The sequence below is a fragment of the Cannabis sativa genome, chromosome 3 (genome assembly GCF_029168945.1).
Source record: "Cannabis sativa cultivar Pink pepper isolate KNU-18-1 chromosome 3, ASM2916894v1, whole genome shotgun sequence".
NCBI lineage: Eukaryota > Viridiplantae > Streptophyta > Magnoliopsida > Rosales > Cannabaceae > Cannabis > Cannabis sativa.
The window spans coordinates 20,483,436-20,627,614 of NC_083603.1; the positions used below are offsets into that span (position 1 = coordinate 20,483,436).

At 34.8% G+C, this 144,179-nt stretch overlaps 10 protein-coding genes and 1 non-coding gene across 11 annotated transcripts; 5 read left to right on the forward strand and 6 right to left on the reverse strand.

The window, feature by feature from the left end:
* Positions 1–53,396: 53,396 nt before the first annotated feature.
* Positions 53,397–54,067, reverse strand: LOC133035669 (large ribosomal subunit protein eL19y-like). The gene has a single exon (XM_061111756.1). It carries the CDS (start codon positions 53,910–53,912, stop codon positions 53,523–53,525), a length of 390 nt encoding a protein of 129 aa, XP_060967739.1. The 5' UTR covers positions 53,913–54,067; the 3' UTR covers positions 53,397–53,522.
* Positions 53,997–56,461, forward strand: LOC115709058 (peroxisome biogenesis protein 12; the record flags this gene model as incomplete). The annotated part of the gene is made up of 6 exons (XM_061112423.1): positions 53,997–54,206; positions 54,397–54,646; positions 54,830–54,939; positions 55,229–55,322; positions 55,702–56,019; positions 56,183–56,461. Coding segments are annotated over 5 exons (684 nt in total), but the record flags the coding sequence as incomplete, so codon positions are not given.
* Positions 56,462–58,551: 2,090 nt separating this feature from the next.
* LOC115709000 (UDP-glycosyltransferase 86A1-like) lies at positions 58,552–60,640 on the reverse strand. The gene is made up of 2 exons (XM_030637021.2): positions 59,889–60,640; positions 58,552–59,779 (listed from the first exon to the last, which is right to left on the reverse strand). Exons 1-2 carry the CDS (start codon positions 60,451–60,453, stop codon positions 58,866–58,868), a joined length of 1,479 nt encoding a protein of 492 aa, XP_030492881.2. The 5' UTR covers positions 60,454–60,640; the 3' UTR covers positions 58,552–58,865.
* Positions 60,641–62,791: 2,151 nt separating this feature from the next.
* Positions 62,792–63,846, forward strand: LOC115710937 (uncharacterized). The gene is made up of 2 exons (XM_030639287.2): positions 62,792–63,239; positions 63,329–63,846. The coding sequence occupies exons 1-2, from the start codon at positions 62,792–62,794 to the stop codon at positions 63,844–63,846; spliced, it is 966 nt and encodes a 321-aa protein (XP_030495147.2).
* Positions 63,495–65,101, forward strand: LOC115709288 (uncharacterized). The gene is made up of 2 exons (XM_061111757.1): positions 63,495–64,119; positions 64,196–65,101. Exons 1-2 carry the CDS (start codon positions 63,913–63,915, stop codon positions 64,646–64,648), a joined length of 660 nt encoding a protein of 219 aa, XP_060967740.1. The 5' UTR covers positions 63,495–63,912; the 3' UTR covers positions 64,649–65,101.
* Positions 65,102–68,481: 3,380 nt separating this feature from the next.
* LOC133035968 (uncharacterized) lies at positions 68,482–69,399 on the forward strand. Its single transcript, XM_061112424.1, has one exon. The coding sequence runs from the start codon at positions 68,482–68,484 to the stop codon at positions 69,397–69,399; it is 918 nt and encodes a 305-aa protein (XP_060968407.1).
* Positions 69,400–77,715: 8,316 nt separating this feature from the next.
* Positions 77,716–79,034, reverse strand: LOC133035969 (uncharacterized). Its single transcript, XM_061112425.1, has 2 exons — positions 78,338–79,034; positions 77,716–78,230 (listed from the first exon to the last, which is right to left on the reverse strand). The coding sequence occupies exons 1-2, from the start codon at positions 79,032–79,034 to the stop codon at positions 77,716–77,718; spliced, it is 1,212 nt and encodes a 403-aa protein (XP_060968408.1).
* A 10,910-nt stretch (positions 79,035–89,944) lies between these two features.
* On the reverse strand, positions 89,945–93,293 carry LOC133035670 (uncharacterized). Its single transcript, XM_061111758.1, has 2 exons — positions 92,388–93,293; positions 89,945–92,298 (listed from the first exon to the last, which is right to left on the reverse strand). Exons 1-2 carry the CDS (start codon positions 93,291–93,293, stop codon positions 91,822–91,824), a joined length of 1,383 nt encoding a protein of 460 aa, XP_060967741.1. The 3' UTR covers positions 89,945–91,821.
* A 13,885-nt stretch (positions 93,294–107,178) lies between these two features.
* LOC115711578 (uncharacterized) lies at positions 107,179–107,670 on the reverse strand. Its single transcript, XM_061112426.1, has one exon. The coding sequence runs from the start codon at positions 107,668–107,670 to the stop codon at positions 107,179–107,181; it is 492 nt and encodes a 163-aa protein (XP_060968409.1).
* A 23,139-nt stretch (positions 107,671–130,809) lies between these two features.
* On the reverse strand, positions 130,810–130,916 carry LOC115718194 (small nucleolar RNA R71). Its single transcript, XR_004011779.1, has one exon. It is a non-coding gene; the product is annotated as a small nucleolar RNA R71 (small nucleolar RNA).
* A 292-nt stretch (positions 130,917–131,208) lies between these two features.
* LOC133035970 (uncharacterized) lies at positions 131,209–132,744 on the forward strand. Its single transcript, XM_061112427.1, has one exon. It carries the CDS (start codon positions 131,209–131,211, stop codon positions 132,742–132,744), a length of 1,536 nt encoding a protein of 511 aa, XP_060968410.1.
* The last annotated feature ends 11,435 nt before the right edge of the window (positions 132,745–144,179 follow it).

A 144,179-nucleotide genomic window follows, 5' to 3' on the forward strand; every position in this document is an offset into this window, starting at 1 on the left:
GATTTGTCAGTTCACTGGATTTAGACTGGCATGATAATTAGCGATAGGTATTCTTACACCTTGGATAAGTGTTGTGTCCTTTCCAAGGCATTGGCAAAGTTTACCAGTATCGGATGTATGGAGTATACATCAGAAGGGACCGATATTGAACTTTGATTAGATATGTTGAAATTTACCGTAATATCTATTCAATTCAATATCACCTAGTTGATCCTAGATCAAATGATCTTAATCCTGATATGATTAGGTTCGATCTCAAGAGTATTATACATGTTCTTTGATTTGTTAGTTAAGCCTACGTTTGGGTCAGGATGATACGCACATTTTGGGAACATGATAGAATAATTGAGTGGGAGCGCTAAACATAGATATGGAATCTATAACTTCTATGGGTATTTAGAAGTGAAACGATAATTTCCTTCGAGCTTGGCTAAACAGAGATAAATGGTTGAGTACTCATTTCACTTCGCTGAAATATCATTTATACGGAGCTAAGTGTTTTAAGGATCAAATATATTGAAGGGTGTAATGGTAATTTAGTCCCTATACAATGTAGATCAGCTATTAGAGGATCATTGATCAAATTAGGATTATAACAATGGATAATTAATAGCGTATCTATATCGTGGAATATATAGAGCGTTCTATATGACAGAGAGTGCAATTCTAAGTTCTATGTGTGGATTCAACAAGGAATTAATAAGTCAGTGGATTTACTTGGTAAATTTTTGATCTGCTTATTGGAAGCTCGGTTATATAGGCCCATGGTCCCCATGTTGGGTTTTATGCCCTAAATAAAACTCATTTCATATAATCAGATTTACTTATTAATAAAGATCAGAAATAACATTTTATGTTGCATGGTTCACATGATTTATTTCATGATTATATATATATAATGTATGAATTCTTTTTAAGTCCAGAACATATGATTTTGTTAAAGATTATAGTGTTGTCAGCACAGTGGAATATAATCTTTATTATATGTTCAAAAGTTTATTCCCTGATTTGTCAGAACACTGGATTTAGACTGACATGGTATAATCAGCGATAGGTATTCTTACACCTTGGAAAAGTGTTATGTCCTTTCCAGGACATTGGCAAAGTTTACCAGTATCGGATGTATGGAGTATACATCGGAAGGGACCGATATTGAATCTTTGATTAGATATATTAAAATTTACCGTAATATCTATTCAATTCAATATCACCTGTTGATCGTAGATCAAATGATCTTAATCCTGATATGGTTAGGTTCAATCTCAAGAGTGTTACTCGTGTTCTTTGATTTGTAAGCTAAACCTACTTTTGGGTCAGGGTGATACTTACATTTTGGGAACACGGTAGTGCAACTGAGTGGGAGCGCTAACATAAATATGGAATCTATAACTTCTATTTGGCAAATAGAAGTAAAGGATGATTTCCTTCGAGCTTAACCAAACGAAGATAAATGGTGGAGATCTCATTTCACTTAGCTGAAATATCATTGATACATGGTTAAGTGTTTTAAGGATAAAATACATTGAAGGTGTAGCGGTAATAGTAGTGCCTTTTCAATGTAGATCATTTATATAGAGGATCATTGATCACATTAGGGTTATAAAAATGGATAACTAATGACGTGTCTATATCGTGGAACATATAGAGCGTTTCTATATGACTGAGAGTGCAATTCCAAGTTCTAAGTGTGGATTCAATGAGGAATTAATAAGTTAGGGAATTTACTTGGTAAATTCGGTTCGACTTATTTGAAGCTCGGTTATATAGACCCATGGTCTCCATACTAGTTGAGACCAGACTGCTTGTAAGACTCAGTTAATTGATTTTAATTAATCAATTATAATTCTAAAAGTTAGACTATGTCTACTTTATGAATTCTCACAGTTTAAGGATGAAATCGTAAAGAAAAGGGTTTCTAGGTTTAATTATTAATTAAGAGACTTTGTATGTCTAATTAATAATTATTTTAAATGACAATATTATTTAATAATCTATTTTAGTTATTAAATAATTGGTTTTGGCATTTAAATGATTAGAATTGGAAAAATGGCATTTTTGGAGAAATTGAAATAAAATTGAGGAAACTGCAAAATCCAAGTGAGGCCCATATCACCCTATGGCCGGCACCTCTTTGTGTGTTTCCCAATTATTATTTTCAATTTTAATTGCCATGTAATTGCTAATCAAAGCCTAGCAAAAATAGGAAAGCGGTTGATCACACTAAATAAGGCAGTTAATTGATTACACAGTAATTAAGGAAACTGTTTTATTTGGAAAGTTGTGCTCTCCCTTCTCCCTATATAAAGCAACCTTTGTTCTCTTCTCTTGCATGCATGATAAGCCACGAAATTCAAGAGAGAAAAAGAGAGAAAAATTCGAAATCCTTGTGAGATGAGTAGTGCCCACACACATCAAGTGGTATCTCAATCATAGTATGGAAGACTATGGAATTTCTGCATTAAAGAAGGAGAAAAGAAGATCCAGGTTCAGATCTTGGTGATGCTCTGCTACAGAAAGAAATCAAGGGCTAGAGATCTGAACGGAAGGAGTCATAATATTCCGCTGCACCCACTGTAAGGTTTTCTAACTTTATATGTGTTTATTTTCATTGTTTTAGAATTCATATTAGTTTGTTAATCCAACATACTTGTTAGTAAATCTAGATCCTGGTAAAATAATTTCCAACAACTGGTATCAGAGCCATGGTAATAATTTACTTTCATGTAATATGAATTAAAACGATGATTGATATGTTCTGTGTTGATTTGGATGGCTTCATGTTGGTTTATGTGTTGTTGATGAATGTTGATGTTGTACAGTTTCGTTTTCCATGAAAAATATTTTCTCGATTTTTAAAAATATTTTATTTGGATTCCTTGTTAAAAATTGAGCAATTTTCGTTTTTACGGAACTCGATTCCGATAAAAATTGAGAAATATATGAATTTTGGAAAATCGGGATTTCGGGTATGCATGGTGCTCAATCACGCGCGCGTGACACGTCCGAGTGCACCCTGCATCCGCCCATGAGCCTCACCCATGTGCACCCTGCCAGCGCCCACGTTTGCCGCCCATGCACCCTGCTGGGTGCCCTTGTCCGCGCGCGTATGGGCTGCTAGCAGCCCTCCTGGGCTGCAGTTGCAGCCTACTAGGCAGCCCTTGTGGCAGTTTCCCAAAAAGTTGCGATTTTTGGGGTTTTTCCCCAAAAATCCAATTTTTTCATGGGATTCTTTCCCAAAATTTATGTTTCCAATTTTAAATATTTTCAATTTGGAATTATTCTAATTTTAAATATTTCTATTTTGGAATGTTTCCAATTTTAAATATTTCCTATTATGGTCAGATTTAAAAATTTGTTAACTTCTTTAATATTTATTTATTATTTAATTATAAGATTAGATATTTTGATATTTAAGATATTTTAAATTAAAAGATAACTTTGTCTTTTTATTTAAAATATTATATTAAAATTATCTTATATGACAAATTAAATAATTAATAAATTTGAAATTAACATAGATATTTTTATAGATATACTTACCATAATATTTTTCAAATTGAAAAATTTGTTATTTTGTTAAATATTTAATTATTTATAAATTATAAGTTTAAAAATGATATTTTTTCTATATATATATATATATCATTTTTTCCTTTTTAGAAATTTATAAATCATATTTTAAATATTTAAATAACATAGATATTTTTGTAGAGATTTTAATATTGCTTAATTTGAGATATTTTGACATATAATTATGGTAATTATTATTCATTTATTATTTTATTCCTAAAATAATAATTATCTAACCAGATCTATTTTAAAATTGGTTTATTTTATTAAATTATAAGATCTGAAAGTGATATTGAATATTCTTTCCTTTCAAATCATTGATCTTATTAGATATTTAATTTAATTTGATTCAAATAAACCTAGATATTTTAAAATTAGTTTCCTTTATTTGGTTAATTTAAGAATAATAATTTAATTATATTAATATCTTGATTCACATCTGTTACATGGACAATATTTGTTTATTTATATTGTTTATTCAAAACTTTTTAACAAACCTATTATTTATCTGATCTAAATTGTTATGATTAACTTGTTGACAGATCATGATCCAATGATCTGATTTTAATCATAGTCCAATTGACGATAGATCTTATAAATAATTTGTAACAGGTAAATTTTGTACTTCTTTCATCTGTGTAAACCTAGTAACATGATAGGGTCCATCCAAATCATTTGACCTGTGTGAGCCTATATGTTTGCTTTTGGGCTTAGATGCATATAGGAAGCCCATTTAAGTTTTTAGTAAGTAAATGGACTAGGTTGCTAAAATAAATTTTGACATAAGGAAATTTATTTAGGCCCAATTAGATTTGGGCTTATTCAATGAATAACAATTGTTTATTTTGAGGTTAAATTCCTCTCTTTTGGGCCTTGTGTGAGAGTTGGGGGCCATAGAAGTAGGTACGACATACTGAACCCAGCTCCCCCTCACATGAACTACCCCAATTGTGAAGGCCCATTTGCCTTATTTAAATAATTATATTAGGTTAATTATATTAGTCTAACCTAATTAAAATTGAATTAACAACATAATTAACTTTTAAAATATATGAAATTTATTTTTCATGTAATATTTTAAAGTTAATTTTAGAAAAACACTTAGTCAATGATATATTCTAGATAGTTATTTCTAGTACTAGTTATTATTTCTAATATTAAATAGGAAAATATCATAGATTGTGAAATTAATTATTTCCTAATTAATTTTGGTACAATCTAAGTTTAGAATATTTTCCTAGTATTAAACTAGAATTAATAATTAAGTTTTCTCTTTACTTAATTATTTATTTCTTGAATTTAATACATTTAATTAAATTGAAAATTTCAATATCTAAGTTGATTTTCATCATGATACTTTAATATTGTTATTTTCATGTTATTTAATTAAAGTTGAAAATTATTTTAAGTTTGGAATCTTATTTCAGAATAACTTAAGTTTGAATAATTTTCAAAATATATTTTATTTTCTTTTATTAATCATTTCCCAAAATTTCGAAATTGCATCACCTTGATGCAGAAATTTCGAATTTTATTTGAAAAATAGATTAAAGTTGAAAATTATTTATTTAATTTTGGACCAACTTAAATCAATGACTTTTTTCATTTGATGGTTAATTAAAATAAATGAACTAAAATATATAATAATTAGAAATTGAATTAATTAGTCTATGAAAAGTCTAGATAGTTATTATCTGTTTTGCTTGAAGTATTTTTCTAGTGTATTTAATTAAATAGAAAATTAATATTAAAGTTGATTTTTTAATCATGATACTTAAATATTTGAAATTTTTCTTAGATATTTAATTAAATAGGAAAATTATATTTTTTGTTGAAAATTAATTTTTATTAATTAATTTTGGGCCAACATAAAATTAGAGTAATTTTCCAGGATTTATTTTATTTTATTTTAAAGCATTTTCGAAAATGCAATATATATTTATAGAAAATTAAATTTGAGTTGTAAATTAATTCAAATTAATTTTGAAACAACTAAAATTGAATAATTTTCTAAATATTTATAGAAATTATTACTAAGATGGAAATAATTCACGTTATTTATCTATCTAAGTATAATTTATAAATATTAAATTAAAATTTATATTTGGAATTTTTCATTCTAAATTAGAAATTTTAATTAAATAAATATATATTTAAAATAAATAGATTAAAATAAATATTAGAAGAAAATACAACCCTTCATTAAATAATGAGCTTTATTATTAGGATATTCGATCTCCATTGTTGGTTTTACATAGCTATTGTTTTAGTGAGTAATCCTCCCTAATGGAGGAACGTTCATTAGCAAGTTAGCACCGTTTAATCTCGAAAGATAAGTAATCTTGTAAGTTTTTTTTATATAGTTTATGCTCACCCTAATGGTGGCGACTGTATAAGACTTGCAAGTATATGAAACAATGGTGGAAGCTCATAAGATAGAATAGCCTTGACTCTCGCCTAAACGGGACAACGCGGATTCACATCTTGATCGAATAAAAGGTTGCTAGAATGTTTGACATTTTAGATGAGCTGACAACTCTATTCAATGAATGATAGCTTTGACTCTCGCCTAAACGGGACACTGATATCAGTTTGTTGAAAACCTTGGAAATTATTTAGGATTGTATGTTTTAGTATTTTCACTTGTCATTCCTACTTGCTATGTGCTTCATAATTTCTGAATTGTGTATGAATTTGTATTGAACCATGTTATTTTCTGTTATTAAATTGTAGTTTAATTTCGAATCTTCATTGTTGGTCTAACTTGATTTGTTTTTCTAATGAGATAAATCCCTAATGGATTTTCACCATTAGACTAACATAATAGTGTTAGATCTCGAAAGATAAATATTGTACATGCAACATCTAGCTGTTCATCAATTGATGACACCTTAGACTAGTGTTTTACAATATGAAACAAGAAGATTGTATAAATAAGATTACTTTGACTCTCGCTAATCGGAGCATCGTTGGATTCTTATTTAAAACGAAATTATCCTAATTCCTCTTAGCTTATTCATTTCGAACTAGCTTAATGACATATCATTGGATGAATGGTTTATAAATCATATAAAGTCTTATTTTCTCTTAAGAAATTAGATGACGCATATGATTATATTCCCGGAATTCTATCCCAAAATGATATAAATCCTCAATCTTAGATATCTCCTACTTGTATAGGCAAATCATAGAGTTAGATTAGTAGTGGTGCTCCAAGAAAGAGTTACTAATTATACAGTTAGACTTTCACAAGTGTTTCATAACCATTTTCTTTCAATGGATTTAAACTGTATGAGTTTAGTATTCTATGACCAGAATCCACTTGCACTATTCTAAGAACTGTTTGATGTAACTAAAGTAAGTCATCAAAAGATACAACCGCATATTTTATAAATCTATGGCATTTGTATCTTGTTCATAGTGGTTTTGACAAGATCATTCTCTGCAAAGAGTTAATATGCCTATATCCACTGAAAGTAATTTCATCTCATTCACAGATGGATGTACATTCAGGGGTGGATATGATTTTTCGTTGTATTCTTAAAACAATCACTCTAGATTTTACCTTATGCAAAAGAAATTTGAAATGTTTGAAAAATTTCATGAATTTCTAGCAATGGTGAAGGTAAGTGGTTAAAGATCTTGCGAACTGATAGGGGTGGAGAAAAAGTTAGTAGATATGCACTTCAAAGATCATTATTTGATTTTTGAATTATATCCAAACTTACCTCCCCAGAAATTCGAGTTGCATATTGATGATTAGTTACTAGTAGTTGCCTAAATCCTTTTATGGAAATAAAATTTCAGAATGATGTAATAGTTGTATACTTAATGTAAATCATTACTAGATTCATGGATGACCTAATCGAAATCTTAAGAAAAGCTAGAATTGTTAACCTTGGTTTGCATGTTTGTTAGCTATTCTAAGTGATTAGGGGTGGAACATCCCATAGTCATTAGATAAGAAAGTGTTTGTTTAAACAAATACCACTTTTTCTAAGAAAATGACTAAGTCTGAAAATAAAGTAGCAAATAAAGGATATTTTTTCTTAATTCCAAAAGTGTTCTATCATCTTATTTTACAAGATGATCCTACTGCCTCTGTTGTCTTAACACAACTGAAGAGGTCTATACCATTTAGTTTTCTTTGACATAGTTCACGGTACCTTGTTGTAGTGGGAGAGTTCTAGGAACTCACCTTCTTATAACTTGGAAGATACTAGTGATTAAAATCTATTGTGAGTTTAAACAAGTAATGGATTGTCAAGATAAGAAACTAAGAAGAAAGCCAATAGAACTATGGTTTGATCCATTCACATGGAGTAACCTAAAGTTTTCTATTACAAGGACATGAAAGGAAATTTTCGTTCATAAGTCTATTCAATGGACTTAACAAAATTTCCTGTTCCTAGTATTATAGGTTTGAGTTTATCTAAACCTATGGCTTGTGGTATACCTGGTAATTACTTACTCTAATGCAAGCATGAGATGCTGAAGCATTTTCTTTCCAATGGCAATCTATAGGAGCTTCACAACTTCTTAGATATAGATTTTATTTATCTAAGGAAAAGTCTCAACTATTCCAGAGAAGATAAAGCCATGAAAGAATTTCTTGAATCAACAGTGAGAGGTCTCAGATATGCTTTAGTATGCCTTAGACCAGACACTTACTGTTGAGTGGGAGTAATGAGTAAGTATCAGATTAATCCAAGAGAAGAACATTGGAAGACAATCAAGTAAATTTTAAGATTAAGAAGAGGAACTATATGTTAGTCGATAAGGGTTGTTTTGAAACTCTTAGACTACACCACATCAGATTTCGAGACTTGCCTGTGTGCTAGAAAGTCTGCTGATGAGATGGTGATTACTTTGGGGGTGGAGTAGTGATTTTGGAGAAGTGTAAAAACCTATCTGAAATCTCTTGGTCTACCAGAGAGAGACTGAATGTTAAAAGTTGCAGGAAAGATACTTATTCAGTCTAAGGAAAGTTCTATACTTTTGTGGCACCGTTCCAACTTGCCTTAACTACTAGGGTTACTTCCTGAATAACCAAAGAGTAGTTGCCAAAAGTATAGAATCCAGTATCCCAAGAAAGTAGACATATAGAGAGGAATTTCACAATATCAAGGATTTTGTGATTAAGGGAAAGTAATAGTGGAGAAAAGGTTGTTGTTAATTCAACCTGTCAGATCCTATTACGAGGAGTTTACTACTATTACACTTGATTGGTATATCAAGGTGTTAATGATTATTTGAAATGCACTTTTTGTTTTATATTAGTGCAAGTGGGAGTTTGTTGGGTTTTATGCCCTAAATAAAACTCATTTCATATAATCAGATTTACTTATTAATAAAGATCAGAAATAACATTTTATGTTGCATGGTTCACATGATTTATTTCATGATTATATATATAATGTATGAATTCTTTTTAAGTCCAGAACATATGAGTTTGTTAAAGATTATAGTGTTGTCAGCACAGTGGAATATAATCTTTATTATATGTTCAAAAGTTTATTCCCTGATTTGTCAGAACACTGGATTTAGACTGACATGGTATAATCAGCGATAGGTATTCTTACACCTTGGAAAAGTGTTATGTCCTTTCCAGGACATTGGCAAAGTTTACCAGTATCGGATGTATGGAGTATACATCGAAAGGGACCGATATTGAATCTTTGATTAGATATATTAAAATTTACCATAATATCTATTCAATTCAATATCACCTGTTGATCGTAGATCAAATGATCTTAATCCTGATATGGTTAGGTTCAATCTCAAGAGTCTTACTCGTGTTCTTTGATTTGTAAGTTAAACCTACTTTTGGGTCAGGGTGATACGTACATTTTGGGAACACGGTAGTGCCATTGAGTGGGAGCGCTAACATAAATATGGAATCTATAGCTTCTATTTGGCAAATAGAAGTAAAGGATGATTTCCTTCGAGCTTAACCAAACAAAGATAAATGGTGGAGATCTCATTTCACTTAGCTGAAATATCATTTATACAGGGTTAAGTGTTTTAAGGATAAAATACATTGAAGGTGTAGCGGTAACAGTAGTGCCTTTTCAATGTAGATCATTTATATAGAGGATCATTGATCACATTAGGGTTATAACAATGGATAACTAATGACGTGTCTATATCGTGGAACATATAGAGCATTTCTATATGACTGAGAGTGCAATTCCAAGTTCTAAGTGTGGATTCAATCAGGAATTAATAAGTTAGGGAATTTACTTGGCAAATTCGGTTCGACTTATTGGAAGCTCGGTTATATAGACCCATGGTCCCCATACTAGTTGAGACCATACTGCTTGTAAGACTCAGTTAATTGATTTTAATTAATCAATTATAATTCTAAAAGTTAGACTATGTCTACTTTATGAATTCTCACAGTTTAAGGATGAAATCGTAAAGAAAAGGGTTTCTAGGTTTAATTATTAATTAAGAGACTTTGTATGTCTAATTAATAATTATTTTAAATGACAATATTATTTAATAATCTATTTTAGTTATTAAATAATTAGTTTTGGCATTTAAATGATTAGAATTGGAAAAATGGCATTTTTGGAGAAATTGAAATAAAATTGAGGAAACTGCAAAATCCAAGTGAGGCCCATATCACCCTATGGCCGGCACCTCTTTGTGTGTTTCCCAATAATTATTTTCAATTTTAATTGCCATGTAATGGCTAATCAAAGCCTAGCAAAAATAGGAAAGTGGTTGATCACACTAAATAAGGCAGTTAATTGATTACACAGTAATTAAGGAAACTGTTTTATTTGGAAAGTTGTGCTCTCCCTTCTCCCTATATAAAACAACCTTTGTTCTCTTCTCTCGCATGCATGATAAGCCACGAAATTCAAGAGAGAAAAAGAGAGAAAAATTCGAAATCCTTGTGAGATGAGTAGTGCCCACACACATCAAGTGGTATCTCAATCATAGTATGGAAGACTATGGAATTTCTGCATCAAAGAAGGAGAAAAGAAGATCCAGGTTCAGATCTTGGTGATGCTCTGCTACAGAAAGGAATCAAGGGCTAGAGATCTGAACGGAAGGAGTCATAATATTCCGCTGCACCCACTGTAAGGTTTTCTAACTTTATATGTGTTTATTTTCATTGTTTTAGAATTCATATTAGGTTGTTAATCCAACATACTTGTTAGTAAATCTAGATCCTGGTAAAATAATTTCCAACACCCCATACTATTTGAGACCATACTGCTTGTAAGACTCAGTTAATTGATTTTGATTAATCAATTATAATTCTAAAGTTAGACTATGTCTAGTTTATGAATTTTCACTAAGCAAGGGCAAAATTCTGAAGAAAAGAGATTCTAGGTTTATTTGTTAATTAAGAGACTTTATATGTCTAATTAATAAATATATTAAATGACAATATTATTTAATAATTAATTTTTAGTTATTAAATAATTGGAATTGGCATTTAAGTGGTTAAATTAAAAAATTGGCGTTTTTGAAAAAATGGGATGAAAAATGACAAAATGGCAAAATTGCAAGTGGGGCCCATTATCCTATACATGGCCGACCACTATGCATTTAATTTACCATTTATTTTTCATTATTTAAATGCCAAATAAATCTAACCTGAACCTAGATGGTTACCTATAAATAGATAGTGATGGCACACATTCACACTTAACTCTGTTAGATGAAAACTGAGTCTCTTTCTATTTACCCTAGCCGCCACTTCTTCTTCTCTTTTCTTCTTAAATTTTATTCAGCCTTGAGTGATAGAGTGAGTGCCACAGACATCAAGTGGTATCTCAATCATAGTGTGGAAGATTGTGAAGAATCCAACCAACAAGAAGGAGAATCAGCATCAAGGAAGGAGAGAAAGAGATCCAGGTTCAGATCTTGGTGATGCTATGCTACAGAAAGGAATCAAGGGCTAGAGATCTGAGCAGAAGGAGTCATTATATTCCGCTGCACCCAATGTAAAGTTTTCTTAAACTCTTATGTGTTTATTTCATTGTTTTAAAATTCATATTAGGATGTTAATGAAACATACTTGTTAATAAATCTAGATCCTGGTAAAATATTTCCAACAACTGGCCTCATAGCCATGGTAATGATTTACTTTCATGAAATATGAATTAAAACGATGATATGTGTGGATTTGGATGGTTTCATGTTGGTTTATGTGCTTATGTGATGAATGTATATGTTGTACGAAATTTTTCCACGAAAAATATTTTTTCTGTTTTTGAAAATATTTTATTTGTATTCCTTGTGAAAAATTAAGCAATTTTCTTTTTTACGGAACTCAATTCCAATAAAAATTGAAAAATATATGAATTTTGGAAGATTGGTTGTCATGGTTGTCGAGAGGGGTGCATCAATCCCACCCGGAACTCGGACAAGCCGAGGTGATGCGCGCGGATCCTGTCTGAAGACACGTGCGTTCAGACAGGCTGCACCCGCCCAGATGCTGCAATCCGCCCAGACGCAATGCTGCAGGCGCCGAGGTTTCTGGGCGTCCCCCTCCTCATCCGCGCGCGTCCAGCCTCATTTGCAGCCTTCGAAGGCTGCGTTTGCATCCTACTCGCAGCATTCACTCCCAAACCCGATTTTCTAGGGATTTTTTCCAATTTTCAAACACTAAATTTAAAATAAAATATTATTTTTTAAATATATTTGAACTTAAATATCATTTTTTAAATTAATAATATTTATTTTTCAATAGATTATGATTAATTTTGATATTTTGAGGTTTAAATTTTAAAATTTATTATTTTATTTTTTTAAATTATGGTCAGATTTAAAAATTTGTTAATTTCTTTAATATTTATATATTATTTAATTATAATATTAGATATTTTGATATTTAACATATTTTAAATTAAAAGATAACTTTATCTTTTTTATTTAAAATAATATATTAAAATTATTTTATATGACAAATTAAATAATTAATAAATTTGAAATTAACCTAGATATTTTTATAGATATTATAACCATAATATTTTCAAATTCAAAAGTTTGTTATTTTGTTAAATATTTAATTATTATAAATTATAAGTTTAAAATGGTATTTTACTAGATATTTATAAATTACATTTTAAATATTTAAATAACTTAGATATTTTTGTAGAAATTTGAATAATTGTTAATTTGAGATATTTTGACATATAATTAGGATAATTATTATTTATTTATTATTTTATTCTTAAAATAATAATTATCTAACCACATTTATTTTAAATTTGGTTTATTTTATTATTTTAATTTTATTAAATTATAAGATTTGAAAATGATATTGAAGATATTTTTTTTTTTCAAATCATTGATTTTATTAGATATTTAATTTGATAAAAATAATTCAAATAAACCTAGATATTTTAAATTAGTTTTCATTTTTTTTGAATTTTAAATTTTGAGATTTTTGAGGTTTGTTTTAACAACCCTAAATTTTCAAAATTTAGTTGGTTAGTTTAAAAATAATAATTTAATTATATTAATATCTTATTTCACAACTGTAACATGGACAATGTTTGTTTATTTATTATATTGTTTATTAAAAAAAAAATTTAACAAACCTATTATTTATTTGATCTAAATTGCTATGATTAACTTGTTGACAGATCCAATGATCTGATTTTAATCATAGTCCAATTGTCAATAGATCTTATAAATAATTTGTAACAGGTAAATTTTGTACTTCTTTTATCTGTGTAAACCTAGTAACATGATAGGGCCCATCCAAATCATTTGACCTGTGTGAGCCTATATGTTTGCTATTGGGCTTAGATGCATATAGGAAGCCCATTTAAGTTTTACTAAGTACATGGACTAGGTTGCTAAAATAAATTTTGACTTAAGTAAATATATTTAGGCCCAATTAGATTTGGGCTTATTCAATGAATAACAATTGTTTATTTAAAGGTTAAATTCCTCTCTTTTGGGCCTTGTGTGAGAGTTAGGGGGCCAATAGCAGTGGGTACGACAAACTGAACCCAGTTCTCCCTCACATGAATTACCCCAATTGTGAAGGCCCATTTGCCTTATTTAAATAATTGTATTAGGTTAATTATATTAGTCTAACCTAATTAAAATTGAATTAGCAACATAATTAACTTTAAATTATATGATGATTTTTTTCATTTAATATTTTAAAGTTAATTTTAGAAAAACACTTAGTTAATGATATACATTCTAGATAGTTATTTCTAGTACTAATTATATTTTCTAATATTTAGTTAGGAAAATATTTTAAGTTGTAAATTAATTATTTATTTTAATTAATTTTGGACCAACTTAATTATAGAATATTTTTCCTAGTATTAAATTAGAATTAATAATTAAGTTTCTTTTATACTTAATTATTTAATTCTTACATTTAATTAAATTGAAAATTAAATATCTAAGTTGATTTCATTCTTGATACTTAAATATTATTTTTTATGATATTTAATTAAATAGAAAATTATTTTAAGTTTGAAATCTTATTTCAGAATAACTTAAAATTTGAATAATTTTCAAAATATATTTTATTTTATTTTAGTAATCTTTTTTTTATATTTCGAAATTGCATTTCTTCAATGCAGAAAAATTTCGAATTTTATTTGAAAAATAGATTAAAGTTAAAAATTATTTATTTTAATTTTGGACCAACTTAAATCAATGATTTTTTCATTTAATGATTAATTAAAAATAAATAAATTAAAATATATTATTATTAGAAAATGAATTAATTAGTCAATGAAAGTCTAGATAGATATTATCTGTTTTGCTTGAAGTATTTTTCTATTGATATTTAATTAAATAGAAAATTAATATTTAAGTTGATTTTCATCATGATACTTAAATATTTGAAATTTTTCTTAATATTTAATTAAATAAGAAAATTATATTTTTGTTGAAAATTAATTTTTATTAATTAATTTTGGGCCAACATAAAATTAGAATAATTTTTCCAGGATTTATTTTATTTTATTTTAAAGCAGTTTTCGAAAATTGTATTCTTATATACTTTAATTTTTTGAAATACAGTATATATATTTATAGAAAATTAAATTGGAGTTGTAAATTAATTTAAATTAATTTTGAAACAACTTAAATTGAATAATTTTCTAAATATTTATTGGAAATTATTACTAAGATGGAAATAATTCATTTTATTTTCATATCTATCTAAGTAAAATTTATAAATATTAAATTAAAATTTATATATAGAATTTTTCATTCTAAATTTGAAATTTTAATTAAATAAATATATATTTAAAATAAATTGATTAAAATAAATATTAGAAGAAAATACACTTTAAATAATGAGCTTTATTATTATTAGGACATTCGATCTCCATTGTTGGTTCTACATAGTTATTGTTTTAGTGAGTAATCCTCCCTAATGGAGAAGCGTTCATTGGCAAGTTAGCACCGTAGAATCTCGAAAGATAAGTATTATTTGTAAGTGTTTATTTTAGTATGGATCACCCTAATGGTGGTGACTTTAATAGACTTACAAAAGTATGAAACAATGGTGGAAGCTCATAAGATAGAATGACCTTGACTCTCGCCTAAACGGGACAACGCTGGATTCTGATCTTGATCGAATAAAAGGTTGCTAGAATGTTTATCATTTTAGATGAGCTGACAACTCTATTCAATGGATGGTATCTTTGACTCTCGCCTAAACAGGACACTGATATTTGTTTGTTGAAGACCTTGGAAATTATTTAGGATTGTATGTTTTAGTGTTTTCGCCTATCATTCCTCCTTGCTATATGTTTAATAATTTCTGAATTGTGTATGAATTTATATTGAACCACGTTATTTTCTATTGTTAATTGTAGTTTAATTTCGATTCTTCATTGTTGGTCTAACTTGGCTTGTTGTTCTAATGGGACAAATCCCTAATGGATTGTCATCCGTTAGACAAACATAATAGTGTTAGATCTCGATAGATAAATATTGTAAATGCAACATCTATCTTTTCATCAATTGATGACACCTTAGACTAGTATTTCAATATGAAACAAGAATATTATATAAATAAGAATAACTTTGACTCTCGCTAATTGGAGCATAGTTGGATTCTTATTTAAATTCGAAATTATCCTTATTCCTCTAAGATTATTCATTTTGAATTTGCTTAAATAATATATCATTGGATGAATATGGTTTATAAGTCATATAATATCATTCTATTTCCTCTTACGAAATTGAATGGCGCATATGGTTATATTCCCGACATTCTATCCCAAAATGATATAAATCCTCAATCTTAGAAATCTCCTACTTGTATATGCTTGCTTTAGTCAAACTTAGAGTTATATTAGTAGTGGTGGTCCAAGAAAGAAGAATTACTCATTATATTTGGTATAAATTTAAGTCTTTGACTTTAAATTTTAGATTCCAAATAGAGATTTTATATTTCTATTTCAAGAATACAATACAGTTACACTTTCAGAAGTGTTTAATAACCATTTTTCTATCAATGGATTCAAACTGTATGTTAGTATGCAATATGAGTTTAGTATTTTGTGACCAGGATCCACTAGCACTATTCTAAGAACTCTTTGATGTAACTAAACCTAAGTCATCAAAAGATACAACCACATATTTTATAAATTTATGGCATATGTATCTTGTTCATAGTGTTTTGACAAGATCCATCTCTGCAAAGAGACAACATGCCTATATCCACTGAAAGTATAATCATCTCATTCGCAGATGGATGTATATTCAGGGGTGGGTATGAGTTTTTCGTTATGTTCTTAAGACGATCACTCTAGATTTTACCTTATGCAAAGAAATTTGAAATGTTTGAAAAATTTCATAACTTTCTGTTAGGCTATTTTTAGTCTACATTTTGGGTCACTTTTTATAGTTGTTTTCCTTCTTTGTTATTCTTTTTGGAATAGAATTACGCTTGTTTTCTTTGATTTCAGGTTTCACACTTGGAATATATTAATTGATCAAATTTCGGAAAATAACAAGCTATGGAATAGAGAAAATTCTGCAAGAAAATAAAGCTGAAACTTCAAGCTTCAATTCGACTATTTTCTTTTCAGATTTTGGAAAAAGTCAAAACATAAAAGTTTTAGATTTCTTTTTCTTCTTTCCAACGCATCTTGAATCAAATCATTTGGAGTTTGTATGTGAAAGTTATGCATATTTTACTGAAAGATGCTGAAGCTGTCAAATTTTGCTCCAGTAGTCGCGACCACCACTTTCCATGGTCGCGACCCTTTTTCATGGTCGCGACTAGGAGCCAAACAGCGAGTTTTTTTTCGTATTTTGCCTATGGTCGCGATTAGACTTTATGTAGTCGCGACTAGGGGCGAAAAACGAGATTTTTGGGCAGTTTTTGACTTTTTCAAAGGTAGCAACCCTAATTTCTATTTAAGGAACTCATGTTTTAGAAGGAAAGGAGGCAGAAATAAAACCATAGAGATGAAGAAGGAGGCAAAGGAAGCAATTGTGGCGATCCGGAATGCAATCACCAACTAGTTCTTTCTTAAACTCTTAGTTTCTATGTTAATTTCTGTTTTAGTTTTGATTATGGATGTTATTATGGATTTTATGAACTAAACTCCTATTTAGGGAGATGATGAATGTTGATTGAAATTACTTTTGGTTAATGATAATTGCTATTTCTCCTTTCTTGATTGTGAATTTATCCATATTTGTGTTTAATTACATGTTTAAGATTGATCACCTTCTTCATGTTCTATGATCCTAATTCAAAATCTGAAAAGTGAGAATTGGGAATGCTAAAATTGGATAAACTAGGTTTTGATGTGAAACGAAAGTATTTGCATAGCCTTTGTGACATTTAGATTATTGCTTAATGCTGATTATATGTTAATCTATCCCAGAGATGATTAGATAACATGTGATTTAGGACCTAAAAGATCTGAAAAGAGTTAGGTTAATTTTTATAATCTGTCATTCACATTGAGAAAGAGAATAGTAATTAGCATTAACAATTGGGTAATTAAATCAACACGATTCTTTTCCCTAAATATTCATCCATAATTAATTACATTTTTTATTATTATTATCCTGCTTTTTAATTTTTAGTTATTTAATTATTCAACCTTATTATTGATTCTGCCAAATAGAAATAAGAGTTCAATTGATTGGTACTTAGCTACAGTCCTCGTGGGAACGATCTCACTTACCTGAGTATTACTTGTTAAAACGATACGTATACTTGCGTGTTGGATTTATCACAACAAGTTTTTGGCGCCGTTGCCGGGGACTGTTTTAGTTAATATCAATATAGTTGAATTCTATTCTAATTTGGTTTCTTTTTATTTAAGTTTATAAATGTTTTATTGATGAGTTTGACCTGCAAGGTAAATCCAGATGCTATATCTTGAGGATTTTGCCCAACAACACAATGAACCATTCTATTCTGCTTGGAGGAGATTTAAAGAGCTTGGAGAGAGATGCTATCCCACTTTCTCAAGTGGATGTTTTACGTGGCTCTTTTATAATGGACTTGATGATGAAACAAAAAGTTGGGTGGATTATGGAGCAGAGGTTACTGGAGGGCCTTTGTTAAGCAGAGGTCATGAAACAATAAATCTGTTGAATGATATGGCAGATTTTGATTACGATTGGCATTGGAATCCATCACTTCAAGGTTGGAGTCACCAATACCCTCCTTATTGTCCAAACTCACCCCAACCAATTGAAGAAGAGGAGGATCTACTATCACTTCCAAAAGAGATTAATCGCTTGGCAGACATGGTAAAAGCTCTATGTGATAATTTAATGGCGCATGATTCAGAGTGTTTTAAGGATAATAACTCAAATAACGAAAGTTATGAGAGTTGTTTGAATATAGTAGAAGCACCATCAGATGAATACATAGAAGAGACTGAGCCTAGAATTAAAGAGAAAGAATCCTTTGAAGTGGTTGAAAATTTGGATACATTGGATGCTTGCTCAACAAATGATGATCTCAATTTGGTGAATGAAGAAACATCCATCCTCAATGATGAAATTATTGAAGATCAAATCACAGTCAAGGATGCGGATGGTCATGAGGAAATTGAACAACCAATTGAGAGGTTATTTGAGAAAAGCAAGAAAGAGGTGCCATTGGTGGCAGAAGAATCACTTGTAGTTATTGATTTGAGGTTGTCAACACCACTATATTATGAACCACCAATGGACCCTTATTTTCCACTAATACCGCATTTTCCATATTGTATTCTCTTCGAGTTACCAAAGGCTTCTCCCCAAGCTCATCATCCAAGGTCTTTTGTTGTTGGTGCAGATTTTGGTTCAAACTCATTACATGCCAAGCTTGAGGGCATCTTTAAAAACAACTTTCAAGTTGTCTTGCATGATGCTTATTATGGGCGTCAACCGCTTGTTGATGTGACATGGACCCAAGGTAAGCTTTCTTCTCTTTAAGTTTTATTTTCACATTGGGAACAATGTGAAAAATTAGTTTAGGGGAGGGGCTTAATTTTAATTTTTTTTTATTTGTTTGATTGTTTAGTTGTTTAGTTAGTTTTTTTTTTTTAGTTGTCGTGGTTTAGTGTGTTGTTAATTAAGCCAAGATCAATTTTGTTGCTGTTGTTATTTGTGATATGTACTGAAATTTTGAAACTGTGTGCTTAATTCTGTTAACTCTTTGGATTAGTTTGGATGCTTGTAAAGCCTGTGTATGAATATAATTTGACGATCTGTGAAATATGTTATAATTGTTTTACTATGGTTTGTGGTAAGATTGATTGAATAGCTTAGAACTTGCATGTCTTATTCTTTTGAGGCGAAATCCTTGACAACATTTAATAGGAAGATGATTTAGGCAGTTTGTTTGGATAGTTTGAGCCTTTCAAGCCTACCATAATATGAATATCCTTTGTGAACCCTTTTGAGCCTAAACCAGTTTCGTTTCTTCACCCATTGAACTAAAAGATGTATCCACACTATTGTTTTTGTCCTCATTACATTTTGAATGGTATCATAAGCCTTACAATAAGTTTGGGGGTGTGAAATATATAGTGTGAGTAAGTATTGAAGAAAAGAAAAAAAATCTTGCGTGATTGAGAAACATGTGAAAAAAAGAAAGAATTGTAACTCGGCATCACTTGAAAAAAAAAAGAATTAAAAAAAAAATCAGAAATAAAAGAAAATTTCAGTGATGTCTGGTGATTGAAAAAAAATTGAAAAATCTCAATCATGATTAGTTGTAGGAACACTTCAGGAAATTTTAAAATTATGAGAAGCTTGTGGGTTCTTTTGTGCTTATGATACCTCTAGCCAAAATTGTCTTTCATTGTCTTTATCAAATTTTATCTCTATTTTCTCAAAAACGCCAATTTTCCAATTCTGACCTTTTAAATGCCAAAACTAATTATTTAATAACTAAAATAGATTATTAAATAATATTTTCATTTAATTTAATTATTAATTAGACATATAAAGTCCATTAATAAATAAATAAACCTAAAATCTCTTTTCTTTAGAATTATAATTGATCAATCACGAATCAATTAATGAGTCTTACAAGCAGAATGTTCTCAACTAGAATGGGGACCATGGATCTATATGCTGAGCTTCCAATAAGTGAACCAAATTTACCAAGTAAATTCATACTTATTAATTCTTCGTTGAATCCACTCTTAGAACTTAGAATTGCACTCTGAGACTTATATAGAGCATATTGTATGTTCCACGATGTCAATATGCTATCTCATTTAACCATTGTTATAATCTTATTGTGATTTAAAGATCCTCTATATAGATGATCTACATCGAGATGGGATTTCTTTACCGTTCTCACCCTCAATGTATTTTGCCCCTTAAAACACTTAGCTACCTGTAAATGGTGTTTAGTGATCTAATAATTAGTCAGTTAAACAAGAGCTCATCCATTTACTTCTATTTGCTAAGCTCGAAGGGAATCATCACTTGACTTCTATACACCAGTAGAAGCTATAGATTCCATATTTATGTTCAGCACTCCCACTCAATCATACTATCATGTTCCCAAAATATACGTATCACCCTGACCCAAAAGTAGGCTTAACTAATAAATCAAAGAACATGAATAGCACTCCTGAGTTGAGCCTAAGCATATCAGGATTTAGATTCTTTAAATCTTAAGATCAACTACTGATATTGACTTGGAAAGATATGTATAACGGTAAGTTTGTAATATCTTAACTTAGTTGCAATATCGGTCCAGTCCAATGTATACTCCATACATTCGAAACTAGTATACTTTACTAATGTCCTGGAAAGAACATAACACTTACTCCAAGTGTAAGTACACATCATCGCTGATTATCACATTAGTGTAAATCCAATAACACTGATGAAACAGGGACCAAATCTTTTGATACATATGATCACAATCACATTCCACTGTGTTGATGATACTGTAATTGTGAATAAACATATGATCTGGATTTAACTGATTTTATGTGTGTGAATGTAATAAACATATTAAACCATTAGCATGTAAAATTCATGCAAACATCAATCACTTCAAATTTCTTATATTGATAACTAATCAGATTGTAAAGAGTTTTATTTAGGGCATAAAACCCAACAAACTCCCACTTGCACTAATATAAAACAAACTGTGCAAATAGGTCAATCAGATGTCTTGATCTTCAGATCAAGTGTAGTATATTTGAATCCACCCAAACTTCTGGAAATTAGTTCATAAATTTACTTATGAAACATCCTTTACTGTATGCTTTACTCATCAAGGGATACTGAAATCTTTTACTGTTTTAAAAGTACATCTGAATAAACAGAAGACATATCTCTCATATTTTAAAATATGTAATTGAGATAATACAGTGTAGACTTTTCTTCAGTGATATAACTTTCTGGTATTTTCGAATAGACCAAGTTACAATTCTTCTCTGGTAAAGCTTGAATTATTATTCAATAATTCCTCCACCCCCAAATTAAGCACCATCTCATGAATTTCGAAATTAGATGGTGAGATACCAGGACAACTGATACAGAGTTCCTTAATATCTAACATATAGATCACTTTCATAAATCTTTCTTGAATATCTTCTAATGTTCCCTATTTGATTACATCTCAGATAGCTCCCACTCAATAGCAGATGTCTGGTTAAATAATACTTTTAACCTCTTATTGTTTAGAGAGTTATCCAGTTGTGACTTTTGTATTAGTCTAAAACTTTAAGTTAAGACTAAGTCATCAACATAGCAAACTAGTATTTGAAGTGAAAAATACATGCCAGAGATAAAGTAATCAAAATTAAGATACCATCAAATTTTATGAGGATTAAGAATTCTTGATTCAAGTCATTCGAATGGACTGATCTAGAGTTCTTGATCTTATTCTCATAATTCTGATAAGCTATTCCTATCCATGTGAATGTTTAGATTTGCTTTTCAGTAGTGTTCTTAAGTACCTATCACAAGTATCAACCTAATGAAGATGGGTATAGAACTTTAAAATTCTCCCACTCAATTAAGGTAGTGTGAAACTTTAACAAAGAACTTTCAAAGGTATCAAACTTTTACTTAGAACAGTAAAATCGAAATGGAACATACAATCAAGATCAAGAATTTATATTGACAACAGCTAACTCATCATATTACTTCCATGTTTGAATAAGATATGTGTTACATAGGGAATTGTGAAATAGACTCCACCCCTAAGTATATAGAGATTATGATCCACCCCTAAAGGTTTTAAAGATCATGATTCTCTTAGTGTGATAGAGTTTATGTGGAGTTGAATACTATCCAGAGTTCATTAGATATAGAAGATCGTTGAACTGCATAGTTTTCTTAACTTTTCTCCACCCCTATCAGATCAAAAGATCCTTTTATTAAACAAATTCTTAATAATAGTATTAGAATTAACAATTATTAATAAACATAGAAATAATTTCTAGTGTTTTTAATATAACTCGATGAAGAGTTGTAAATATTATAGAATTTGCATCAATAATAAAAACAGTTACACATACAAACATACAAATATAATGTGGTAATAATTGATGAAGATAAATTAAATGAAGCTCAATCTCATAAATTGCAATTGTTGAATTTCGAAAAATTAAAAAAAACTTTATTAATAAAAAAAATGTATTGCAACAATATGAGAAAAACAGGGATAAATATCCCTAACTAAAATTTGAAATCCAAATTGTCTTTAAACTAAAACAATTAATTCAAAAATAAATTGAAGAGCTTCATCTTCATCTGGACGATTTCACCCTTGGTCCAGCTTTCTGATCCAACTCATCTGAGTTCAAGTAGCTTGGCCTATAAGAAGAACAAATAAACAAAGTTAGTCCAGAATCATAAATCCAATTGGATAATAATTCACTAAAACTCTTAAAGTTTATAAATGGAAATACCTTGTTTCTTTGCATGAAGTTTAGGACACTGGGGTTTCCAATGACCTTTCTCATTGCAGTAGAAACACTTTCCTTTAAGTGTAGCATCACCAGAAGGAATAGCCTTTTTATTCTTCATGGCTTTTGTTCGCTTCTTGGTGTTGTTCCACTTCTTCTTCGATTTGGGCTTTGAAGCAGAGGCAATATTTGCTTCAGATTTCATCGTCCCATTACCATTCCTAGGATTATGAGGTTTGCTCCCTTTCTTCTTGGGTCCTCCAATCAAATTTTCATAAGTTTGAAGGTCATTGACTAATTCATGAAAGTCAATTTCCTTCTTATTCATGACATAATTTGATGTGTATGGTAGAAATGCTGGAGTCAGGCTATTCAAGATAAGACTTACTTGAGTAGCACTGTCCATTTCAGCACCATGATCCTGGGCTTCTTGGAAATAACTTGACATTAGGAGAACATGGTCACGCACGTTTTGAAGAGGTTCCATCCGTGCATTAATGTACTTCTTAGTCGCGTCAAAGCGTGACTGAAGTGATGCCTTACCGAATAGCTCATTTAACTTCGTCATAACTTCAGCAGCCTTTTCGGTTTTAGAAAACCGACTTTTGAGGGTGTCAACCATGCTAGAAAGCATAAAGTATAGAGCTTTGTCATTTGCTTTCTGCCAACGCTCATACTTTTCTTTCACAGCTTTGGAAGCATTGTCCCCAGGCACTTCAGGTGACGGCTCAGTTAAAACAAACAAGGCACTTTCTCCTATGAGAGCAATATTAATGTTCTCATTCCATTTATTAAAGTTAGATCCATTCAGCTTGTTTTCAGTCAACAGTGATAACATGGGATTCATTTTGATAATACAGGATACTACAAAATAATAGAAATCAACAAATAGAAATTAATAATAGTTTAACACAAAATCAATTCAGAAATTATAAGCACATAGCAAGTAGGAATGATATGAGAAAATACTTAAAAAATTCAATCCTAAATAATTTCCAAGGTTTTTCAACAAACTGATATCAGTGTCCCGTTTAGGCGAGAGTCAAAGCTACCATCCATTGAATAGAGTTGTCAGCTCATCTAAAATGTTAAACATTCTAGAAACCTTTTATTCGATCAAGATTGGAATCCAGCGTTGTCCCGTTTAGGCGAGAGTCAAGGCTATTCTATCTCATGAGCTTCTACCATTGTTTCGCAATTTGCAAGTCAAATATGGTCGCCACAATTAGGGTGATCTATACCATATAAAACACTTACAAACCACTTATCATGCGAGATTAAACGGTGCGAAATTGCTAATGAACGTTCCTCCATTAGGGAGGATTACTCACTAAAACAAACGCGATGTAAAACCCACAATGGAGATCGAATATCTTAATAATAATAAAGCTCATTCTTTAAAATGTATTTTCTTTATTATTCTAATAAATAAATTCTCATTAAATTCGAAATTTAGAATTGAAATTCTAAAGGAAGAATTTAATATAATATTTATAAAATTATACTTAGATTGTGATTGAAATAAAATTAATTATTTCCATCTTAGTAATAATCTTAAATATAAATATTAAGGAAATTAATTTAAGTTGAATTAAATTAAATAATTAGCAACTTAAAAATTTCCTTTGAGAATATATTTATTGAGTTCGAAAATTTAAAGTATATAAAAAATACAATTTTCGAAAATAATAAAAATAGAAAAGAAATACTTCAAGCAAAAATATCACCTATCTAGATTTTCTTTTGACTAGTTAATTCAATTTCTAATAATATATATATATATTTTAAATTCATTTATTTTAAATTAATCAATTAAATGAAAAAATCATTGATTGTAGTTGGTCCAAGAATTAATTAAAATAAATAATTAATTTACAACTCAATCTATTTTTCAAGATAAATTCGGAAAAAATTGCATAAATAAAATGCAATTTTTGAAATTGATTAAGAAAATAAAGAAAAAATATATATTGAAAATTATTTAAGTTTAAGTTGAAAAATTAAATTTCAACCTAAAAAATAATTTTCTATTTAATTAAGTGTCATGAAAAATAAATAAATATTAAGTATCATGATGAAAATCAACTTAGATATTTAAATTTTTCAAGTTAATTAAATGTATTAAATTCAAGAACTAAATAATTAAGTGTAGAGAAGGCTTAATTATTAATTTCTAGTTTAATACTAGGAAAAATATACTTAATAAAATTGTACCAAAAATAATTATTTAAATAATTAATTTCAAAAATTATAATATTTTCCTATTTAAATATTAGAAATAATAAGTAGTCTAGAAATTGCTATTTAGAAAATATCTTATTTGACTAAGTATTTTTTCAAAAACTTTGAAAAATATCTAATTTAAGTTATATAGAAAAATCTAAAACTTAAATAATTTCAAATTTAGATTTAATTAAATATCAAAAATTAAGTTATAACCACTTAATTTGAAGATATTTTTTTAAGTTAATATTTGAAAAGATATTAACCTAGAAAATATCTAAAATATTCCATTTTAAGTTAATATTCGAAAAGATATTAACTTAAAAAATATCTTAAGAATCTTTAATAACTAATACCTAGGATTCCTCAACTTGATTTAAAATTTAAATAAAATATTCAAATTTAAGTTAGATATGAAAAATCAGTTGATACAACTAATTTATAACTTAAATAGGAATATTTAATTAAATAAGCTCCAGAAAGAATCTTAGTTAGTTAAAATTCTATATTTAATTAAATACAAGAAAAATACAAATAGTTTGTCTAGAAATAATATCTAAAACTAAAAGTGTTTTTCTTAAAATTAACTTTAAAATATTAAAATGAAAATAAATTTTCATATATTTTAAAAGTTAATTATGTTGCTAATTCAATTTTATTAGGTCAAACTAATATAATTAACCTAGTACAGTTATTTAAATCAAGCAAATGGGCCTTCGCAATTGGAGTAGTTCATGTGAGAGGGTGCTGGGTTCAATATGTCGTACCCACTTCTATGGCTCCCAACTCTCACACAAGGCCCAAAAGAGAGGAATTTAACCTTAAAATAAATAACTGTTATTAATTGAATAAGTCCAATAACTAAATGGACCTAAATAAAATCTATCATGGTGTGACATTTTATTTAGCAACAACCTATATGCATCTATATAATAAAATAAACACATAGGCTCACATAGGTACACACTTGGATGGATCCTATCATGTTGCTAGGTCATACACAGATGAAAGAAGATTGTAAAATTTACCTGTTACAAATTATTAACTTGACCAAGGGAGCCATCAGATCATTAGATCTGGCAAAAAGTAACCATGGCTATTTGCAATCAAGTAATAATAGGTTTTGAAAACTTACACACAAGCTAAAACTACATACTCCTGCAACAAGGTTAGCTGGATAGTTGGAAGTAGGATTTATTTAATTTTAAATAAATAAATTTTGAAAATTAAAGTAATTAAATAAATAAATAAATAAAATAAATATTTAATTTTGAAAAAATAAAATAAATAATAATATTAATTTATTTTTCGAAAAATAAAATAAAATTAAAAATTAATTTTCGAAAAAATTAAAAAATAATTATTTATTTTCGAAAATAAAAAAAAAATATTATTAATTTAAATTTCGAAATTTTTAAAAAATATATTTAAAATTAAACCTACAATTTTGAAAAATTAGGTTTCAACTAACCTAAATATCATTTCAAAATTTACTAACTACTTTTAAAAATTAAATGTTATTTTATAAATGAAAATTAAATAAAAATTAGAAAAGATAAATTAAATATCTTTTCCAGATTTTAAATTTAATTTGGATAAATAAAATAACAAAATTTAAAAGTTAGCAAAATATCTTATATCTATTTAAAATTACATGATTATAGTTATCTTATTTTAAATTTAAATAAGGTCAAAATATTTTAAAAAAAAATTAATTTTAAAATAGTTAAAATCTGACCTTAAATTTAAAAATAAGATAAGATATAATCAAATTTAAAAATAAGATAGATAATTAAGCAAAAAAAATAGATACTAACTATTTTGAAATTCAAATTACACTAATATCTTGAATTAAATTTAAAAATATTAAATTAATTCATAATGATAATTAGAATTGAATTAGGAATAGTAATAGTATAAATATAGAACTACACAAAAAATCGGAAGTTAATTCCATGAAAAAGCATGAAAAATCGAAGAAAAACGAAAAAATTGCGAGCTGTACGGACAGTTTTCGCGATCGCAGGAAAATTTCAGCACAACTCCGATTTTTTCGAATCTTCAAAAAATCATAAATAATTCAAATTAAATCGAAATTGAGTTCTGTAAAAAAATAACTTGCTTAATTTTTTCCATACTATCCAATAAAAATAATTCTAGAAACAGATATTCAATTATTTTTAACGAAAAATTTACAAACACCAATCAATCATCAAATAACACTCAATACAACATGATACCATCCAAAAACAAACAAACAATCGTTTTAAAGTCCAAATTTCATGTAAGTAAATCAATTACCATGGCTCTGAGGCCAGTTGTTGGAAATTTATTTTACCAGGATCTTAGATCTACTCACAAGTATGTTGTTTAAACACCCTAAATATGAACTTTCTAAAACGATAAATTAAACACATATAAAGTTAAGAAAACCTTACATTGATGCAGCTGAATTAATGTCTCCTTCCACTCAGATCTCTAACCCTTGTATCCTTTCTGTAGCAGAGTATAATCAAGATCTGAGCCCGAATGTCCTTCTTCTTCAAGTTTGATCCTTCACAGTCTTCCAATCTATGATTGAGTTATTGCTTGCTGTGTGTGGGCACTTACTCTCTCACTAGGGTTCGACATTGATGAAGAAGAAAAGAGAAGAGGGATTTCGGCCAGGTATAGAAAGTGGGGAAGGCTCAGTTTTTCTGAAGAGAGAAATTTCTGTCAGAAAAGGTTATTGAAAACTTGTGAAAGCATGTGTTATGACTGAGCCATCACTTTCTATTTATAGGCAACTACTAAGTTTAGGTTAGGAATTATTTGGCATTAAAATAATGAAAAAAATTAATTTGAAAAACCCTTAATAAGTGGCCGCCCATGGTGTTATAGTGGGCCTCACTTGATTTTGCAGTTTTATCAAATTTTATCTCTATTTTCTCAAAAACGCCAATTTTCCAATTCTAACCTTTTAAATGCCAAAACTAATTATTTAATAACTAAAATAGATTATTAAATAATATTGTCATTTAATTTAATTATTAATTAGACATACAAAGTCCATTAATAAATAAATAAACCTAAAATCTCTTTTCTTTAGAATTATAATTGATCAATCACGAATCAATTAATGAGTCTTACAAGCAGAATGTTCTCAACTAGAATGGGGACCATGGATCTATATGCTGAGCTTCCAATAAGTGAACCAAATTTACCAAGTAAATTCATACTTATTAATTCTTCGTTGAATCCACTCTTAGAACTTAGAATTGCACTCTGAGACTTATATAGAGCATATTGTATGTTCCACGATGTCAATATGCTATCTCATTTAACCATTGTTATAATCTTATTGTGATTTAAAGATCCTCTATATAGATGATCTACATCGAGATGGGATTTCTTTACCGTTCTCACCCCTCAATGTATTTTGCCCCTTAAAACACTTAGCTACCTGTAAATGGTGTTTAGTGATCTAATAATTAGATAGTTAAACAAGAGCTCATCCATTTACTTCTATTTGCTAAGCTCGAAGGGAATCATCACTTGACTTCTATACACCAGTAGAAGCTATAGATTCCATATTTATGTTCAGCACTCCCACTCAAACATACTATCATGTTCCCAAAATATACGTATCACCCTGACCCAAAAGGAGGCTTAAAACTAATAAATCAAAGAACATGAATAGCACTCCTGAGTTGAGCCTAAGCATATCAGGATTTAGATTCTTTTAATCTTAAGATCAACTACTGACATTGACTTGGAAAGATATGTATAACGGTAAGTTTGTAATATCTTAACTTAGTTGCAATATCGGTCCAGTCCAATGTATACTCCATACATTCAAAACTAGTATACTTTACTAATGTCCTGGAAAGAACATAACACTTACTCCAAGTGTAAGTACACATCATCGCTGATTATCACATTAGTGTAAATCCAATAACACTGATGAAACAGGGACCAAATCTTTTGATACATATGATCACAATCACATTCCACTGTGTTGACGATACTGTAATTGTGAATAAACATATGATCTGGATTTAACTGATTTTGTGTGTGTGAATGTAATAAACATATTAAACCATTAACATGTAAAATTCATGCAAACATCAATCACTTCAAATTTCTTATATTGATAACTAATCAGATTGTAAAGAGTTTTATTTAGGGCATGAAACCCAACATTTTATCCTTAAAACACTTGCCACCTATATATGATATTTTAGTGAAATAAAATAATCACTAAAATTAACGTTCAATCATTTATCTCTATTTGGCAAGCTCGAAGGAAATCATCGTTTCACTTCTAAATACCTATAGAAGCTATAGATTCTATATCTATGATCAGCGCTCCCACTCAATTGCACTATCATGTTCCCAAAATGTACGTATCACCCTGACCTAAAAGTAGGCTTAACTAACAAATCAAAGAACATGTATAATACTCTTGAGATCGAACCTAATCATATCAGGATTAAGATCATTTGATCTAGGATCAACTAGGTGATATTGAATTGAATAGATATTATGGTAAATTTAACATATCTAATCAAAGTTCGATATCGGTCCCTTCCAATGTATATTCCATACATCCGATACTGGTAAACTTTGTTAATGCCCTGGAAAGGACATAACACTCATCCAAGGTGTAAGCATACCTATCGCTGATTATCATGCCAGTCTAAATCCAGTGAACTGACAAATCAGGGAATTAAACTTTCGAGCATATAAACATGATTATATTCCACTATGCTGACAACACTATAATCATGAACAAATAAATATGTTCTGGACGTAATAGAATTTATACATTAAACAATCATGAAATAAATCATGTGAACCATGCAACATAAAATGTTATTTCTGATCTTTATTAACTAGTAAATCTGATTTTATTGAAATGAGTTTTATTTAGGACACAAAACCCAACACTGACCTTATATGTTTTGGCAGCTTTCAAAAAGTTTATAGTGAGCTCATCTCCATGTCCACCAAAGTTTGATTTGATGTCGTTAAGCAAGTGGAATATGCAATCTCCATGAAAGTGGTCTGGGTAAACATTCTTCACAGCTTTTGTAATACTTTTATGTCTGTCTGATATTATTGTTAATCCTGCATGTTAAAACTGGTTTTAGTTATGTATTACATATATATATATTTGTCTTATGTCAGTAACTTGTTTCTTCAGCAGGATTAAAAGTGATTATTAATGATTTTTTTTTGTGAATTTAAAATTTACTGTAACTTGTTACTATTCAGAAAATATATATTATGTAGATATATATATATAAATGAACATAAAACAAGTTTTTGATATTGTACATTCAATATCACTAAATGTTTCTCTTATCTAGTTGAAAAACCAATCCTAAGAGTCATCATTTTCTGAGTCTCATTTTCCGAATGCCAATATGAAAATTTTGTAATTTACATCCATTGTAGAAGCTGAAAAATAACGTCCCGCCAAATGATGTTTTTAAGAAGGTTCCATCTGTGACAATGACTGGTCTACAATGTTTCCACCCTCTTATTGGATTTGCGAATGCTAGAAACAAGTATTTGAAACGATTTTTTGTATCTGTTTGTAAGTGTGTGATTGTTCTTGGATTTGATACTTTTAGCATGTGTAGGTACATTGGTGGTTGTTGATAAGAATCATCTTGTCTCCCTCTCGCCAATTCTAATGTTTTTTCTCTTGGTCTCCAAGCCTTTTGATATCCCATTGACACTCCATAATCATATAGTGTGCCTATTACAATGTCTTTTGGTATATGTATTCTTCTAATATCCAAGAATTTTTTTTTACTATTTCTCCAATGTATCGCTATTTGCTTGTCTGTGGTCTCCCATGATTACATCCAATGAGCATTTGTGATCCTGAACATACTTCCTCACTTTGAATGTTGTTGTATTCTTGAATTTTGATGCTCTCAATAACAAGTTACAGTTATCATCAATACATGTAACAAGATACTGTTGGAAATATTTTACCAGGATCTAGATTTACTAACAAGTATGTTTCATTAAAATCCTAATATGAATTCTAAAACAATGAAATAAACACATATAAAGTTTAGTAAACCTTACATTGGGTGCAGCGGAATATAATGACTCCTTTCGTTCATATCTCTAGCCCTTGATTCCTTTCTGTAGCAGAGCATCACTGTAACGCCCCGATATTTTGCCTTATTTTACAAAAATACTATTTTCATGCATAATTTGAAAAGATAAAAAAAATAATTTAAATACAACAGTGGATTTTAAAAAAAAATCAAAATGCAACAGAGAAGGATCCTTCATTTGTAAAACAAGATACAGTAAGTAAATAATTTTAAATAATGCATTTCCACTGTGTTAGATTTATCAACTGCTTAAAATAAAACTAAGGCACCACCGGCGTTCTAGATCGTTTGTTCGCCCGTAGCCGCTCACAGTATACGTACCACAACTGAACCTGCTCACTATACATACTTCCCTGTCTAATACCTGTAAGGGGAAAGTAAGGGGGGTGAGCTAAAAGCTCAGTAAGGAAATGCTTATCAAACAATACCATATAATATCACACAAACCATTAATGTATTTATTAAGTTTTAGCAATATCATACATGCTCTTTTATAACTATAACCAAATAACTGTACATATAGAAACCTTTATCATACAAGTCTATACTATTTGTTCACACCGTACACATATACAGAGATCATAACTCCAATATCATACTCATAATATAATCATATCAATACTATAAATAATAATAACATTATCACAACATTGGCATATCATAGCCATTACTTACATAACCCGGGCCTAGCCTGACCCTACAATATCCTGGGCCTAATCTGCCCATATAATAACATGGGCCTATGCAGCCCTACCATTGTTATAGGATAGGGTATCTCTATATTCAACAGTAACATCACTGTATCATACCCACCATAACAATCTCATACACGACTCAGTAAAATGCAGGGTAGGGTATCTCTACATTCAACGGCCTTATCCCGTATCATACCCCACCATTGTCCCCCACTTTACCTGAGACGTTAGCATACAACATACAACATATAACATGCAACATACAAATACATCATACAACACACAACCTGAAACATACAAATACAACATACAACATATACAAGTCATACAACCATAATCTATGTATCAATTCACAAACTCATATTGTGTCCATACCACACATTCTCAGTACCATATACATATTCATAAAAACAAATCATAAGTCATATTTCAATACATAAAGAATTTAAATTTATGCAGATAAACACATACAAAACTATCTAATTTCCTTACCTCAAATCCCGCTGCTTAAGAGTTGTTATCTCGTCACTACTACCTATAATAAGACATGGGTCAAGGCCCTAATATTAAAATTCGTACTCTTACAGTACAGCAGAAAGATTACTATTTTTGACCAACAACTACACTAATTCAGTAAAAGTTGTCTTCATAAAAATTATAGGAAATTCCATTATCTTTCCAACGATATAAAGATCATTAAAAATAGATTAAAACTGAGAGAGTTATGATTGTTTTACTGAAACTATTTCTGAGAAGGAATATGGAGTAACGAATTATACGACTTAGCAAAAATACAAACTTTTTGCATTGAAAGGTTCAGAACTAGAAGATAACATCTTCATGAAAGTTTTAGGAAATTAAATTTCCTTTCCAATGATACCAAAATCTCTGAAATTGGAATTATATTCAAAGAAATATTACAATTTTACCAAAACAGTTTTGGAAGAACAAGATTCAAGAAACGAATTACATGATACAGAAGGAAACTAACTTTTCGTCATAGTATAACTCCGAATTCACGAAATGTTTCTTCATGAAACTTATGGAAAATTAAATAAGCTTTGAAACCATATATAGATCATTAAAAATGGACAAGAATTGAGAGAGTTATGGTATTTTAAGTGAAAGTACTTTTCCTGGGAATATGAAAAAAACGATTTACAACAACATCAGAAAGATGATAATTTTCGACATAGAATATCACCGAACTGGTGAATAGTTTCTTCATAAAAATTTTAGATCATCGAATAAGCTTTCTAACGATACAAAAATCGCTGGAAACGAATCAATATTGAGAGAGATATGACTATTTTACTAAGACAATAATTTTCAGAAAAAAATAAAAACGAGATTTCATAGTTTAACCTAAAAGTTCACAACAATAAGTGGAAGAACTCTCTTACCTCTTGATGACTCTTCTTAATCAGTGCTAGATCTTGAAATCTCAAATTATTAGAATGGTGATGATGATCTCAATGTTATGTTGATGAAAATCATGAGTGTTGTTTGGCGAAGAGAATGAAATAAGAAGGAAAATTATAAATCTTTGATAGGTAGCGAGATGGATAACTTGTAGGATATAGGATTTTATGAGTGTCCTCTCTAAGAATTGTGTTCAGGCTGAAAGAAAGAGATTGAGATTGAGTTTTATTTTTCTTAGGGTTAGAGACTCTGCATATTACGTATCAAGAATGTGATAGATTTAGGTTTTATAATCTAATTAAATCTATAAAAGAAAATAATAAAATAACCCCTATAATCTAATGCTAATTTAACTCTAAATAGAATAATTAAATAAAAATCTTGTTTGTTAGATATAAGTTTTAAATTTAAATTTCAAAACATAGGATTTCTAAGCTTAACAGGTCGTCACTTTGTAGCTTAATTTTGACCCCAATAAAGTTAAAATTACGATAAATCTATTTCTACATAATTGATAGATCTTTGAATTATCTTTCCAACGCCACTGAAATCACCTCAATCCGAGTTCTAGAACTCCAGATATGATCGTTTTAGTAAAACAGTTTTTAATCCTGCGAAATTATCCAAACCTACGAATTTTTAACATTAATTCTATAATAATGTTATTTAATATCACTTATACCATTAATTAAAATCCACTCAATAATTTATAAAACCCTAATAAACTTTCATATTGGGCTTTAATTAAATGATTACCTACCTTGTAAAAATACCATAATATTTTACTTTCGTAGTTAATACAACTTTAACTCTCTCTAGAAAATTGGTACAATAATCTAAGCAACAATCTCAACTCACTAACAACACAAATATATAAGATAATTATCCTCACACAATTAATATCCCAAGGAGAGAAAAAAAAAATTAAATACTATTTTAATCTGGATATTACATTCTACCCTCCTTAAAAAAATTTCGTCCTCGAAATTTAACTTACCAACACTCGGGGTGTTGAGTCTTCATGTATTTCACCACTTACTGCATTACCTCATTATCTACCATATATATGGACCCAATAAACATGCATTTAACCTATGTCTTATCAGTCAATCCATAACACATAAAATATACACAACTTAATTAAGTATTATTATTTCTCTATACATTACTTAAATACCAAAATGTACTCTATTACAATAACGTACATATACATGCTTTAAATACATAAGTTTTGCAATAACTTGCTCGTAATTTTATAAAAATTTCTTCTCTTATGAACATCCTTACATGTCATTAAGAGTTAAACTATTTATTCTCTAATGAACATCCTTACATGCCATCAAGAGTAAAACTATTCATTCTCTCATGAACATCCTTACATGTCACTTGAGAACACATTATATAATACAAAAATAACAAACACAAAGAGTAGGGTAAAAGATCTTATGCAAACTTCTCTTTAATTATTCCCATTCTCTCATTGAATGTTATTATAGACTAAAATCTTACTCTCTCTCTCTCTCTCTCTCTTTTTTATTCCACTGTAAAGCTACGGTGTCATTCTTGCAGTTTCATAGTTGTTACTCATCGATAGACACTTTTTCCATGGCACTTGGAAATAAACATGGAATCTCTTTAAAAGGTCTTCTATGTATAAATATTTAACTATCTATCCGACTACCTTTTTGTCTAACGTTCACTTCTTAATTTCCTTTATCCATGCATTCGTTGCACTTGTCATGACTTCCCATTTTCCAAGATAATAGTCTTTGGTTCCTTTTTTTTGTCTGATTTTTGTATCACTCTATTGTATTTTCTTTGCTAATCTCTCTTATGGTGTTTGGTCCTCCATTACTCCCTTCAATCAAGTTGACTTGATTATGAGATTAGCTAGTTTTCTATACTAACTTTTATCTACTTTGGTATTATCTTGCTATAGTGGTGAAGTTTGAATCTGTAATGCCGATAGATTCTGATAGTTATGTTTAATGATTGCTTCTTCTCATATACTAGCCATCTGAGGTATCACATAACTTCATACTTATCATAGCATTGATTATTCCAGCCATATTCATGCCCTCAATATTGTAGCCGTCTTTAATTCACCAAAAAAAATATCTCAACTTCTTAATTGTACTTCTAAAACTTTTAAATCTCTTAAACATACATTCCAATACTAATTATTTACTTAAGACTATACCATATATGTATTAAAACATAGAAAGCACACTAATAACCCCTTTAAAATAAGTTCAACCCTACCATGGCTTATCGTAGCCTAATTATTTATTATCTGTTGACTATTAACAATAAGTCAACCATACCAATCTCATAATGTATTGATCATCCAAGTTATCAGGGTAAGGATACTATATGTATAATTTGCAAACTATGTCGAACAGACCTTACTCTGTCCATCACTATTATACCTCCTATACCCCTACTTGTATTTGATTTATTACTGGAGACTCACTATTTATAATTCCTTAGTCAGGGATTTTTTATTCTTACTTCCCATACTACCTTTAAGCACAAGTCAATAATTCGTTCAAGCGTCTCATTTTACATCCAAACGCCACCAAATTATCAATACCTATCTTGTTTTTTTCTACTTCTAACTTTTTGCACTTTCAATTGGACAAGACTTAGTAGTGTGCAATAAGTTAGTTATTGTCAGCTTGAGAGAGTCCTTCCAAAGATCTCTATTACTGGCTTTTTAGATTGAGAAAAATATCTAATATTTTTCCCTTTTTTTTTGCTCTTAACAATTTTAGCTTTTGACAAATCCATAGTCATTTTCTTCTCGGGCACTATAGGGCCTAGAAACACCATCTCTTTTCAGCAGGGCTGGACTTTGTGAGTTTTCCTCTTAGTTTCTCATTAGATGACACTCCAACATACTTATACTATTGCCCATAATATAAGTCGTAATTGGATTGTAGTATCCTTTGCTTACGTTGTGCCTTGAATTCCTTTATGTTGCATGAGTGTATTTTCTAATCCCAACACTTATCAAAAACTTGTATAGTCCTTGACATGCCATGACATTCTTCAATATATGTTACTTTGGTCCTAATTGTGTCTCACTTTTTTTCCTGTCTCTAAGTGAGGCTTTCCTAACATTTTCTCATTGAGCTATACTCCACACCATTGTTGTTGTATCAGTGAGTATTTGGAATCTAGGGATGTCACCCTTGAATGCTAATTCCTCCTCTTTCTCAAGTTTTGAATTTGCAATCTACTCTCTATAGTTGTTTGTTGTACACCCGCCACAAAGCTGCATCCACAATCTCTTAGTTGTGTAGTTGTGATCAATTCCGAGTAGTCACCCTCTTAGTTGTCTCTCATTCATGTTGTACCCAAATTGTTAGCCGTGCCTGGACTTTTTTTTTTTTTTGTCTTTCTCCTTTGAAAATGTCTCTGTCGAAACCACACATTTTTCTCTATTGTCTCCTCCACCAAGTAGATGACCTTGAGTTTAAAGTTTACAACTTTCCTTCGGTAATCTAATATTTGTTGATGCTCTGCTTATCTCTTAGTGTTTAAGATACCTTCATAAGTTATTACCTCTAGTAATTTTATCATGTCTCTTTCTAACTTCTCATTTTGGATTCTATTCAGCACACTACACTCCTTTCTATATGATGGGATCGTCCTCTCCTGACTCATTTCTATAACATACTTATCTCCAATGTCTTTGCATACAGTACTCATACTTCTTACCATCTAACTTAGGAGTGTGTAACTTATAGAATATCCAACAAGATAGTACCTTCTCCTTAAAGATCTATTATTTCATCCTTCTTAATAAGTAGGTTTCGTAAATTATACTGTCCCAGTCTGGTATAATGTCTACTATTCTAAGTCATCCCTACTTCCTATATGTTGGGCTTCCATTCATGGCTAGGTGTAGAGACCGCTTCTTCAACCATTCATAGATAGGTGAAAATATATGCGTCGGTACTTAGTTGGCTATTGGTACATTTCATTATGTGCTTCAAGTTCCACTACTAGTGTTGGTGATCTTTTGTTGAGCCTGTGAAAACTCTTCAACAAATTGTCTTAGTCATGCTCGTAGTCCTTCCAATACCTCTATTACATCGTTAGCCTTAACTATTATTGGGTTCTCTGGAACATAACCATCTGTGGGTCAGCGGAACACACATCCTTAGCCCCCACCTCTATTGGTCGTTCCTTTCACATTGATTCTAACTGATCTTCTAGTTTCATGTGTGAGCTCTTACAAGAAAGGTTGATTTAAAAGAAACAAAAGAGTTCAATTATTGGAAGAGAAGATTCTATGTACATATCTAAACTTAATGTTGTCAAGCTTAACTAGTAATATTCTATTTATCAAATAAAGTCTTATGAACTCCTAATATAATTTATTCTAAATTTTCAAGAAAGGAACACGGTCCTTCCTAGTTCAATTCAAGACAATAAAGAAATATAAACCTATACATCTTCTTCCTAAAAAGTGTAATCAATCATAAGAGATAGAGGGTACTATTGATGTCTCTAAGCACCACCTAAGATGAGGCTCTAATTATATGCACATATAAGACTATTAATGGCAATACTAAGAAAATTAAAACTAACACTTACATAATAGTGAGAGGGATCTTTTTCAGTCTTCTGTATGTATACCGTGAGTATCCTTCGGGCTAACGGACGATCAGCTCTGATACCAACTAAAATAACCCCTGTAATCCCACACCGCCTGGGGAAGGTCAAGTGGGATGATTCTGAGACTGTGTAGGTATGGGACTACACAGTTGAAGAGAGCTTAAATGGATTGATTGGTACTACCTATGTCAACAAGGTGCATCTTGTTTTCGGTAGCCCATCTCGAAAGAACTCCACAGTTAAGGGTGCTTGGCCTGGAGCAATTTCAAGGATGGGTGACCTCCTGGGAAGTTTTCTCAGGAAGCGTGCGAGTGAGGACAAAGCACGCTGGAAACACTCGTGTTGGTCTGTAGGGTCAGTCATCAGCCCATGATGCAGCCAGAGTGACATACTCGTGTATAAGAGCCATTATTTCCGTGGGTGTAAGGACCCAATGGAGGCTTGAAGCGGGGATGTTACAAATGGTATCAGAGCCTTGACCCAGCCGGAAGTGTGGTCGACGAGGACGTCGGACCCTGTAAGGGGGGGGTGATTGTGACAGTCAGTAGTCCCGTGATCCGTAAGGGGAAACACCGGGTAAGCTGTGCAATCCCACACCGCCTGGGGAAGGTCAAGTGGGATGATTCTGAGACTGTGTAGGTATGGGACTACACAGTTGAAGAGAGCTTAAATGGATTGATTGGTACTACCTATGTCAACAAGGTGCATCTTGTTTTCGGTAGCCCATCTCGAAAGAACTCCACAGTTAAGGGTGCTTGGCCTGGAGCAATTTCAAGGATGGGTGACCTCCTGGGAAGTTTTCTCAGGAAGCGTGCGAGTGAGGACAAAGCACGCTGGAAACACTCGTGTTGGTCTGTAGGGTCAGTCATCAGCCCATGATGCAGCCAGAGTGACATACTCGTGTATAAGAGCCATTATTTCCGTGGGTGTAAGGACCCAATGGAGGCTTGAAGCGGGGATGTTACAATCACCAAGATCTGAACCTGGATCTCTTTCTCTCCTTCCTTTGATGCTGATTCTCCTTCTTATGGTTTGGAATCTCCTACAGTCTTACACACTATGATTGAGATACCACTTGATGTGTGTGGGCACTCACTCATTCACTCAAGGTTCGAAATTGAAGAGGAAAAGAGAAGGGAAGTGGGTTCTGTTGGAAATTATTTTACCATGATCTTAGATCTACAAGTATGTTGTTTTAACACCCTAAATATGAACTTTCTAAAACGATGAAATAAACACATATAAAGTTTAGGAAACCTTACATTGGGTGCAGCGGAATAATATGACTCCTTCCGTTCAGATATCTAGCCCTTGATTCCTTTCTGATTCTTTAGTGCTGAAACTCCTTCTTGTTGAAAGTCTTTCTTCACGATCTTCCTCACTATGATTGAGGTATCACTTGCTGTGTGTGGGCACTACTCTAACACTAAGAATTTCGAAATTCAAGAGGGAAGAGAGAGAAGAAGTGGCGGCTAAAGATAGAGAGAGAGAAAAGCTCAGGTTTTTCTCTAAAAGAAAAAGTAGAAAATTTAAGTGTAAATTTCCTGAAGCCTTCACTATCTACTTATAGCATTCCACTAGGGTTAGGTTTGAATTATTTGGCATTTAAAATAATGAAAATATCAGAGGGAAAACCCTACAAAAGTGGCCGGCCCTATACATGTGGATTTGGGCCTCACTTTTTGCAATTTGGCAGTTTTATCTTTTCTGCATCTGATTTTCTCAAAAACACCAATTTTCAAATTCAACCATTTAAATGCCAATTTTAACTATTTAATAACTATAAATAATTATTAAATAATCTTGTCATTTATCATATTTATTAATTGAACCATACAAAGTATCATAATTAACAAATATGCCCCTAAAACTCTTTCTTCACGATATTAAATTAAAATTTATATTTAGAATTTTTCATTCTAAATTGGAAATTTTAATTAATAAATATATATATTTAAAATAAATAAATTAAATAAAGAGAATCAAAGAAAATACAACTCTTTTTAAATAATGAGCTTTATTATTAAGATATTCGATCTCCATTGTGGGTTTTACACCACGTTTGTTTTAGTGAGTAATCCTCCCTAATGGAGGAACGTTCATTAGAAATTTCGCACCGTCTAATCTCGAATGATAAGTAGTTTGTAAGTGTTTTGTATGGTATGGATCACCCTAATGGTAGCGACCATACTTGACTTGCAAATTATGAAACAATGGTGGAAGCTCATAAGATAGAATTGCCTTGAATCTCGCCTAAACGAGACAACGCTGAATTCTAATCTTGATCGAATAAAAGGTTGCTAGAATGTTTAACATTTTAGATGAGTTGACAACTCTATTTAATGGATGGTAGCTTTGACTCTCGCCTAAACGGGACACTAATATCAGTTTGTTGAAAACCTTGGAAATTATTTAGGATTGTATGTTTTAGTATTTTCACTTGTCATTCCTACTTGCTATATGTTTATAATTTTTGAATTGTGTATGAATTTATATTGAACCATGTTATTTTCTGTTATTAAGTTGTAGTTTAATTTTGAATCTTCATTGTTGGTCTAACTTGGCTTGTTTATCTAATGAGATAAATCCCTAGTGGATTTTCACCATTAGACATACATAATAGTGTTAGATCTCGAAAGATAAATATTGTATATGCGACATCTAGCTGTTCATCAATTGATGACACCTTAGACTAGTATTTTTACGATACGAAACAAGAAGATTGTATAAATAAGATTACTTTGACATTCGCTAGTCGAAGCATCGTTGGATTCTTATTTATAAACGAAATTATCCTAATTCCTCTTAGCTTATTCATTTCGAATTAGCTTCAAAACATATCATTGGATGAATGGTCTATAAATCATTTCATGTCATTTTATATTTTCTCTTAAGAAATTAAATGACGCATATGATTATAATCCCGAAATTCTATTCCCAATTGATATAAATCTTCAATCTTAGAAATCTCCTACTTGTATGGGCAAATCAGACTTAGAATTAAATTAGTAGTGGTGGTCCAAGAAAGAATTACTCATTATATTTGGTTGAATTTAAGTCTTTGACTTTAATTTTAGAATCCAAACATAAATTTTCTTATATTTCTAATTCCAGGATGCAATACAGTTACACCTTCACAAGTGTTTAATATCCATCTTTTATTAATGGATTCAAACTGTATGGAATATGAGTTAGGTATTCTGTGACCAGGATCCACTTGCACTATTCTAAGAATTCTTTTATAAACCTAAGTCATCAAAAGACACTACCACATTTTTTTTAATCTATGGCATTTGTATCTTGTTCATAGTAGATTTGACAAGATCAATCTCTGCAAAGAGTTAATATGCCTATATCCACTGAAAGTAGTTCATCTCATTCGCAGATGGATGTACATTCAGGGGTAGATATGAGTTTTTCGTTGTATTCTTAAAACGATCACTCTAGATTATACCTTATGCAAAGAAATTTGAAATGTTTGAAAAATTTCATTAATTTCTAGCAATGGTTAAAACCATTAAGGTAAGTGGTTAAAGATCTTGCGAACTGATAGGGGTGGAGAAATAGTTAGTAGATATGCAGTTCAAAGATCATTAATTTGATTTTTGAATTATATCCAAACTTACCTCCCCAGAAATTTTGAGTTGCATGTTGATGATTAGTTACTAGTCGTTGCCTAAATCCTTCTATGGTAATACAATTTCAGAATGATGTAATGGTTGTATACTTAATGTAAATCATTACTAGATTCATGGATGACCTAATCAAAATCTTAAGAAAAGCTAGAACTGTTAACCATGGTTTGTTAGCTATTCTAAGTGATTAGGGGTGGACCATCCCATTGTCAATAGATAAGAAAGTGTTTGTTCAAACAAATACTACTTTTCTAAGATAATGACTAAGTTTGAAAACAAGTAGCAAATAAAGGAGATATTTTTCTTGATTCCAAAAGTGTTCTATCATCTTATATAACATATGATGATCCCACTGCCTCTGTTGTCTTGTCACAACCGAAGAGATCAATACCATTTAGTTTTCTTCGACATAATTCACGGTACCTTGTCGTAGTGGGAGAGTTTCTAGGAACTCACCTTCTTATGACTTGGGAGACACTAGTGATTAAAATCCATTGTGAGTTTAAACAAGTAATGGATTGTCAAGATAAGAAACTAAGAAGAAAGCCAATAGAACTATGGTTTAATCCATTCACATGGAGTAACCTAAAGTTTTCTATTACAAGGACATAAAAGGAGATTTTCGTTTATAAGTCTATTCAATGGACTTAACAAACTTCCTGTTCCTAGTATTATAGGTTTGAGTTTATCTAAACCTATGGCTTGTGTATACCTGGTAATTACTTACTCTAATGCAAGCAACTTACTTTAGTAAGATGCTGAAGCATTTTCTTTCTAATGGCAATCTATAGAAGCTTCACAACTTCTTAGGCATAGATTTTATTTATCTAAGGAAAAGTCTCAACTATTCCAGAAAAGATAAAGCCATGAAAGAATTTCTTAAATCAACAGTGAGAGGTCTTTGACATGCTTTTGTATGCCTTAGACCAGACACCTGATGTTGAGTGGGAGTAATGAGTAGGTATCAGATTAATCCAGGAGAAGAACATTGGAACACAATCAAGTCAATCCTAAGATTAAGAAGAGGAACTATATGTTAGTCTATAAGGGTGTGTTTAAAACTCTTAGACTACACCACATCAGATTTTGAAATTTGTCTTTGTGCTAGAAAATCTTTCTAATAAGATGGTGATTACTCTGGGGGTGGAATAGTGATTTTGGAGAAGTGTAAAAACCTATCTGAAGTCTCTAGGTCTACCAGAAAGGGACTGAATGTTAAAGTTGCAGGAAAGGTACTTATTCAGTCTAAGGAAAGTTCTATACATCTTTGGCACCATTCCAAATTGCATTAACTACTAGTGTTACTTCCTGAATAACCAAGTAGTAGTTGCCAAAGATATAGAATCCAGTATCCCAAGAGAGTAGACATATAGAGAGGAATTTCACATTATCAATGATTTAGTGATTAAGGAAGAGTAATGGTGGAGAAAAGTTGTATTTAATTCAACCTTTCAGATCCTATTACGAGGAGTTTACTACTACTACACTTGATTTGTATATCAAGGTGTTGAGATTATTTGAAACGCACTTTTTATTTTATATTAGTGCAAGTGGGAGTTTGTTGGGTTTTATGCCCTAAATAAAACTCATTTCAATATAATCAGATTTACTTATTAATATAGATCAGAAATAACATTTAATGTTGCATGGTTCACATGATTTATTTCATGATTATATGTATATAATGTATAAATTCATCTGAAACCCTTTTCACATACTTGATCCTGTTTATTGTGTCGTCAACACATTGGAAAGTAAACATGACTATGTGAATAAAGATTCCTAGATTTATCAGACATAGGGTTTTACTGATATGATAATCTACAACAGAGTTTACTTGCATTTAGAGAAGTTCTATGTTCTTTCCAGAGCACTGGTTAAAGTAAAGCTCAGGTTGGATGCATGGAGTATGCATCGGAAGGGACCGATATTGAACTTTGACTTAGATTTATTAAACTTACCGTAATATCTATTCAAGTCAATATCACCTAGTTGATCCTAGATCAAATGATCTTAATCCTGTTATGATTAGGCTCAATCTCGAGAGGCTATTCGTGTTCTTTGATTTGTTAGTTAAGCCTACTTTTAGGTCAGGGTGATACGTACATTTTGGGAACACGGTAGTGCAATTGAGTGGGAGCGCTATCATAAATATGGAATCTATAGCTTCTATCTGGCAAATAGTAAGCAAAGGATGATCTCCTTCGAGCTTGACTAAACGAACATAAATCGTGGAGTACTCATTTCACATAAGCTGAAATATCATTTATACGGGGTCAAGTGTTTTAAGGAATAAATACATTGTAGGGTGTAACGGTAATTTAATCCCTTTACAGTGTAGATCATTCATATAGAGGATCAGTGATCACATTAGGATTATAACAATGGATAACTAATGATGTGTCTATAAGGTGGAACATATAGAGCATTCTATATAACTAAGAGTGCAATTCTAAGTTCTATGCGTGGATTCAACGAAGAATTAATAAGCTAGTGAATTTTAGTAATAAATTCTTGATCTACTTATTGGAAGCTCGGTTATATAGACTCATGGTCCCCGCTTTAGTTGAGATAATATTGCTTGTAAGACTCAAGTAATTGGTTTTGATTAATCAATTATAATTCTCAAATTAGACTATGTCTATTTGTGAATTTTTCACTAAGTAAGGGAGAAATTGTAAAGAAAGAGTTTTAGGGGCATATTTGTTAATTATGATACATTGTATGGTTCAGTTAATAAATATAATAAATGACAATATTATTTAATAATTATTTATAGTTATTAAATAGTTAGAATTGGCATTTAAAAGGTTAAATTTGAAAATTGGCGTTTTTGAGAAAATCAGATCCAGAATTGAGAAAACTGCAAAATTCAAGTAAGGCCCATTACTGTACATGGCCGGCCACTTGGTTTGAATTTTTAAACTGATATTTTCATTATTTTAATGCCAAATAATTCAAACCTAACCCTAGTGGAATGCTATAAATAGATAGTGAAAGCTTCAGGAAAACGACACTTAAATTTTCTACTTTTTCATTCAGAAAAAACTGAGCCTTCTCTCTCCCTATCTTTGGCCGAACCCACTCTCTCTTTCTTCCCTCTTAAATTTCGAAATTCTTAGTGTATGAGTAGTGCCCACACACAGCAAGTGATACCTCACTCATAGTGAGGAAGATCGTGAAGAAAGACTTTCAGCAAGAAGGAGTTTCAGCATCAAAGATTCAGAGAAAGAGATCCAGGTTCAGATATTGATAATGCTCTGCTACAGAAAGGAATCAAGGGCTAGATATCTGAACGGAAGGAGTCATTTAATTCCACTGCACCCAATGTAAGGTTTCCTAAACTTTATATGTGTTTATTTCATTGTTTTACAAAGTTCATATTTAGGGTGTTAATAAACATACTTGTGAGTAGATCTAAGATCCTGGTAAAATAAATTTCCAACGTAATCCTTAAAACACTTAACCCCGTATAAATGATATTTCAGCTTAATGTGAAATGAGATCTCCACCATTTATTTTTGTTTGGTCAAGCTCGAAGGAGATCATCCTTTACTTACTATTCGCCAGATAGAAGCTATAGATTCCATGTTTATGTTAGCGCTCCCACTCAATTGCACTACCGTGTTCCCAAAATGTACGTATCACCTTGACCTAAAAGTAGGCTTAAGTAACAAATCAAAGAACACGAATAGCCTCTTGAGATTGAGCCTAATCATAACAGGATTAAGATCATTTGATCTAGGATCAACTAGGCCATATTGACTTGAATAGATATTACGGGTTTAATAAATCTAAGTCAAAGTTCAATATCGGTCCCTTCCAATGCATACTCCATGCATCCAACCTGAGCTTTACTTTAACCAATGCTCTGGAAAGAACATAGCATTTCTCCAAATGCAAGTAAACTCTGTTGTAGATTATCATATCAGTAAAATCCTGTGTCTGATAAATCTAGGAAACTTTATTCACATAGTCATGTTTACTTTCCAATGTGTTGACAGCACAATAAATAGGATCAAGTATGTGAAAAGGGTTTCAGATGAATTTATACATTATATACATATAATCATGAAATAAATCATGTGAACCATGCAACATTAAATGTTATTTCTAATCTATATTAATAAGTAAATCTGATTATATTGGAATGAGTTTTATTTAGGGCATAAAACCCAACAGTTTCGGCTATAGAGAAAAGAATAGGAGGCTCAACTTTTCATTTGACAAAGTTAAGTGTGAATGAGAGCCATCACTATCTATTTATAGGTAACCACCTAGGTTTAAGTTAGAATTATTTGGCATTAAAATAATGAAAAAATAAATGATAAAATCCATTAAGTGTGGCCGGCCATGGGCTTTGGATAATGGGCCTCACTTATGCAATTTTGCTGTTTTATCATTTTTGCATCTCATTTTCTCAAAAATGCCAATTTTCAAATTCAACCATTTAAATGCCAATTCCAATTATTTAATAACTAAAAATTAATTATTAAATAATATTGTCATTTAATATATTTATTAATTAGACATATAAAGTCTCTTAATTAATAGGGTAAATGGCGGCAAAACCCCCAATACTTTAGTTTTGGTTTCACTAAACCCCCACAACCCAAATTTGTGCGAGTAAACCCCTAAAACCACTATTCTGTTAGCAAAAACACACTTCCATCGAAATTTAGCTGTAAAAAATTATATTGGTCCACGTAAAAAATTATTTAAAATTATTTAAAAAAATTAAAAAATTAAAGTAAAATAAATTTGAAATTAAAAAAAAATAATTATAAATAAAAATTATTTTTTTTTCTTTTTTCTTTTTCTTTTTCTTTCCTCTTTTTCTTTTCTTTCTTTTCTTTTTCTTTTTTCTTTCTTTTTCATTTTCACGATACCACCACCTTCTTCTTCTTCTTCTTCTTCTTCTTCTTCTTCTTCTTCTTCTTCTTCTTCTTCTTCTTCTTCTTTTCTCTCTCTGGTATGGCTGCAGGTAAGGTGCGACTAGGACCACCGAGCTGGAGTCGTTGCCGAGGACCACCAAGCTGGAGTCGTTGCCGAGGACCACCAAGCAAGCGTCGTTGCCGAGGACGAGGACCACCAAGCCAGCGCCGTTACCGATCGATCTCAACCACGTACCGCGAAGAACCACCGAGGACCGCTGGTTAGCCCTGATTCGATTCTCTCTCTCAACCCCTATTTGGATTTTTTTTGTGTTCTTTAGATTTAGATGGGAAAAGATAATAGTTGTGGGGAAATAAATTTAGGATTTTTTTAGTATGAGGTTTTGGGGCTGAGATTTTGTGTATATGTATGTATATGTGTGTGTTTGTTTATTTGTTGGATTTGGATTTGTTTAAAGTGATTTGAGTTTTTTTTTGTTTTTTTTTGTGATTTGGATTTGAAAAATAGGTTGTGTGGTGATTTTCGTGGGTGGTGTTTTGTTTTGATTTTTTTTTTTTTTTTGTGATTTGGATTTGAAAATAGGTAGTGGTGGTGGTTCAGTAGGTGGTGGTGATTTTAGAAATGGTGGGTGGTGGTTTCGGTGGCTGTAAATGGTGGTGGTGATAATTTGTGACTGAAAGAAGAAGAAGGAAGAAGAAGAATGAAAACTGAAAAAAAAAAAAAAAAAAATGAAAAAGAGAAAAAAAAAAAAAGAGAAAAAGAAAAGAAAGAAAATGAAAAAGAAAAAAAAAAGAAAAATTATTTTTTTATTTATAATTTTTTTTTTTTAAATTTTAAATTAATTTTATTTTAATATTTTAATTTTTTTAATATAATTATTTACGTGGACCAATAAAATTGTGCCACGTGTCCTCGGTCCAGTCCAACCTGGCAGTTAACAGCTAAATTTCGACGGAAGTGTGTTTCTGCTAACAGAATAGTGGTTTTGGGGGTTTACCCGCAGAAATTTGGGTTGTGGGGGTTTAGTGAAATCAAAACCAAAGTATTGGGGGTTTTGCCACCATTTACCCTAATTAATAAATAAACCTAGAATCTCTTGTTGGAATATTATTTTACCAGGATCTTAGATCTACTCACAAGTATGTTGTTTAAACATCCTAAATATGAACTTTCTAAAACGATAAATTAAACACATATAAAGTTAAGAAAACCTTACATTGATGCAGCGGAATTAATGTCTCCTTCCACTCAGATCTCTAACCCTTGAATCCTTTCTGTAGCAGAGTATAATCAAGATCTGAGCCCGAATGTCCTTCTTCTTCAAGTTTGATCCTTCACAGTCTTCCAATCTATGATTGAGTTACTGCTTGCTGTGTGTGGGCACTTACTCTTTCACTAGGGTCGAAATAGATGAAGGAGAAAAGAGGAGAGAGGGTTTCGGCCAGGTATAGAAAGTAGGGAAGGCTCAGTTTTTCTGAAGAGAGAAATTTCTGTCAGAAAAGGTTATTGAAAACTTGTGATTTGACTGAGCCATCACTTTCTATTTATAGGCAACTACTAGGTTTAGGTTAGGAATTATTTGGCATTAAAATAATGAAAATATTAATTTGAAATCCCACAATAAGTGGCCGGCCATGGTGTTGTATTGGGCCTCACTTGATTTTGCAGTTTTATCAAATTTTATCTTTATTTTCTCAAAAACGCCAATTTTCAAATTCTAACCTTTTAAATGCCAAAACTAATTATTTAATAACTAAAATACATTATTAAATAATATTGTCATTTAATTTAATTATTAATTAGACATATAAAGTCCATTAATAAATAAATAAACCTAGAAAACTCTTTTCTTTACAATTTCACCTCTGCTTAGTGAAAATTCATAAAATTAGACATAGTCTAACTTTAGAATTATAATTGATCAATCACGAATCAATTAATGAGTCTTACAAGCAGAATGTTCTCAACTAGAATGGGGACCATGGATCTATATGCTGAGCTTCCAATAAGTGAACCAAATTTACCAACTAAATTCCTACTTATTAATTCTTCGTTGAATCCACTCTTGGAACTTAGAATTGCACTCTCAGACTTATATAGAGCATATTGTATGTTCCACGATATCAATATACTATCTCATTTAACCATTGTTATAATCTTATTGTGATTTAAAGATCCTCTATATAGATGATCTACATCGAGATGGGATTTCTTTACCGTTCTCACCCCTCAATGTATTTTGCCCCTTAAAACACTTAGCTACCTGTAAATGGTGTTTAGTGATCTAATAATTAGTCAGTTAAACAAGAGCTCATCCATTTACTTCTATTTGCTAAGCTCGAAGGGAATCATCACTTGACTTCTATACACCAGTAGAAGCTACAGATTCCATATTTATGTTCAGCACTCCCACTCAATCATACTATCATGTTCCCAAAATATACGTATCACCCTGACCAAAAAGTAGGCTTAACTAATAAATCAAAGAACATGAATAGCACTCCTGAGTTGAGCCTAAGCATATCAGGATTTAGATTCTTTTAATCTTAAGATCAACTACTGATATTGACTTGGAAAGATATCTATAACGGTAAGTTTGTAATATCTTAACTTAGTTGCAATATCGGTCCAGTCCAATGTATACTCCATACATTCGAAACTAGTATACTTTACTAATGTCCTGGAAAGAACATAACACTTACTCCAAGTGTAAGTACACATCATCGCTGATTATTACATTAGTGTAAATCCAATAACACTGATGAAACAGGGACCAAAACTTTTGATTCATATGATCACAATCACATTCCACTGTGTTGACGATACTGTAATTGTGAATAAACATATGATCTGGATTTAACTGATTTTGTGTGTATGAATGTAATAAACATATCAAACATATTAAACCATTAGCATGTAGAATTCATGCAAACATCAATCACTTCAAATTTCTTATATTGATAACTAATCAGATTGTAAAGAGTTTTATTTTGGGCATAAAACCCAACATCTCTTTTCTTTACAATTTCGCCCTTACTTAGTGAAAATTCATAAACTAGACATAGTCTAACTTTAGAATTATAATTGATTAATCAAAATCAATTAACTGAGTGTTACAAGCAGTATGGTCTCAACTAGTATGGGGACCATGGGCCTGTATTTCCGAGCTTCCAATAAGTCGAACCGTATTTACTAAGTAAATTCCCTAACTTATTAATTCCTTATTGAATCCACACTTAGAACTTGGAATTGCACTCTCAGTCATATAGAACGCTCTATATGTTCCACGATATAGATACGTCATTAGTTATCCATTGTTATAATCCTAATTTGATCAATGATCCTCTAATAGATGATCTACATTGAATAGGAACTAAATTACCGTTACACATTCAATGTATTTTATCCTTAAAATACTTAGCTCCGTATAAATAATATTTTAGCGAAGTGAAATGAGATCTCCACCATTTATCTCTGTTTAGCCAAGCTCGAAGGATATCATCGTTTCACTTCTAAATTCCTATGGAAGTTATAGACTCCATATCTATGTTAGCGCTCTTACTCAATTATACTATCATGTTTCCAAAATGTACGTATCACCCTGACCTAAAAGTAGGCTTAACTAACAAATCAAAGAACATGTATAATACTCTTGAGATCGAACCTAACCATATCAGGATTAAGATCATTCGATCTAGGATCAACGGGTGATATTGAATTGAATAGATATTACGTTAAATTTTAATATATCTAATCAAAGTTCAATATCGGTCCCTTCCGATGTATACTCCATACATCCAATACTGGTAAACTTTGCCAATGCCCTGGAAAGGACATACCACTTATCCAAGGTGTAAGAATACCTATCGCTGATTATACCATGCCAGTCTAAATCCAGTGTTCTAACAAATCAGGGAATAAACTTTCGAACAGATAATCAAGATTATATTCCACTGTGCCGATAACACTATAATCATTAACAAATTCATATGTTCTGGACTTAAATAGAATTCATACATTATGTATATATAATCATGAAATAAATCATGTGAACCATGCAACATTAAATGTTACTTCTGATCTTTATTAATAAGTAAATCTGATTATATTGAAATGAGTTTTATTTAGGGCATAAAACCCAACAGATACTCCCTTAGTTCCTATCTTTTTGTTTTGAATTGAAAGTTGTGCAATATAGCATAAAAGCATAGTGCAGATTTTAACATCTTTTTATCTTTGTAAATTTGCCCTTCTTCAATTTTAAAAACCCTATGATCTGTTATTGTCTCTTTCTCTTCTTCATCCATTTTCTTCTTGTGTTCTTATGTTTTCTCAATTATAAAATGAGCAACATTGTCAGCTACTTGAAATATGTTTGACATTGATAGTGGTTATTTGTTTCTGAAGCTTCATCTTCATATTCTATATCTTAATACGATGGTTGGTTTATAATTTGTAAAACCAGTATTTGAACATCTGTGTTTTGTGTTACTGCTCCAATGTCAGCGAATTGTAGTGGATTTAGTTGCATTGCATGTTGTTGAATTGTTGTGATGCAAAGTGGAGAGTCACTCACTCCAAGCTGCTTCTTTCTAAGTTCAATGTAAAACAATTGTCAGGTGTCACTTATTATCTTCATTGGTGATGAACTTGGGGTTAGCTGGTAGTGTATTTCAATTGGTGTGTCACAGTTGATCTCATTTTTTTACCAATTCAACTAATTTTTTCAAAGAACAATTTGTTGGTATTAGCAGTCCAGTCATTGTGTAGTCCTGGTAGTTATTTCCATCTGTCTAATATCCTCCACATTGAATAACACTACACATATTGTTTCCATTCCTGAATAAATAACAACATATCATTTGTTTGTTTGTTTTTTTTTTTTTTTAAAAAAAAAACCTGTTTTGTATGCATCTTTATTAAAAAAAAAATAAGTTTCGTTTGTTGTAGTGTTATTATTTTAGTTATGGTAACTGATTTTTTATTTTAATTATGTTCAGTTGTTGTATAAAGTATATTGTCCAATAGTGTAGTTTATTTAACTGGTTTCATATTTGATTTATTTCAGTATTCAATGCAAGTTTATTTACAAATTTATAGTTTTTTATGTGATATTATATAGTACTTATATATATATATATTAAAAATTATAGTTTAACAATAATTTATATATACATTTTGTTTCTTTATAAGATGATGACAATGAAACATGTTATGATAAATATCAGAATGAGGTGTTTTAAATTTTTTCATAATTCATATATATATATAATCATTGAATATATCATGAAAAGATGATCATTTATTTGTATTATATCTAACCTTGTAATATGTGTAGATAGGATGATGTGAATTTCTATTGAATATTCTTCAATTGTTGCTACCGATGATGAACATTGGAGATGAGTTTGATTGTTGTTATGAGATTTGACTTGTGCAGATTGATTGTTGGAGAATTAATTGATCGGTGTGGAGAAGATGTTGATCGATGCTTGCAGAGTTCCATCGAAGAGAATTTGATCGCGATTTTATCTATTATATTTGCTCATATACGTATAGACAATAGATAAATATTAATTTTTTTTTCCTGGATATATTAATGTTAGTTTGATATATATATATATATATATATATATTTTTTTTCTTTTTTTTTTTGATTAGAAGGTGAAACTTCATTAACTTATAATAGCCAAATCGGCCATTATAAAAGAAGCCAAATCGACCATTATTAATATATTATTTTTAATATAATGAAAATATAATATGAAAATATTTTTATTAAAATATTAATCAATATATAAAAATAACAAATAATATAATTAGTTTTTTTTAAAAAAATATAATTATTCATTATTTGAAAAAACTGCTACTAAATATTCATTTCCTAAAAATTTTATTTTTGGAGGTAAACTCCAAATTTTTCCTCTATTTTCAATTTTGTACCTTAAGTACCGTAATGAGCCTTCTATGGCACAATTAGCACTCTCTCTCTCTCGTCTTCTTCCCCAAATTAAACTCTGTCTCAGCTTTCTCTCACAACGTAATCAGCTCACCTCACAGTCTCCACCTATCCTCACCCCGACAGACTCAACCCACCCAACCATAACCTCTGCTTCACACACAACGGCGACATTTTGCGTAAATGACAGGAAAAGGTTGAAGGCTTCTCTTATTAAAATTACCAAGCAAGCAACTCAGAAGTAGCAGGAGAGAGAGAGAGAGAGAGAGAGAGAGAGAGAGAGAGAGAGAGAGAGAGAGAGTGTGGAGTGTCGAGGTAGAAGAAGATGTTGTTCCAGGTAGGAGGACAAGGGACTCGTCCCACCTTCTTCGAGATGACGGCGGCTCAATAGCTTCCGGCCAGTCTTCGCAAACCCAACTTTTCATTTTTCAACACACTTTGTTTTCTCTACAGAATTTTTATTTCTGAATTTCTGACTAAGAACGGAAGCTGAAAGAAAGAAAAAGAAATATTATTGCCTATTGTAGTGCACTTCTGGTTCAATTTCAATATTCTTGCTTTGCCCAGTTGCCCAATTCGTAATAGCTTTCTAATTATGTATATATTGCTTTTGATTGTTAGCAATTGAAGCACTGCGATTAACTTAGCTCCATTGTTAAGGGTTGTGTGTCATTGTACTTTGTACTGGTATTGGCTTTGAGAAGACCCTTTCTTCATAAGGTTTTAGACTATGAAGATGAATTCTTTGCTTTGTTGATGCTTGTTCTTGAGACTCATAGCTTACGGACTACAGATTAATCTTTCTAGATTTCTCTCATTCATAAGCTTTTTTTTTCTTTTTTGAACAAATGAAGAATCCATATAATTCTTAAAATCTCAAGAACACATAATCCAGCAGATGGGAGAGCAAAAACAAAATTACCAGACCTCATTAAGTCTAATGGTTTACATGAAAATAAACTAGTAAATAAAAAGAAAACTTCTACTGACAAAATTCAAGAGCGTTTTTGGGTGACCTTCACTAATCACTTCTTGGTTTTCTTGGAAACCTCTGTTTGTTGGGGTGCAGGTGTGGGTGCAGCAGGTGCCTTTTCTCCAGGTCCCTGTGCAAACCGCTCCTCACGACAGGCAAGCTTTCTCTCCCTGCTTGCCTTGTTCTTAGCACGCTTAGCCTCAAATTGGTCAGACAAAGTCTTTTCTCTGGCCTTCTCAGCCTTAGACTTGTGAATACTCTCCATGAGCACTCTCTTGTTCTTAAATACATTACCCTTAACCTTCATGTACATGTCATGGTACACGTGCTTGTCAATTTTCTTCGACTCACGGTACTTGCGAAGCAAACGCCTAAGTACACGCATTCTCCTCATCCATAGGATTTTAGTGGGGAGCCTAGCCTCTCTGGTACCCTCATTCATAAGCTTTCCTTTTGCAAAACATAAAAGAAAAAACTATGTGGCAAGTGTGCTATTCTGTCTTGAGTAACCCAATCAATTCTATAAATAAAGTTTAGTATTATTGGCCTGAAACTCATTTCTTTTGCTCCCCTCACATTCTCTTTAGATGCTTCTTTTGCTGAATCCTTATATGGCTTACGAAGGAGAGCTGTAGATATTAAAGTCAAGAAGGACAATACTCATTTGAACTCAGGTAGTGGGATTCACCACTCTGGGTTAAAAAGGCGTCAGAAAGTTCTTTCAGTAGTATTTCTGGTACATTGTTCTTTCTTTCTGCAATATGTTTTGTCACAAGCTTCATGATTGGTATTTTTTCCTTTAATTGGATATTCTTGTAAATGTTCCATTCAAGAGTATCAATCAGCCTTTTTTATGTAAGAATTATTATCAACATTCTATTTCTGTGGCTAGCCTGTATAAAAAATTGTGAAATGAATATTTGTAGGTTATACTGCCATATTTGAAATCAAGATTGCATTCAATCTACAACAGAGAAAGGGATGCCACACTTCAAGCAACTTTATGGGGACATGAGGATGAAAGATTTAATGATATTAACACAACTGATAGAGGGGATGACTCTCTTGTTTCAAGTGCAACCACTGTGACAGAATCATCGCTTAGAGCACAGCTGTTGAAGAAGATCCAGAGAATTATAGGGGCTTGCTACCCATGGGTTCACGCTAGTAGCGAAGGTGTGTAGGCATAAATTTTCTGAGAAATTCTGTTTATTTTACTTCAGTGCCAGGAGTTATTATATATATGTGCAAACAGAAAAAATATTACTTAATTTGTTTGGTAGATCTGAAGTTCTTTCGGGGATTCGTGTAGTAACTTTTGTTAAAACAATCCTTTATGAGCTATATTTTTCTTGGCAGGGTTGTCATTTTCATATCAATTGTTATCTTTGTTGGATGCAACGGGATTCTATTCCTTAGGATTGCATGCACTTGGTATCCATGTCTGCCCAGCTACTGGACAAGAGCTGGTAAGATGCTTTCAGTCTTCTCGTCTTCGAATCAATGTGTTTGCACACATGTCTATCTTCATAAGAGTTAGAAGCTTAATTTTGACTCAATCTTCTTTCTATGAGTACTGTTCATCTACATTTTCGTTCCGGTTATATATATTTTCTTTTTCCTATTTATTTGCTCCAAAATGTTCAATTGTTCAATGTTGAATTATTTTTGAAATCAGAGTTGTAATTTTGTTTTGGATTGCCTACAAAGTTATGAGAAAATAAGTTATTCTCACTGTTTTGATGAATATGCACATAGGGTATTGTTGTGGGGCTTGATAATTTGGATGGTGTAATTCGTATAATAAGAGAATCTTCAAGCAATGCAGTTGCAACAGTTGGTCTAAAAAATGGTAAGCTTTCCATGCTCTTACATTTCATATAAATAAGTTGGGTAAACTAATTTAAGAGAATTATTGATGGCTTTCCCTTAATTTTGTCATCAAGAGTTTGATAATAGAGGTTGATATAGTAGTGACTTTAGTGTTGGTGCTTGGTGGGGTCTATATCATACCAATCATTGCTCACTACTCATTATTAAATGAGGCTACATTTGAGGAAATTTCCTAGCTATATTCAGCAGCAGCCACTCAAACATCTATTATTGGCAATGACGTCACTGTTATGTTGTTGTTGTAGTTGTTGTTGTAGTCTTATTCTTCTTCTCTGTTCGGATTCTTAAATCTTCATTGTTTGCAAGGACTTTATACTAATAAATGTAATTCTCTGCAGAGGAAAAAGTTTATCAATGAAAGTGAATCCTTAAGGGAGCAAATTTCAAAATTAGAGGAACTTTTGTAAAGCAAGTAGAATATGTTAGAGGTATATATTTACTATTCAAGCAATAAATAAATTTTGCCGCACTAATTAATTTTGTTTCTTAACTTTGCAGGCATATCATGAAGTATTATCTTTCAATATTATTTGGTGATAGTGTTTAGTGTAGTTCACTTTTAAGGTATATAGGAACTTGTTCATCTGCTAAACCAGACATATACATCGAAATAGAAGCATCAAAGTAGGGGCATATATGCTTTACTGATTTTTCAGGTGAGATTTTATAGTACTGTTATATTATGTTTATCTCCTCTCACTGCTGTAGATCCCTCTCTGTTGCAAGATAATGCAGAGTGGAACTTTCATAATGGCTAAATTGTAGTGACAGCTATGTATTGCTGCTGATTTTAATAATTTTTCTATAATTCTTTCACAGATCATGCCTACAGATGCTCAGAGGATGTTTTAAGAGTTTAAGGGGTTTGTGCTTCTAGCTTCTGAGTTGGTGCCAGATTAGGATAGAGGCTTCACATTCTTTTTTATGTTTGTTTGCCTAATTTAGTGTTAGTTTTTTTTTTTTATTCATTTAGTTTGGTTTGTATTGGGATAACTTTTTTCTATTTTCCATGTTGGCAACTCTGATTCATGGAGTTTGTTGTTGTAGTTCATAGACAATACAATTCAAGCAAGGATTATGTAATTGAATTTTTTATGATTGTCATTGTAATTTTTATGTAATGAGTAAATGTGTTCAATATTATTTAAATATAGCTTTTTGAATAATTTGTTTTTATTATATAATTTAAATGAATATATTTTAAATTAAAAGAAAAATAATAATTAGTTTTTATGACTAAATATTAGTCACTGAATAATTAATTTATGTAATTCTTTATTTATTATTGCCAACTAAATTATTTAGTCACAAAATATTAGCTTTTTCGTGACTAAATTTTAGTTGTTAAAGTTTACTTTTTTGGTTGTTGAAAGTGCATATTGGTATTTATGTGATCAATACATCAATCTTACTGTGATTAACTCTAATATATTTTGTAACTAAATTTTAGTTATAGAAAATAACATTATTTGTGACTAAATATATTAGTCACCAAATCTCTTCTACGACCGACATTCAGTGACTAAATGGTGACTAAAAATAATTAGTTACAAAAAATTTTGGGTGACTAATTAATGAGTTTTAATGACCAAAAAACTAGTCAGGGAAAATGGGTTTTTTTTTGTAGTATTGTCAGCTACTTGAAATATGTTTGACATTGATAGGAACTGGTTATTTGTTTCTGATGGTTCATCTTCATATTCTATGTCTTGATACGATGGCTAGTTTGTAATTTGTAAAACCAGTTTCTGAACATCTGTGTTTTGTGTTACTACTCCAGTGTCAGCGAATCGTAGTGGATTTAGTAGCATTGCATGTTGTTGAATTGTTGTGATACAAAGTGGAGAGTCGCTCACTCCAGGCTGCTTCTTTCTTAGTTCAATGTAAAACAATAGTTAGGTGTTACTTATAATCTTCATTGGTGATGAACTTGGGGTTAGCTAGTAGTGCATTTAAATTGGTGTGTTGCAGTTGATCTCATTCTTTACCAATTCAACTAATTCTTTTAGAGAACAATTTGTTGGTATTAGCAGTCCAATCATTGTCTAGTCCTGGTAGTTATTTTCATATGTCCAATATCCTCCATATTGAATAACACACATGATTGTTTCCATTCATGAATAAATTACAACATATCATTTGTTTGTTTTTTTTTTTTTAAAAAAATACCAGTTTCGTATGCATCTTTATAAAAAAAAGAGTGTCGTTTGTTGTAGTGTTATTATTTAAGTTATGGTAACTGTTTTTTTTTTTTTTTTAATTATGTTCAGTTGTATAAAGTATATTGTCCAATAGTGTAATTTATCTAAATGGTTTCGTATTTGATTTATTTCAGTATTCAATGCAAGTTTATTTACAAATTTATAGTTTTTTATGTGATATTATATAGTACGTACTTATATATATTAAAAATTATAGCTTTACAATAATTTATATATACATTTTGTTTTTTTATAGGATGATATGAAATATGTTATGATAAATATAAGAATGAGGCGTTTTAAATTTTGCATAATGCATATATATAAAATCATTGAATATATCATGAAAAGATGATCATTTATTTGCATTATATCTAACTTTGTAATATGTGTAGATAGGATGATGTGAATTTCTCTTGAATATTCTTCAATTGTTGCTGCCGATGATGAATATTGAAGATGAGTTTGATTGTTGTTATAAGATTTGATTTGTACAGATTGATTTTTGGAGAATTGATTGATCGGTGTGGAGAAGATGTTGATCGATGCTTGCAGAGTTCGATCGAAGAGAATTTGATTGCGATTTTGATTGCATGTGCGATCGAAGAGAGAAGAATTGAGAGTGTGAGAGAGAGAAGCTATCGTGAAATTGTAGAGAGAAAAAAAAGTGTAGAGAGTGCTTTTAGCTATTCTATTTATGGTTAGTTTTTAAATTTAAAGGAAAAAAATCTAATTTGATTTTTAGTATTTTTTATGGTATTAGAAATGTCATTTATGATATTTGTTTATTTTTTTGTTTTGAATGCCATATTTAGTGGCATTAAATTTTTTTTGTTATATATATATATATGTAAACTATAACATATGTTTCGTAAATAGTCCATAATAAAATGATAAATATATGTTTGATTTTTTTTTTTTTTAAAGTAGATTAGTCTATTTATATTTTTTTTTTTTAAAAAAAATTAGCATATTCATTGAAACTTGAAAACAAATTAAACCTCATATTCATTACAAAATAAGTTCATAGGTATAATGGAGATACTCATAACAGTTACGAACAAACGCCACGATATCATAGCCTAATGTAATTATCAATCTCTCATTTGGCTCTCCCTCCATTGAGGGATGAATACACTAGAATTACTTTTCAGTCAACCACTTGGCAGCCACCCTAATCAATTCACCCAGATATTTGTAATTGAAATAATACTCATGACATTGGAAAACTATTACAAAAGTTCAATGGAAAACATAAATTCCATTTCAAAGCCTACTATACCCAACCAAACGTGCTGTTATTACATTCTTGGCCGACCACTAATTTTGGTCTTCACATCCCTAATGAATTGACACAAATTTTTCTCTGATGATCCATCTTGAGCTAAGCTATTCTTTATTATCTCCTTCACCTTTGTTATTTTCACCCTCAATTCATCAGATGATTTTCCACACATCAGATTGTTGATTTTCTCTGCAACTTCAAACTTATCCAATGGTTTCTTGTCACAAAGATTGACCCCAATCCTCCAATCATCAACTAACAACTTCCTATTAGTCAATTGATCAGTCATCAACGGAAAACATAACATTGGGACACCATGCCACACACTTTCCAACACTGAATTCCAACCACAATGAGTTAAAAATCCTCCTATTGCAAAGTGCGAGATCACTTCAATTTGGTTGGTCCATGTCACTATTAAACCTCGGCCTTTCACCTCATTTTCAAACCCATTTGGTAAAACATATGGCTCTTCATAACTAGTTGCGTCAGGACGAAGAACCCATATGAAATTCACCTTGCTAAGCACAAGCCCGTGAGCAATTTCGTCAATTTCTTCCTTCCCACATGGAACAAAGCTACCGAATGAGATGTACAAGACCGATTTAGGGAGCTTGGAGTTGAGCCACTTAGTGCAATCTAACTCGGGTTTGAAGCTGGTTGGCACAAGAGAATTGGTGAAACTTGATGGAAATAGTGGGCCGATTGCAAACATGGGCTGCCTCTCTTGAATGGCCGAAATAGGCTCAAACTCAAGCTCATGAACAGTGTTGCAAAGAATGATATCGGCCCTTTTCACACTTTCGAATGCGTTGTTTATGACTCGATGCATATTGGTGGAGACATCAAGTTCTCTAATGTAAGAAGGCATGTCATTTGGCTCAATAGCCTTGATCCCCGGAATGTAACCAATAATGTCCTCTCTATTATCTATTTACAACAACGACACAAAAATCCATACATTATAAACAGAACGACAGCCTAATTTGATTCAACAAAAAAAAAAAAAAAACAAGGAAAGATAAATTAGTTTACTTACTGTGAGATGCGCCATAGTGACCATTCATTTTGAGGAGGTCCAAGTGATAGTAGAGAGAGAAGACTAGAGCAGGCTCAGTCCAAAACGACACAGAAATAAGGTCGTATTTCTTTGCTAATGTCGTTTGCCAGTAGTGAAAAGTATCGGCGATCAAGACAGAAACCGGTGGATCGGCCGATTCGACTAGGTGTCCAACGAGTTTGTCCATTTGAACCGGCAAATAACCCATGTGACCCTCTAGTAAGTAGCGTTCATGGTTAAGCATTCTGTCAAAAGATAAAGGAAAACCATCACTAACCGTTTTGTACCGAATATCCATACCAGCCTCGCGTGCCCCAGCGAAGATGTCGACGACATTGTTATCTATGTTGTTTTGGGAGGTGCTGGGGAGAGACTTAGTTATATGATGGTGGATCACTTGAGTGTTGACGAAGGTGATGGTGAAGCCCTTAGATGCTAGCTTGATTGCTAGATGGACGGCTGGGATAACGTGGCCTTGTAGGGGAATGGGAAAAACAACGGCGTGTAGAGCTTTTGGGGTTGTGGTAGTCTCCTTCGCATCCATGGCAGCTCTCTCTTAATATATAAATTCTTATAAACACATATATGTATATATACATAGCATATAGAATATCCCAGGCAACTATTGGGAGATCCTGCTAAACTCCTCAATGATTGCGCTAATTATTACTTTACTTAATACACCAATATAATACTATTGAAAAAGTATTATAATAACTTAAACTAAAATGGTAATAAACATAAAAGAAAACAAAAAGTAGTATATATAGAAAGTTTTGTTTCTGTATTGTAATCTAATTAAAAGCCCAATGTCTTTACTCTTTAGTAATGTTTTCATAAACTACTTTGGTTTTATAACAGTATATTTATTAGTTTGAATAAAAAGTTTTTTTTTTTTTTTTTTTTTGTGTAAATATATTTCGATATGTAATTATTTTCAAAACTAATTTTCGGAATAAAATTATACAAAAAAGTATATAATAATAGTATATTCAAACATGTTTATAATATAAGTGAGAAAGAGTATTATGAAAATTAAAATAATAATGATATTTTAAAGTTTATAAAAATAAGAAAATATATAATACACCATAAGTATTATTATAGATTATTTAATAATACTTTGATATAAGTGAGAAAATGTATTACAGTATTATAGATATTAATAAAGATAATACTTATTTAAATATATTAATGTATTAAAAAAAGAATTTTCAATAATACTTAAGTATAAGTGATAGAATACATTATGAAAAGTTTATGATCTTTGATAACACAGTTTTCCTTAATAAAGCTTTTTATAATACTTTTTTGGTATTACGAAAATATTTTTTCTTATAGGATGTGGCAACTATTGGGAGATTAGTAATGTTGTCTCTGATTTGGAAACTTTGGCTGTTTCTTTTGATTGCTGTATGTTTCCAGGCAGTTAAATTAATGGGCAATTTTTAGTAATATACCTAAAATGTAACAAAATTAGCAATATAACCTTCGGGCATTAATTGTAGCAAATACCGTTTATGTCCCTACCGAAAACGGAAACTAATATACGTGATTTTAGGAAACCACCGTCTTCTCCGGGTGAAGAAACAACCGACATCAACAGCCCAAATTTCCCTAAAAAAATGGAAAAAAAAGATGTGCAATACACTATTAGTAACTCCTATATATACTTTAACCTCACCAGGAAAATAATTGAAGCAATGTACAGAACCTCCATTAGAGCTCTGCAACTCAACAATCGAAGGTCCGATCTTGTGAAAAATCATCAGAAACTCCCGATTCCAGTAATCGAACCAAAAAAAAAAAGGTAACCGATTGTGAAAACATCCTTGATTTAACACCTACATCTGCAAAAAAAATCACATCGATCGAGCATGCCAATTTCCAAAAAAGTTTCAGATCGATCACCACAATTTTCACAAAAAAATAAGTCGATCGTCACCATAACGTTTCTCTAATCATCAAATACACGATCGAAGCTGTGAAAACTGAAAATTAGTTGATCACACTCTATCAGAACGTCGAATCTTCATAATCGCCACTGGAAAAACTCAACAACATCTTCGTTCCTCAAACAAAGATTCCTGCAGAAAAAAGCAACAAAACAGCTCCAACAAACACTCAATTTCTCCAAAGAAGCTAAGAAAACAGAGGTAATTTCTCTATAAATTAAAGGATTATCCTAACATACATTTGTAATTTTTCAACAGAAAAGTTAATATTTCATATAAAATACCTCATTATGCACATTCAACTAGACATGTTCTATTCTTTTTTCTGAAAATCTTTACATTGTTAATCTCAGACAAATGGAATTGATGACATTGGTGCTTTACTACAATGGTAAAATTGTGGATAAATGCATATACACTGATTATGAAGTCACAGGGATACTATTACCAAAAAGTTTCTCATACAATGACCTACAAACCAAAATTTGTAGTGAGTTAGACTTGAACAACAAGACACTAATCAGTATGGAAATCCAGTTTCAAATACGACCAACTATACCACCAATGAAGATCAAGGATGACAGTGGCTGCAGATTCTATGAGCAAATAAGGAAAAAAAAATGATGATGAGGCTGCATACCCATTACTCATTAACTTTTCAGTGTCTTCAGACCCCAACGAAAGTCTATCAGACAACAATTATCATGCATTCCCCACTCAACTCAAATAGACAGCAATGCTGAACCGTATGTACAAGAAACCGAAGAGTTACCTACAACAGCTCAACTTGCACAAACAATTGCAGAATATATAACAGACCATGTTGAAAAAGCAACCAACACAAGCTGAGAGAACACATCAAACATAATTACCGATCGAAGGGTTGAAAGCATACAAATTGGACAGCTTTATAAAGACAAAGACACAATGAAACTCGCCATAAGCCTTTATGCCATAAAAATGAATCAACAATACAAGGTAAAAAGGTCACCATCCAAGGACTACAGCCTAATATGTGTTGACAGTAACTGCAAATGGTACTTCCTAGCATCAAAACATGGCAAAACCGACATGTTTAAGGTCAGAAAACTCAATGACACTCATACATGCTCCCTAGAAATCATTTATGAAGACCATCCTCAGGCAACAAGTGACATAATTGGTGATTGCATCAAACGAAGGATCATAAACCCCAAAAGAAACTACAAACCAAATGACATTGTTGAAGACATAGCAGAAGATTATAGTATCTCCATCTCCTACCACAAAGCATGGAGAGCAAAAGAAAAAGCTACTTTCGACGTTAAAGGTAGCCCATATGATTCATACAATGAAATCCCCGGCTTCCTATACATGATTCAAAAATGCAACCCAGGTACACAAATAAACTTATAATAAATCAATTAGTAACAAAACAGTACCTGTTTCATAAATTAACTATATCATCATGTGTAATATTTGTAGGAACAATAACAGATCTTGTACAAGATGATGAGGGGAGATTCAAATACTGTTTCTTTGCATTAGTATCTTCTATCAAAGGCTGGAATCACTGCACACCAATAATAGTTGTGGATGCAACTTTTTTGAAGAATGCATATGGAGGTACTCTTATAGTTGCTTATGCACAAGATGCTGACAGACATATATTTCCACTAGCTTTTGCAATAGTCGATTCAGAAAATGATGCGTCATGGCAATACTTCATGGATAAACTCAAACAAACATATGGGGAACGGGAAGAGCAATGCATAATTTCAGATAGACATGAAAGTATCGCCAAATCAGTGAAAATGATATCTCCCAACTTGATGCATGGGGTATGTTGCTTCCATCTATTCCAAAATATAAAATCAAGATTTAGAAAAGGAGGAGATGAGCTGAGAGATGCATTCTATTGTGCAGCAAAAGCATATAATCTTGCTGATTTTGAAGGATTCATGAAAGAAATAGACACCATAGACAACCGAATTCGTCCTTAGTTGACAAATGAAGTTGGCCTCAATAAATGGACAAGGGTTTATAGCACAAACAAGCGTTACTCAACAATGACCTCAAATATATCAGAATCCGTGAATTCAGCCTTGAAAGAAGTAAGAGAGTTACCCATTGGCACACTACTAGAATGTCTACGCTGCTTGGTTCAAAGATGGAGTTGGACAAACAAAAATAGAGCTCTTGCTACACTCACAACACTAGCAAAAGGACCAGAAAAGGAACTCAAAGACAAATTAGATCGCAGTAAAAAATTGCAGGTAATATATCTTTTCAACAATTCTTCATTATAACATGTGAAAAATACTTAACAGTTACCTTCCTATAATTTTACAGGTTGAAACATCAAACCATGCCATATATACAGTCAATGAGTTAAAAAGTTCGTACATAGTAGACATTCAAAAAAAGACATGCACATGTCAAGGATTCCAATATGACGAAATGCCATGTTCTCATGCAATGGCAGTAATATCAAAAAGACACTTCAAATGCTACAATTTCTGCTCTTATTTCTCCACAAAACAAGCCTTCCTTGCAACATACAAAGAAACTGTGTTTCCAATAGGTGACCGAGACTCATGGGAGTTACCTGATCATATTAGACAAATTGAAGTACTGCCACCAAAGCACAAAAGACCAGCAGGAAGGCCAAGAAAACAACGGTATAAGACCGCAATGGAGAAAGCAACACAGAATCAATGCACACAATGCTTGAAAAGAGGACACAACCGAAGGACTTGCAAGAATGAACCATTGGAACCATCCGCAAAGAGAAAAAGATACTAAATAGACATTGAATTCCTACAACTACTAAATAAACATGAACAATACGTTCCAATTACTATCTGCAACCAAATTTCTTCTTTTTTCATGTATGTTCTGTTTGAATAATTCAACATCAAATAAAGATTTCCACATGGAAAATTTGAAGATACAATCATTAATCTCATATAAGAAACAGTTACTAATGTGTACCTTAATTATAATTAATCTCATAAAAATACAGTCACTCTTCCTATGCCATACCCAACTGCTAATTATAACTCCTGTAAAAAAATAAAAACTAAATAAATAATAGAATCACTTTTTTATAAATAATTCAATAATATCAATCTTTAAAAAAAAATAATGAACATACATACAACAAAACATTATAAACTTCAACAAAAATATCACACTAAAAATCCAAAATATATATCCAACATAATACTTTGCCAATATCCATTATAAGGCAAAAAATAACAAAACAAATCGTACTTAGTCTTAGAAACACAAAAAGGTACTAAAAATATCCAAAAGAGTTACTATATTGTAACTATTTACAAACAATCCAAAAAAGTTACTATGCATTTTCCAATCTGTCCACTTCTAAACCTAAGCCTTCATTTCTGTCCACTTCTTCCAATCCTCCCTGGAAACTCAGATTCAGACTCGTACCCATTGATCTCCTTCTTCTTAGCATGAACATACAGATCCACAACAACCTTGTTTCTAAAGAACTTCACATCTAATGGATTTGGAAGTAAATCAATCGCACCGTGGATAAAAAACTCAGCATACTTAGCAACAAACAACCCACAATCACTGCAACAAACAAAAAAAAAAAACAAATTAAATAAAAATATACAAACTAGAACATAAAAACAAAAAAAAAACATACACTTACTGTTTACCCAAATTTTGACGACGATGACGTGTCAAGAATAATACCACGTGGCACAAAAATACTGGGACTAAATTAATGAAGAAGGAGCCAAGTCATGACTGTTGAGATGCCCCCTTAATATGGGTGTTTGTTCTTCTCCCCCCAAGAGAAAACTTGGGTTTAAGGGGGGGACCCCCCCTAACTTGGGTTTAAGGGGGGGACCCCCCCAACTTGGGTTTAAAGGGGGGGGGGGACCCCCCCCAACTTAGATTCAAGGGGGGGACCCCCCCCCCCTAACTTGGGTTTAAGGGGGGGGACCCCCCCTCTCTCTCTCAAGTTGGATTATGGGGGAGTCACCTAACTATGAAGTGGTCATCCCCCCCTCAGCGAGAGTCTCGAGGGTGTTACCCCCAAGTATGGGCTTAATCCTCAAAGGTGGTTGACGACCATGTCACACCCTTAAGGGACCCTTGTCATCAGTGACTCCTTCAAATGTTAAAATCCCGCGAAAGGCTCAAAGACAGTTGTCAACCCACGAAAATAGCGGGATATTTTCCTAAATATCAGACTCCAACCGCCTCCGAAAATCAAGGAGATGGTTGAGATGGCTCCGCGTTAGTCGCGTCTCCTGAAGCGAGAAGCACCGACCCCCCTCCCCTATATAAGGGGTCACCCATGACCTGGGAGGGGGATCCGCAATCTGAAACACTTAGAAAATTAAAGATTTCTCATTCTTTACAATCAAGAGCTTGTTCTTGACTATTGCAACTCAGATCAATAAAACTCAAGGGGAGTAGGCTATTACCGACATCCGGGGCCGAACGTCTTTAATTTCCGGTGTCTTTTATTTACATTTATTACGAATTCCGGCGTTATTAATTGCATTTATTATTGTGATTTTGGTTTAAATCTCATTTATTACGACTCCGCGTCGGTTGGCTAAAAATCCAGTCAACATTTTGGTGCTTTCATTGAGAGCTTTAGCCAAAATCTTCAAGTTTTTTCCCGGAAAAAATGGTGTTAACCCGAAGATCTCAAGAGCGACCTGACGAAGAGATGGAAAGTGCCCACCAAGAGCAAAATCAAACTCGAGAGTCCCTGACTGAAAGTCTTGCTAATCAAAGGAGAGAATTCCAATCTTGGCTCGAAGATCATGCTCGTGAGATGAGGAGGCGCCAAGACGACCAAGATCGTCGCACCCAAGAGGCTGCTGACTTAATACGTAGCTACTTCAACCAAAACACTCAAGGGATGGGTACTGATGCCAACAATCAACAGGTACCTCAAACCTACCCTCGGGAGGTCCCTACACCAAGGAACCATAGGGAGAGGGTGGTCTATGGACCTGAAGAGCGCCCAAGGAACCAAGAAAGGACTAGAAGTCACCCCTCCAACAGGGTTCCCCGCAATAATAATCGAAAACCCCGGTTGATGAGCAAGTCTTACCCGGCCATCATATGGGACGCGATGACTCCCACAATGTCCGTATAAGGCGGAGTGGTGGAGGAAACTCTAGAAACAATAACGGTGATCGTAGCAGAAATAGTGGAAGGACACCCCAGCGTAGGGAATGGCAACCCCGTGATCAACGTGGCCAACCACGAGATGGCAATGATCGCCCAAGAAATAGTAGGTCCAGAGGGAGAAGAGAAGACCCTGAGGTCAACAGTGACTACCATCCAGACTACCCTGATGGTCATGGAGATGATGAAGCTGAAAGTCGGGCTAACAACCAGCCAAATCATGAGATGGGGGGTTATCAAGCTAGAGGGCCGTATGCCCCTAATAGGCAACATCAACCTGAAAATCCACCCCAAAGGGGTAGGAATGACCAAGTACCACCCCCGGCTGATGGAAGGGCTGATAGTCAGAACGCTGGAGGGAGGCCAAGAACTGGGTCAGTTTTTGAACGGGTAGGCCCCCGAAGGGGTAGAGACCTGCGAGACGCCCTCAACAGAAATAGAGACAATCGCGGTTCCAACATAGTGAACCCACCTGAGCCAGACCAAGGGGACCAAGCGAATGTTGGTGCCAATATTGCTCAACCTCAACCAGCCACAGATCCGGTGATCCAGGCTCGGTTGGACGAGTTAACTCGATTGGTCAAGGACCTTACCGCACCAAAACCCACTGATTTGGACCTCGAAAGGGGGAGAGGGTCTGCCTTCTCCCAAATGATTAATGACCTCCCTATTCCAGCCAAGTTCAAGATGCCCACTTGCAAGTACACGGGTAGTGAAGACCCATTAACTCATGTGGAGAACTTCAAAATCCAGATGGACCTTCAAGGAATCAGGGATGACCTTAGGTGTCGAATTTTCCCTGCAACCCTCACGGACACGGCGCAACAATGGTTTACTAAACTACCCCCAGGAAGAATTACTTCTTGGGATGAATTTGAGGGGTTATTTTACACCCAATTCTCTTCAGCCCGACAGATACCAGCAGAGTTGGGTGACTTAGTCGCCATCAAGCAGAAGCCCGATGAGCCACTAAAAGACTACATTCGACGTTTTATGCAAGAGGCAACCAAAGTAAAAAATCTAAGCGATGATGGCAAGCGGGCCGCCATCATGGGAGGCATCCTTGTGGGAAGTCGGCTATGGAAAGATACAAGGCGGAAACCAACCCATACTATGAGAGACTTTCTTGACAGAGCAGATGAGTTTATTAAATTGGAAGAAGCCGAGCGAAACGCTCAAAACTTCAACCACACTAAGAATAAAAAAAACGGAACAAGCTCAAATAGTCAAAGCTCTCAAGGGGTAACGCTAGGAATGGCTCCAACAATGGTAAGAGAGGGAATAACAGTAATGGCGGTAACAACAATGATAACAAAACACTAAAGAATACCCCCAAGCCAGCCAGGCGAGATCCAATTCCAAGGTTCACCACCTATAGCCTACTCCTGGACATAAGAGAAAATATCTACAATGGAACTCACTCAGTGGTACCGTACCGCAAACCTTATCCCATGAGAAAGGACATTAGCAAACACGACATGAACAAGTTTTGTCGATTCCACAATGACTACGGTCATGACACCGATGAGTGCAATAATCTGAAGGAGGAAATAGAGTTTCTCATAAGACAAAACAACCCCAACTTGAAAAGATATGTACGACGGGACAATGACCGGCCCCAACGACAACAACAACAACAAGCAGTTGGAGATGACCAACAATTGTTACCTCGCCCCGTTGCGGGCCGTTTGGACATTATATCTGGAGGACCTCACCTTGCGGGGAACTCTGGAAAGTCCCGAGAGAAGTACGCTCGGTCTCTGCGACATGAACTGGGTAACGATGTGTTGGCTGTCCAAGAGCGAGCTCCCAAGCAACCTCGTTATGAACATGAGTTAATCACGTTCTCTGAAGAGGACACCAAACACGTTCGGTATCCACACAACGACCCCTTGGTAGTAGAGGTACAAATCGCCAATATGATTGTGGCAAGGACAATGATTGATAATGGGTCATCAGCCAATATCCTCTTCAAGTCCTCATTGGAAAGGATGGGTTTGGGAGCAAACGATTTAGAGCCCTGCGAACATCTCATCTATGGATTCACAGGAAGTGGTATGGCACCGGCTGGACTTATTAAGTTACCATTGACAGTGGGAACAGCCCCCAAGAGTGTCACTATCATGGCCTTATTCGTGGTATTGGATACAATATCTCCCTACAACGCCTTAATCGGCCGCCCAACCCTGTATGACCTAAAAGCAGTCACTTCTATCTTTCACCTCCTCGTCAAGTTTCCTACCAAGGGTGGAATTGGCTACTTGAAGGGCAATCAAATAGTAGCACGAGAGTGTTACAACCTATCCATCGCAACCAAGGAGAAAGCAGCCAAATCCCTCAAAGCTACGGCGAGTAGTTCTCAACAATGAAGGCTCGCCCAAAACGGGGTCGAAGACATTGATCCCCGTTTTGGGGACATTGATACAGGGGTTGGTCCGATTGAAGAATTGGAAGAAATGCCATTAGACCCCAAACAACCATCCAAATTAATCAAGATCGGGAAAAACCTTCCTGAGGACATAAGATCCGCTTTGATCCAGTTCTTAAGGGAAAACCAAGATGTCTTCGCTTGGTCACATGAAGACATGGAGGGAATAAGCCCCAGCGTGATAAGTCATGCTTTAAACATCGACGTCGAAAACTTCAAGCCAGTTCAACAAAAAAGAAGGCTACTCGACAAAGAAAGGGCCAAGGCATTGAAGGAAGAGGTGGAAAAACTATGGAACAACAATTTCATCAAAAAGGCCTACTACCTAGTCTGGGTATCGAACCCTGTACTAGTTCCAAAGCCAAATGGCACCTGGAGGGTGTGCATTGACTTTACAGACTTAAACAAGGCATGCCCAAAAGATTGTTTTCCTTTACCGAGAATCGATCAATTGGTAGACGCAACAGCCGGCCATGAAATTCTAACTTTCATGGATGCGTACTTAGGGTATAATCAGATAAGCATGCACCCACCTGACCAAGAACATACAAGCTTTCGAACGGACGTCGGCTTGTATTGCTACAAAGTGATGCTGTTTGGCTTGAAAAACGCTGGAGCCACCTATCAAAGGTTGGTCAACTGGATGTTTAAAGAGCAAATAGGCAGAAACATGGAGGTCTACGTTGATGACATGCTGGTCAAGTCTAAGAAAGCCCAAGGGCACATCGAAGACTTAAAAGAATGCTTTGAGATCCTAAGACAATACCGAATGAAGCTCAATCCTCTTAAGTGTTCTTTCGGAGTAAGCTTGGGAAAGTTCCTTGGATTCATAGTGAACTCTAGGGGCATCGAGGGTAATCCAGAAAAGATAAAGGCATTGATCGACATGAAGTCCCCAACTAAAGTTAAAGACGTCCAAAGCTTAACAGGCCGAATCGCCGCCTTGAGTAGATTCGTCTCCAAGTCAACCGACAAATGTGTCCCTTTCTTCAACATCCTAAGGGGTAACAAAAAATTTGAATGGACTGAGGAATGCAAAAATGCCTTTCGAGCTTTAAAGCAACAATTATCCCAGCCTCCGGTTCTTTCGAAACCCCTAGATGGTGAAGGGTTAAGCTTATACCTAGCAGTAACAGAACATGCAGTTAGTGCGGTCCTGGTAAGGGAGGAAGATAGAGCAAAACACCCTGTCTACTATGTGAGCAAAAGGCTGATTGGGGCAGAGTGTAGATATCCCCTCATAGAAAAGCTTGCTTACTGCCTTATCTTAGGATCCAGGAATAGATAACCGAAGCCGGAGTGTTACCCCTTAATTACCCCTTGAAGGCCGGGATGACACCCTGTTATAGGCGGGGGTTGGGGTAATATACCCCGAGACCATTTATAGGGGGTGATGCCTTGGGACGACCGTGGTGTAATTTTGCGATTTGGAGCCAATCGTTATTTTTACTTTTTACACTTAGTAAGAATACTAAGCGTTGTAATGACCATTATTGCTCCTTTCATTTAGTTGCTTAGATGATTATCTCGCTGTAAATTTTTATTGTGCATATCTTCTCTTCTCCTTTTATTTTTGTACTAGTAGGTGAGTCCATCATGGATAGCTTACTAGAATTACTCGGTGTATTCACCTCCTCGCCTTTTCCTTTTTGCAGATGCATTATAGCGACTATTGGGGGGGGGGTGAACACCGAGTAGACGAAGACCTTCTTCAACTTTTGTTTGAAGATTGTCCAGCGTCGCCCCCACACAACTCGTCTGGGGACGAGGGGCTTAGTAGTGTGTCAGAGACGCCCGACCACCTCTACCGAGAGAGAATAGGTGGTGAAGCATACAATAGGCATATTTGGGAGCTTGAAAAAGGGATACGATCTTATCTGCCCCGAGAGTGGACATACACTCTTCCCTTTGGTGAGGTCAATATTCCAGTAGGGGTGCCCATCGGCCTGTCAGGGGGGTTTCCTTTGGCTGAGACTGCTATAACCACCGCAAAACTACCTACCATGATGAACGCTATGGCTCGCACTAAAAAGAAGAGTCGGGTTAGCTCTTCTGACAGTTCCCATACGACGGAGGTCGTTACTAAACGGAGGGTATCTGACGATGTTGAGGCTGATTTTGCCGATGGAGCCATGGAGGAGATAGTCAAAGAGTTTGAGAAATGGGTGGAAGAGGAAGCCAAGAATACCCTTTATAAAGCCGCCAAAGAGAAAGAAACAACCAAGGGTTCCCAACCAGCCACTCTCAAAATCAGTGAATTCGCCCTAAAGTGATCAAGGAAGTTCGCACTTCCCGCTGCAAGACTAAGCAGACCCCCTTTGTGGCCCCTTCTAGCAGTCTCACCGAGACCAAACTCCAATATGTGGAGGAGTTGACTGTGAATGGCAAGGACTGCCAGTTAGTACTCCCCTCCCCGAATCAGTTGGCGCATGACCCTGGGGAGGGGCTGTGTGCATGGTCCCGTCGCCATATTACTTATGGGGGGGCACTCCCCCTTCATAATTTTTTCAAAGACGTGGCTGATTATTTTGGCCTTAGTCCGGGGCAGTTTTCTCCCTTGGCCATACGAGTCCTGTCTGGCATATTTGTTTTATATAAGTTAATGAGATGGAAGTGGCCAACAGGCCATGAGGTACACTATCTCTTCGATTTGAGACCGAACAACAGCGAGTATCGGTCGGGATATTACGCATTTCAGCATGCACACAGGAATGTTAAATTCCTTCATGGTATGGAGAAGTCGTCGAAGGAACATGATTTCAAAACTCTCTATTTTTTTGTGAAGGACATTGGGACTAAACACACCAAATTCCAAATGGTGGACCAATTCGAGAGGCCTTCCCCCACCATTGCCATGTACGAGAGAGCTCTTGCGTTAGCCCAATTTCCTGACTATAAGAAGGATCTAAACATTCTAACATCCCCCCAGGCGTTAGATGATTTTGGGTTCAACTTTGTCGTTACTCCTTCTAGTGGAGTGCGAGAAATCCCGCGACCCTTAGGACCTCCGCCACTGGCACAGACAGCTATAGCGAAAAGCACTATGCCCGGGTCTGCTAAGAAAAGGCCAATTTGGGAGTGTGAATCTCTTGGTGATGATCGCTATTTGTCTTACTTATTACATTTTTTCATTATTTTGCCTGTTACTAATCATTTTTGTGTGTTTTGCAGATATGGCCGGCTTGTTGCGACAAACAACCTACCAGGAGAAAGAGGGTTCGCCTTCTACCGCCTCTCCCATGGCTCCTCCTGGTAAGGTTAGGAAGACTAACCCTCGCCTGGCTATTGATATTCACACCCCTACTGCTGGATCGCCTGCCTCATCTCGGCCGCTTCCTCCTGACTCCGCATCCGGGTCCGCCAATGATACAACCCTCATTGGTTCGACGTCCACAGGGGCCGAGTCACTTATTGCGCTGCCCTTAGAGGGTCGTTGTCAGGCTTTATCTACGGGTTTGAAGGGGGCACATGGCCATATTGAGGGCCTTATGGACATCATGGACAAGACCATGTCTAGGCTTGATTGTTTGCCCCCTGCCCAGATCGTTGCTCTTGGGTGCCGCGAGATGATTAGGGTAAGTTTCTCCTACTTGTGAAAATTCTTTCCTCTTACCATTATCTAACATTTATGTAATGATGTGTAACAGGCTGCCACCATTACTTCTTATGGTCAATCTAGGGTTCTCGCCCTACAAGAGGAGCACAACAAGCAAGGAGCAGCCTCACTCCAACTTGAACTTGATGCCCTCCGCCAGGAATACTCCTAGACGATTCGCGATCTAGAAACTTCTGTTGAGAGGGTTACCGCTGAGAAGGAGCGTTTCAGGGGTGAGCTTGAAAGTGTTACTGCTGAGAAGGAGCGTTTCAGGGGTGAGCTTGAAAGTGAGAAGGAGGCTCATGCGAAGGTTGTCGAGGAAAACAACATTAATGCCAAGGAGTGTGAGAAGCTAGCTGCGGAGGTGAAACAGATCGGAGACCTCTCCACCGATGTTTTCTTCAAATTCTGGCTAAACAATAAGAAAGCTGACTTTAATTATCTGGGTAAGAACATGGAAAGTATGCTATCTTATTGTCGCAATCGTGAGGAGGCAGAAACCAGGGAGAAGACGCAGACAGCTTGCATTCAGGCCGATTCATACCTCAACTTTCGGGTTGAGGCAACAGATGACTGTCCCCTCAATGACTTACTTGATGGTTCCAATTGATGTATTTTTACTTTTACAGATTTTATGCCCACTAGTACTCTTCAGAGATTCATGACTGTCCGGGCAGTCTTTAATCCCGTAACTTTACTTTTGAGACATTTGTGTCTTTAATCTTTTTACTTGGCCATCGAGGCCTTTATCTTTATATATGGTTTTAAATATTGACTTTTGTTTAGCGTGAGCCACATAGCGTGGGTATATATTTATAGTCAACCATTCACCACACACAAGTTGCTCAAAACATTGAGTATTGCACCGACACTCTAAAGATTTTAATATCTACTTAAGCGAGGGTGCATTTTTGCTTACTAGTCCATATATGGGTGTGATTGCCCCCCAAGTGACTATGTAGGTTTACCTCTTGGCCACTTATCTTATGACCGGGGTGTTACCTTTAAGTCTTGGTTGCTCACTATTACCCATATATCTATGACCATTGCGAGGCTTGCAATTTGATTCAATAACAATCATACAAGCTGCGTCATTATATGAAAATAACTTGCAATTTTATTGATAAATGAAATTGGCGACAACGCCTTATTACATCACTACGTAGTAGTATGTGATTAAAACTAAAGCAAATCTAAAAGAAAAGACTAAATACTAATAAAGATTCTAAGTTGCTTACGGGCACACCCTTAGCATGAGTTGTTGCTGAAAAGCAATTGTTATTGATAATATTTGCGGAGGTGTTGGCCGTTCCAATATCGGGGTACTGGTATAAGGTTCATGTTAGAGTCATACCGGCCGAGCCTATACGTGCCGGGGGGTACAACTTCTGTAACCTTGTATGGACCTTCCCAATTTGGCCCCAATACTCCTGCTGTTGGGTCTTTAGTGTTGGCCAAGACTCTGCGTAGTACTAGATCTCCTACCTTGAAGCTTCTTTCCTTAACTTTTGAATTAAAGTATCTGGCTACTTTTTGTTGGTATGCTGCTAACCGTATTTGTGAGGCTTCCCTACGATTTTCCAATAGGTCCAATGATTCATTCATCATCTGGTGATTACTGACTTGGTTGTATGTCACTCGTCGGTGGGAGGGTGGGTCTAGCTCGACCGGTATCATCGCATCATACCCATAAGCAAGGGCAAAGGGGGTATCACCAGTAGCTGTTCTTTCTGTTGTCCTATATGACCACAAAACTTCGGGTAATTGCTCTGGCCAGCTTCCTTTCGCTTCTTCGAGTCTTTTTTTCAAGGTGTCTTTTAAGGTCTTATTCACCGCCTCTACCTGCTCGTTTGACTGGGGGTGCGAGACCGCCGAGAAGCTCTTTACTATGCCATGCTTAATGCAGAAATTTGTGAACAGGACACTGTCAAACTGGGTACCGTTGTCAGATACCAATTTATGGGGTAATCCAAACCTACATATAATGTTCTTGACCACAAAGTCAAGCACCTTCTTGGATGTTATAGTTGCTAGGGGTTCGGCTTCTGTCCACTTTGTGAAGTAATCGACTGCTACTACCGCATATTGCACTCCTCCTTTGCCCTTAGGCAACTGACCGATCAAGTCTATACCCCAAATAGCGAAGGGCCATGGACTCTGCATTTGCGTTAGCTCGTTGGGTGGAGCCCTTGGTATTTTTGCAAACTTTTGACATTTTTCACACCTTCGAACATACTCCATGGAGTCTTCTATCATGGTTGGCCAGAAGAATCCTTGCCTCAGTACCTTCTTGGATAAGCTTTGCCCCCCAGCGTGATTACCGCAAAAACCTTCATGAACTTCTTCCATTAGTCGTTGGGCTTGGTCTTGATGTACACATTGTAGTAGGGGCATCGAGTACCCTCGCCGATACATGACACCATCAATGATTAGGTACCGGGTGGCCTTCCTTCTCATTTTCTTTGCCTCGTTTTTGTTGGTGGGCAGTGTCCCTTGTTCTAAGTAAGCGGCTATGGGGGTCATCCACGATTGAGTCGTATCGAGTAGGAGTACTTTTTCTTTAGTGCGGATGCTTGGCTCGGGTAAGTATTCCATTGGCACAAGGCTGGCTTTATCTATCTTTTCACTTGTTGCCAACTTTGCCAAGGCATCAGCAGTAGCATTCTCTTCTCGTGGTATTTGTTGAATGGTGTACCCTTCCAGTTGGGCAAGCAAGTCTTGTATTTTGCTAAGGTAGGCTATCATTTTTTCTCCTCTAGCCATGTACTCTCCCAAAACTTGATTTACAATCAGTTGGGCGTCGCTGTAAATTTCTAAGTGTCTGGCCTTCACCTCTTTTCCTAGTTTCAAACCGGCAATTAATGCTTCATACTCGGCTTCATTGTTTGAGGCAGGGAAACCAAAGCGAATGGCCGTGTGAGTTCGTTGTCCCTCCGGTGTTGTTAGGGTGATCCCCGCTCCTGATGACTGGTCGGTAGAAGAACCATCAACTTGTAGCTTCCAGGTTTCACCGAGGTAGTCTTGGTTTTCATTTTTCACAGAGTTATGGACGTGTGATTCAGGTGAATCGCTCAGGTCAAGCCTTTGGATGTCACTGGTTATTGTTGGTTGGTCGCCCTCTTGCGTTCCAGTACACTCGGCTACAAAGTCAGCCAGGGCCTGCCCTTTAATAGCAAATCTTGGCTGATACGTTATGTCATATTGCCCTAACTCTATTGCCCATTTAAGGAGGCGCCCCGACATATCGGGTTTTTGTAGCACCTGACGTAAGGGTTGGTCAGTGAGTACCACAATGGGATGAGCCTGAAAGTAGGGTCGAAGTTTCCTGGATGCTAAGATAAGGCAGTAAGCAAGCTTTTCTATGAGGGGATATCTACACTCTGCCCCAATCAGCCTTTTGCTCACATAGTAGACTGGGTGTTGTGCTCTATCTTCCTCCCTTACCAGGACTGCACTAACTGCATGTTCTGTTACTGCTAGGTGTAAGCTTAACCCTTCACCATCTAGGGGTTTCGAAAGAACCGGAGGCTGGGATAATTGTTGCTTTAAAGCTCGAAAGGCATTTTTGCATTCCTCAGTCCATTCAAATTTTTTGTTACCCCTTAGGATGTTGAAGAAAGGGACACATTTGTCGGTTGACTTGGAGACGAATCTACTCAAGGCGGCGATTCGGCCTGTTAAGCTTTGGACGTCTTTAACTTTAGTTGGGGACTTCATGTCGATCAATGCCTTTATCTTTTCTGGATTAGCCTCGATGCCCCTAGAGTTCACTATGAATCCAAGGAACTTTCCCGAGCTTACTCCGAAAGAACACTTAAGAGGATTGAGCTTCATTCGGTATTGTCTTAGGATCTCAAAGCATTCTTTTAAGTCTTCGATGTGCCCTTGGGCTTTCTTAGACTTGACCAGCATGTCATCAACGTAGACCTCCATGTTTCTGCCTATTTGCTCTTTAAACATCCGGTTGACCAACCTTTGATAGGTGGCTCCAGCGTTTTTCAAGCCAAACATCATCACTTTGTAGCAATACAAGCCGACGTCCGTTCGAAAGCTTGTATGTTCTTGGTCAGGTGGGTGCATGCTTATCTGATTATACCCTGAGTACGCATCCATGAAAGTTAGAATTTCATGGCCGGCTGTTGCGTCTACCAATTGATCGATTCTCGGTAAAGGAAAACAATCTTTTGGGCATGCCTTGTTTAAGTCTGTAAAGTCAATGCACACCCTCCAGGTGCCATTTGGCTTTGGAACTAGTACAGGGTTCGATACCCAGACTGGGTAGTAGGCCTCTTTGATGAAATTGTTGTTCCATAGTTTTTCCACCTCTTCCTTCAATGCCTTGGCCCTTTCTTTGTCGAGTAGCCTTCTTTTTTGTTGAACTGGCTTGAAGTTTTCGACGTCGATGTTTAAAGCATGACTTATCACGGTGGGGCTTATTCCCTCCATGTCTTCGTGTGACCAAGCGAAGACATCTTGGTTTTCCCTTAAGAACTAGATCAAAGCTGATCTTATGTCCTCAGGAAGGTTTTTCCCGATCTTGATTAATTTGGATGGTTGTTTGGGGTCTAATGGCATTTCTTCCAATTCTTCAATCGGACCAACCCCTGTATCAATGTCCCCAAAACGGAGATCAATGTCTTCGACCCCGTTTTGGGCGAGCCTTCATTGTTGAGAACTACTCGCCGTAGCTTTGAGGGATTTGGCTGCTTTCTCCTTGGTTGCGATGGATAGGTTGTAACACTCTCGTGCTACTATTTGATTGCCCTTCAAGTAGCCAATTCCACCCTTGGTAGGAAACTTGACGAGGAGGTGAAAGATAGAAGTGACTGCTTTTAGGTCATACAGGGTTGGGCGGCCGATTAAGGCGTTGTAGGGAGATATTGTATCCAATACCACGAATAAGGCCATGATAGTGACACTCTTGGGGGCTGTTCCCACTGTCAATGGTAACTTAATAAGTCCAGCCGGTGCCATACCACTTCCTGTGAATCCATAGATGAGATGTTCGCAGGGCTCTAAATCGTTTGCTCCCAAACCCATCCTTTCCAATGAGGACTTGAAGAGGATATTGGCTGATGACCCATTATCAATCATTGTCCTTGCCACAATCATATTGGTGACTTGTACCTCTACTACCAAGGGGTCGTTGTGTGGATATCGAACGTGTTTGGTGTCCTCTTCAGAGAACGTGATTAACTCATGTTCATAACGAGGTTGCTTGGGAGCTCGCTCTTGGACAGCCAACACATCGTTACCCAGTTCATGTCGCAGAGACCGAGCGTACTTCTCTCGGGACTTTCCGGAGTTCCCGCAAGGTGAGGTCCTCCAGATATAATGTCCAAACGGCCCGCAACGGGGGGAGGTAACAATTGTTGGTCATCTCCAACTGCTTGTTGTTGTTGTTGTCGTTGGGGCCGGTCATTGTCCCGTCGTACATATCTTTTCAAGTTGGGGTTGTTTTGTCTTATGAGAAACTCTATTTCCTCCTTCAGATTAATGCACTCATCGGTGTCATGACCGTAGTCATTGTGGAATCGACAAAACTTGTTCATGTCGCGTTTGCTAATGTCCTTTCTCATGGGATAAGGTTTGCGGTACGGTACCACTGAGTGAGTTGCATTGTAGATATTTTCTCTTGTGTCTAGGAGCAGGCTATAGGTGGTGAACCTTGGAATTGGATCTCGCCTGGCTGGCTCGGGGGTATTCTTTAGTCTTTTGTTATCATTGTTGTTACCGCCATTACTGTTATTCCCTCTCTTACCATTGTTGGAGCCATTCCTAGCGTTACCCCCTTGAGAGCTTTGACTATTTGAGCTTGTTCCGTTTTTTTTATTCTTAGTGTGGTTGAAGTTTTGAGCGTTTCGCTCGGCTTCTTCCAATTTAATAAACTCATCTGCTCTGTCAAGAAAGTATCTCATAGTATGGGTTGGTTTCCGCCTTGTATCTTTCCATAGCCGACTTCCCACAAGGATGCCTCCCATGATGGCGGCCCGCTTGCCATCATCGCTTAGATTTTTTACTTTGGTTGCCTCTTGCATAAAACGTTGAATGTAGTCTTTTAGTGGCTCATCGGGCTTCTGCTTGATGGCGACTAAGTCACCCAACTCTGCTGGTATCTATCGGGCTGAAGAGAATTGGGTGTAAAATAACCCCTCAAATTCATCCCAAGAAGTAATTCTTCCTAGGGGTAGTTTAGTAAACCATTGTTGCGCCGTGTCCGTGAGGGTTGCAGGGAAAATTCGACACCTAAGGTCATCCCTAATTCCTTGAAGGTCCATCTGGATTTTGAAGTTCTCCACATGAGTTAATGGGTCTTCACTACCCGTGTACTTGCAAGTGGGCATCTTGAACTTGGCTGGAATAGGGAGGTCATTAATCATTTGGGAGAAGGCAGACCCTCTCCTCCTTTCGAGGTCCAAATCAGTGGGTTTTGGTGCGGTAAGGTCCTTGACCAATCGAGTTAACTCGTCCAACCGAGCCTGGATCACCGGATCTGTGGCTGGTTGAGGTTGAGCAATATTGGCACCAACATTCGCTTGGTCCCCTTGGTCTGGCTCAGGTGGGTTCACTATGTTGGAACCGCGATTGTCTCTATTTTTGTTGAGGGCGTCTCGCAGGTCTCTACCCCTTCGGGGGCCTACCCGTTCAAAAACTGACCCAGTTCTTGGCCTCCCTCCAGCGTTCTGACTATCAGCCCTTCCATCAGCCGGGGGTGGTACTTGGTCATTCCTACCCCTTTGGGGTGGATTTTCAGGTTGATGTTGCCTATTAGGGGCATACGGCCCTCTAGCTTGATAACCCCCCATCTCATGATTTGGCTGGTTGTTAGCCCGACTTTCAGCTTCATCATCTCCATGACCATCAGGGTAGTCTGGATGGTAGTCACTGTTGACCTCAGGGTCTTCTCTTCTCCCTCTGGACCTACTATTTCTTGGGCGATCATTGCCATCTCGTGGTTGGCCACGTTGATCACGGGGTTGCCATTCCCTACGCTGGGGTGTCCTTCCACTATTTCTGCTACGATCACCGTTATTGTTTCTAGAGTTTCCTCCACCACTCCGCCTTAGACGGACATTGTGGGAGTCATCGCGTCCCATATGATGGCTGGGTAAGACTTGCTCATCAACCGGGGGTGGTCGATTATTATTGCGGGGAACCCTGTTGGAGGGGTGACTTCTAGTCCTTTCTTGGTTCCTTGGGCGCTCTTCAGGTCCATAGACCACCCTCTCCCTATGGTTCCTTGGTGTAGGGACCTCCCGAGGGTAGGTTTGAGGTACCTGTTGATTGTTGGCATCAGTACCCATCCCTTGAGTGTTTTGGTTGAAGTAGCTACGTATTAAGTCAGCAGCCTCTTGGGTGCGACGATCTTGGTCGTCTTGGCGCCTCCTCATCTCACGAGCATGATCTTCGAGCCAAGATTGGAATTCTCTCCTTTGATTAGCAAGACTTTCAGTCAGGGACTCTCGAGTTTGATTTTGCTCTTGGTGCACAGTTTGAAACTGGCCTTGCATCTGGCCTATCGCGTCTCGCATTTGATCCATCTCGGGGTCAATTCCCTCGATGTCAACATGGGTTTCATTCCGCGGCGTAAAGATGCCAGGGCCACGGCCAGTCTGAGCTTGGCCCGCCCCGTCAGTAGGTGGGACAAAATTTCTAGGATTACCTCTTCCGGTGGCGCCATCAGCAGCGCCGCCTCCTGCGGCAGTGGCATTGGTGGTACGCCCAGCAGTTGTCTGTCAAGTGACTGTAGTTCGACCAGTTGCTCCATGGCTTGTGGTTTGAGCGGTGGTGGTAGTGCCGCCGTTTCCCGGACGTGGGGGTCGTTCTCCATTGTTTTCGGCAAGGTTGCTCGCTGATGGAACTTGGTGAGCACTTTCCATCTCTTCGTCAGGTCGCTCTTGAGATCTTCGGGTTAACACCATTTTTTCCGGGAAAAAACTTGAAGATTTTGGCTACAGCTCTCAATGAAAGCACCAAAATGTTGACTGGATTTTTAGCCAACCGACGCGGAGTCGTAATAAATGAGATTTAAACCAAAATCACAATAATAAATGCAATTAATAACGCCGGAATTCGTAATAAATGTAAATAAAAGACACCGGAATTTAAACAGGTTCGGCCCCGGATGTCGGTAATAGCCTACTCCCCTTGAGTTTTATTGATCTGAGTTGCAATAGTCAAGAACAAGCTCTTGATTGCAAAGAATGAGAAATCTTTAATTTTCTAAGTGTTTCAGATTGCGGATCCCCCTCCCAGGTCATGGGTGACCCCTTATATAGGGGAGGGGGGGTCGGTGCTTCTCGCTTTAGGAGACGCGACTAACGTGGAACCATCTCAACCGTCTCCTTGATTTTCGTAGGCGGTTGGAGTCTGATATTTAGGAAAATATCGCGCTATTTTCGTGGGTTGACAACTGTCTTTGAGCCTTTCACAGGATTTTAACATTTGAAGGAGTCACTGATGATAAGGGTCCCTTATGGGTGTGAAATGGTCGTCAACCACCTTTGAGGATTAAGCCCATACTTGGGGGTAACACCCTCGAGACTTTCGCTGAGGGGGGGGATGACCACTATCATAGTTAGGTGACTCCCCCATGATCCAACTTGAGAGAGAGAGGGGGGTCCCCCCCTTAAACCCAAGTTAGGGGGGGGGGGGTGGGGGTCCCCCCCTTGAATCTAAGTTGGGGGGGGGGGTTATCTACCCTCTGCCCCAATCAAGCTCAACCCCAAAGTTGAGGGGACAGTCATCTGTTGCCTCAACCCCAAAGTTGAGGTATGAATCGGCCTGAATGCAAGCTGTCTGCGTCTTCTCCCTGGTTTCTGCCTCCTCACGATTCCGACAATAAGATAGCATACTTTCCATGTTCTTACCCAGATAATTAAAGTCAGCTTTCTTGTTGTTTAGCCAGAATTTGAAGAAAACATCGGTGGAGAGGTCTCCGATCTGTTTCACCTCCGCAGCTAGCTTCTCACACTCCTTGGCATTAATGTTGTTTTCCTCGACAACCTTCGCATGAGCCTCCTTCTCACTTTCAAGCTCACCCCTGAAACGCTCCTTCTCAGCAGTAACCCTCTCAACAGAAGTTTCTAGATCGCGAATCTTCTGGGAGTATTCCTGGCGGAGGGCATCAAGTTCAAGTTGGAGTGAGGCTGCTCCTTGCTTGTTGTGCTCCTCTTGTAAGGCGAGAACCCTAGATTGACCATAAGAAGTAATGGTGGCAGCCTGTTACACATCATTACATAAATGTTAGATAATGGTAAAAGGAAAGAATTTTCACAAGTAGGAGAAACTTACCCTAATCATCTCGCGGCACCCAAGAGCAACGATCTGGGCAGGGGGCAAACAATCAAGCCTAGACATGGTCTTGTCCATGATGTCCATAAGGCCCTCAATATGGCCATGTGCCCCCTTCAAACCCGTAGATAAAGCCTGACAACGACCCTCTAAGGGCAGCGCAGCAAGTGACTCGGCCCCTGTGGACGTCGAACCAATGAGGGTTGTATCATTGGCGGACCCGGATGCGGAGTCAGGAGGAAGCGGCCGAGATGAGGCAGGCGATCCAGCAGTAGGGGTGTAAATATCAATAGCCAGGCGAGGGTTAGTCTTCCTAACCTTACCAGGAGGAGCCATGGGAGAGGCGGTAGAAGGCGAACCCTCTTTCTCCTGGTAGGTTGTTTGTCGCAACAAGCCGGCCATATCTGCAAAACACACAAAAATGATTAGTAACAGGGAAAATAATGAAAAAATGTAATAAGTAAGACAAATAGCGATCATCACCAAGAGAGTCACACTCCCAAATTGGCCTTTTCTTAGCAGACCCGGGCATAGTGCTTTTCGCTATAGCTGTCTGTGCCAGTGGCGGAGGTCCTAAGGGTCGCGGGATTTCCCGCACTCCACTAGAAGGAGTAACGACAAAGTTGAACCCAAAATCATCTAACGCCCGGGGGGATGTTAGAATGTTTAGATCCTTCTTATAGTCAGGCAATTGGGCTAACGCAAGAGCTCTCTCGTACATGGCAATGGTGGGGGAAGGCCTCTCGAATTGGTCCACCATTTGGAATTTGGTGTGTTTAGTCCCAATGTCCTTCACAAAAAAATAGAGAGTTTTGAAATCATGTTCCTTCGACGACTTCTCCATACCATGGAGGAATTTAACATTCCTGTGTGCATGCTGAAATGCGTAATATCCCGACCGATACTCGCTGTTGTTCGGTGTCAAATCGAAGAGATAGTGTACCTCATGGCCTGTTGGCCACTTCCATCTCATTAACTTATATAAAACAAATATGTCAGTCAGGACTCGTATGGCCAAGGGAGAAAACTGCCCCGGACTAAGGCCAAAATAATCAGCCACGTCTTTGAAAAAATTATGAAGGGGGAGTGCCCCCCCATAAGTAATATGGCGACGGGACCATGCACACAGCCCCTCCCCAGGGTCATGCGCCAACTGATTCGGGGAGGGGAGTACTAACTGGCAGTCCTTGCCATTCACAGTCAACTCCTCCACATATTGGAGTTGGGTCTCGGTGAGACTGCTAGAAGGGGCCACAAAGGGGGTCTGCTTAGTCTTGCAGCGGGAAGTGCGAACTTCCTTGATCACTTTAGGGGCGAATTCACTGATTTTGAGAGTGGCTGGTTGGGAACCCTTGGTTGTTTCTTTCTCTTTGGCGGCTTTATAAAGGGTATTCTTGGCTTCCTCTTCCACCCATTTCTCAAACTCTTTGACTATCTCCTCCATGGCTCCATCGGCAAAATCAGCCTCAACATTGTCAGATACCCTCCGTTTAGTAACGACCTCCGCCGTATGGGAACTGTCAGAAGAGCTAACCCGACTCTTCTTTTTAGTGCGAGCCATAGCGTTCAGCATGGTAGGTAGTTTTGCGGTGGTTATAGCAGTCTCAGCCAAAGGAAACCCCCCTGACAGGCCGATGGGCACCCCTACTGGAATATTGACCTCACAAAAGGGAAGAGTGTATGTCCACTCTCGGGGCAGATAAGATCGTATCCCTTTTTCAAGCTCCCAAATATGCCTATTGTATGCTTCACCACCTATTCTCTCTCGGTAGAGGTGGTCGGGCATCTCTGACACACTACTAAGCCCCTCGTCCCCAGACGAGTTGTGTGGGGGCGACGCTGGACAATCTTCAAACAAAAGTTGAAGAAGGTCTTCGTCTACTCGGTGTTCACCCCCCCAATAGTCGCTATAACGCATCTGCAAAAAGGAAAAGGCGAGGAGGTGAATACACCGAGTAATGCTAGTAAGCTATCAATGATGGACTCACCTACTAGTACAAAAATAAAAGGAGAAGAGAAGATATGCACAATAAAAATTTACAGCGAGATAATCATCTAAGCAACTAAATGAAAGGAGCAATAATGGTCATTACAACGCTTAGTATTCTTACTAAGTGTAAAAAGTAAAAATAACGATTGGCTCCAAATCTCAAAATTACACCACGGTCGTCCCAAGGCATCATCCCCTATAAATGGTCTCGGGGTATATTACCCCAACCCCCGCCTATAACAGGGTGTCATCCCGGCCTTCAAGGGGTAATTAAGGGGTAACACTCCGGCTTCGGTTATCTATTCCTGGATGCTAAGATAAGGCAGTAAGCAAGCTTTTCTATGAGGGGATATCTACACTCTACCCCAATCAGCCTTTTGCTCACATAGTAGACTGGGTGTTTTGCTCTATCTTCCTCCCTTACCAGGACTGCACTAACTGCATGTTCTGTTACTGCTAGGTATAAGCTTAACCCTTCACCATCTAGGGGTTTCGAAAGAACCGGAGGCTGGGATAATTGTTGCTTTAAAGCTCGAAAGGCATTTTTGCATTCCTCAGTCCATTCAAATTTTTTGTTACCCCTTAGGATGTTGAAGAAAGGGACACATTTGTCGGTTGACTTGGAGACGAATCTACTCAAGGCGGCGATTCGGCCTGTTAAGCTTTGGACGTCTTTAACTTTAGTTGGGGACTTCATGTCGATCAATGCCTTTATCTTTTATGGATTAGCCTCGATGCCCCTAGAGTTCACTATGAATCCAAGGAACTTTCCCGAGCTTACTCCGAAAGAACACTTAAGAGGATTGAGCTTCATTCGGTATTGTCTTAGGATCTCAAAGCATTCTAGCAATATGCTCACGATCTCTATGCTCACCAACATCACCAACATCACTTTTAACATCAAATTTACCAATATGCTCACGATCTCTATAGACATAACACACACAACCAAAAACATGAAAATGACTTACATTGGGGCGCTTACCTTTCTAGATTTCATAAGATGTTTTTGAGGTACCTGGACGAATAAACACTCTGTTTATTATATAGCAAGCTGTGTTAATAGCTTCAGCCCATAAGCGCTTTGTCAACTTCTTGTTATTTAACATCACTCTTGCCATTTCTTGCAAAGTTTGATTCTTCCTCTCAACAACTCCATTTTGTTGAGGAGTTTTGGGAGCTGAAAATTCATGAGTTATACCTGTAGACTTGCAAAAATCATCATACACAGAATTTTCAAACTCCTTACCATGATCACTTCGAATTCGAACAATTTTCCCAATATTACAACCTTTCTCAACTCTTAATCTCAAACAAAGAGTTTTAAAGGCATCAAAAGTGTCAGACTTTTCTCTTAAGAAATCTACCCAAGTAAAACGAGAGAAATCATCAACACAAACAAAGATATATCGTTTACCATTCAATCTTTCAACTTGGATTGGACCCATAAGATCCATGTGAAGCAATTCCAATATTTTTGAGGTATTGATATCAGACACAGGCTTGTGAGTGATTTTTAATTGCTTCCCAAGTTGACACGGTTCACACTTACCAATACTTTCCTTACCAAGCTTGGGAAGACCTCGAACAATACCTGCATTTGATAATTTTTTTAGGTTTTTATGATTAATGTGCCCAAGCTTGGCATGCCACAAATCTGTGGTGTTGTTGATAGCTGAATGACAAGTAAACACAAGGGTTAAAGTGTAACAGTTATCATTGGATCGAAATCCTTGCAAGATACATTCATTATCATCATTAAGAACATAGCAATGATCACTATCAAATGAAACAGTAAACCCTTGGTCACAAATTTGACTAATGCTAAGTAAATTAGCCTTCAGTCCTTCAACTAACATCACATTTTTCAGTCTAGGTAACCCTTCAAAATTTAGAGTTCCCATACCAACAACTTTTCCAGATCAGCCATTACCAAAGGTGACTTCTCCACATTGCATAGGCCGAATGTTAGTCAAAAAGTCCTTGTCCCTTGTCATATGTCTAGAACAACCACTGTCAAAATACCACATTTGAGATGCAGCAGTTTTATTAGAAAAACCAGCTAGACAATTCTTTTTCACCCATATTTGTTTCAAACCTTTATGTTTCTTTTGAGATTTTTCCAAATTATCAAAATAATTTGTTTTAAACAGATACCCTCCGTTTAGTAACGACCTCCGCCGTATGGGAACTGTCAGAAGAGCTAACCCGACTCTTCTTTTTAGTGCGAGCCATAGCGTTCAGCATGGTAGGTAGTTTTGCGGTGGTTATAGCAGTCTCAGCCAAAGGAAACCCCCCTGACAGGCCGATGGGCACCCCTACTGGAATATTGACCTCACCAAAGGGAAGAGTGTATGTCCACTCTCGGGGCAGATAAGATCGTATCCCTTTTTCAAGCTCCCAAATATGCCTGTTGTATGCTTCACCACCTATTCTCTCTCGGTAGAGGTAGTCGGGCGTCTCTGACACATTACTAAGCCCCTCGTCCCCAGACGAGTTGTGTGGGGGCGACGCTGGACAATCTTCAAACAAAAGTTGAAGAAGGTCTTCGTCTACTCGATGTTCACCCTCCCAATAGTCGCTATAACGCATCTGCAAAAAGGAAAAGGCGAGGAGGTGAATACACCGAGTAATGTTAGTAAGCTATCCATGATGGACTCACCTACTAGTACAAAAATAAAAGGAGAAGAGAAGATATGCACAATAAAAATTTACAGCGAGATAATCATCTAAGCAACTAAATGAAAGGAGCAATAATGGTCATTACAACGCTTAGTATTCTTACTAAGTGTAAAAAGTAAAAATAACGATTGGCTCCAAATCGCAAAATTACACCACGGTCGTCCCAAGGCATCACCCCCTATAAATGGTCTCGGGGTATATTACCCCAACCCCCGCCTATAACAGGGTGTCATCCCGGCCTTCAAGGGGTAATTAAGGGGTAACACTCCGGCTTCGGGGTGTAAGGGGGGGACCCCCCCCCCCCCCCCTTCGACTCACAAAGGGGCGTAAGGGAGAGAGCCCCCGGCTTCGGGGTGTAAGGGGGGGACCCCCCCCTTCGACTCACAAAGGGGCGTAAGGGGGGGACCCCCGGCCGGGGTGTGCGGGGGGACCCCCCCCCCCCCCTTCGACTCACAAAGGGGGGTAAGGGGGGGACCCCCCGGCTTCGGGGTGTAAGGGGGGGACCCCCCGGCTTCGAGGTGTAAGGGCCCCCCCCCCCTTCGACTCACAAAGGTGACTCGAGATATATGTGCGTTTTAAAAAAAAATAAGAATAAATAAAAAATTAGAAAGGGATTTATTAGGGAGTACCCCGATCCTCTAGCCGCGGGGTGAACTATAACCTCTACATATTTGAAGCAAACACATCCAAGGAAACCCCTACCTCGGCAATGGCATCTAGTCTCGGGATGTCACCCCGACATCCAAGAAAGCCAAAGCTATTAGCCGCCCCTACCTCTAAGAAGGGTGGCTCGGGGTACCCCCAACCCCCCAAAGGGGTATCTTGGGGGGGGGGGCGGCCAAAAAAAAAAAAAAAAAGGGTCCAAGATCAATGTTCACCACCACAAACACATTTTTATCAATTTGATGAAAATCAAAGATGAAAAAATGGAGGGAAATTGAAACTTTTCATGTTCATAGTGTTCTTCAACATTCAAGAACACCACCAACCTAAAAGTTTCAAATTTCCTTATTTTTTTCATCAAATTGAACCAAATCAAAGCCAAAAATACATTGCCCATCACCTATACTACAAAACCCAAGCCTCAAACAATCACATTATATCAAGAAATCCAAGAATCCCAATCAAGCATGTCAAATTCGGCCATAGCAAGAAAACCAAGAAAAAGTTTCAAAAATTCCACCAAAAACATGATTTCAATGAGAAAAATGACTATGGAGGAGTTAGAAACTTACCCATAGTGAAGAAATGTTCCACCAAGTGTCCAAGAATCACTTCAAAGCTTCAAAATCTCCTCCAATGGTGAGAAGATGCCAAACCCCAAAAATGAAGAGCAAAAAATGAAAGAGATGGTTTTTTTAAAATGTGAAGGTTTGTCATCTTTTTCTCTTACATAGGGAATTTTATTTTTGCAAAAAGAGGGCCTTTTAACCCAAAATTGCTATTATAACCCTCCACTACCATTGAGGGCTAATGAGCAATTTTTATATTTTTGTTAGTCATTTCTTTGTAAATGGTTATATTTCTTTGAAATTTATTTATTCTCTTGTAATTTATTTTTCTTGGGAAATTATTATTGGGCTATATTGTAAAATGTGAAAAGTGGTGAGTGGGAATTATTTATTTGCTTTTTTTAAAAAAAGGAAAAAAAAAATATATTTTAGTATAGGCATAGTATTTTTGGTGCCGCTGTGCCAAGCTGTCAACAATAGAAGTAAGACCCGAACAACAAAGAAAGTTTCTACCGTATGGTCATACCGCTAGAAACTTGGGGGGCAAATGTTTACCCAAATTTTGACGACGATGACGTGTCAAGAATAATACCACGTGGCACAAAAATACTGGGACTAAATTAATGAAGAAGGAGCCAAGTCATGACTGTTGAGATGCCCCCTTAATATGGGTGTTTGTTCTTCTCCCCCCAAGAGAAAACTTGGGTTTAAGGGGGAGACCCCCCCGTAACTTGGGTTTAAGGGGGGACCCCCCCCCCCCCCTCCCCAACTTGGGTTTAAGGGGGGGACCCCCCCAACTTAGATTCAAGGGGAGGGACCCCCCCCCCCCCTAACTTGGGTCCCCCCCTTTCTCTCAAGTTGGATCATGGGGGAGTCACCTAACTATGATAGTGGTCATCCCCCCCCCCCCCTCAGCGAGAGTCTCGAGGGTGTTACCCCCAAGTATGGGCTTAATCCTCAAAGGTGGTTGACGACCATGTCACACCCATAAGGGACCTTTGTCATCAGTGACTCCTTCAAATATTAAAATCCCGCGAAAGGCTCAAAGACAGTTGTCAACCCACAAAAATAGCGGGATATTTTCCTAAACATCAGACTCCAACCGCCTCCGAAAATCAAGGAGACGGTTGAGATGGCTCCGCGTTAGTCGCGTCTCCTGAAGCGAGAAGCACCGACCCCCCTTCCTCTATATAAGGGGTCACCCATGACCTGGGAGGGGGATCCGCAATCTGAAACACTTAGAAAATTAAAGATTTCTCATTCTTTGCAATCAAGAGCTTGTTCTTGACTATTGCAACTCAGATCAATAAAACTCAAGGGGAGTAGGCTATTACCGACATCCGGGGCCGAACCTCTTTAAATTCCGGTGTCTTTTATTTACATTTATTACGAATTCCGGCGTTATTAATTGCATTTATTATTGTGATTTTGGTTTAAATCTCATTTATTACGACTCCGAGTCGGTTGGCTAAAAATCCAGTCAACACTTACTTATCCAATTGCTGAGGCAGATTAGTCACAGTAAACACATCAAGCTTCTCACTGTCTTTCTTCCCTCTAACCCAACCTTTGCTCCGGTCAATATCCTCCCTTCGATTATAAAAGTCCATCAAATGCAAACATATTGGCAACATAACAGCAAGAGGTCTGATATACAATCCTGTCGTCTTGTCACCATCTCTTTTCGACCACATTGAATTATAGACATTGAGACACCTATTCTTTATATCAAAAACAACTAAAACCCAATGTTGATCATCTTTGACATGAACATATATCAAAACATAATCAACAAACAACCACCGAGTATTAGCATACATACAATACCCCTCCATATACTCAATTACCATCTTACTCTTAGGCACAGAATCAATATTTTTCTTAGACTTCACAAAGTTTTCATACAACTCAAACACCTTGTTGTAAAAATTAAAATCTGTCGTAGTTGCAGAAACAGTAACCCGAGGATCATACTTCAGTTTCTTTCTCAAGTAGTAAAATATAACATCCAAATGTTGAAAAAAAAATTATATAAATTATAGACAACAACAAAAAACATACAAACAATAAAAAAAGATACAAAAATATATATAAAAACACTCACAGAGTCAGACAAACATCTCCCAGGCGTCAATAGATCATAAAACCACCATTTATCACTAACAGAATCAATTGAGAAATCCAAAGGTGCATCCAACATGTCCTTTCCTCTAACAAACTTCTTCTTCCTATTAAAAGTAACAGATTAGTGAATATCCATATACAGATAAACATCAAACAAAAAAATTTATGTAAAAAAAAAAAAACAATACTTATTCTGGTCATTAAAGCCATCAAGAAACCACTCATCAAATGAATCTTGTTGAAGACAATGCGGTGGATCAAGCAACTCAGAATTGAAAGGGTGTAGACCTTTCAAATACTTTGTTTCACCAATCTTAACAGATTTTCCGGACGAATCCCCAGAGTCAATTCTAATAACACCTTGCAAATCCCTTGGGGTACCAACACTACCCAAATCAATAACTTTGGATTTTTCCTACCATAATATGAAAACCCAAAACAAAAAGTCAAAATAAATTAAAAATAATTAAAAAATTAATCATACATAAATATATACAAATCATACCATACTCTTCTTCAACTCATAATCATGACAAACAGCATCCACTTTCTCTGATATAATTAACATCTCAGCAGATGTAATACCATCGTCAGTGCTCTCACTATCCCTTTTAGATGCTTCCATAACATTGTCATCCCCAACAATTTTTTTATCTTCCAACAAATCTTCAACATTCTCAGACTGGGCCAACAAGGAACCCATAATATCAAAACTTGGACGATCATTACCAACCTGAAAAAGCAACATATTAGTTACTAAATCAACAAAACAAAATACAAAAGCATAATAAAACAAAAATAAATAAAAAATAAAACCTTATCCATGCAATCCTTAGCACCTTGATCACCAGCCTGATCGACAACTTCATTAACAACAACATCTGATATTTGTCTTATTTCCTGAAAAAAGACAGCAAAAAGATACAAATATATAATAAAACCTAAAAACACAAATAATAATACATTTTAAAAAAATATATATAAAAACACCTTATAAACTTCAGCACCATCATCTTTAACACCACCCAAATCATCAACAACTGCACCATTACCCTCACCATCATCCTACAATGACAAACACGTATGAAAAAAATTATACAAATTACAAACAAAATAAAAATTGAAAAATTATTAGAATGGAAACTAAACATTATATTATATACTAAAATAAAATAAAAAACCAACATAAAAACTCAAAAAATAACCTATCAGTACCTCATTTTCCACATCAATATCATCAAGTTTCCCAGAATCAGATTTATCATCGTCCCCATCACCACCATCACCACTGTCATCACCACCATCACCACCATCATAGTCATCACCGCCATCACCACCATCACCGCCATCACTTCCATCATCTTCCGCACCACCACTATCATCACTCCCATCACCACCATTTTGATCATCATACCTCTAAAACAAATATTAATAAATAACAAAACATTAAAATAAAAACACACAAAAATTAAAAAATAAAAAAATAATAATAAAGGAAATGAACTTTACCTGACTAGTAACACAATCTTTCAAGCCCTCCAATACATCATTTAAATCTGAAAACTTCTTATCCAAATACAAAACCAAACCCTCATCAATTTTAGAATCAATGTGAGCCTTCATTTTACTCTCAAATTGAACAAACTTATCATCAATATCCTTCCTCAAATCCTTCAAAGAACTCCCAATCTCAGATTGCTTATTGATAATACGCATCACATAATGTTTAACATCATCAAACATAGGACCCCCAACAGTAACTTTTTCCTTAACACCTGAAAACTCACCTTTGTCTAACTGCCTCTTAGGTACTTTCACACTCTCAAAATCATCATCAGACAATGAAAAATAAGAAAAATTAAATCCAGTAAGATCAAATTTCTCATTCTCCTCAGCAGAAGGAAACACAGGAGTAACTGAAAGCTGAAATACAAACAAAACATAACTCAAAAAACAGATAATGAAAAAAAACACACAAAACAAAATAACATAATAAAAAAAAGCAACCATACCTTAGATGACAAGTAGATTTTCCTCTCTACCTCACTTGAAGTAACTTCTTTCGCACTGGACCACATACACACCCTATATGTTGAAGAAGGGTCAAAAGTACAAATGTTTTGACTTCTAAAAAGAGGAATAACCTCATACAACCAAACTTGGAAGATGAAAGGAAACCCAGCCAATTTGTAAGTTTTACAATTTGAATCACTTCCCTTCTTATCAATTCCTTTTGCCTTAGCAAGTGCTTTCAATTTAGCACCCTTCTTACCTTTCAAACCAAGCCTCAAATAGTACAATGTAGTATCATAAACAACCTTGCCCCATGGGAAACTATCAAACTCACCCGAACCTACCAAATGTAACAACTCAATACTAACATGTTTATCTGGAGGTTTGCTTAACAAGTAGTTAGTAACAAAATACAACACCGCCATCCTAACTGCAAAGTCATCATCTTTAAAAGTACTACTCAGAAAACGCTGCTTAACGGCTCCATGAGTCACAGTCATATCACTAAAGTACTTGTCTACAAACACATCTCCCTTCCCAACATACTTCATCATATCAATATCACCCTTACACAACAAACCACTAATAACAGCAAACTCCCCTAAACCAAAACGAACCCTATCATGACCAAAATCAAACCACATCTCTTTCGAATTTGGTTGATGGACTTCCCTATTCAATGCAGTGTGAAAAATCTGATGCTGCAATTTATAAGACTGAATATCCAATAAATGCCCAAAACAAGTTGCAACAAACAAAGCACGCTGCTTCTCAGTCAATTTTGCTCTAATATCTACTAAAACATCATCATTATGAGCCCAGAATATGATTTTACCACAAAATCTTTCCTCTGGCTTCAAGTAAAATTCCCACAACTGCAACATAATCGTGTACCATATAACCATTAAAAATCACAAAAAAAGCAACACAATAGACACTTACACCGCATAAAACACATGAACAGTTTAAAACATAATGTCATAATGAACTCTTTTGTTACAACTTAACTAGTTGAGACTACACTCCAGCTTTAACAAAACCTTAAATCCCCCTACTAACTGCCTTAACAGAACAAGAAACCAACCCAAAAAACACAACGGTTCCCATTTTTTCCATATCAAATAAAATTCAGCAAAACTTAAAACACTTACAAATACACTATAAACACTCTACTATACAAAAAGAAACTAAATAGAAACTTTCCAACACAACATATAACAACATCCAAAAAAAAATCTAAAAAGATTCTAAACAAAAAACCTTTAAAAAAAACAAAAAACAAACATCTCAACCTCCAAACATCAAAACAGACCCTATAAAAAGTCTAAAATAACAAAAAAAAAAATGATACAATAAAAAAACAAACAAAACAGTCACTGATCAACTAATAAAAAAAAAACAACACATCTTCACTAAAAAAACACCAAACTAACCTTGGCTTTCGAAGGAATCGCAATACTACTTTCATCCTCAGATTCCAGATCTCCTTCATCAACCTCTGCCACACTCTTCAACTTTAACTTCTTCGATTTACGATCATCAGGAGCAATATCAGGCACACGACTCTTTTTCTTCGCCAAAGAACTCACTGAACTCTTCTTCACACTCTCAGCAACCTTCTCGTTAATTTTCTTACTCTTCTCATTCACAACATCCTTAGACACAGGATCGTTACTCTTCTTACTCCTCCTCTCATTCACAACATCCCTGCTCACAGAATCATCACTCTTATCATCACCCAAAGACATTTTCCTCACATTGCCTTCTTCATCACCAACATCTTTTCTTTTCGAACCAGACGGTGATGGAGAAATCGAACTTCTCGTAATCGCCATACCACCACATTCAAACTCTTACAGATCACAAAAACGAACCCTAAAAATCAGTTCTATTTCGAAAAACTTAAAGAAGAAGAACAGAAAAAAAAAATAAGAAAGAAATGCAGAAACATAAAGAACTCTTACTTGATCAATTCAAAATATATAGAACCTTGAGAAAATAAACCATCTTAGATCGTGACTGGTTAAGCAAAAAACGTTTTGAAACTGAATAATGAGAGAGAGAGAGAAGATTAAAGAAAAAGAAGGAAATGATCGTGACTGATTGGGACTAACTGAAAAAGACAAATCTAGCTATATCCCTATAAACGTGTATTACACGTATCAGATATGGACAAAAACTATAACACATCAAACGGTATACGTGGCATAAAAAATTTGAAAAAAAAACGGTATAAAACCGTATTATTTAAAGCGAGGCCAAATCCGTAAATAAGTGCAAAATTAGGTTCCCTGGTGCAAAAACTTCTAAATTAATTATGTTGTTCACAACTTAGCCAATTGGGTTGTATGTTTATTGCCATGCTACATATATTTAATTATTATTTTTATATTTTTTGATTGTATGATTATTTATTTTAAATAATATTTAATTAGTTTTTATTTTATTATGTACAATGGTCATGGTATGTATATATATATTTTAATTGTGGTATATAATTTGGTTAGTATAGTATACATACATATATATATTAGTAATCTATATTTTTATTATTATTATTATTATTATTATTATTATTATTATTATTATTATTTGTATATATGTTTTGGTGAATGGTATATGTATTTTTTGTTATACGGTATATAATTTGTTTATATAATATTCAAGTTCTATTTTCTATTGTACTTTTGTTGACATGATATATAATTTTATTAGCATCTTATATATTTTTATTTTTATTTGTTGTTATTATTATATATATTTCTACTGTAAGGTATATATTTTATGTTGTATGGTATATAAGTTTTATTGTATAGTATATCATTTTATTTTAGATAATGCATGTTTAGTTTTTATTTTAGTATACATAAAGATGATATATAATTTTGTTAATATGATATATATAATTTTTTTTAATAATATTATAGTATTTTATTTTATTTTTTATTGTAGGTATATACGTTTTCTTGTATGGTATATATAATTTTTGTTGTCTGTCATATATCATTTATTTAATATGATACTTAGTTTCTATTTTATTATATATAATTTTTTTGGTATGTATTCATATTTTAATGGTGGTATATATAATTTTGTTAGCATGATATATATATTTTTTGAGTATTAATTTAGTATTGTTATAATTTCTTTGTGGTATATAATTTTATTACTAAGGTATATTAATTTTCAGTACTACGATATATCTAATACTGCTGTATATATTTGCATGATCTAATATTTTTATTTATTTTTGTTACAATATAATAATATGCAATACTAAAAAAATTACATAACCTAATTTTATTATTATATATATTTTTATTAAAAAAATATGTGATAATATATTTTTTATAATTTTTATTAGCTAATTTATTAGATTTGGCCATTTTCTTAATTTTTTTAAAAAGTGGACATTTACTAACTTACTTTCCAAATTTAGGACCATTTTGCATCTCAACCATTTTCATAAACTACTTTGGTTATAACACTATATTTATTAGTTTGAGTAAAAAGTTTTTTTTTTTTTTGTCTGTAAATATATTTCGATATGTAATTATTTTCAAAACTAATTTTCAGAATAAAATTATGCAAAAAAGTATATAATAATAGTATATTCAAAAATGTTTAAAATATAAGTGAGAAAGAGTATTATGAGTTTTCAATAATACTTAAGTGATAGAATACATTATAATTACATATGAGGCACCATTTTTTGTAAAATATTTATAGTTCAAAAAATATTTTTTTACATTTTTACGGTTTTCTAAAAAATAACACGAAAACAACATAAAATCAACAAGAAAACTACATAAAAGTAACATGAAAATAACATCAAAATAACAACAAAAAATAACATACATAAAACAAAAAATGAACAACAAATTAACAAGATTACAACATAAAAAAATCGTATTTTCTGTAAATAAAATAAAAAAAAATCGTAAAAATGTTTAAAATTTTGTGAAACTGTATTTTTGTAATTTTTGTTGTTTTTGTGAAATAACTTAAAAAGTTCATGATCTTTAATAGCACAGTTTTCCTTAATAAAGCTTTTTATAATACTTTTTTGGTATTATGAAAACATCTTTTCTTATAGGATGCTGGCAACTATTGGGAGATTAGTAATGTTGTCTCTGATTTGGAAACTTTGGCTGTTTCTTTTGATTGCTGTATGTTTCTAGGTAGTTAAATTATGTTGCTCACAACTTAGCCAATATTGGGCTTTATCTACTTCATTCAAGTTCTGGGTTGATGGATGTTCCTCCCTACCAGAATCTTTATTCTGTAATGACCGTTAGGTTCTTTTCTTACTATATTTCATCGTTTTCAGTTTCAAAAAATATAATATCCCAGGCCAACGATTACAACCTCCGCGGTACGCGGCGGGATGAGTTACGCGCGCTCATGTATTGTATTTGTTGGGCTGACAAGACTCCTCATTTTTATTATGTACCACACAATATACTTTTAAAAAAATTTATCTGCTTTTTATGTACCAAACAATATACACTTTCGAAAAAGAGAAAGCTAAACATCCGGAACCACGTTTATTGGGAAATAACTTTGATTGAGACCACTACGTAGTTAATTTACATCTCTCTAGAAGTTGCAATATAATTTTGAGAAATAATTTAAATATTATTAGTTTTATTATTTGATTGATTTATACATCTCTCTCGTTCTCTTTCTCTCCTTCAATAATATCAACTAAAAAGAAAAATACTAATCATTAACCTTTATGGCATGTTTACTAAAAGAATAATGAGAATCAATTGTATGGGATTGATTCTTTACTAAATTTTGGAATGGGAAAAATTAGTGGAACTCACATAAATTAAGGAGAAAACAAAGAGAAAGATTCTCCCCCATTTTCATAAAGAATACCTTTCCCTTTCCTTAACTTACTTTATATTAATTATATTTTTATTAATTAAAAATAAAAAAGATAAATATGTCCTTCAAAAATATATAAATAAAAAATAATTACATGCTCTAATAATGGCAATTTAGTCAAATTAAGTCATTCTGATTACTTTTTCTGATTATGTAAATAGAATAAAATGATTCTGATTTCCTTTCCGGTTAGTTTAGTAAACAACAAAATAAAATATTGTTTCTGATTATTTTATATTTTTATCCGACTCATTTCTTCCATTGATGATTCTGATTCCAATTACAGTTTAGTAAACGTGCCATTAGTTCATTGATTGTTTTTGTTTTTTATAAAAAAAAAACTTTGGTATGTACAGTCACAAAAAACTGTCTGCGTGCGTATACATAGAGACATTTTTTTTCCATGTCACTCTTATTTTATACCATAATTTGTTTTTTTTTTTTTTGTGGTTGGGGTAACCGATAAAGGTTAAGGTAACAACTGTAACAAAAGTTACACAGAAGGAGGGGGGATTTTTTTAATCTAAGAAAGTTCATTGTCTATCCTAAAGGCATCTTTAGCCAATCTATGAACCTCAACATTAAAGTTACGGCTAACATGAGAAAGAGATGCCTTAGAAAAACTAGACAACATGACTTTAATATCAGAAAAGATAACCCCCAGCTCATTTAAATACACTGTCTGGCCCTCCAAAGCTGAGACCAAAGAAAGTGAATCAGAAAAAAACCCTCTCCACGGGAAGTCCCACATCTTGAGCCCAACGCAAACCTACTAGTAAAGCAACTGCTTCTGCCCGGAAAACTGAAAAGAAACTTGCAAATTAATGAGATACTTAAAGCAATAAGTACTTTTAATTTTAAAACTCAAAATTTTAGAGTATAATTGTTATAGAGTCAAAACCAAAGGGAAACCCCTTTGGTTTGACTCTTTACCTAACTTTTTAGCATGATAATATAATAGTATAAATTTAAATAATCCCCACGCTAAAGGAGATCATATATCTATTTTGAAAAAACATATAACTATTAAAATTCTTTAAATTTTATCCAGATAAAATCTACTTAGAATTATTTAGTTAAAAATATTTAAGTTGCAGCCACACTTGTTATTATTACATCCTTTTATACCTTCATAAGTAAAGTTGAAGCATAAACTTAAAACTAAAAAATAGACCAAAATGATATTTACTATATTATTTTAAAATTGTACGTATTATCCCAGTCTTTTCTATAAGAAAAGCATAATACTTATTAAATTGGAATGATTTACCTTGTAGTGGTTTAGATAAGGATACCTTCATTTGTTTGTCTGAGGAGAAAATGACTGCTCCAAAACCAATCACATTTTGAGGAGTTGATATCGCTGCGTCCACATATAGTTTCTAGCTAATAACTTCTGTCTCTGCATTACTTTGCTCACTAGTACACCCAGTTGAAAATCCTTTTTTAGTTTTATTTCTTTCTCGACAAATTTCATTATAATAGGAAGAGATCCATATCTTGATTTGGTGTTGAGTTCTTATAGTTCTTCCATGACTTTTTTTATTTCTTTCAAACCATATTCTCCATGCTGAAATTAACACTTTCTTAAAAGCTTCTTTTTCAAGTATTTCTGATGCATACAGTAGTACTCCTTTAAAGGTCAGGTCCTCTTTTGGGCTTGCAAGAAAAGGAAAACTCATTTGCTTCCATATACCTTGTGAGAAGGAGCACCAGAAAATTGCATGTGCATTGGTATCATTCCCGAAACCACATATAGGACAATTTATATGAGGTGAGCTATGTCTTCGAAGTAGACCACTAAAAGAAGATAAAATTTCATGAAAACTTTTCCATCCAAAATGCAAAATTTTCTTTGGAATTTGTATTGTCCAGTGTGAACTCCACCAAGCTGCCATACCTTCATTTGATGATGAAGGTTGTAAATTTTCTCCTCCTATTGCCAGATTATATCCACTCTTAACCGAATAGTGGCCATGGCTAGTAAAATGCCATAACCAATCATCATCATGTTCAAACAGGGTAATTGGAATTGATAAAATGAGTTGTGAGTCATGAGTACTAAAAACTTGGTGAATCAGATCTTTATTCCATTGTCCTGACTGCTCTATTAATTCTAACACCATCATAAGATCACCAACTTCCTTTGTAATATGTAAAAAGGAAGGTGGACGAGGAATCCATGGATCTTTCAACACCCTTGTATTAGCACCATTCCCAATTCTCCTTCTCAATCCTTTAATAAGTAATTCCTTGTTGGATATATTTTACCAGGATCTTGATTTACTAACAAGTATGTTTCATTAACATCCTAATATCAATTCTAAAACAATGAAACAAACACATATAAAGTTTAGTAAACCTTACATTGGGTGCAGCGGAATATAATGACTCCTTCCGTTCAGATATCTAGGCCTTGATTCCTTTTTGTAGCACAGCATTATCAATATCTAAACCTGGATCTCTTTCTCTCTTTCCTTTGATGCTGAATCTCCTTCTTGTTGGTTGATTTTTCACAGTCTTACACACTATGATTGAGATACCACTTGATGTGTGTGGGCACTCACTCATTCACTCAAGGATTTCGAAATTATTGAAGAGAAGAAGAGGGAAGTGGTTTCGGCTATAGAGAATAGGAGGCTCAATTTCATCTGACAAAGTTCAAGTGTGAATGAGAGTCATCACTATCTATTTATAGGTAACCACCTAGGTTTAGGTTAGAATTATTTGGCATTAAAATAATGAAAAAATAAATGATAAAACCGATAAAGTGTGGCCGGCCATGGGCTTGGATAATGGGCCTCACTTATGCAATTTTGCTATTTTATCATTCCTACATCTGATTTTCTCAAAAACGCCAATTTTCAAATTCAACCATTTAAATGCCAATTCTAATTATTTAATAACTAAAATTAACTATTAAATAATATTGTCATTTAATATATTTATTAATTAGACATATAAAGTCTCTTAATTAATAAATAAACCTAGAATCTCTTTTATTTACAATTTCGCCCTTGCTTAGTGAAAATTCACAAAGTAGACATAGTCTAACTTTAGAATTATAATTGATTAATCAAAATCAATTAACTGAGTCTTACAAGCAGTATGGTCTCAACTAGTATGGGGACCATGGGTCTATATATCCGAGCTTCCAATAAGTAGATCAAGAATTTATATCTTAAATTCACTGACTTATTAATTCTTCGTTGAATCCACGCATAGAATTTAGAATTGCACTCTCAGTATATAGAACGCTCTATATGTTCCACGATATAGACACATCATTAGTTATCTATTGTTATAACCCTAATGTGATCAATGATCCTCTATATAGATGATTTACACTGTAAAGCGATTAAATTACCGTAACACCCTACAATGTATTTTATCCTTAAAACACTTAACCCTGTATAAATGATATTTTAGCTAAGTGAAATGAGATCTCCACCATTTATTTTCGTTTGGTTAAGCTCGAAGGAAATCATCCTTTACTTTCTATTCGCCAGATAGAAGCTATAGATTCCATATTTATGTTAGCGCTCCCACTCAATTGCACTACCGTGTTCCCAAACTGTACGTATCACCCTGACCCAAAAGTAGGCTTAACTAACAAATCAAAGAACACGAATAACACTCTTGAGATTAAACCTAATCATATCAGGATTAAGATCATTTGATCTAGGATCAGTCGTTGATATTGAATTAGATATTACGGTAAATTCTAATATATCTAATCAAAGTTCAATATCGGTCCCTTCCGATGTATACTCCATACATCTGATGCTGGTAAACTTTGCCAATGTCCTGGAAAGGACATAACACTTATCCAAGGTGTAAGAATACCTATCGCTGATTATACCATGTCAGTCTAAATCCAGTGTTCTGACAAATCAGGGAATAAACTTTCAAACATATAATTAAGATTATATTCCACTGTGTTGACAACACTATAATCATTAACAAATTGATATGTTCTGGACTTAAATAGAATTCATACATTATGTACATATAATCATGAAATAAATCATGTGAACCATGCAACATTAAATGTTATTTCTGATCTATATTAATAAGTAAATTTGATTATATTGAAATGAGTTTTATTTAGGGCATAAAATCCAACATTCCTTACCCCAAACTATACTACGCCATATTTGAGATGGATGAGAGCTTTTTGCAGCTTCTAAAAAACTTTGTTGTGGGAAATATCTGGCCTTTAGAACTTGTGTCAGAATAGACGTAGGATTTATCAATACTCTCCATGCCTATTTTGCTAATAGCGCTTGGTTATAATTAACAAATCTTCAAAAACCTAACCCTCCTTTTCGCTTCGATAAACAAAGCTTTTGCCAAGCTCGCCAATAAATTTTCCTCTTTGATTGGAATGAACCCCACCAATATCTAGCCATTAATTTCTCTATTTCCTCACAAGTTCCTTCTAGAATAATGAAACACGACATATAATACATAGGCATAGATTTAACAACTGCTTTTAAAAGAATTTCTTTTCCTCCTTGTGAGAATAATTTTGTATGCCATGAATTTAGTTTTGACCAAATTTTATCTTTGATTGGTCGAAATATAGCTTTTTTTATTTCTTCCAACCACCATTGGCAATGCCAAATACGTTTCAATCTCTTCTGTCATCGTCATTGCAAGAGAGGAGACATATTGTACTCTAATTCCTTCAGGAGTATTGGGAGAAAACAAAAGCAGTGATTAGGTGTAATTAATCATCTACAAAACAGTAAACCAATATTTTATAATATATTACTAAAGCTTAAAAATTAATCTAAATAAATTTTTGTAAATAATTTATACCTGTCTAGAACAATCAGCATACAGACTGAAATTTTTTTGTATTGATACTAAAGTTCTCTCTGAAGCTTTAAACATGAGCAAACTGTCATCTTCGAAAAATAAGTGGCTAATTGGTGGGGCATGTCTAGCTATTTTGAGACCCAAAATATCCCTATTTGCCTCTGCATGTCGGATAAGCGCTGAAAATCCTTCTGCACATATAAGAAAAAGGTATGGCGAAAGTGGATCTGCTTGTCTTAGGCCTCTAGTCGGTATTACTTCCCCATAAATTTGCCCATTTAATTGAAAAGAGTACCGAACTGAGTAGACACATTTTATCAATTTATCCACCCATTATTGTTCAAAACCTAGCTTTAGCAATATTCTCTCTACGAAAACCCACTCAACCCGATCATAGGCTTTGCTCATATCAAGTTTCATTGCAGCGAAATATTGTTTCCCACTTGTATGCCTTCGTAAACTATGAAGCCCCTCATAAGCAACTGAGACATTGTCTGTTATTAGCTGACCTGGAACAAAAGCGCTCTGTGTGGCACTTATTACCATTGAGAGAAAAGGCTTTAGTCTGTTGATTAAATTTTTTGAGATGATTTTATATAGGACATTGCATAAGCTTATCGGCCTGAAATCACTGACAGATGTTGGTTCCTTTATTTTGGGAATAAGAGTTACTATTGTAGAATTAATCAATGATAATTCTTCATTTCCCTCAATACAATCTATCACGGTCCTGGTTACCAATGGTCCTATTATATCCCAATACTCCTGGTAAAATTTTGCATTCATACCATCAGGTCCTGGACTTTTATCTGTAGACATGGAAAATACAGCCTTTCTTATCTCTTCGGCTACAAACGGTTTTCTTAGTGTTGAGTTCATTTCTTCTGTTACTACAGGTTTAACTACGTCTTGAAGTAACTCCTCAATTTTTTGTAAAGATGGGGTTCCCGTTGTGAATAACTGTCCATAAAAACCTTTGATAATCTTGGTCATATCTTCAACTTTCGAGCACCATTCATTATCTCTATTTAAAAGGCCTACCATGAAAACAAATATTAAAACTTAAGGAAACAAAATTAATGTTACATAGTTTTAAAAAACTTTCTCAATTCACAAACGCCAAAACTATATATTATGCGAGAATCCTACCAAAATATACTATGTAATTTATTTACATTATTCTTCATTGAATTCTTATTAGTAAAATAATCTTTAAAATTTCAAAGACAATTGAGTTAAATTCACGAAAATTTTAATCTTGTGCCAATAAAATTTTTCTAGGAAAATTTAATTTGGTCTTTTATGTGTTTAGAGTGGAAACACATACTGGTGTTATAATTTGTAAAATAATACCCATTGAAACAAAATTAAAAAATATTAATTTATAATACAACTAGATCTAACATTTTAGATCCAATAACTATTGTTATGATTACACTAGCTTTATCAAATTGTAGAAAATTATTTTTTATTTTATTTATTTTTTTAATAGTTGTATTTAATTTTATCAAAATTGTGTATATGCCTGCATATAATTTAAAATTTTTCCTCTTTAATTTTATATTATAAATATTAACCCATGGATACAAAACTTAAACTTTAAAATATTATTTAATTAATTAATTCTATAGCCCATAATTTAGTTTAGCATGTTTTTTCTATTGAAAAGAGTTATGCTAGTTTTCAAATACTTGTTACACCTATTACAAGATTGACTTCATAAAATACAAAACTAAAAAACGAACTGACTGAACTTAAGTTCACTTTTAATAGAAAAAAATTTTGGTATTAATTCCAAACTACATCGATGCACATACTTAATAATATTATAAGATTCATCCTCTTTTTTATTCAAACCGATCCCTTCAATTTCAAATTTATCAAGACATTCTAATACAAAAACTCGTATTTTCAAATTGTAATTCTATAAATTAACCTATTACCAACTTTAGAAAAGAGACATAACTATTTTTGAAAACCTATAAAATGTAATAGAAGATTACTTTAAACTGCAATTATTTAAGAATTTTATTTTATATTATAGATATTTGAGTTGCACCTCAACAGTATAGTTGTCTATACACTTTGATTTCTTTTCTACAATTACTTTAGATGTTATAAAAATTAATAAACAATATACTAATATTAAAGAATTATTACTTGAAAATCATACCTTTGATAATATTTGTTTTTTTGCCTTGTTTTTGCCTTTTGGTGGAAAAGTTTAGTGTTCTGGTCTCCTTCTTGTAGCCATTGTATTTTGGACCTTTGTTTCCAATACACTTCCCCTTTAAATAGCAAATCATTCAATTTTTCTTCCAATTCTCCCAATTCTTTTGAATGTGTTGAAAATTCTTGAAAATTATGCAACTTTGCAATCTGGTCATGAGTCTCCTTAATTTTCTCAGTTAAAGAACCAAATTTGACATGACTTCATAAAGAGAGATTTGTGGAACATCTCTGAGTGTTACTGGTAATAGCAATTATAGATGATGTCGAGGAGGAAGACCAACTGTCCTTGATGATGCTTTGGCATTTAGATTCCTTAGCCCACATATTTTCAAACCTGAATCGTGGTCTTTTCCTCATAATGTTCAAGGAATTATCTGTTCTTTCTTGCATATTTACTATTAAAGCTCTATGATCTGAATGATAATAATCCAAATGGGTTAAAGTGTTTATGGGAAACATCTCGGTCCATGCTTCATATACCATTACCCAATCTAATCTTTCCTTGATTAGACTTCCATTTGTATTTTTAGCCTAAGTAAAACGCTCACCCGTAAAAGGTAAAGGATGTAGAGCACACAATTCTAATGTATTTTGAAAAGCTTCCATTTGTGAAGGTCTTCTCATGTTCCCTCCTTCCTTATCTTAATTAGTTAAGATTTCATTGAAATCCCCAACTACCATTTATGGTCCAGTAGCCACTATTCTGAGGCGTTCGAGCAATTGTCATGTATTATGTCTATTAGACCTTAGGATCCCATAGAATCCACAAAAATGCCATGCCAACACTTGACTTTCCAGTCGTATAAAACAACTAATATGATTGGAAGAGGATCTTATATTTGAGATTTCAACGTTCTCTTTCCATAGTAACATTAATCCCCTGCTTAGACCATTTCGTGGCACTTCATATCCCTCTTCAAAACCAAGATATTTTTTCATGGAATCCAGTTTTCCTTCTGCTAATTTAGTCTCCATAAAGAAGATGACATCTGTTTTATGATACTTCAACAACAATTTTGTTTCTCGTAAAGCTACATCTCCATTAAGTCCTCTTACATTCCAACTGACTATAGTCATTACCTACTTATCATTCAAAAGCAAAACTAATATTAAGATATTTTTAAAATTAGATGGTTATTAAAATTTTTGATTGCTCCTAACTAAGATTTTTGATTCAAAAAATAAATTTGTTGTAAATTTTTTTTATTAGATTTTAAAGATAAAAGTATAAATTGATAACCGAAAGGGACAAATAAAATACCAAAAATAGTACCTTTTTAGATGAAACTCTAAAGGTGCACTCTTCCTTTCTTGAGATATTCCTATAATTTTGCAAAGTATTTGAAATACGAAGCAAAATTAGAAAAAAGTCTTAATACTCCAAACTTTAAAACTGTTTTCTTGTAGAAACAAAACAATGTGCAAATTGTTTTACACTTTTCTATGTATAGATATGCTTTTGTAATTTATCACATTGAAGAAAAGAATCCTTACTAATCTACCATTCAAGTTAATTTCTGCCATTAATTTTTTATTTGAAAAAAATAGGAATGCTCTTAATACCATCCAGATACATTTCTAAATCTCACTTTAATTTTATGATTTTATGTCTTACGATATCTCCACATTCAATTATTTACACTATTTTAGAATTTAATCTTCTACATATATTACTACAAAAAAAACATACAAGCCCTCTTTATGATTTGAGAATAAAATGAATTAATTTATGAAATAACCTAAATTTACATGTATTTAATTATTAGAATATCCTCTTATATCATTTTCTCTCTTATTATTGCCTCATGAAAGTGGGGTAAAAACAAAACTTAGTTAGTTATTGAGAAAATACCAATTTTTTGGGAATAAAATATTGATAATGACAATCTCCATCAATTGTAGATAATTTAGTTTATCTTTGAGTTGTACCACATTCATTTGAAGTAAAATATTTATATGTGAGATTATAAACTCTTTGAGAAAAAAAAAAAAACTATAAACTATAATAAGTGTAGCATTCCTCTATCATTTACCTTCAATACTAAAAGTTGTATCCAACACTCTAAGCACATACAGAGCAAGTTTTAATATTTGAGAAATAAAATAGGTAATTTACGTTTTAAAAACATGACAAGAGAAAATAATACTTAAATTATTGTTTCCACTTTATTTAACAAATACTTAAAAACAGAAAAAAAAATCCATTACTTATGTTTTATAAAATAAACATACAACATAACATTTTAAATCCACCCAATAATAGTCATCTATTTAACTTAGAAAACAACCCACACATTTATTGAAATACTTAGCAATCCTATCTCATTTGTCAATGAGTCTTTATGCCTTGGAATTTTTAGTCCTCCCTTTTGATCCAGAGTTAGCCCCCATTTCAATTGTTTTCCCCATCGATAGCTCTTGAACTTCTTGTTTTCTCTCCTGCATTACCACTCTCTATGAAGGCAATATTAGTACTGTCACTCTTATTTGAACCTATCGGTTTCTAATTCAGCAAAGAACCTTCTTCATTACTTATAGCTCTCTGAATGTAAGTTGCCCCTTGCTCTTGATCTAGTATTCCATTAATTAAACAAGAGTTAGAAAAGAAAACCTAAAACATTATGAATTTATTTTTTCAATCTAAATGAGATTAAAAAACAACAATTACCAGATATTAAGATTTTCTGCCTCTTAGTGGTTAATCCCAACACTGCACTCCTAGCTTTCTTTAGGGCAGCATCCTTAGCCATTCACTGATTTATGTATAGGTCCTTCAGTAGTGGAGGAGCGAACCGGAGAAAACATATGATCTAAACCAGTTGTTTTGATCTTATCATCGTACTATAAGATTGGTCGAGTTCCTGCCTCAGTCTCCTCCAATAGCGCTACACACTTAGTATGAACATGATCCAATAGACCACAAAACTTGCAAAAAGTATTCAGCCTCTCATATTTAAAAGAGATCCACATATTAGATAGTTGGTCCTCCCCCTCAAATAACATTTCCCGTAATAAAGGACGATTTATATCCCACAATGCTCTAATTCGCATAAAAGTGCTTGAGTTTTCAGCATCGTATTCCGCAAAAACTCTTATTATCATTCCAATTTTTGACCCCAAAGTTTCATTAATATTATTGATAGGAATACCATGAACTTGGATCCAGAAAGAAATATTCTTAAAATCCTTCACTACAACCTGATTAATCCCAGATGACTCAACAAGTGACAGATAATGACCCAAAAAATGCCATGATTGACCTCTAATAATCCTTTGTTTAACAAATTCTGATTGAAAAGTTATGAGAAACATACCATCAATAGCTTCCTCCATCGTTATTCCTGGTTGTTTCCTCCACAATCTTGAAAAGAAGTTTATGCATGATTGAGGATTAAAGGGTTTGTCAGTTAGGAGTTTTCCATACACAATGTTGGGTAACACTACTGGACCAGATTCAGTTGCACTATTTGCTGCAGATATGACAACCAACTCTTGAGGATGGAGCTTGATGGTTTCAGAAAAGTCATCATAATGAGGCTCAATTTTGATTTAGAAAGTAAAAAATAATTGAGAAATAAAGGAAGAGTTCTATATTTTAAAATATCAAGCAAACACTTTCTATTATAAACTAACACACCAACCATAAAGCTTTTAAAACACAACTCATTTGAATCATTAGTGGAATTAGCATTAATTTGCTATGTGAATTACAATTAATGTAGATACTAGAGACTTTCCTAATATAATATAAATATAATTAGTAATAAATATTTATAATTAATGTTGATTATATTCACTATTATCCAATATGATATACACTGCTATTAATGAACCCTCTGACACACATCTCATTGAAATATTAGTAGCAATTCAAACATGAATTACAATTAAAGTAAATTACGATTAATTCGCCAATGTATATTCCAATTAGAGTAGATACTATAGGTTTTCCTTATATAATATAAAACATAATTAGTAATGAATATTTATAATTAATGTTGATTATATAGACTATTACTTATTATGGTTTACATTGCTATTAATAAGTCCTTTGAGACAGCTCATTTGAAATATTAGTAGCAATCAAATGCATTGGCAAAGTAAGTTACAATTAAAATAATTACTCTTAATTTGCTATGTGAATTGCAATTAATATAGATACTACATACTTTCCTAATATAATATAAAACGTAAATTGTAATGAATATTTATAATTTATATTGATTATACAGGCTATTACTTGATAAGATATACACGGTTAGTAATGAGCCCTTTAAGGCACAGCTCATCTGAGAATATTAGTAGCAAAAGAAAAACAGTTTTATGAATAAGTCAGTCATCAAAATAGTAACTGCTAAAAAATCAAAATTTATAACTCTAAAAGTTATATTCAATCAATAAATATCCAAGTAAATCTTAAGACACTCAGTCAAAGTTAACCTCTTACTCATGTATGAAGAATTCCATCATATTAGAAACATAGCAAAACTGAATTTCCAATTTTTCCAATTTTTAGTTTTTCCTAATAAAAACTATTATTTTTAATATAATTGTTATTTGAAGAGAAATCCAACTTTCAGATTTTACTAGCAATAGAATATAAAACAGAAACAAAATTAAACTAAAATCAAAACAGGTTCCAAAATTACACCCTTCTCGCATCTATGTATATATTTTCAAAACCTTGATAAAAGTCCCATATGCTACCTTTCCATATTTTTTTATACTGTCATAATATGTCAATCAAGACAAGAATCTCCAATTAACATTACACCTTTCAATCTTGCTATTCACATTACAAAAAAAAAAATTTGTATTAAGACAAAATTTTTCACAAACTGAAATTATCATACCAACGAAAAGACCTCACTGGTCTTACCAAACATTTCACCACCATACTGGTTTATTAAAAACAAAACAAACCATATTGGCTTACATAAAATTGCAACGGTACTGGTCCTAACTAATGAAGCACCCAAATGTGTAAACCACAAAAAACAAACATAGCACAATAATTTTGTAAAAACACCATGAACCAAAAGAGAAGAAGTCACATATCCTTTAAAAAGTTCATCAGTGGAAAAAATATCACCATAAGCAAATTCCATCAACAAAATTCTGGGATTTAATTTCTATAATTCGGAACAACCAATGCATAGTTCAAAAACTGAAACGAAAGCAAATTCTGGGTTCCAAAAAAGAATCAACCATTCACAAATAAAACAGCATCCATCCATTTCAACGGAGAAAAAAGACACGTGATCCAAAAAACTGGGATATCAGATTAATCAAAAGTGAAAACATATACATGAAAATTAAATTACAAATTCAAAAAGAAAACTAACTCAAAATAAAGTTATACATCAAAACATTTCCAAAGTAAAAATAAAAAAAAAAGATAAACGACACTAAGAAAAAACCTAACCTTCTCCCACATAGATAGTGACCTAAACTCTTTCAACGCATCCCAATTCCTTCTGAGAATCGGCTGAAGAAAGAGTGACCCCGATTTCCATCCCCCAAGGCCAGCCGAGGTCTACATCTCCGATTGCCACCATCCTAAGCCGACCCCAAACATCCCAAATCCCTCACAAAACAAACAAAAAACTATATTATTAAATAAATAAAAAAGTGAAAACTACAAAGTTTAGGGTGATAAAATTAAAATACATTCTTAAAAAGAAACTTATGCCATAAATAAAATGAAAAAACCCTAATTTGTCCGAAACTCTTTCAAAAAACCAAAATAGAAGAAATTGGGCGAGAATAAAGAGGATCGCTGTTCTCAAAACGCTTCGGCATTGACCGATTTCATCGAAGACCCACAATCGTTTGACAGACCAAAATCTATTGGGATATATGATTGGATTGTTGATCAACTCCACAAAAGATTCCATAACAAGGTTCCTTTGACGATGGATGGGCTTCCTATTTTTATTTTACATCATATGTTGAAGACATACACTCGAATAAGTAGAAAAGAAAGAACTAATAATTAGTCTAAAAAACAATCCCACTAAAAATAAGAAACGAACAAAGTTCACTATGTACGAGAGTATACCATAATTTGGTTCTTTGAATTAATATACATAATAAGGGGAAGTTACTATATTTAATATTAATTTTTTTTTTTGAATAAATAGCCTTTTTTAGAGATTTTGGTACAGACTTCTTTCTCAGAAAATTACACCCCTCTTTTCTAAAGGGAAATTTCACTATTTGCCCTTAATAATATACCCCATATCAAAATTTATACCCTAAACTAATTTGTACAAATTAATGCCTATAATTTTAAAAGATACCCAAATTACCCTTTAATTAAAATTTCCCTCTAACAGTTTATCTCTCTTCCACTTCGTCCTTTCCTCTCTCTTCCCACTTCGTCTTCCCCAACCCCCACCTACCTCCGAGAAACCCAACCAGCGAGGCACCTCCATTGAAGGCGTTCCCGACCTCCATTCCCTCTCTCTCTTTCCACTTTGTCTTCCCCAACCTCCATTCCCTCTCTCTCGCCACAACGAAAGTCCGAGAACCCACTTCGTCTTTGTGTGCATCCAATCGACGAACCCACGAAGGAAACCCACAACCCAGTCGAGGACGACGAAACCCACGAAACAACCACCACAAAATCCAGTCGACACCCACCACCGTCCTCAATCGACACCCACCTCAATCAAAAAGGTACCATTTTTTTTTAAAAAAAACAATTGATTTTAAATGTTCAATTTTGCTAGATTTTTGTGGATTACTTGATTACTTGTGATTTATCTTTGTTCATGTACATTCTGTGGATTACTTTGATTCTGTGTATTATTTTTGGCGAAATTATATGTATGTACAGGGTTTGTCAATGATTTATCGATAATTAATGTTGATTATATAGACTATTACTTATTATGGTTTACATTGCTATTAATGAGCCCTTTGAGACAGCTCATTTGAAATATTAGTAGCAATCAAATGCATTTGCAAAGTAAGTTACAATTAAAATAATTACTCTTAATTTGCTATGTGAATTGCAATTAATATAGATACTACATACTTTCCTAATATAATATAAAACGTAAATTGTAATGAATATTTATAATTTATGTTGATTATACATGCTATTACTTGATAAGATATACACGGTTAGTAATGAGCCCGTTAAGGCACAGCTCATCTGAGAATATGAGTAGCAAAATAAAAACAATTTTATGAATAAGTTAGTCATCAAAATAGTAACTGCTAAAAAATCAAAATTTATAACTCTAAAAGTTATATTCAATCAATAAATATCCAAGTAAATCTTAAGACACTCAGTCAAAGTTAACCTCTTACTCACGTATGAAGAATTCCATCATATTAGAAACATAGCAAAACTGAATTTCCAATTTTTCCAATTTTTAGTTTTTCCTAATAAAAACTATTATTTTTAATATAATTGGTATTTGAAGAGAAATCCAACTTTTAGTTTTTACTAGCAATAGAATATAAAACAGAAACAAAATTAAACTAAAATCAAAACAGGTTCCAAAATTACACCCTACTCGCATCTGTGTATATATTTTCAAAACCTTGATAGAAGTCCCATATGCTACCTTTCCATATTTTTTTATACTGTCATAATATGTGGATCAAGACAAGAGTCTCCAATTAACATTACACCTTTCAATCTTGCTATTCACATTACAAAAAAAAAAACAATTTTGTATTAAGACAAAATTTTTTACAAACTGAAATTATCATACCAACGAAAAGACCTCACTGGTCTTACCAAACATTTCACCACCATACTGGTTTATTAAAAACAAAACAGACCAGATTGGCTTACATAAAATTGCAACCATACTGGTCGTAACTAATGAAGCACCCAAATGTGTAAACCACAAAAAACAAACATAGCACAATAATTTTGCAAAAACACCATGAACCAAAAGAGAAGAAGCCACATATCCTTTAAAAAGTTCATTAGTGGAAAAAAATATCACCATAAGCAAATTCCATCAACAAAATTCTGGCATTTAATTTCTATAATTCGCAACAACCAATGCATACTTCAAAAACTGAAACGAAAGCAAATTCTGGGTTACAAAAAAGAATCAACCATTCACAAATAAAACAGCATCCATCCATTTCAACGGAGAAAAAAGACACGTGATCCAAAAAACAGGGATATCAGATTAATCAAAAGTGAAAACATATACATGAAAATTAAATTACAAATTCAAAAAGAAAACTAACTCAAAATAAAGTTATACATCAAAAAATTTCCAAAGTTAAAATAAAAAAAAAAAAAGATAAACGACATTAAGAAAAAACCTAACCTTCTCCCACATAGATAGTGACCTAAACTCTTTCAACGCATCCCAATTCCTTCTGAGAATCGGCTGAAGAAAGAGTGACCCCGATTTCCATCCCCCAAGGCCAGCCGAGGTCTACATCTCGGATTGCCACCATCCTAAGGCGACCCCAAACATCCCAAATCCCTCACAAAACAAACAAAAAACTATATTATTAAATAAAAAAAAATGAAAACTACAAAGTTTAGGGTGATAAAATTAAAACACATTCTTAAAAAGAAACTTATGCCATAAATAAAATGAATAAACCCTAATTTGTCCAAAACTCTTTCAAAAAAACCAAAATAGAAGAAATTGGGCGAGAATAAAGAGGATCGCTGTTCTCAAAACGCTTCGACATTGACCGATTTCATCCAAGACCCACAATCGTTTGACAGACCAAAATCTATTACGATATATGATTGGATTGTCGATCAACTCCAGAAAAGATTCCATAAAAATTTTCCTTTGACGATGGATGGGCTTCCTATTTTTATTTTACACCATATGTTGAAGACATACACTCGAATAAGTAGAAAAGAAAGACCTAATTAATTAGTCTAAAAAACAATCCCAATAAAAATAAGAAACGAACAAAGTTCACTATGTACGAGAGTATACCATAATTTGGTTCTTTGAATTAATATACATAATAAGGGGAAGGTACTATATTTAATATTGATTTTTTTTTTTGAATAAATAGCCTTTTTTAGAGATTTTGGTACAGACTTCTTTCTCAGAAAATTACACCCCCCTTTTCTAAAGGGAAATTTCACTATTTGCCCTTAATAATATACCCCATATGAAAATTTATACCCTAAACTAATTTGTACAAATTAATGCCTATAATTTTAAAAGATACCCAAATTACCCTTTAATTAAAATTTCCCTCTAACAGTTTATCTCTCTTCCCCTTCGTCCTTTCCTCTCTCTTCCCACTTCGTCTTCCCCAAGCCCCACCTACCTCCGAGAAACCCAACCGCGAGGCACCTCCATTGAAGGCGTTCCCGACCTCCATTCCCTCTCTCTCTTTCCACTTCGTCTTCCCCAACCTCCATTCCCTCTCTCTCGCCACAACGAAAGTCCGAGAACCCACTTCGTCTTCATGTGCATCCAATCGACGAACCCACGAAGGAAACCCACAACCCAGTCGAGGACGACGAAACCCACGAAACAACCACCACAAAATCCAGTCGACACCCACCACCGTCCTCAATCGACACCCACCTCAGTCAAACAGGTACCATTTTTTTAAAAATAACAATTGATTTTAAATGTTCAATTTTGCTAGATTTTTGTGGATTACTTGATTACTTGTGATTTATCTTTGTTCATGTACATTCTGTGGATTACTTTGATTCTGTGTATTATTTTTGGCAAAATTATATGTATGTACAGGGTTTGTCGATGATTTATCGATATGATGTCGATGGACTTATCATTGACTCTGTTTTATGTGAACTTTTGACTCTGTGTTATTAATGTATATCGATAGGATGTCGTAGGGTATGTCGATAGGATGTCGACACAATAGTTTTGTTGCTTTATGTGACCTGTAATGTCGACAATTTGTCGATGGTATATCGACATACAATGTCGATAATGAGTTGTTATAGCTAAGTTGATCATGTCGACAAGATGTCGACCTTCTGTCGACACAATGTCGACAATGAGTTGTACACATAGCTAAGTTGGGCATGTCGACGTCATGTCGACATGATGTCGACATAATGTCGACAATGTTGATTTGCTACAAATTATGATCCTTTTTCTTGGAATATCGATTACATGTTGACAGTATGTCGATATGTTGTCGAACAAATTGTGTTGTTGTTTGCTATTTGATTATGTCAACGTCAGGTCGACATGATGTCGACCTTATGTCGACAATGTAGATTTGCTACAAATTATGATACTTTTTCTTGGAATATCGATCACATGGCGACAGTATGTCGATATGTTGTCGAACAAATTGTGTTGTTGTTTGCTGTTTTATTATGTCGACAAAATATCGACATTATGTCGACTTGATGTCGACATAATCAATTTTTTTGACAGTAATATTTTTTTGGTTATTGTTTTTTCAGATGGCTCCTAGACTCATAATTCCAGCACCCGAGCATTTTACTGGACGCGTTACTTACACAGGCACCGGAACTTTTGCAAAAATAAAGTCTCGGTTTGAGGAGTACAACTTGAATAACACGGCGAAGCAAAGCCGTTTCGGCAACTTTTGACTTGTCGTACCCTTGACATTCTCCTCGGTGTTATTTCACCAGCTTATGCTCCACAAAATGAAGGTAGATGCCCAGGAGGAGTTGAGGATGCGGTTTTACATTGGTCGGAAGGAGGTCAGATTCGGAGTGCTTGAGTTTGCACTCATTACAGGACTGGACTTCTCCTCGGGGTCAGCAGAAGAGGAGAAGGCTGCGCAGGTTGCTCGCTCAGGCTCAGACCGATTGATCAACAAATATTTCAACCGGTCTGGTAGTGTGAAGACAGAAGCACTCCAAGATAGGTTCACAAACTATCAGAACCCAGAAGACTTGTACAAGCTCGGCTTGTGCTTGTTTGTGGAGTCAGTGCTTCTGGGGCGCGAGGCTAACGCGCTGATTACTCCTGACATACTTAGATATGTCGAAGACCTCGAGTTCTTCTTCCGGATTCCTTGGGGAAGCACTCATTTGCCAGACTCATGCACTCGCTTCAAAAAGATATGTTGAAACAGAAGGCCAACTACGAGAAGAAGCTGAGTTCGGATGTTCAGCATGAGTGCAAATACACAGCATATGGCTTCGCACCTGCAGTACAATATTGGGCGTACGAGGCCATTTTGGAGGTAGGGAAGAGGTATGGCACAAATCACGGGATTCGATTCCCCAGGATGCTTAGCTGGACGAGCAAGGGTGATATTGGGAAGAAAGAAGTCAGCGCATTATTTTCTAGACGGTTATGAATTTCACTTATGTTCAGAGTTATTATTTAACATAAATACTTGTAATAAATGCTAAATGGTTCTATTTTGATATTTTTTGAACCATAAACAGAATCTTGAAGTGGTGAAGGGGCTACTTCCACGGACAGAGGAGGAGGCATTTGTGAGGACCATATCTTACGATGGTGTGGAGAACCTGGTTGATGATGGTGTGGATGACACAGAGGCTGAGGCAGATACTCAGGTACCAGATACTCAGGTACCAGACACTCAGGTACCAGACACTCAGGAAACAGACACTCAGGTAACAATTTTTGGAACTTTTTTTTTATGACTTGATTTTTTATTTTTTTTTGTTCTGTGATATTTGTTACATTGTGGAATTATCGTATGCTTACCGTATTTTTTTCGTATATATTTTTTCAGGCCACTGGTTCAGACCCTCAGCCCAGTGCACCATCTTCATCACGCGTTCGTGGTGTCGAGTACACTGATTTAGTGGCGAGGTTGGATAGGATCGAGGCTGACACTCAGGGTATGTACGCTGCTCATGCCGAGCTGAAGAAGGCATACGAGACCAGCCATGTATAGCTGAAGGGTGGTCAGAACGTAATTATGGAGCAGCTCAAAAACATATTGGCCATGTTGAATCGTCCGCCAACGACAGCTTCAGCACCGGAGCCCCCAGGAGATCCATCTACCCTACCACGAGCTGCATCACCCTCACTAGAAGAGGAGGAGGTCTTCCCTGACGGGTACGATCCTTATGAGGGAGCTCCAGCGACTCCCATCGATACAGGTGTTATCCATGTACATGACACCGAGTCCCAGGGTGACATTCTGTCGATAGAGGCACAACCTGAAGTGGTTAAGAGTCAGAAGAGGAAGAGAAATCCTCCTGTATGGTTCCGTGACTACACGGAGACGAAGAAGAGACAGAGGCCATCTTCGACGTTTGATCCCCTGGCGCCACCGGACGAGCAATTGTTAGTTACTTTCCGAAAGTGGTGTGTTAGACTCATTCCGAACCACCGACTTCGGGATTTGAGAAGTGGTGATTACGGTCCATCATTCTTTTGGAAGCTGCTGACACCACAGGAATGGCTTACAGATGACGTAAGTAAAGTATTTTATAATATTACTTCACTTTACAACTTTATGTGCAATTAATATATTTTGTTGTCTAACTGACATTTCTCTTTATATGCAGCATATAGATGCAGCAATGCATATGCTGAGGAGGCGACGCGCCGACTATCCACTGACATTTCCTCAGAAGGGTATCATTTTCTCCACATTCGTGACCACCATGATCAGCAGTGCATGGACGAACCACATGGGTCCGAGGAGAAACTTTGTGTGGGAGGATTATATCCTGGAGTACTGCAAAGGGGTTCATAAGGTATTGTTTTAGTAAGATTTTAAATGTTGAACTATGATTATAACTTCGATTGTTAATTGTTTGGGAGGATTATTATGGTTTGTTAATTGTTTCGTTGTTCTCCGTAATTACAGAACCAGTTCTTTTCGAGATGGATGGGTAACAACTATATTTACTTCATTCTGCATCTTCCCGAGGCAAGGCACTGGGTCACAGTTGAAGTTGACATAGAGCTGTGGAAAATTAATGTCTACGACTGTGATTCCAGCGTCTGTCATTGGACCGCCATGGCACCCGTCTTGAAGACTTGGGAAGAACTGCTGCCCTCGCTAATCCTTGCAACTGGGGATTTTCCACGTAACAACCAGATCATGGCGTTAACTAACAGGGACATCACGGTGCTTCCAAAAATGCATTCGATTCGAGCCACTCACGACTTAGTTCCGAAGGCAACAACCAGGTACATAACGATAAAAAAGTAATATAGTATTAAAATATGTTTTACGTTAGACTAACTTTACATTTTATTTTGCATTTAGTGGTGATTGTGGCGTCTATTACATTGAGTATGTGGAGCATCTCATGATGCAACGTGGATTGACCGATGTCACGCCAGGCAGGATGAAGTTGTTTCGTGAACGGTGGTGTGTTGATTTATTTTACCAAAATGTTGGCTGATTATATGTGTAATTATGGGGACATTGTATATTTTGTGTAATTAACATTACAGTTATGTATATATAGACTTTCTCTTCGTTCAAATTTTGATAATTATTCGTGGTTTCAAATATAAAATATCGATATTATTCAACAAAAATAACTATTAAACCTAAAAATAATTAAAATATTCAAAAAATATTTAACCTCGACATTATTTTAAAGCAGTTTCGAACCTGAAATAGAAAACATGTTATTACAACGAATAAGTACACTACGCCTCAAATGCGGGCTTTGGATGTTGCTCTGTTCTGGCCTGAACTGCCACAGCGGCTGCAGTTTCGAGGTACAGAACCTTTTTTATCACCAGACGGGAAACGGTTCTCCCGTCTTCTTCCAGCGTTGCTTTTTCTTGGACGACCTACAGGCTTCTTTTCCACAGGTACCCCAACTTTCATATTCTTGATGTGTTCTGGGAGAACCCAATCATCCTCGTCCCCAGCAAGATTGATGGTATCATCGTAAATCTTCTTCCACATTTCTTTTGAATAATAAGGTGAGCAAAGCGTGTACACACTTGTGTTCGTTTTCAATGCCGCGGCACATGCATGAAGGCAAGGGAGTTTCAATAACGTGAACAAGCCGCAGGTGCATGTTCTTTCAACTAGATTCACATCACCACCTCTTTCACCTTTAGGTTCCCTACCAACGTTATACAAATTGGCTCCATTTCGTTGGATGCGCCTGTACCTTGCATTTTCATGAATTTTTGCCAAGTTTTTTTCAAAGAGCGTGGCCAATGGGGTGGTACATTTGTCAGCATTTTCGAGGCGATCAGCGAACCACGATTGCAGTATGAACCTGATAAATTCAACCAAAGTAGTTATTGGATATTTCCTGAACTCTTCTGTAACACTATTGAAGCTTTCAGCAGCGTTGCTCGTCATGATGTTGTATCTATCGCCCAAACAATAAGGGTGAGCCCACTTCTCAAAGCCTATACTCTCCACATATGCATCAATGGCCGCATTCATCTTTCTAAGCTTTTCGAACTCTCTATCACATTCAGTCTTCGACCATGCGTAAGCAACATTATATATTTGGTTGTGAAAAGAATCAGTCTTGAACTTGGCGTTCACGTTCATAACAATGTGGTGATAGCATGTACAGTGGACTGCTTCGGGAAAAATGAGTTCAATAGCATGATCAATCCTTTGATGCCTATTTGACACAAACACTAAGTTCTCAACCACGCCAATTGCTACCCTCAACTTCTGTAAGAAATACGTCCAGGAGTCGTTATTCTCACTGTCAACGATACCATAAGCAACCAGCAACAATTGGTTGTCGCATCGTATGCCACAACAACTAACATTATACCGTCGTACTTCGTCTTCAAGAAGGTGCCATCGATACTCAAAACAGGACGACAAAAAGAAAAGCCCCTTCTACATGCACCGAGTGATATAAAACAGTACTTGAACCGCTCCTCCTCTAAGTACAAGTCAGTAATGGTACCTGGATTCTTCTGTTCCAGCATGTACAAGTACCCAAGAAGCTTCATGTATGAAAACTCAGGCGTACCCCTAGCATACGTAAGTCCCATCTCCCTTCACCTCCACGCCTTCACATAACTCATCTGGATACCATAGTTGTCAAACATGTCCCTCTGTATGTCTTTAGCCTTGTACTTAGTTCCATCTTGGGTGTAATTCCCCTTAATAAGGTGGCCAACTACCTATGGTGCTGCTTGACGGTGATCTGAACGTCTCGCACTCAAGTTACATGTGTGTTCATTGTGAAATACAGTGACCTCAAAGTTGTCAGAATGCATCTTCTTCCTCCCCCTCAATCTCCATTTACAATCTGGAGCCTTGCATGTCACGTACAACACATCAGGGGATGACTTCTTCACCGTCCACTCAAAATTGTTATTAAGTGCAAACCTACCCACTACTTGTCTCAGTTCTTCCTTGTTTTCATAAAAATTACCAAGCTCTATCACCCCTGCTTCCTTACTTTTTAAACAAGTAGTTAGCTCATGATTTTCCATTATATCTTCCTTTGTCCACATGGGAGCTTTGAACTTGGTACAAACTTCAAAAGAGGAGAACGTTGAGAAGGTTGCATGACGAGCATGAGCATGTTCTTCAGTTCTACCTCATCGACTACTGCTAGTTCCAGGTGTAGTGCGGTTTTCACTACGAGGTTGTCGTTCTCGCTGTGTATCTTGGTTACTCAGTACACACTCTAACCTCAACGAAGGTCCCGCTACATCTTCATCGATTGCCAAATCATGTTCATCATCCATATTCAAATCTACAATAGGATCGTTATTGTAGAAGGTTGTATCGAACTCTTCAAACTGATGAAATCCTGTCGCTTCTTGTTCTTGCTCTACATTAGTCGGAACCTCTACATTGGTCGGAACCTCCTCATTCACACCAATCTCAACATCTGTTTCGGGAACGCAAGATCCTACCATACTCCGAGGGAGAGGATTAGTAGGCGGCGTAGGCTCCGAATTCCCAACTTTTCTCACCTTGGTCACGAATAATGGCATAAACTCTGTATTTGACATTGTTGCCCTCATCTCTAAGAACGTTCTCAGTTGGCGTTCTCTCTTAATAACCTCTGGCACAACCATTTGTCCCTTCATGTACAAGGAACAAATCTCCAACTTTAAATCATAAGCTACAGGATCAACTTCCAACTCTTCATATAAAATTTGTCGCAGTTCTTGTAGGGTTGTCTCAGTTGTAACTGTCAACGTCAAGCTGCTATCTGCTTTGTAAATCCAATTATAATTCTCACATGACCAAACACCATCGTATGATACAACAAGGAACACTTTCTCTCCTGCAATTGCAAACCAAACAAACAAGGTGAGTAAAGGAAAAAACACCCAAAAAAAAAACAAATATCGACATCCCATCGATATCAATCGACATAATGTCGATAACAACAACAGCAGAAAATATGACACGAATTATCGACATTTTGTCGACATAATATCGACATATTGTCGACAACTATACAATGCATGCCCCTCATCGACATATAATCGATACACTATCGACATCATATCGACATATTCTCCCAAAGGAATTTGCATGTCAGACGCGTGCACAATGGTAATAAATCCATTCCTATGTCGACAAACAATCGACATAGTATCGACATTCAATCGACAAACACACAGTGCATGCGTTTCATTTTTGACGGTTACACATTTAATGTTAATAAATTTTACCTACGTTCCCAACAACCCTTCCCAACTGCCACGTTGCATGTCAGACACGTGTCCTATCGACATGCTATCGACATGACGTCGACATTGTATCGACAAATAAGTTTGTCGTGCCATTAAATTGGCATGTTGTCGACATCATATCGACATAGTATCGATATTTAGTCGACAAATACACCTTTTCATGCGTTTCACCTGTTCAGTTACACATTTAATGGCCATTAAATTTTCCTACATTCCCAACATGTATAATGCTCTATAAAAGCAAATCCCTTTCTTATTCATAAGTGCTCTTGTCTTCTACTTCTCTCTTACTCTTAAAATTTTCTCTTATTCTTAAGTTCTAAATATGGCGCCAAGAAAGAACAAGGGCAAATTCCCCATCTTAACTCCTGAAGAGCTGAAGCAGGAGGATGATGGAATAATTACTCCTGAAATTCCGAAAGTTTTTGACGCCGAAAGAGCTTTCGAAAGAGAACGAAATCGTAACGAGTTCAGGTTCATGCAACTTGAAAGAGAATTTTGCAAAACTGGTGTATGGCCGGCTCCACCACCAGGGTTCCCCGAAGGATGCCGTCGTTGCAAACTAAGCATCTTTAACGGTAAACCGGTGAAGCCTGGAACATTATGCAAGTATTGCAAGGCTCACCCACAAGCCAAAGAATTTAAAAAATAATTTGTTATGTTATGGCTTGTGGTGAGTTTTATTTAATGTTTGTTTTTTTTTTATGAACTTTATTTTCTGTTTTTTTTTTTTAATGTTATTTTATGTTATGTTTAATGTTATTTAATGTTAATGTTATTTTATGTTTTATTTATGGCTTTTTTACTTTTTTAATTTGCATCGACATAATGTCGACATAGTGTCGACAAAATGTCGACAAGTTCTAAACACAAGGTTGATTTCTTTTTGTCGACATGCTATCGACAAACGATCGACAAAATGTCGACAACTTGTGAATAATATGGTGATTACTTTTTAGTCGACATGCTATCGACATACTTGTCGAGAACACGTCGACAATGGTCATCACTGACCTTTCCTCGTACAATTATCGACAAACTATCGATAAGTTATCGATATATCATCGATAACAGCTGGAAAACCCAGATTTCGAATGAAAACCAGATTTGCCAGATCTCAACAATTTCAGACCAAAAAACAGCAGTTCCAACAAATACGACACATATAACAATTTTAAACTACATAAAGTCTAACAAAATGCTTAAAACACAACTTACCCATTGTAATGCTGTAAGATTCTTGAGTGATATTGGGTTGTGCTTCGGTTTTCCACCAACACTCACCGAGAAACAACCATTCAAGAGGGAAGAGAGAGTGGGATAGACGAGAAAGAGGGAAATTTTTTGAGAAGTTTTTTCAGTTTTTTCTAGAGAGAGAGAGTGGTGCACGAGAGAGAGGGAAGAGAGAGAGAAAGACCAATTTCAGTTTTTACCAATTTTATTTTTTATTTAAAAAAAAGGGTAAAATAGAAAGTTCATGTAATCAATGGACTAAATTTGTACAAATTAAGGGAGGGTATAAATTTTGATATAACTTGTATTATTAAGGCCAAAAAGTAAAATTTCCCTTTCTAAAACAAGGCCATCATATAATTATTTAGTTTCCGCTCCCTAGTGAAATTTGATACAATACAAAAATGTATTGAATTCTCAAAGAGCATTACAAACTCATCACTTCCAATCAGACGATAAAAACTGAAAGGATATAAAAACCAAACGTATAAGAGCAACTTTAAGGAGATTGGATTTATACTATTTAATGCATTAAGAATTCGTTTGGTATGGTGTAATACACCGTATTGTATTGTATAATATTATATTAAATTGTATTTTATACAATATTTTAATTTAAAAATATTTGTGGTATTAACTTTTATGGACACCTAAATATATAATATTTTTGTATAAATTAAAGTTTAACATAGTGTTATATAAAAATATGATATACAGCCCTAAAAGACTCCAACGAGACTCCATTTCCCACCTTATATTTGTCGTGTCACTATAGTGTACGGTTTATATGATGTGTCACTCTAGCAACGAATTCTCTCTTTATATATATTTATATTATTTATGTATATAATTAATATTTTATTAATGAAATTAAGAATTTAATTTAAGAAAATTCTACAATCTATTTTTTAGTGTATTGATGTATCTTTATCTATTTCGGTATTCGAGAGATTTTTTTAGTTTAATTTTTTTAATGGTTATGTAGATTGTAATTATTTAAGACATTCTGTAAAATTTTGAAAAATTCAAAAAAATTTAACACGCCGGAAACAAGGTTCAAACTATCTATTGCATGCGTGATTCTTTTATTTAGAGGGGTGCATTATAGAAGCATTTTTGATCTATTATGTGTAAATTTAAATGTAAATATCATAAATTATTATTATTTTCAACTATAATTTAAGTAAAAAATTATTATACTTTTGTCACAATAAAAAATATTACAAATTTAAACACATTAAATTTAATGTAAATTTTTCGTCATGAATATAATGTTTTTTTTCTAGTAATATAATATTTATGTTATTGCAATATGACATTTTAATTTATCGAGTTTCATTGATTTTACAGTATTATTATCTTTAAAATAATTAAAAATTTTATTTAAATTATTATTTAGATATAACAATTGTGGTGATTTTAGTTAATTAATATAATATTAATTTTTTATTTTATTAAAAAATTAATATAGTAATACGGAATATTTTTTTAGTATAATTTTTTGTGCTGTGGTTGAAGTGAAAATAATTTTCGACACTAAATTTAGTGATAATGTGACACCAAATTTAATATACTCCTTAGAGATGCTCTTACACATAAAAAGACATTCAAGGAATACAAAAGAAAAATAAAGAAAATAAGACAACTGAGAGAACATGTACATCAATATGGTGTATGAATTTATTTGCATATTCGTATATACTGATAATTAAGAATATTGATAACATCACTTTTATATTTAATAAATTCATATATACACTCCTCTAAACTAATAAAATATGAAAATTATGATAAATTCATTTTTGTTTTGTTCGATTGATAAAAATTGCTCTTTTTGGAGGGTAAATGTGATATAGTTACAAAATATATATTTTGATGATCATGCTTTTCACAGTTTCAGAAGAGGATTATTGGGCTTTATCCCATGTTTTATCCACGATTCTAACTACAATAACATCCGACCATAATGAATTTCTCTTGAAAGAGTTCACTAAGAATGAGGTTTTTTATGCTTTAAAAACTATGGAAATCAATGATAAAAATCCAGGTATTGATGGAATATCCGCAATGTTTTATCAACATAATTAGCACATATCGTTGGTAATTTGGTCACCAAAGTTGTTTTAAATGTGTTGAATAATGGTGCCACACCAACAACTCTTAACAAGACTTTGATCACTTTAATACCTAAGATAAAAAAACCAATGACTATGAAAGATTTTAGGTCAATAAGTTTGTGCAATGTGATCTATAAATTGATTTCTAAGATGTTGGCTCTTCGTCTCAAAGATGTCCTTTCTCATGTCATTTCTGAAACTCAGAGTGTTTTTCTCCCAAACAAGGAAATCACAAATAATGTTCTTGTTGCTTTTGAGCTTATTCACAGTTTGAAACATCGAAAGCATGGATCTAAAGGATATGCAGCCCTTAAACTTGATATGAGTAAGGCATATTTGATCGTGTTGAGTGGTCCTATTTGGCGGTAGTAATGGGCAAAACGGTTTTCAATATCTTTTGGATCTCTCTCATTATGACATGCTTAAACCCAAATACTTTCTCATTCCTTATCAATGGTGTTGTCACAGGTTCAGTCTTTCCTCAACGTGGTCTCCGTCAGGGAGACCCAGTCTCACCATACTTGTTCTTGATATATTCTGAAGGTCTATCCCGTCTTCTATAATATGAGGAGTCTATAGGTCATCTTAAGGGACTGGCTATTTCTCGAAGAGCTGCAACCATTTCGCACCTTCTTTTTGTTGATGACAGTCTTCTTTTATGTCAAGCAAATGATAGATCTTGTGGTGTTATCAAGCATGCTCTGGATATTTATCATCGTGCGTCAGGTCAGCTCCTTAATGAGGACAAATCAGGCATTTCCTTCTCTCCTAATACATCTGAAAACCCTAAGCATTCTTTTACTCAAATCTTGTGAATGCCTATGAGTGAGTGTCATGAAAAATACTTAAGCCTTCCTCCATATTCAAAGCAAAATAAAAACCAATTTTTTCCTGAAATCAAGGATCGTATTTGGAAATCGTTACATGCTTGGAATGATAAACTTTTCTCCATTGGAGGAAAAGAAGTCCTGCTCAAAGTTGTGGTTTAATCTATCCCTACGTATGCCATGAGTTGTTTCAGATTATCAGCAAAGTTTTGTAAACAAGTAGACACTATGATGGCTCAGTTTTGGTGGGGTACAACTAACAATAAGAGAAGACCACCTTAGAAAAAATGGAAGTTTCTTTGTACATCTAAGATAGATGGGAGAATGGATTTTGTTCTCATGTTCATTTAACCAAGCCTTGCTTGCAAAACAAACTTGGCGAATTTTACAAAACCCAAACTCTCTTCTTGCCAGATTGCTGAAAGCAAGATATTTTTGGAATCATGATCTGTTGACATCTTCTTCTGGTGGTGTGTCTTCTTTAAACTGGTGAGGCATATGTTGGGGTCGTGACTTACTTGTTAAAGGTTTGTGAATGCAAGTAGGTAATGGTGCTCAAATCAGGTGTGGATCAAACCCTTGGATACCAACAAACAACATTTTTACACCGGCAGTTTATTTTGGTTTTTGTAGCAATCTGGTTTCTTATTATATCACACCATATTATAATGGAATGTAGACCAATTAAGAAGTGACTTTTCTACAATTGATGTTGATCATATTCTCAAAATTCCTCTCTCTTAAAGTGCTACACATGACGGTTGGGTATTGCATTTTGATGCCTCGAGTGAATATTCTGTGAAGACATGATATCATTTGGCTTGTTCATTGGAAACGCAAGACCTCTCTTCCAGCTCACTATCATCAGCAACATGATTAAAATCTTTTTGGAATTTAAAATTACCATCTAAAGTAAAAATCTTTGCTTGGAGGGTCATTCACAACTCAATACAAGTAGCTGCCTCTTTGTTTCAGAGGAAAATAATCAATTCAAGTACCTTCAGTTTATGTTCTAACGCATTGGAATCGGTTGGACATGCTTTGTTTAGTTGTAAGCATGCTAAATCAGTATGGCATTCTTCAGACTTTACTTTTGATTTTGCAGTAGTAAGTAGGATAATTGAAGGTCATTTTCTAATTCAACTGTCAACAACACATACAAAATCTTATTTGGAAAAGATTATATGCACCATGTGGTCCTTTTGGTTTGACATGACCAATATAATTCATCACAAATCACACCAGAAACCAGTTGAAACTTATGCGAAATCTATGGCATATATCTGTAATTTTTAGCAGGTTTCTACTTCAAACTCAGTTCATTGTTTGAATCATACTTTAGCTGATCATATACCATGGACATCTCCTCCTCAAGGGCAATAAATCTGAATGTTGATGATGCAATACACGCATCACAAAACAGAATGGGCTTTGGTCAAATCAGAGGACTCCAACACTAAGTTTTTCCATCAAAAGGCTAATACCATACGCAATGGAAACAAGATCAACTCTCTCATGGATTCCAATGGCATTACTCGCACTTCACACTCTGATATTTGCAACATTATTGAAGATTACTTTCAAAATATTTACACATCGAATGGGATTGATAATGTCGCATTAGATCAAGTCTTGCCTACTGTTCCATACTCTTTCACTACTGATATCAACCATTCTCTGGTGCAACCATATACTTCTAAAGATGTTTTCAGCGCCTTCTCTTCCATGAAAGATGATAGCAGCCCGGGTTTGGATGGCATGTCAGTTATGTTTTTCACTAACTACTGGCACATTGTAGGTCATTTAGTCACAACAGCAGTTTTAGAGGTTTTAAATGAAGGTGCAGACCCTTCGGCTTTCAACCAGACCTTAATTACATTGATCCCCAAAGTTAAAAAGCCTACTTCTATGGCCCAATTGAGACCTATTAGCCTCTGTAATGTGTTATACAAACTGGTTTCAAAGGCTATTGTGTTACGATTGAAGCCTTTTCTATCTATGGTCATCTTGGAATCGCAAAGTGCCTTCCTTCAATCTCGCCTCATCACCAATAATGTGTTAGTTCCTTTCGAACTTCTTCACTCCCTAAAGCATTTGAAGAGAGGAAGAGAAGGATATGCAGCCATCACGCTTGATATGAGTAAGGCATTTGATAGGGTTGAATGGCACTTTATTGAAAAAATGATGACTGCTATGGGGTTTGATTATGCAGTGGTGAACCTTATCATTCGATGTATCAGTACTGTTTCTTTCTCTTTCTCAGTGAATGGTTCTACTCATGGTCATATCATTCCCTCACGTGGTATCCGTCAGGGCGACCCCTTATCCCCCTATCTCTTTATAATTTGTGTAGAAGGTCTATCACGGTTACTGCAACATGAAGAACATACTGGAAATCTCCAAGGAATTCGAATTTCTCGTGGTGCTCCAGCTATCTCTTACCTATATTTTGCAGACAACAGTCTTGTACTTTCTCGTGCAAATAGAAGATCTGCTTTGGCTATAAGGCGTTCACTTGACAATTACTGTCGTGCCTCAGGACAATGTCTGAATGCAGAAAAGTCTGTGCTTTCCTTCTCACCCAATACTTTGTCTGCTATCCAAAACGACTTCCATCAGATCCTCCATATGGACATTAAGCCTTGTCATGAGAGATACTTATGATTACCTTCCTATTCGGGCAGGGATAAGAAAGTTTTGTTTGGTGAAATCAAAGAGAAATTGTGGAATTCGCTTTCAGCTTGGCAAGAGTCTTTGTTCTCTATTGGTGGTAAAGAAGTCTTACTCAAAGAAGTTTCTCAATCAATACCAACTTATGCTATGAGTTGCTTTCGATTATCGAAGTCTCTTATTAACCAAATAGAGACCATGTGCAATAAGTTTTGGTGGGGTTCCAATTCTTCATCCTCTGGTATCAATTGGAAAACATGGAAAGCACTCACTCATTTGTTCACTTCAATCAAGCGCTGTTGGCAAAGCAAGCTTGCATGATTTTCTCTAATCCAAATTCTCTCCTTAGCCGAATCCTTAAGCCAAGGTATTTCAAACACTCTTCTTTTTTGGATGCGGGCTTAGGCTCCTACCCTTCATTAACTTGGATGGGAATTATATGGGGGAAAGAATTGATGTTAAAAGGCCTTCGTTAGAAAGTTAGTAATGGTACCAATATTCTCTGTGTTACGGACCCTTGGTTTCCAGGTTCCACTTATTTTAAACCCCTGCTATTTAGAGGTCAAGATCAATCCATGATAGTTTCAAATCTGATTTTAAATAACAGGCAATGGGATAATAATTTACTTCAAATCATGTTTTTAGAATCGGATGTTGATTAAAGCTCAAATTTGTATATTTTAAGCCTTTAATTATACACATAAAATTAATTTAAGTAGATATTTTCATAATTTTAATTATAAAATTATTTTAGTTAAAAATATTAATTTATTTTAATTTTGTGTTATTTTTCAGATTATAAATGAAATTGGATTTTTTTTTTGAAAAGGCCCATTAAGTCTTGTCTTTGTTGGGTTTAAGAAGCCCATATCAATTAAATCTTTAGTTGATCATCTCAAATGACCACAACACTAGACAATCCAACATTAAAGGGATCACATTCCTGGAGGAGCAAGTCCACTTAGTCAGCATGTACTCCACTACGCCTGACACATGCATATGGTCGTTGAAGCTAGCTGTGACGTGTCCGGAGTGCAAGTCATTATTCAATCAAACTGAGATGTGCCCATGTTCCCATTTTATCTCAGTATTTTAAGCCACTAAACCACTAAATAATGTACGAAAATTCCAATTTGGAGAGCAAATGTGCACTATAAATAGGAGCTAAATACAATGAAAAAGCAATCAGATTTTAGTAGTGTTATTATACTAAAATTTTATCTTTTTCTTTCCTTCTTCTTTATTTTACTTTATTAATTTTGGTGTAAAGACAATGCCTTTTCTAGGCTAATTTCTTTGGCAAGACTAAAGTGTAAGTTCATGCAATTTTTATTCTTCTAATATATTGATTCTCTTTGTTCTTCATTTTCACATTTGTTATATTAAATTTCTCTTCTTCTTAATTGCACTTTAAATTTAATAGTACCTTTTATATAAGTTCAGTCATGCTTTTCTTATGTAAGTTAGGCTATTAATTATTAAGGTGTTTATTAGATTATATGATTTTTACTGCATTCTGCCAGTGCTATTTTGTTGATTTAAATTATATAATATGATAGTATTTTTAGAAGTAGTATTAATTTAATTAGAGAACATATTTTTTTAGTGGGCTTAATTATACACATTTTCCAACTATAATTAATGAAAATAAATTACTTGTTTTAATCTGAAAAATAACACAAAATTAAAATAAATTACTTGTTTGATTTTTAAAACTCATTTTCTCAATATTCTCACATCACATTCAAGGTTCTTATTTTATTCTCGTAAAATTACTAACTGTCCTTTTGAGTGTATTTTTCCTCCCTATGGATACGACATATAGCCCGTTTACTACCGCGACCGCAGTGTAACTAATTGGGCGACATCAATTTTTGGCGCCGTTGCCGGGGAGGTTTCTGCGCTACAAGAGGTTAGTATAGTAGTTTTATTTTTTATTTTTTTTTTGTCTCTCTTTATTTGTTTACATAAAAAGAAAAAAACTTTTTAGTTATATATATAAATTAAAAAAAAAAGATCACTATATATTAATTTTTTTTTCTCTTCGTTACTCTTTTATTAAAAAAAAAAAGTAAGTAGTTTAATTTTTTTTAGTTTATTTGTTAGTTGTATTTATTATTTTGCTACTATATTAGGGTGTTAGTTTTTTTTTTTTTTACATTATTATTTTTTTTTTAGGATTAGCCATTTTTTTTATTTATTTTAGGTTAGTTGTAGACTTTTACCCTTTAGGCTAAAAAAAAAAAATTGTGCATAAAATATTTTCATAAACTTTTTAGTGTAAACCTAATTGTGTAATGGTAAAAGTGATACAAAGTGAGATTATTCTGTCTAGTAAAGATTGACTTTAAAGGTTTGTGGTAGAGTACCCTCTACACTTTCTAGCAACCCCGGGGAGTTCTAGTAAAAGTGTGGGACGAAGCGGTACCTTGGCAACCTTCCCAATCGGCCTGGGAATATCTTGTGTGAATACCCTTGCATTATTACATAGTTGCAATTTACATTATTTAACAAGTGAAAATACAAAAAAACAAAAAAAAGTGAATGTCACGAAATAGAGACAGATTAGGGAGATTTGTAAAACAACAAATTGAAATTTTAGAAAACTCTCCTAAATCGTCTTCTTCCACTCGTTCTCATTCACCACCATCACCCATACTTCCTGCACTGCCAATGATGGCTCAACAACAGGAAATCCAACCAAGAACGCTACAGGATTATCTCCATCCTACGCGTACGGCCAGACCTTCATGCATAATGTATCCCATGAATATGCCCAACTTCGATTTCAAACCGGGCATGATTCAACTTTTACCAACCTTTCATGGTATGAAAAATGAGAGTCCATATGTGCATATTCAGGCCTTCGAAGAGGTGGTGGCCACATTCAACAACCAAGCTGACATCATTAACTTGGTGAGATTGAAGTTCTTTCCTTTCTCACTCAAGGATAAAGCCAAAAGCTGGTTGTATTCCTTAAGGCCAAGGTCTATTGGGACATGGGATGAAATGACAAAAGTATTTTTCTATAAATTTTTTCCACCCCATAAGACCAGCAGCCTTAAGAGGCAAATCTCTACCTTCACCCAAAAGGACCATGAAACGTTTCATCAGGTCTGGGAGAGGTTTAAAGATTTGATGGGCCAGTGCCCACATCATGGATACGAAAGTTGGCGTCTTGTCAGCTATTTCTACGACGGTCTCACAGCCAACAAAAGACAATTCGTACAAATGATGTGCAATGGCGACTTCCTACAGAAAGATCCCGAAGAAGCTTTGGAATATCTTGAAGAAATTTCTGAAAAATCATACACATGGAGTGCGCCAAGTCCTACGGACAAGCCACGAACAGCCGGAGTCTACCAATTGAAGGAGGAGGACAGTGTGAAAGCTCAACTTGAAGCTTTGAAAAAATAATTTGAGGCTTTCAAAAATCAAGAAGGTAAAGCACTCCAGATGGCTGCAAAAGTGGAAAAGCAAGAACCATGCTTCATTTGTGGAGGGACTGATCATCAACCACAAGAGTGCCCTAGTCTTAGTATGTTGAGGGGAGGAAATGAGGAACAATGTAATGCCTTAGGGGATTACAAGAAGACTTATAATGCCTACTCCAACACATACAATCCTGGTTGGCGTAACCATCCCAATTTCAGTTGGAAGGATACAAGTCAAAATCAAGCATCTGGGAGACAATGGAAACCTGATCAACAAAATAATTCTCTTGAGAATTCCATGAAAATTCTCGCAGACTCTCAACTAGAGTTCAGGACTTATTTTGCTCAGGTGATAGAGGAATTGAAGGACATAAAGATTCAATTAACAAATTTAAATGATTCTTCAGCCATTCAAGAGCGTGGTAAGCTTCCCGCTCAACCTCTAATCACTCCCAAAGGGCAACATATGGCACAAACCTCTACTTCTTTAGAGTCTAATCTTAAGGGGGTTAATGCCATAACTACTCGAAGTGGTCAAAGTACAGTATCACAATTACCTAAGACCACTAGTGTACCAATGCCTGCTCCAGATGCTAATATGCCACAGAACCCTCCAGTGAAGGTGCCATTCCCTCAGGCTTTGAAATCTTCTAGGAAGGTACTGGAAACTCATGGTGAAATCCTAGAAAATTTAAAACAAGTGAAGATCAACCTGCCTCTCTTGGATGTGATCAAACAAGTACCAGCATATGCCAAGGTCATCAAGGATTTATGCACCATGAAAAGAAAACACCATGTCAAGAAAACTGCATTCTTGACAGAACAAGTAAGTGCGGTGATTGAACAAAAGATACCGATCAAATACAAAGATCTAGGTTGTCCTACAATCGCTTGCCAAATTGGGACACAAGGATTTGGTCAAGCTCTCCTAGACTTAGGCGCAAGTGTTAATCTAATGCCTTATTCAATTTACTTGCAACTAGGCTTAGGAGAAATCAAGCCCACATCTGTGGTGCTACAATTGGCTGACCGCTCAATTAAAAAGCCACGAGGAATAGTTGAAGATGTCTTGATTAAAGTTGGAAAATTCTATTACCCTGCTGACTTTTTGATTTTGGACACTCAGTCTGAGGTTAATACTGAGTCAAAAATTCCCATCATTCTCGGTAGGCCTTTCCTCGCAACAGCCAATGCTCTCATTAACTGTAGGAATGGTCTCATGAAATTATCTTTCGGGAATATGACTATGGAGGTCAACATTTTTCATGTTGCGAAACAACCACCAGACGAGGAGGAAGATTGCTATCATACTGATGTGATAGACACAATTGTTGAGGAGGAAGTTCTTTTGCATGATGATTCTGATTCTTTAAATGATCTCCTCCATGACTTTGATACTGAAAATATGCTTTATCCACCCGAGGAAGCTAATGTTTCTTCCATTCTTGAGATGTCCCAAGATGAAGCATCACCGTCGCAATATGAGAATTTGCGATTCCAGACCCGATCTATGAAATGCTTCTTCGGGTCCATGTGCGATATTGACAAATTCTGGTAAGAGGGTAGGCTTACCTGAGGAGATCACCTTTGTGACTCTGGCCTACCCAGAATGATCAAGTTGTTCCTATTTCTGTTTATGTTTATATTTTATTCACTATTTATTTCCTTTGTTTTTGTTTTGTTTTTTCGAGGATCAATATCGCTGCTATCCATGGTTGCTTGCTCTCCAGGTGTTCTCTTTCCCTATTCTTTTATTTTTTTTTATATATTTAGACATTGAGGACACTGTCTGATTTTGGTTGGGGGTGGTGAGCATATTCAAGCATGTTTCTCAATTTTTGTCATATTAATATTTTCATGGTCAAATTTTTCAAAAAATTACTCATTTATTCTTGTAAAATGTTATTTTTAAGCCAATTTTACTATCTTTGTTACTTAGAATTTTTCTAGAGTTATAAAATGCATATGCCAAACTTTGTGGTAAGATGGTTGTTAGCACATATTTGCTTAGAAAAGCTACCAAGTTTAAGTGTTTATGTTTTCGTGAGTGGCGAGATTTGAGAAAACAACTTTTGAATTTTCATTGATTCTTAGAAATAGTTATAATTATTTTGGACATGGTACTATGGTTTGATTGGATGTTGCTTTGAGGGATAATTTTTATAGACAAATCTTATTAGGGAGTCTTTTTGTAATTATTTTCTTGTTGAAAAAAAAAAAAGAAAAAAAACTGAGACAAGAGCAACATTGTCATTATTATATGTTGCCCCTTAGTCAAAAAAAAAATAAAAACAAAAAAAAAAAACAAGAGCAACATTTCCATTATTATATGTTGCCCCTTAGTCAAAAAAAAAAAAAACAAAAAAAACAAAAGCGACATTTCCATCATTATATCTATGTGTTGCCTCTTGTTCAAAAAAAAAAAAAAAAAAAAAGAAAGAAAAGAAAAAAGAAGACAAAAAGTTTGTATTTAATTTTTCATTTGTTATGGCTCATAGAATAAATAGAGATTGCCTATTTTCGTTCAAAAAAAATCCCAAAAAGCTGGTTTGTGGTACTCTGATGGTGGTTTGTCTAAATAATTCATAACCTATCTTTGTTTCAATGTTTATTCAAATGTTTATCCTAAATTGATCTATCCATTTCGAGTGCTCACCTTTCAATTTCCAACTCCATGAGTAAAATCCTTAGTCATGAATAAATATTTTCAACACCTATGAGGCAAATGGAGTTGAGACTTTTGCTTGGTATATTTTTCGAAAGCATCTATGTGTTATGGTTTGTGGTAAGAAGGTTCAGGTTTGGCGCACACACTCACAACTCTAGATTTATTCAAGGTAAGTTTGTATAGTTCTTATTGGCTTGTTACTAATATTTTTCTTGAATATTTGTGCCATTTTTAAAATTTTTGACCTAGAAAATATTATGTTGACATTATTCTTTTTCGCTTGAATTGCTAGAGACTAGCAATAAGCTAGTTGGGGGTTGTGATTAAAGCTCAAATTTGTATATTTTAAGCCTTTAATTATACACATAAAATTAATTGAAGTAGATATTTTCATAATTTTAATTATAAAATTATTTTAGTTGAAAATATTAATTTATTTTAATTTTGTGTTATTTTTGAGATTATAAATGAAATTGGATTTTTTTTTTTTTTGAAAAGGCCCATTAAGTCTTGTCTTTGTTGGGTTTAAGAAGCCCATATCAATTAAATCTTTAGTTGATCATCTCAAATGACCACAACACTAGACAATCCAACATCAAAGGGATCACATTCCTTGAGGAGCAAGTCCACTTAGTCAGCATGTACTCCACTACGCCTGACACATGCATATGGTCGTTGAAGCTAGTTGTGACGTGTCCGGAGTGCAAGTCATTATTCAATCAAACTGAGATGTGCCCATGTTCCCATTTTATCTCAGCATTTTAAGCCACTAAACCACTAAATAATGTACGAAAATTCCAATTTGGAGAGCAAATGTGCACTATAAATAGGAGCTAAATACAATGAAAAAGCAATCAGATTTTAGTAGTGTTATTATACCAAAATTTTATCTTTTTCTTTCCTTCTTCTTTATTTTACTTTATTAATTTTGGTGTAAAGACAATGCCTTTTCTAGGCTAATTTCTTTGACAAGACTCAAGTGTAAGTTCATGCAATTTTTATTCTTCTAATATATTGATTCTCTTTGTTCTTCATTTTCACATTTGTTATATTAAATTTCTCTTCTTCTTAATTGTACTTTAAATTTAATAGTACCTTTTATATAAGTCCAGTGATGCTTTTCTTATGTAAGTTAGGCTATTAATTATTAAGGTGTTTATTATATTATATGATTTTTACTGCATTCTGCGGTGGTATTTTGTCGATTTAAATTATATAATATGATAGTATTTTTAGAAGTAGTAATAATTTAATTAGAGAACATATTTTTCTAGTGGGCTTAATTATACACATTTTCCAACTATAATTAATGATGTAGAATTATAGTTGAGGTTAAAGAATCAATTTTAGTAGGAAAATATAATTGCATGTACAAGGCTTGTGTCTTCCATAATCATTTTCTGATCACTTCTCATTTTAATTACTTGTTTGATTTTTAAAACTTATTTTCTCAATATTCTCACATCACATTCAAGGTTCTTATTTTATTCTCGTAAAATTACTAACTGTCTTTTTGAGTGTATTTTTTCTCCCTGTGGATACGACATATAGCCCGTTTACTTCCGCGACCGCAGTGTAACTAATTGGGCGACATCAGATGTCATTAAGATTCAAAGTCTTCCTTTAACTATCTTTGATCAACAAGACAAATTGATATGGCATCATGAATCGAATGGCCTCTACTTAGTAAAATTCGGTTATAATTTAGCTACTGCTCTTGAAGAAAAACAGCCCACAGCCAGTGACATGCAATCGCAATTGTGGTGGAAAAAATTTTGGTCTTTGGAAATCCCTTCCAAGGTTCGTATCTTCTTGTGGCGTGCTATCCATGATTGTCTCCCAGTGGCAAACACCCTCCATACTCGGCATATTGCAAACTCGGCTACCTGTTCCTTATGTAGCAGAAGGCCTGAAACAGTTAGTCATGCTCTTTTTTTTGTAAAAGAGCTAAAAAAGTGTGGGATGCCTCTGACTTTGGTGTTCAAGATCTTCTCACGGATACCATAACTCTCAAAGAATTTTTACTTCATATGTCCTCATCATGGCCTTCAATTAGATTTGAACAGTTCGCAACAGTTCTTCGGAGCATTTGGACGGAGAGGAATAAAGAGCGCCATGGTACCAAACCTAAACCACATGATGTTATTCTCTATTTTTCTCTTTCATATCCAGAAGAATTCAAAGCTGCTCGAGCAAAAGGCCCTGTTGTTCACTCTGTTGTAGAATCTGTCTCCTCCACTGCTGCAACCAAAGATGTCCATGTGCTCAATCCTCCTTCAGGCTGACTGAAGTTGAATACTGATGCAGCCGTTGATCCTATTTCGAAGACCTCTTGTTTTGGAGCTGTACTACGAAGTTGTAATGGTGATGTTGTGGCTGTTATGGTTGCTCCTTACCGTGGCTGTTTCTCTCCTCAAGTAATGGAAGCGTTGGCTCTTATGCATAGTCTCCAATGGCTAAGAGAACTCCAACTACCTGTGCATCTTATTGAGACAGACTCTCTCCTAGTAGTTAAAGGAGTACTCTCTTCACAAGAGCTTACTTCTGATTTTCATTGCTTGTTAAATAATATTAATCGTTTAGTTTCCAATTTCCCTGGAGCACATGTCTCTCATGTTTATAGATCTGCTAACACTGCTGCCCATTTATTGGCTAGTTTGCTCTCTCGATGGATACTAAATGTTCTTGGTTGGAGGAAATGCCTCAGCCTTTAATGCCCTTTGTATTTTGACTATTTGTTTTAATATAAAGGCATTTTTATCTCAAAAAAAAACTGTTTTTTTTTTATAAACTAATAAGATAAACTAATATTATTATTATCTTAATTAATAAATAATTTTGTATCTTCTCTATTAAGATGTATATACATACTAATTAAAATGTATATTGAAAATAATTAAAAAAAATTACAAAAATTACAAAAAAAATAATTAAATTATAAAACTAATCAAAAAATAGAATCTCATCAAAACTTAAATCAAATGAGGTGTCTCTTCTCTATTAAGACACCTCATTTTATTTGTGTTTTCTTTTGTATAGATATATAGATAGATGAATATCGATACATAAATTTTGGGACAAATAAAACAACAAAACAAATTATGTATTTATGGTGTATCTTTAAAGATAAAAAAAATGATGTGAATATATTATGAAGTTCTCACACAAAATTTAAAAAATAGAATGACAAATATATATTTAACTTTATGAAAACATATAAATAATATAATATAAATTATTATAGATTATAAATTAAATAAATTTATTTTTGAAAAATATTATCACTAATTAATTGAGTAAGACTAATTTAATCAATTATAATTAATGTGTGATTAATACCAAAATAAAACTTAGTAAATAATCATATATTTTAGAATACTAATATGATACTCTTTAAAAATTAGAATAATAGAAACAAAAAAAATTTATAAAAAAAATATTATAACTAATTAATTATGTTGCCCTTAATTTCGCCCAAAATACGTTGACCAATATGACAACGACACGTGGATCTAAGAGGCACGACTATTAGATGAATCGACTAAGTCTTTTTTCCATCAGGAGTGTCAACAAAAAGATACCTCTCGGAGGAGAGGTGAAGGCTCCACATACTCTCGGAGACCAAGGGAACGCTAAGGTATCTAAAGGAGGTACTGGACCCTATTTGAACAGTCACATCTCATTTAATGCCGCATGGGAGAAAACGTATTGGAACTTCCATAAGCAATATGTCTGACGGCGTAACCCCTCTTTTCCTGCTATTACGCTATGATTAATAAGGCTAGTGACGGCTACTTTATGAGGGATCACATCAATCAAGAAGGGACAAAAGATTATATCCACCTAACCCCTAAGATACCTATAGTATAGGCTATGTATTTCCTATTTTGCATCGACCAGGAATATGTTCCCCTATCGAACCTGCACAGAAAGACACATGATTCAGTTCTAGGGATTACCCCAGAAAAACACTATAAATACCCCCCAAACGCACTGAGACGGGGGTCGATAATTCGGGGTTCATAAGAATTAAAGAGAGCAACTAAGAGGGACATCTACCAAGAACATTCTCTGTAATAAATACTCTCATAAATAAAAAAGACTCGTGGACTAAAGCTCATTAATACTCCAACCACGTAAAAATCTCATGCATTAAACTTCCTATAGCTTTCTTACATATATTATTAAATTTGTTGCCGAAAACCTCGGTCAACATTTTGGTGATTTAATTGAGAGCTGAAAGAAGCGTCTCTAGATAGACAACAGTCTTATAAGCTCAAGCAACAATGGTGGAAACTTGTAACACACGTCAGCCACGTCCTCCTCAAGACGCTCAAAACCCTAAACATGAGGAAGTGGCTTCAAGAGTCAACGTGGATTCTTAGGAACGAGAGGAGGCCAATGATGACGAGTACGAGGAAAAATTTGACGAGTACGACGCCTACGACGAAGGCAGTTACACAGAGCTGCTGCTCTTGAGATAAAAGGCTGTTGATCATGAAGCTGAGATCACAGCCCAAAAAGAGCAAAACAAAAAGATGCAAGAGGTGATGATCGCCATGCAAAAAGACATGGAGACAGCAGGGATCCACATACACCCTAAAGCCATCCCTGCGGGACTTGAGGAAACACCGGAAGAGTCCTCACCAAGCACTCAGAAGCATAAGTCCAGGGAGCCTAGCCCCATATGGTATCCCTCTGAAGGGAACCAACGGAAAAACCCTACTTCCATCCCATGGAAAAAGAAAAAGATGTAGGATCTGCAAAAGGTCCGCTCAGATTTCCCGAATGGGAAAGGTCCGTAGAGGGGCAAACTCCAAAAAGGGAGTCTTGGCCCTCAGGATCGAGAGGATCGAAAGAGAGTTTCTGTGCATCAGTAACCCGGGGAAAAAGGAAGACGAAACTAAAGATACCCTCCCATTGATCTAAGAAATCAGATCAACTTGAGGCATGGTGATTTGTGGAATCACTTGGACAAAAAGAAACACGCACAGGCGGTCTCCGCAGGAACGCTGAACAAAGGAATTCTGGTTGAGCTAGCCATACTGCACAAGGACATTGCCCGAGTATCCCGGAGACAAAAGGGGGATGACTCAGACTCTGACTGTGAGGACCGGGAGCCATGCGCCAGACACATTCTAGAGGCAGAGCTCCCCAAAAATTTTAAGATGCCGAAAATGGCAGCTTACACCGGGAACTCGGACCCCATCGATCACTTGTCTCGATTTAACCGAGTAATGACGGTCATGAGAGTCAGAAATGACGCCAAGTGCTTATGCTTTCCACTGATGTTAAGCGGTTCCGCGGAAGAATGGTTCAAAAAGTTGGAACCAGGATCTGTGGACTGCTGGAACAAATTACAAGTCAACTTCTGGAGACAATTTATCGCCGCGAGGAAGATTAATCTCGAAGTTAGTGCCCTAACTAACATCAAGCAAATACCCACAAAGACATTGAAAAATTTCATAAAGAGGTTAAAGGAAGAGCCCTCAAAAACTAAGAAAGTTGATGAAGGACAACAGCTTGCACTTCTCCAAGCTGGGATCCGTACCGGAACCCTGCTCTGGAACGAATTACAATAAGAAGGAGCCGCGAATCTCCAAGATTTCCAGGAGAGGGTCAAAAAATATATCAACTTGGAAGAGGCCCAAATAGTGGCCTACGGAGGATAGTATCCAACTGGAGTGGCAGGATATGTACCCAGAGTTCAACTCTCGGGAACCCTACCTTCGGTTACTCCACAAATGAGCGGTATACAATTCTCCGCTACTCAAGGATACAATAAGAGCCAAGCCTTAGCTCCCGCATCTTTGCACTACGAGAACGCCTCCGGCGTAAGCAGACAAGTCCCGTCTCACTCCGCTCAGACTGCAAGCCTAACCGGACCTTCTCAAGGCTCCCAGAGCAAGAGGTCCTCGAAAGGCAACAACTGGACGGAGGACAAGCGCCAAAAAAGAGGGTATACTCCCCAATACACCCAGTACATGGAGCTCACGAACTCACAAGAACGTGTGTCGTTTGCCACGAGGTAAAATACACACTACTGGAGACCGCCTCCCCTGTACCGAGATAGTTCCCGAAGGGATCCCAACAAAAGATGCGAGTACCACCACGACATTGGACAGAGTACCAATGAGTGCAAAAACCTGAAAGATGAGATCGAAAATTTGATTCGGTTGGGCCACCTCTATGAGTGGATCAAGAACCGGCTGCCCCATCTCAACCGGATTCCGGCAGGGGGTCCTTTGCCCCATGGGACGCCAGGGGGTGCGCCCGGAGCGCTGGCACCAGCTGCACCCTCAGGAGGACCTCAGCAGACCCCTGGCCTGCCACCAAGACCCAATGGAAGAGTGGCTATGAACTCTGGTGGGCCCCATATTGGAGGGACCACTCGAAAGGAACTAAAGCGCTATGCCGGGGCCGTTAAACACGATGAGGTGTGGGAAGTCACTCAGTTTTTGGCTCAAAGGCCCCGACTCATGGATCAGCCAATTACTTTCACGGAAGAAGACACAAAGATGGTGTGTTTTCCTCACCATGACCCCTTGGTCATAGAGACTCCCATCGCCAACAAGATCGTGTCTAGAATACTGATCGACAATGGGAGTTCCGTGAATTTATTGTTTAAAGAAGCCTTCACGGTGATAGGCCTCACGGACCGAGATCTATCGCCAAGCAGTTTCCAGCTGACGGGATTCAACGAAACCACACTTATCCTAATGGGAAAAGTGAGGTTGCCAGTCACCCTGTGTCCGGACGCAACCCAAAGTACTTTTAAGTACTGCACATTTATGGTAGTAGACTGCCCGACTGCTTATAACGCAATCCTTGGCCGACCGGTCCTAGTAGACTTTGGCGTAGTTACGTCCATCCGGTACTTGTGTCTGAAATTCCCCACCCAGGAGGCCAGAGTAGGGACCGTGACGGGCAATCAAGGTAAGGCCAGGCAATGTTATAATGTCGCGGCCCACTTACCAGTATTGATGGTCCGTGAAGGGATTGAGCCAAAATTGGCAGAAGAAGATGACTCGGATCCCCGTGTGGGATTCGAAAAAATTGTGGAACCTATGGAGGACGTCGAGGAAGTGCCAGTATGCGACCTCGACCCCACCAAAATCCTTCGGCTAGGAAAGAGCCTAGAATCGGAGGAAAAAGAAAAAATAATTAAAGCACTAAGGGCAGCCACAGATGTTTTTGCGTGGTGCCAAGGAGAAATGACAGCCATAAGTCCTCATGTAATAATCCATGTCCTTAATGTTAACCCGGATATGCCACCAGTTCAGCAGAAGCAACGCCCCCTCGATCCAGTGAAGGCGGAAGCTCTGGAGAAAGAGGTGGACAAGCTACTAGCTAGTGGAATGATCCGAGATGTATATTACTATTGGAATTATTTTACCAGGATCTTAGATCTACTCACAAGTATGTTTATTAACATCCTAAATAAGAACTTTCTAAAACGATAAATTAAACACATATAAAGTTTAAGAAACCTTACATTGGGTGCAGCGGAATTAAATGACTCCTTCCGTTCAGATCTCTAACCCTTGTATCCTTTCTGTAGCAGAGTATTATCAAGATCTGAACCTGGATCTCTTTCTCTGAATCCTTGATGCTGAATCTCCTTTGCTGATGATCTTTCTTCACAATCTTCCTCACTATGATTGAGGTATTGCTTGCTGTGTGTGGGCACTACTCTAATCACTAAGATAGGTTCGAAATATGAAGGAAGAAGAGAGAGAGAGAGTGGCGGCTAGAGAAGAGAGATAGGAGGCTCAGGTTTTTCTGATGTGAAGTGTAATTTTCCTGAAGCCTTCACGATCTATTTATAGGATTCCACTAGGGTTAGGTTTGAATTATTTGGCATTAAAATAATGAAAATATCAACTTAAAAAGCCTACAAAGGTGGCCGGCCATGGCTTAGTGGACTGGGCCTAGATTTTTGCAATTTTGCAATTTTAACACCTTTTGTATCTGATTTTCTCAAAAATGCCAATTTCCTAATTCAACCATTTAAATGCCAATTCTAACTATTTAATAACTATAAATAATTATTAAATAATATTGTCATTTATCATATTTATTAATGGAACCATACAAAGTATCATAATTAACAAATATGCCCCTATTAACTCTTTCTTTACAATTTCGCCCTTACTTAGTGAAAATTTCACAAATAGACATAGTCTAATTTGTGAATTATAATTGATTAATCAAAACCAATTACATGAGTCTTACAAACAATATTATCTCAACTAGTGGGGGGACCATGGGTCTATATAACCGAGCTTCCAATAAGTAGATCAAGAATTTAGCACTAAAATTCACTAACTTATTAATTCTTCGTTGAATCCATGCATAGAACTTAGAATTGCACTCTCAGTATATAGAATGCTCTATATGTTCCACCATATAGACACATCATTAGTTATCCATTGTTATAATCCTAATTTGATCAATGATCCTCTATATGAATGATCTACATAGTAAAGGGATTAGATTACCGTAACACCCTACTATATATTTTATCCTTAAAACACTTGACCCCGTATAAATGATATTTCACCTTATGTGAAATGAGATCTCCACCATTTATTTTCGTTTTGTCAAGCTCGAAGGAGATCATCCTTTGCTTACTATTCGCAAGATAGAAGGTATAGATTCCATGTTTATGCTAGCGCTCCCACTCAATTACACTACCGTGTTCCCAAAAAGTACGTATCACCCTGACCTAAAAGTAGGCTTAACTAACAATTCAAAGAACACGAATAACCTTTCAAGATTGAGCCTAATCATAACAGGATTAAGATCATTTGATCTAGGATCGACTTGGCGATATTGACTTGAATAGATTTTACGGTAAGTTTAATTAAATCTAAGTCAAAGTTCAATATCGGCCCCTTCCGATGCATACTCCATGCATCCAACCTAAGCTTTACTTTAACCAATGTTCTGGAAAGAACATAGTATTTCTCCAAATACAAGTAAACTCTTGTTGTAGATTATCATATCAGTAAAACCCTGTGTCTGATAAATCTAGGAAACTTTATTCACATAGTCATGTTTACTTTCCAATGTGATGACAGCACAATAAACATGATCAAGTATGTGAAAAGGGTTTAAGATGAATTTATAAATCAAATAGACAAGCAATTGATAAAGTGAACAAAAACATACACAAATGAATGAAAAATACTTCTGTTTCTTTATTGATGTTGAATAAAATAGATTACATTGAAATGGAGTTTTATTTAGGGCATCAAACCTAACAAACTCCCACTTGCACTAATATAAAACTAATTAGTACATATCAATTAATCCTAAATTCTGACGGTGCTTTTCAAAGGCTGTCACGGCCAGGACTTTGGTAAATGGATCAGCTAGGTTGTCCTCTGTGTCAACTTTCTCAACTAGTACATCCCCTCTTGCCACGTATTCTCTGATAATGTGATACTTCCTTTCAATGTGTTTGCTTCTCTTGTGGCTTCGAGGTTCTTTACTGTTTGCTATTGCTCCATTGTTATCACAGAGTAGTACCAGAGGCTTTTCCATTCCAGGAACAACTCCTATGCTGGTGAAGAACTTTCTTAGCCAGACAAGTTCTTTAGCAGCTTCAGCTGCTGCTATGTATTCAGCTTCCATAGTTGAGTCCGATATCGCGGTTTGTTTAGCACTTCTCCAAACCACTGCTCCACCCCAAAGAGTAAACACCATCCCATATGTAGATTTCCTGTCTTCAAGACTTGCCTGGAAATCTGAATCAGTGTAGCCTATGGGATTTAAAGCACCACCCTTCTAGACTAACACAAGATTCCTTGTACTCTTTAAGTATTTCAGAATATACTTAACTGCATTCCAATGTTCTTGTCCTGGATTAGACTGATACCTGCTCACGATTCCAACTGCATAACAGATGTCAGGTCTAGTGCATAACATTGCATACATTAGACTTCCAACTGCAGAGGCATAGGGAATTTTCGCCATGTCCTCTATCTCTTGAGGATCAGTCGGAGACTGTTCCTTAGATAGACGAATACCATATCTAGAAGGCATGTTTGCCCCATTGGTGTTGTTCATGGAGAATCTCTCTAAGACTTTGTCTATGTAGGTTGTTTGAGAGAGAGCAAGAGATCTGTTCTTCCGGTTTCTGATAATCTGAATACCAAGAACATAGTCTGCTTCACCCAAATCTTTCATATCGAATTGAGTGTTGAGCCATTCCATGATGTGAGTCATTTTCTTGACATTGTTTCCAATGATCAAAATGTCATCAACATAAAGGACCAGGAATACTACTATTTGGTCTTCCTTGAGTTGGTAAACACAAG

What these genes read in the sequence shown, in the direction of transcription:
- LOC133035669 (XM_061111756.1), bottom strand. Translation starts at nt 53,912, where the DNA reads ATGAATGAGGGTACCAGAGAGGCTAGGCTCCCCACTAAAATCCTATGG.
- LOC115709000 (XM_030637021.2), bottom strand. Translation starts at nt 60,453, where the DNA reads ATGGATGCGAAGGAGACTACCACAACCCCAAAAGCTCTACACGCCGTT. An exon ending in TCACTATGGCGCATCTCACA is followed by an intron (nt 59,780 to 59,888) that starts GTAAGTAAACTA and finishes TGTTGTAAATAG; the next exon opens with ATAATAGAGAGGACATTATT.
- LOC115710937 (XM_030639287.2), top strand. Translation starts at nt 62,792, where the DNA reads ATGAAACTCGCCATAAGCCTTTATGCCATAAAAATGAATCAACAATAC. An exon ending in GATTCAAAAATGCAACCCAG is followed by an intron (nt 63,240 to 63,328) that starts GTACACAAATAA and finishes TAATATTTGTAG; the next exon opens with GAACAATAACAGATCTTGTA.
- LOC115709288 (XM_061111757.1), top strand. Translation starts at nt 63,913, where the DNA reads ATGACCTCAAATATATCAGAATCCGTGAATTCAGCCTTGAAAGAAGTA. An exon ending in ATCGCAGTAAAAAATTGCAG is followed by an intron (nt 64,120 to 64,195) that starts GTAATATATCTT and finishes ATAATTTTACAG; the next exon opens with GTTGAAACATCAAACCATGC.
- LOC133035968 (XM_061112424.1), top strand. Translation starts at nt 68,482, where the DNA reads ATGAGAAAGGACATTAGCAAACACGACATGAACAAGTTTTGTCGATTC.
- LOC133035969 (XM_061112425.1), bottom strand. Translation starts at nt 79,034, where the DNA reads ATGGGAGGCATCCTTGTGGGAAGTCGGCTATGGAAAGATACAAGGCGG. An exon ending in TCCGGAAAGTCCCGAGAGAA is followed by an intron (nt 78,231 to 78,337) that starts GTACGCTCGGTC and finishes CGTTCTCTGAAG; the next exon opens with AGGACACCAAACACGTTCGA.
- LOC133035670 (XM_061111758.1), bottom strand. Translation starts at nt 93,293, where the DNA reads ATGGTTATATGGTACACGATTATGTTGCAGTTGTGGGAATTTTACTTG. An exon ending in AAATCTACTTGTCATCTAAG is followed by an intron (nt 92,299 to 92,387) that starts GTATGGTTGCTT and finishes TTTGTATTTCAG; the next exon opens with CTTTCAGTTACTCCTGTGTT.
- LOC115711578 (XM_061112426.1), bottom strand. Translation starts at nt 107,670, where the DNA reads ATGGAGGAAGCTATTGATGGTATGTTTCTCATAACTTTTCAATCAGAA.
- LOC133035970 (XM_061112427.1), top strand. Translation starts at nt 131,209, where the DNA reads ATGGCTGCAAAAGTGGAAAAGCAAGAACCATGCTTCATTTGTGGAGGG.